This window comes from Nomascus leucogenys, chromosome 13 (genome assembly GCF_006542625.1).
Source record: "Nomascus leucogenys isolate Asia chromosome 13, Asia_NLE_v1, whole genome shotgun sequence".
Lineage (NCBI taxonomy): Eukaryota > Metazoa > Chordata > Mammalia > Primates > Hylobatidae > Nomascus > Nomascus leucogenys.
The window spans coordinates 18,472,309-18,614,901 of record NC_044393.1 but is presented as its reverse complement, the minus strand read 5'-3'; the positions used below and the strand labels follow the sequence as shown (position 1 = coordinate 18,614,901).

Below are 142,593 nucleotides of genomic sequence, written 5' to 3'. Positions count from 1 at the left end.
TGGAACAACTGGTGAGAATTTTCAGGACTTTTGTATTATTTCCTCTTTCTCCTGCACCTCTTCTGGGACAGAGCAGTTGGGGATAGGACCCATGACGAAACACATCAAGATATTCTATATTTTTCTGTTGCTACTGCTTTTTGAAGTTTATGGAATGAGGTTCTACTGTTTCCCATGGTGGTTTACTGCTGCTAATTTTTTTTTTTTACCTGGTTTTTTTTTTCTGCCATCCAATTCAATAGAAACCAGAGAATGAACATTCTATTGTGAAGCTATCCTGCCATCTGCACTTTACTCAGTGATATGGTTTGGATTTGTGTCGCCACCCAAATCTCATGTCAAATTGTAATCCCCAATATTGGAGGTGGGGCCTGGTGGGAGCTGATTGGATCATGGGGGCGGATTTCCCCCTTGCTGTTCTCCTGATAGTGAGATCTCAAGATATTTGGTTGTTTAAAAGTGTGTGGCACCTCCCCCCTCTCTCTCTCTCCCACTCCTGCCATGTAAGACATGTCTGCTTCCCCTTTGCCTTCCACCATGATTGAAAGTTTCTTGAGGCCTCCCCAGGTATGGTACCTGTACAGCTGGCAGAACCGTGAGCCAATTAAACCTCTTCTTTATAAATTACCCAGTCTCGGGTAGTTGTTTTTTTTTTGAGACAGAGTTTTGCTCTTGTTGCCCAGGCTGGAGTGCAATGGCGCGATTTCGGCTCACCACAACCTCCACCTCCCGGGTGCAAGCGATTCTCCTGCCTCAGCCTCCCGAGTAGCTGGGATTACAGGCATGCACCACCACCCCGGCTAGTTTTATATTTTTTTTTAGTAAAGACTGGGTTTCTCCATGTTGGTCAGGCTGGTCTTGAACTCCTGACCTCAGGTGATCTGCCTGCCCCGGCCTCCCAAAGTGCTGAGATTACAGGCATGAGCCACTGCGCCCGGCCTTTTTTTTTTTTTTTTTTTTGAGACAGAGTTTCGCTCTTGTTGCTCAGGCTGAAGTGTAATGGCGCGATCTCAGCTCACTGCAACCTCTGCCTCCCGGGTTCAAGTGATTCTCTTGCCTCAGCCTCCAGAGTAGCTGGGATTACAGGCATGTGCCACCATTCCCAGCTAATTTTGTATTTTTAGTAGATATGGGGTTTTTCCATGTTGGTCAGGCTGGTCTTGAACCCCTGACCTCAGGTGATCTGCCCTCCTCAGCCTCCCAAAGTGCTGAGATTACAGGCATGAGCCACCACGCCTGGTGTCGGGTAGTTCTTTATAGCAGTGGGAGAACGGACTAATACACCCAGAAGTCTATGTTTTAAATGAAAACTTAATTTTAAATAGTACAAAAATATTTTTAAAGTTTTATTTTCTTCATCATAAAAAGAACATAAGAGATTAAATAGGTCATATTAAAGAAAGAAAAAGAGTGCTCATGTTCTTACAACACTAATACAATACCTGTGAACATTTTGTTTCTCTTTCCCCTACATATCATTATTTTTTGTCTGTTGATTGAATTCCCTCCCCTCCCAAAGTTTTTTTTTTTTTTTTTAGTTAAGTCAAACCACAAATAAGTATCATTTATGTTAGATGCTGTGCTAGGTGCTGCTGATACAACTGAGAATATGTCAGATACAGCCCCAACCCTTTTTGATTTAGAGTCTAGCTGGTGAGGTCATTTACCAAGTACTGATGCATAATCATCCCATAAATACAAATTATAGCATTATAAAGATAAAAAGAGGGTACTCAGAACTAAAGGGGTACAATTTATTTTCTTATTTTTAAAATTCTCTTAGATTCAGAAAGTACGTGTGCAGTTTTGTTGCACGGGTGTATTGCATGATGCTGAGGTTTGGGCTTCTAATGATCTCGTCGCCCAAGCAGTGAACATAGTACCCAACAGGTAGTTTTTCAACCTTTGCTCTCCTCTCTTCCCCATTCTGGAATCCTTAGTGTTTATTGTTCACATCTTTGTGTCCTTGTGGGGATGCAATTTAGACTGAGGCTCAGGGACAGCTTCTGTGAGAAAGTGACCTTTAGGCTGAGCAGAAGGAGCTGGCAGGAGTGTAGAAGGAAGACATTCCAGGTGACGGGAACAGCTCCGAGGTGGGGAAGAGCTCCCAGTGATGGAAGAGGCAGCTTTGTGGCCGGAGCTGGTCAGCATGGGAGAGAGTGACATGAGGGACTGAAAGAGGACCTGTGTGGCCATGGTAAGCCCATTGGTGATGAAGCCAGGGGCACCAGGTGGACCTGGGTAAAGGAATACAAATTTCACATTCGAAAGAATCAGAATCTACTGAACGCTTTTAGGTGGGTGGAGACACGATTAGCTTCCCTTCCCTCCCCCATACAGTATTTACTTTCCACTGAGGTGTAATATAATGTATCCAGAAAAGAGTGCATAAATGTATAACCCAATGAATTTTATAGAACATTACCAGCATCCTAAAAGCACCCCCTCCACTCTTTCCCCTAGAGTAACCACTATCTTGACTTCCAACTATTTGCCTGTTTTTGTACTTTCTACGTAAACGCGGTCATCCAGCAGGTGCTGTTTTCTATCTGGGTTTTTAACTCAACGTTATGTTTATGATGTTCATCCGTTCATTACATGTAGTTGTAGATCATATTTCCTTTTTTAAAAGATCACACTGACTGTAGCATGAAGAATGAGCAATTTCAAAATTAAGCAAAATATTAAACAGCTAAGAATGGAAATAAAATTCAAGTCAATTTCAAAAAGAAACGCAGGGACAGATTTTGCCAGACACCTGGTACAGATTTTGCCAGACATCTGGTAAATTTTGTTCGTTACTATATCTCCAGAATTTTCCTACCTCTTTCTCCAAATAAAGAGAATATTTAAAAGTTTTCTTAAAAACCCTGATATGTAACATTTGCAATGTTCTCTACAGTTTGCAAAGCGTTTTCCTAATGATTTTCTGCTTTGATCCTGCAAAATCTTATGAATGCCAGTACCATTTCCCTTTTACAGAAGAAGAAACTGGCTCAAGAAGGTGAGACATGATGCTTTGCAGCCGAGGAATTGCCTCAGGTGTCACCATCCCCGTCCCTGAGAACTGGAATTTCAGGCGGGGGCGAGCTGCTGGCTCTGCAGGCAAACTCGCCTTATACCACGCCGCCAAAGGGTCCAAGCTTGCCAGGTGCGTAACACGACCAGGCCCCGAGCGCTCTGGGCCGGGGGCAGATGCTTTCCGTTTGCAGCTCCCAGGGCAGCGCTGCCCTGGGACGCCCAGTGGATTTTCACGGCTCCCCTGGGGCTGGGATCAGGGCAGCTCCGCCTAAGGGCGCGGCCCAATCTGAAGGTTCGCCGCCCCCGCGTGGTGAGACTTGGGAATGGCAGCTTCTGAAGCTCTCCGCGTGTAGTGCGTTTCTGGGGCTCAGCAGGTGCATCAGTTTCGTGGGACAAAGAAACTGTGGTAGTCTTGCCTCTGCCACAAGATAATGTGGGCTTGGGCCTCAAGATAATGTCGGCATGGTATCCCATCTTTGGCGTGAGTCCTACCCTTTCCAAGTGCAGTGGTGGCTGATTCAGTGGTGGCTCCCAGGGATATGATAGGCAAGGGGGGTTTGGTCTCTGCTCTCTGAAATTAGTCCTGGGCTCAAGAGAGAGGCGCACGTGAGGCCTGGGGCTCTTCATGCCTGATTTCCCCCTACCCCTCTGGCTTCCTCCAATTCCTACATCCAAGTTAACTCTGAGACCTGTGGTTACCAAGAAGACAGTCGATGTGGGGGAAGGGCAAAACCAAGTACCTATTATAGCTACAAGGAATAAGATAAAGGAATTATTCCATTTCGTATATTGGTATCATGAGCTTCTTGAGAAGCCTTTTGTGTAATTTATTGTAAAAATCACTAAAGACAAAAATCCTTAATTTTAAATGCTACAAAATTTAAGAGCTCGTTTGGGTTGATGCAGGACCCACAATTCCCTATAGAGCGATCACTGATGAGTGTATGTGAGCCAAACGCACAGGAGCTCATTCTTGAGAGTTCTTAGGAATTCTCCGGAATTATGAGAAGCATATCAACCGCTTCATCGGGGGGGCTCCACTTGGCATTTTACAGGGAGAGTTGGGCAGTTCCCTTCTCAAGGCAAACAGATCTTACGGTAGCGTTTATCCAGATAAATATGAGAGCCGTGTGGGACTGGCTGTATGATAATGGGGATATCCTCCCACTGAATATGCCTATTACTCAGGTCATGGTAAATTTGGTGGTTTAGGAGGCCCCTTTTACATGGGTGCCCCCCCCACAGAATCATACAGCTGTATGAGAAGGCTTCTCAACTTGCCATCCCTCATGGGTCTTACGGATGCCACTCCCTGCTGGGAACCAGAAAAGGTAAAATGGTCTGGGGGTAGGAAAAAAAAAGTTCCTAGGACCAGAACATAAAACGTACAGATTAATAGAATTATGAAATTTAAGATGTTTACACAGGCTTTATGTAAGGTACTTGTAACCCCTTTACCTAAATATCTTATGAAAATGGGTATTGTACAAAAATTAGCCATAGCATGTTTTTAGGTAAAGTTCCAGCAAAGCAACTAAAAAGGGGCCTATATAGCCAATCATTCCCTGCTGCATTTTATGCAAATAATCAGGTCAAGTATATAAGACTAAAATTCACTTTGCACACAAATTAGTCTTACTATAATTTCTCTTTAATAGATAAAAAGGGGCTAGAGAAAGAGAAATTGTTTCAAAGGAAAAGTGTAACACTTGATACTAGATTTCAGCCCTAAATTTTTTTTTGAGTGCAGATTGAATCATGCACTATTTCTTGGTTACAATAATCCTCTAGAGAGTGACAGATTATAATTTTTCTTCATATCTTTAGTTGGTGCCCCAATGGATGGAATAGATTCCTTTTTTTTTTTTTTAGATGGAGTTTCGCTCTTGTTGCCCAGGCTGGAGTGCAATGGTGCTATCTCGGCTCTCTGCAACCTCCGCCTCCTGGGTTCAAGTGATTCTCCTGCCTCAGCCTCTCGAGTAGCTGGGATTACAGGCGCCCGCCACCATGTCCAGCTAATTTTTGTATTTTTAGTAGAGACAGGGTTTCACCATGTTGGCCAGGCTGGTCTTGAACTCCTGACCTCAAGTGATCCACCTGCCTCGGCCTCCCGAAGTGCTGGAATTACAGGCGTGAGCCACCGGCCCACAAATACCCTTTGATTGTCAAAACATTAATGTTATTATCTCTCCTTGTTTTACTCTCAAGGAAGCCCAAATCATGGTATTCTGAACACCAGGGATGTCAATCTCCCTCATTTGTCATCTTACTGGGCTGGATCTGTTTTTCACTGCAGATGCCCTGCTGCTAAAACTATACAAGCACCCTCCCTCCAGGTCCAGTGACTGTCATGGAAGAGGCAGGTGCGTGAGATTGTAAGGGCCAGTTTTGAGGGATAGAGTTAGGTCAAGGTCAGACCCTCCAAATCAAGGAAGGGTACAAAGATGCCTAAACAGCTGGTAAAACAAGGGACTTTGTCTTCTAAGCTATTATGTATCACTTTTGCATCCACCCCAACAATAAACAATTTTCTGCTTCCTGTAGAATTAAAATATTTACTGACAGGATAAAGATACCTTGTGACAAAGCCTCCTGGGTATAATATTCCCAGTTATAAGTTGTAAAGATATATATATATATATATATATATATCTTCTTTTTCAGAGCAATGCTTATGTTTTCGTATAGCTAATTGCTATAAGTCTGTACTTAAAACCAAGTTTACAGTAGCTCAATGCATAGGAGTTAAAGACAAGTTAGTTTTTGCCTTTTTGTTTGTTAGCTTTTTACTTAAAATAGTAATAATAATTTTAAAGAGTAATGAATGCCTGTACATGTCCATTTCCATATGGCCTGGAACATTTGATTGGCTATAAGCCTTTTTTTTTTTTTTTTTTTAAGATGGAGTTTTGCTCTTGTCTCCTAGGCTGGAGTGCAATGGTGTGATCTTGGCTCACTGCAACCTCCACCTCCTGGGTTCAGGCAATTTTCCTGCCTCAGCCTCCCAAGTAGCTGGGATTACAGGCACCTGCCACCACGCCTGGCTAATTTTTTGTATTTTTAGTAGAGACGGGATTTCACCATGTTGGCCAGGCTGGTCTCGAACTCCTGACCTTGCGTGATCCACCCACCTCAGCCCCCCAAAGTGCTGGGATTACAGGCATGAGCCACCTCGCCCAGCCAGCTGTAAGTCTTTTGACTCTTGGTCCCTTATCCATAGGAAATCCCATCGAGGGACCAGGATAGACCAGGGGCAGGCAGCCATGGCATCCCCAAAACACTATGGGACATAATGAAGATTTGCTGGCCATTGATGTTGCCTCTGGCAATTCTTGGCCAGAAGTGGAAGAATGTAAACCAAAAATAAAATTCTAAGCTCCCCTCATCCCCCACCGCCCCCACCACAACTATCTAAATGAGCTTCCTTCTTGGCCAGGGCACTCTTAAAATTTAACCTGAAAGACTGATTCAGGCCGTGACAGGAAGTGGGGGTCGGGCATGCCTCGTTATACTCTCCAGTGTTAACATCAACAGAGACCTTAAGCCTAATAAGAAGCATGTACAATCTATTCTCTCTGAAGCCTGCTGCCTGGAAGCCCCATCCCCCCACTACAGTTGTCCCACCTTTCTGGACCAAACCAATGTATTTCTTAAATGTTCTTGATTAAAGTCTCCTGTCTTGCTGTACCCCAACCACGTTGGGCACACATTCTCAGGATCTCCTGAGGGCTGTGTCATGGGCCATGGTTACTCATATTTGGCTCAGAATAAATCTCTTCAAATTATTTACAGAATTTAACTCTTTCAATGGACATGGGGGAGCACCTGTTGGAGACACAGCATCTCATCCCCCAGACCTGCTGAATCAGAATCTGCATTTCAAGAAGATCCCCAGGCAATTCGCAGGCATATGCACTTATGTTGACAAAAAGAGTCCAACTCTCAAATATTTGAAGAGATCTATTCTGAGCCAAATATGAGTGACACAGCCCCAAGAGACCCTGAGAACATGTGCCCAAAGTGGTCAGGCTATAGCTTGGCTTTATACATTTTAGGGAGACATAAGACATCAATCAATACAAGTAAGATGTACATTGGTTTGGTCCAGAAAAGTGGGACAACTGGAAGCATGGGGTGGGGGCGCTTCCAGGTCATAGGTGGATTCAAGTATTTTCTGATTGGTAATTGGTTGGGAGTTTATTTAAAGGCCTGGAATCCACAGAAGGCATAGAAGGGAGTGTCTTGATTAAGATAAGGGGTCATAGAGACCAAGGTTCCTATTATGCAGATGAAGCCTCTAGGTAGCAGGCTTCAGAGACAATAGATGGTAAATGTTTCTTATCAGACTTAAAAAAGTGCCAGACTCTTAGTTAATTCTCACCTGAATCAGGCAAACAACCTGGAAAGGGAAAGGGATTCTCTACAGAATGTAGATTTTCCCCACAAGAGACAGTTTTGCAGGGCTATTTCAAAAATATGTCAAAGAAATATATTTTAGGGTAAAATACTTTGATTTCTTTGAGGGCCTGCTCTCTGACATGTGGTACTATGCCAGAGTGAGGCTGGAATTTGGTATCCTATTGCTAATCTGTTTTGTTAGTCTTAAGATCTCTGTTTTAATGTTACTGCTGGTCACTTGTGCCTGAATCTCAAAGGGAGGTGAGTGCAATGCGGTGTGTCCAATCCCCCCTTCCCATCATGGCCTGAACTAGTTTTCCAGGTTTCTTTGGAATCTCCTTGGCTGAGACGGGGGCTCCATTCCATCGATTGGGGGATTTAGAATTTTATTTTGGGTTTACAACAGTAAGCAAAATGCTTTCCTGAGTTCTGAGAGTCATTCTAGTGAGTTGTCCAACTTGAGGGGGGATTGTGGAACACTGAAATTTATATAACCAATCAGTCAGAAGTGTGAGTGACTCCTGGAATTTGCAGCTTGTATCTGAAGTGAGAGCAGAGTCTTGTGGGACTGAGCCCTTTACCTGTGAGGTCTGTTCCGTAAACCAAAAATAAAATTCTAGGCCCCCCACCCATCTGAATGGACCCCTCCCCTTGGCCAAAGGCATTCCAAGGTTAACCTGTAAAACTAGTTTAGGCCATGATGGAAAGAGGGAGTTGGACATTAACACTAAGATAGACCTTAAGCAGATAAGAATCATTTACAACCTATTCTCTCTGAAGCCTGCTACGTGGAGGCTTCATCTGCATGATGCAACCTTGGTCTCTACAACCCCTTACCTAACCCAGACATTCCTTTCTACTGATTCCAGATCTTTAGATAATAACCAATTGCCAATCAAAAAATCTTTGAATCCACCTGCGATCTGGAAGCCCCTCACATCTTTCTGAACCCAACCATTGTACATCTTACATGTATTGATTGATGCCTTATGTCCCCCTAAAATGTATAAAATCAAGTTGCAAGCCGACCACCTTGGGCACACGTCATCAGGACCTCCCCTGAGACTGTGTCATAGGCACGTCCTTAACTTTGGCAAAATAGACTCCAAAATTGAGACTTGTTTCAGATACTTTTGGTTTACAGTGCTAACTCAGGAGTGTCAGAAGTGAATTAATTTGTGAACACCTGGTTGGTGTTGGAGAATTTGTTGGTGTTGGAAAAGATACTGTTACTGGAAAGAGGTCCCAATCCAAACCCCAAAAGAGGGTTCTTAGACCTCATGCAAGAAAGAATTCAGGGTGAGTCCATAGAGTAAAGTGAAAGCAAGTTTATTAAGAAAGTAAAGGAATAAAAGAGTGGCTGCTCCATGGGCAGAACAGCCCCGAGGGCTGCTGGTTTGCTATTTTTATCATTATTTCTTGATTATTTGCCAAACAAGGGGTGGATTATTCATGAGTTTTCCGGGAAAGGGGTAAGCAGTTCCTGGAATTGAGGGTTCTTCCCCTTCTTAGATCATATAGGGTAACTTCTTTTTTTTTTTTTTTTTTTTGAGACGGAGTCTTGCCCTGTCACCCAGGCTGGAGTGCAGTGGTGCAATCTCAGCTCACTGCAAGCTCCGACCCCCGGGTTCACACCATTCTCCTGCCTCAGCCTCCTGAGTAGCTGGGACTACAGGCGCCCGCCACCACGCCCGGCTAATTTTTTGTATTTTTAATAGAGACGGGGTTTCACCGTGGTCTCGATCTCCTGACCTCGTGATCCACCCGCCTCGGCCTCCCAAAGTGCCGGGATTACAAGCGTGAGCCACTGCGCCCGGCCATAGGGTAACTTCTTGACATTACAATGGCATTTGTAAAGTGTCATGGTGCCGGTGGGAGTGTCTTTTAGCATGCTAATGCATTATAATTAGGATATCATGAGCAGTGAGGACAACTAGAGGTCACTTTTGTTGCCATCTTGGTTTTGGTGGGTTTTGGCTGGCTTTTTTACTGTAACCTATTTTATCAGCAAGGTCTTTGTGGCCTGTACCTTGTAACAACCTCCTATCTCACTCTGTGACTTAGAATGCCTAACCTCCTGGGAAGGCAGCCCAGCAGGTCTCAGCCTTATTTTACCCAGCTCCTAATCAAGATGGAGTCTCTCTGATTCAAATGCCTCTGACAATACCACGTATTTGGTGTTAGGAAAAAACTCTCCAGACTCACTCATCCCTGTTCTGTGGTGGCTAAGGGGAGGCCCAGGAACAGGGGAGAAATGAGTTTGGGTAGTTCTTCCCCAAGACCCTTACCAGTTATCTGCATTTTAAGAATTCTCTGGCTGGGTGCGGTGGCTTACAGCTGTAATCCCAGCACTTTGGGAGGCCAAAGCGGGTGGATCAACTGAGGTCAGGAGTTTGAGACCAGCCTGGCCAACATGGTGAAACTCCGTCTCTACTAATAATACAAAAATTAGCCAGGCGTAGTGGTGCATGCCTGTAATCCCAGCTACCTGGGAGACTGAGGCAGGAGAATCGCTTGAACCCAGGAGGCGGAGGTTGCAGTGAGCCAAGATCGTGCCATTGCACTCCAGCCTGGGTGACATAAGTGAAACTCCATCTCCAAAAAAAAAAAAAAAAAAAAAAAAAGGAATTCCCTATAGAAGCCAGATTCTTCAATGATTGAGTTGTGGCTTAATGGTAACTTGTCCTGGCTCCAGCACTTACTAGCTGTGTGATCTTGAGTAAGTTACTTATTCTTAAGTTTCCTCATCTGTGCAGTGGGGATGCCTGCCACACAGATTCTTTGCTCATTTTTTACTAAAATGTCTTATTCTCAAAGACTTTGTCTACATACCTCCTTCTTCCAAGTAAAAAAATCCAATATGAAATCATTATTTTATTTTCCCCTTCTAAGAATTAATCAGAAGGATCTGGAACAACTTAACTGCCTGAGGCACCTGTAGACAGAGAGCAAGAAACTTGTTCTGTATTCTGAGAGTTTGCTGGAGGTTTGCTCGAGGGCCAAGGTGTGCTTCTCCCAGGCTGTCAGGATGTTAGTAATAACTCCAGGCCCTTACTCTCCTATGTCTCAACTATTATCCTCTCGAGATCTTTGAGTGTCTTCAGGCTGGTGAATCTCATAGCATGAGAGTGCTGCATGTTAGAGCTAGATTCCTAATAAGGAGGTGTCCCATGGTCAAATACACATTTTTCTAAGGAACTTAATTATCCTCATTCTATTCAATGACTGCAGCACCCCCCACTACCAGTGAGCATCAGGAGATTAATTCATTTGACGAATATTTGCCAAGTACCTACAAGGCATTGCTCTCCAGGAGCCTCGCTTCCTGTGGCTTTGCTGAGTTTCTAAGGTCTCTCTGGCTTTGTGGTTCTGGGGTTGAACCACATGTGAGGTGAGGGTTGGGCATGGTGGCACCATCCTGGGCAACACAGCAAGACTCCATCTCTTAAAAGACATCTAGGGTGAGGGAGGAGTAGGTGAACTGAGGTCTTCTGCTGAGTCCTTGGGCTACTTTCTAAATTACACATTCTGATTGCCCTCTGCTCCTGCAGTGCCCACAGCCTTCCTCCCTCCTTCCATCTTCATAGGCTGAGGCCACTCCAGGGAAATCCTTCCAGAAGGAAGGTGAAGGAAGTGATGGGGGTTGGAGGGAGAGGCCCTGCGAGCCTGCAATACCTGCAACTGGAAGGAATTGTAATCGCCCAGTGGGTTCACCTTGCCCACTGCCTAGACAGAGCTGATTTATCAAGACAGGGGAATTGCAATGGAGAAAGAGTAATTCATGCAGAGCCAGCTGTGTGGGAGACTGGAGTTTTATTATTACTCAAATCAGTCTCCCCAAGCATCCCAGGACTGGAATTTTTAAAGATAATTTGGCAGGTAGGGGCTTGGGAAGTGGAGAGTGCTGATTGGTCAGGTTGGAAATGGAATCACAGGGGAATTGAAGTGAGGTTTTCTTCCTGTCTTCTGTTCCTGGGTGGGATGGCAGAACTGGTTGAGCCAGATTACTGGTCTGGGTGGTGTCAGCTGATCCATCAAGTGCAGGGTCTGCAAAATATATCAAGCACTGACCTTAGGTTTTACAATAGTGATGTTATCACCAGGAGCAATTTGGGGAGGTTCAAACTCTTGCAGCCAGAGGCTGCATGATTCCTAAACTGTAATTTCTAATTTTGTAGCTAATTAAGGCAGACTGGTCCCCAGGTAAGAAGGAGGTACCTTTTGGAAAGGGCTAGTGTCAATTTTGTTTCAGTCAAACCATAAACTAAATTCCTTTCTAAGGTTAGTTCTGCCTACACCCAGGAATGAACAAGGACAGCTTAAAGGGTAGAAGGCAGATAGAGTTGGTGAGGTCTGATCTCTTTCAGTGTCATAATTTCCTCAGTTATAATTTTCACAGAGGCAGTTTCAGAATCATGCCATAAGTCCTCCCCACTCCCCAAGTACCTGGCTTGTGCCAGTCCCTTAGTCCACTTTTCTACCCTCTTCTCTTCAGTCCCAATCCAACTGTGCTATAAAGCTCATATCCAGGGCCAACCCATGAGAAACTTCTCTCGATCCCCTAGTTGGAAAAATTCATTCCCTCTTCTGACCTCCCATGTAGAGACCATTTATAGCATGTTAGAACTCGATTCCTAATAAGGAGGTGCCCGATGATCAAATACACTTTTTTCCAGGGAACTTAATTATCCTCATTCTATTCAATGACTGCAGCATCATCCCCACCATCAATGAGCATGAGCAGATTAATTCATTTGACGAATATTTGCCAAGTACCTACAAGGCATCGTTCTCCATGAGCACATAGCTGTAAACAAAACACAGCAGCAAAGGACCCTACCCTCTAGGGGAGGCAGGCAATAGAAAAATAAGGAGATAATATGCGAATCATGACAAGCATTTTGAAGACAAAATAGTGGAAGGGGATAAGGAGTAATGGGGGTAAAAGAGGTGCTGCTCTTTTATGTAGACCGGTCAAAGAGCAGAACCTGTAGAAAGTAAGTGAGCATCATGACCAGCTGTGAGAAGAGCAATGCAGGAAGAAGACGTGGTTAGTGCAAAGGCCCCAGGAAGACTGTGCCTGATGTGTTTGAGCAGCAGCGATGAGGCCAGTGTGGCTGGCGCTGAGTGGGTGGGGTGGGGGAGTGGAAGATGATACAGTCAGAGAGGCTATGGAGGAAAGCCTTGTAGGACTGTGTAAAAACTTAGGCTTTGTAAAAGAGAAGGGAAACCACAGGAACATCATGATCTGATTCAAATTGTCACAGGATCCCTCTGGCTGCGGTGTGGAGAGTGGCCTGTAGGAGACAAAGGGTGGAGACAGAGGGCCAGTGAGTAGGCTACTGCACCAGTTCAGGCAAACACTGAAGGCCTGTGTATATGTGTTGTTCCCTTGGTCTGTCTCAGGTCTCTTGAATAGTAAGAATGCTTTGATCTGTTGAAGATGATTCTGTTCTTTACATAAGTAATTAAATGTCTTTCCTTTGTTGTTTCCTGATACCTAAATGCAGTAATATATGCTCATGATAGAAAACTTGGAAAATAAAGAAAAGCATTAAACAAGTAAAGATTTCCAACTCCTACAACTCAAAGAAAACAGATAAGTCATTCTACTTTAGAGGTCTAAATGTACAGGAACTCATTGATTTGCTCATCAAAAGGTGAAGAGGGAAGAGTAGCAGCCCCAGGTAGAGCTACCCAGCGGGCAAGGCTGCCCTCAGGAACCACAGCCTTCCCTTTCCTAATGATTTCTACTCTGTGGCACCCACTCTTCCCTCTTCAGGGCTCTGGTGTTACCCTCCTTCTGGGTCTCCATCAAATCTGCTGTCAGCAAAAGATCCAGCTCATTCATCCAGCCCCAAGAGACAGGGCTTCACCTCAGGACAAGGGTGAGATGAATGAAGTCTTGGACACATAATTTAAGAAGTCAAAAAACTCAGCCATTAAGATAAATCATATTCAAATGCAATGGTTTAAAAAGTTAAAATTAATTTTAAAAATCCATGAACAAAATATAAACATTTAAAATAAAGACAAGGTCCAACCTTGCACCTGCACAGTCCTGCCTTGCTCTCCGCACCCTAACCCAGCCCCGCTCAGCCCAAGAGCTTTGGATCTGAATACGAGTCGTTCCAGACTTCAAGGTCAAGTTAAAGTGTTAATCATCTACCAGAATGTGATTTCTAGCTTCAAAAAGAAAATCAAGAAAACAACTTCCACATCAATGCAAAGGTTTCCTCATTTCACCAGGTTTTTTTTTTTCCCCTCTGTTTACCTGATGGTTTACTAAAGAGGTGAAGAAGTCTGTGGCTGAATGAACACATTGAATAATTGCAGAGACTTAAATTCTTAAATATTCAGCAAGATATTTTACCTTTTTTTTTGTTTTTTTTTGAGATGAAGTCTCACTCTGTTGCCCAGGCTGTAGTGCAGTAGCGTGATCTTGGCTCACTGCAACCTCCGCCTCCCAGGTTCAAGCAATTCTCCTGCCTCAGCCTCCCAAGTAGCTGGGACTACAGACATATGCCACCACACCCGGTTAATTTTTGTATTTTTAGTAGAGGCAGGGTTTCTCCACGTTGGTCAGGCTGGTCTCGAACTCCTGACCTCAGGTGATCCACCCACCTCGGCCTCCCAAAGTGTTGGGATTACAGGTGTGAGTCACCATGCTTGGCCATGTCAGTTGTTTCTGCTGCTTGCTGTGTAGACTGATGTGATGACCATCCTCTTATTGACCCTCCTGTGTCTCTGGAGCCCCACCACCTGCCTTCTACCTGGAGCCTTCCTTCCCAGGTCCTTCTTCAACACCAGCTCCAGGATCTGCAAGACCTTTGGATATGGCCACTGCAGAAGGAAGGAGAACCACTTCCTGAAGAAGCAGGAGTGAGCCAGGATCTGCCACAGGAGACAGCCGAGACCCCAGGGCGTGGGGTAAGGCGAGGAGCAGGTCCGGAGGGAAGATCTGAGGCAAAGAGGTAGAGTTCACAGGTCCTACACCCCTCGCACCTACACAGTGTCCCTTTTCTGATGCTGGGGCTCTCACTGCCTTCCGAGGAGAAAGTGGCAATGTGTCCTGTGAAACCACAGACTTAACACATCTTCCAAAAGCCAGCTTGGCAGGAGGTCACTGCTAGAAGCACCTCTGAAATAATCTGAGCCGTCTTACCTGTTCCCCTTTTTCAGATGGGAACACTGAGGCAGCCACCCTGCAGAGTGAGTCTGCAGTGCTCCTGAGCCACCACCCCCCAGGCTTGGCAAACTCACTGCCTTCTTGTCTGTCACCTTGACTGCAGGGAGGACCATAGGTGCTCATTTCTGGGAGGGTCTAGGATCTGCCAGCTGCACAATGTCCCAAGTCAAGGGCTTCAGCAATGACAATGAACAAATTCCTTTCCCTTTGCAGAGAGCCTGTCACCTGTGCTGCCTTGAGATGCTGACGTCTGAGGATGCGCCAGACAGGGCCTGTGGCTGCTTTCTGAAATAGTGCAGCAGCTTCTCTGCTTCCTCCTCAACCCTCTCCTTCACAGCAGAACCCAGCCTCCTTCCTCTCCCCATGGGCTTGTTTCAGCACTGTATTTGATAAACTGAGCACCACAAGAATACAAACCACATTCCTTTGTTTTTTCATCATGTTATCCCCAGCACTTAGCACAGTGCCTGGCACAAAGGAGACAGTCTGTAAATATTTGCATAATGAATGAATAAATGAGGGCACGAGCACATCTCCTTTGCCCAGGACAGATGACAGGCTGAGGGTTTGAATCCAGGACTCTCTCACCCTAGCTCTCATTCTCACTGCATCCTCACCTTCATCCTCTACCCCCCACCCCCTCGCCGGGTTCTTTGGGGATGGCAGGGGTGGAGTTTCTGGCATCCAGTTCTGAGCATCAGCTCTGCCAAGTAGTGGTGGCGGGGGGGTTTTCATGAAAGAATCCCCCTTGCTGCCTGTGATGTTGGACATTTTTCCTTGTCTGTGTAGTTTCAGGCTTTGTCTCTCTGGCCTTATACAATATTTAAAAACATTCATTTTCCAGTTAAACAAACTGGATTGGATCCTGTTGTTTGCAACTAAGAACCTTAATATTGGGTGATCTTCCCAATATTTTGCAGAACAGCAGCATCACCACTTTTCCTGGCTTCAGACTGGGCCCTACCAGTTGTAAGAAGAAAACCCATTACAACACCTACCTCTTAATGGCCACTCTAAGCTACACAAAAACCTGGGTGATGTTTCAACATTAAAGCCTTTTTTTTTTTTTTCACTTTTGGGCCAGGTCAGATTTAGGGGTAGGTTGTTCTCCTGGACTCTCTGAAGGAGAAGGGAAGGAGCATGAGGGTCAATTGTCTGCTTATCCAAGAAATCCCCTTCCCTGAAGTTGTGTGTGTGTGTGTATCTGTGTGTGTGTGTGTATCTCTGTGTGTGTTGTGGGGTGGTGGTGGTGGTTTGTTATTTCAGTTACAGCAATAACAACTACCCATTTAGTGGACACTGGCCACGTACCAGGCTCCATGCCTAGCTTTTTACACACATTATTTCATTTAATTCCCAAGAATCCTGTGAAGGAGGGTGCATTATTGTCCCCAGTTTACAGAGGGGGATATGGAGGCATGGTGATGTCACGTAACTGCCATATTGTTTTCCTGGGGCAACTAGAACAAAGGACTACAGACTGACTGGTTTAAACAACTGCAATTTACCCTCTTAAATTCTGGAGGCCAGAAGTGTGAGATCAGGGTGTCCACAGGGCTGTGTTCCCTCTGAAGAAGCTGGGGAAAGATCTGTTCCAGGCCCCTCTCCTGGCTTCTGGAAACTCCTTGACTTGTGGTCACATAAATCCAATCTTCACAGTGTTCTCCCGTCTGTCCCCTTTTTAAGGACACCAGTCGTATTGGATTAGGGCCCACACTGATGACCTCATCTTAACTTGATTACCTCTGTAAAGAGCCCATCTCCAAATAAGGTCACATTTGGAGGGACCTGGGGGTTACGACTCCAAGTAGCTTTTTTGGGAGGACAGAGTTCAACCCATAACAGCTGATAAATGGCAGAACCCAGGCATATGTGACAGACCCAAAGGCTTTGTCCTTTGGGAGGAAGATTGTGTAAATTAAGAGCCCAGACTTTCCAGCCAGGCTATAAGAGTCCTAATTCTGGGTTTGTCTTAATTTGGGAATTTGGGGATCTAAGAAGCAGCTTATTAGGTAAGGTGGGCATGGGGGTGAGAAAGGGTGAGGCATCAAGCCCCCCATCATTGTTTGTGACTGAGCTTAATTCCATTGGGAATGCTGGGAGCAGGGCCAGACAATTCCTCTCAGCAGCTATCACCCCCTTTCCCTAGGAGAGCAAGTGTTTATGCACCAATGGAGCTATTCAGGCACCAGTCTCCATATGGACTGAGGGTTTCCGGCTGATCTGGGCCTGGGCCCTCCTTGTGTGGCTTCCAAGGAAGCCCTGAGGCAAAGAGATGCAGACACTAGCATTTGGAAATCAGCTGGCAGCACCGAAGGAGTCACGTCCGGGGTAAGGGTAGGGCACATATCTTCTGCCACACTCTGTATGTGGCTTTGAACAAGTGATTTAACTTGTATGTGTACTCTGTACCTGTCTTCTCCCTGTTTGGGGTTATTGTGAAGCTAAGTGAATTAACACATGCTGAGCCCTTGGACCATGTAATGACTGCAACTTAAACATTAACTATGATTATTACTGACTAAATGATACTGCCCCCTACTGGAAAATGAGTGACCCGGACATCACTTAGAAACACTAGTGCTGGACGGCATTTGGGAGGGAATCTGAACCAAATTCCTCATTTCACAGATGAGGAATTCAGACCTAAGAAAGGGAAGTATCTTGCCCAATGTCACCCAGCTAACATATATGATCATTATAACAGACAACCCAGGCAGCCTCATTCACTCTCGTGTGTGTATATATGTATATAATTATATACATATATAAAACAGACATGTATATAACATATATGTATATATGTATTTTATATATTTACACATATTATTTCTATTAATATATAACTACATATACACGTGTGTATATGCACATATGTATATATAATTACATACATATGCATATATATTATACATACACATACACATGCATATAATTATATACATATATGTGCATATATACACACACGTATGTATCACTAGTGTTTGTAAGTGATATCCGGGCCACTCATTTTTCAGTAGGGAATAATATAATTATATACATATATGTGCACATACATACATAATATATATGTTTTTAGAGACTGGGTCTTGCTCTGTCACTCAGGCTGGAATGCAGTGGTGCAATCATTGCTCATTGTAACCTTGAACTCCTGGCCTCAAGCAATCCTCCTGTCTCAGCTTCCCCAGTAGCTGGAACTACAGGTATGTGCCACCATGCTCAGCTAATTTTTTAACTTTTTGTAGAAACAGCTCTCTCCATGCTGCTCAGGCTGGTTTGGAACTCCTGGCCTCGAGCAATCCTCTGGCCTCGGCCTCCCAAAGTGCTGGGATTACAGGCATGAGCCACCAGGCCTCACTCCCAAATATTAAGCACCTGTTTTGTGATAGGCACCAGGAAAACAATAATGACCAAAGCGGTAGCCTCCAAATTTGTTTGATCCCTCACACCACCCATATCAGTAAAAGGTTTTTTTGTTTGTTTGTTTGTTTGTTTGTTTTGCTTTGGAGACAGGGGTCTGACTCTGTCACCCAGGCTGGAGTGCAGTGGCGTGATCTCAGCTCACTGCAACCTCCGTCTCCCAGGTTCAAGCAATTCTCCTGTCCAGCCTCCCGAGTAGCTGGGATTACAGGCGTTTGCCTGGCTAATTTTTGTATTTTTAGTAGAGATGGGGTTTCACCACGTTGGCCAGGCTGATCTCGAACTCCTGACCCCAAGTAATCTTCCCGCCTTGGCCTCCCAAAGTTTTGAGATTACAGGCATGAGCCACTGTGCCCAGCCCAGTAAAAGGTTTTTGAGCGTGCAGTTCCCGTATTTATAAGTATATGCATATTGTTGTACTAATATGTACATTATAAGTATTCAATAATATAAATTTTAATAAAGTATAGGCTAGAAATGAATATAATGAAGTTTCTAAATATTTTCTTTCTGTACCACAGTGCACCCCACTTAGGAGTTGGCTGGACCAGAACAGGGGAGGCAGAGGAATAGTTTCAGCAGCACAAACACTGCGGGAGCCCAGGTGGAGGCCCTTAATCTCACCTGAAGAGGTCAAGGCTGGCGTCACAGAGGAGGCAGCGCTCATCCTGGATTTTGAAAGATGAACTGAATTTTATCAGGTAGAAAGAGGAAAACATAAGCTTTTGGGCATGGCAAGGATGTGGACATTAGAAAAAGGATTCTAATTTCCTTTACCTCCCACCTCTCCGAAAGGAGTATTTGTATTGGTTTCCAAGTAGCTGTTCTGCATCATAGGAGACCCCAACTTATTCCTCAAAGTTCACCCAACCCTGAATATAGGTGAACCTGGAGTGCCCTCCATGGGTAGAAGGGGAAGAGGAGTTACCTAGGAGAAATGGGGGAACCACCTCATTTGCATGAGAGTCATGCCCTTCTCCCCTGTAGCCTGAGTTTCCTGCTTCCCTCTGCTCCACCCAGCTCATCAGGAGAGAGCCCACTACCTTTCTTACCTCTAAGAAACAGACCCATGGGGGAGTGGCATAGGTGTGTGCATGTTGGGATGGGAGAGGGATTTGGTGCTGGAAGGAGAAAAGTTGGGAAAGGCTTCTGAATAATGAAAACCCAGAATTTCATAGAAGTTAGCTCATTAATCAGCCTTAGCTTTCGTACTTTCTCCAATGGGAAGCTCACCTCCTCTTGGCAGCAGGTTCCAGCTGACAGCACTCATTATTAGAAGAGCACTCTTGTTTCCCATTAAACTAGTGTATGGGCCAGGCATGGTGGTTCATGCCTATAATCCCAGCAGTGAGGCAGGTGGATTGCTTGAACCCAGGAGTTCAAGAACAGCCTGGGCAACATGTTGAAACGCTATCTCTACAAAAAATACAAAAATCAGCAGGGCGTGGTGGCATGCACCTGTAGTCCCAGCTACTCAGAGGCTGAGGTAGGAGGATCACCTGATTCTGGGAGGTGAAGATTGCAGTGAGCCGTGATTGTGCCACTGTACTCCAGTGTGAGCGACAGAGTAAAATCCTGTCTCAAAAAAAGAAAAAAAAGAAACAAATATGTGTCCCCTTTGCCCCTGGCCCTGCATTTCCACATGGGTCCTGACTACTCTCAAGAAGCCCACTAACCAGGTCAGCTGTCTTTGTACTAAGACAGTTCCGCAGAGATTGAGAAATGGTAATCAAAGTACTTCCACCTCCCACAAAGTGTATTTTTGGTTCTTGTGCAACGTTTTGCTAAGTCCTCCATGAGCTTTCAGACTCTTAGGATTCATAGTTAAGAGAATCTCTCTTTTTAAATCTCCCTACGATTTCTGCAGAGGCTGCCAGATGGTAGCCCCCCTTGTGAGGTGCCCCTCACTGGGGATGGGGAGAGAGGCAACTGTAGGAAGAGGAGGGTGCTCAGTAGGGTAAGAGCTCCTGAGTCACCCCCCTGCCTTGCCTCCCCCAGTTAAGCAAGAGCTGTGGAAATGGTAATTCAGAAATAGAAAAGAGGATGGCTGAGAGGAGGGGGTAGGAGGTAGGTGGTGGGCAGGGGTCCAAGGCTCATGAAGGTATTTCTGAGGATGCACCACTCTTCAAGTTCATTATTAGACCTCCCAGCCGCAAGGCATCATGGGAACAATCTGTTTGGAATCCAGTGGGTTCCCAGCCAAAGATAGGTGCTCTCCAGCTCCTCCAGGTGGAGCCCCTTTGACAATACATTCACACACCTGCCTCCAAGAAGATGGGGGCTGGAGGGACTTTTGGAGAGCAAAATCTAACTGCCTCGCTGCAGATGAGAAAACTGAGGCATAGAGTGCTGGAATAGCAGGGATTGTTAAACAATTGAGGATGTAGACTCGGCGTTAGATAGAGCTAGTTCTCACTCACTGCCTTGTGGTCTCGCATATGTTTCTCAACTTCTCCGAACTTCAGTTTTCTTATTGATAAAATATGGATGATGACAATACCTGTCAATATCTCCAGCCAGAGACCACTAGGAATACCCCTCTTCCTAGCTGAACTAGAAGTCGAACAACGTGCGTTTATTACTCACTAAAGTTAAGGAGAATACAGACCTGGGTGATCACACAGTGACATCTCATCAAGGGGATGTTAGAAAGGACTTCTAGGACTCAGGCTTGTGTTAGTTGATTTGGGGGACGGTTTAAAGAAGCAGGCTTTGCATTGGATACTGTCAGGAAGTGCAGCAGTTCTATGACTCGGTATCTTAATAAATCTTAGCTGTAAGAAGGGATGACTGGATGGAGGTTAGAGCTGTAAGAAGAGCAGCAGTTGGTAAAGAAGCAGCTGATGTTCATATTAGCCAGGGGAGAGGGCTGCTTGATTATTTTTGTGGCTTGCTCATGTTTTGTCTGTGTTCAAACATGATTACAGCTTAGGCAGTTTTGGTTTTGATCTGTCATGGGCAGAGCATGGCCTTGTCTGACATTGATGTTTTGCAAAGTTGTTCATGTTCAGCAGGAGAACATCAAGGCCCAGCTGAGTGTCAGGACAGCTCCTGGAAGTCAGGTCTGCTCTTTTTTCTTTTTTCTTCTCTCTGTCTCTCTCCCTCTCTCTCTTTCTTTCAAGACAGGGTCTTGCTCTGTCATCCAGGCTGGAGTGCAATGGCGTGATCTTGACTCACTGTCACCTCCACCTCCTGGGTTCAAGCGATTCTCATGCCTCAGTCTCCCGAGTAGCTGGGATTACAGGTGCACGCCACCACACCTGGCTAACTTTTGTATTTTTAGTAGAGATGGGGTTTTACCATGTTGGCCAGACTGATCTCAACCTTCTGACCTCAGATTCAGGTGATCTGCCTGCTTTGGGCTCCCAAAGTGCTGGGATTACAGGCGTGAGTCAGCCTCTGCTTTTTTTCTCATGTTGACCTCATAGAATCATAGTGATAATTAAATGCTATGATATTTGTGAAATTCCTTGTACAAGTACCTGGCAGAATAACTTCTCGATAAATAGTGCTTGGATGATAAAAGTAATTGTAATAATATTCATTAGTAATAATAATGAATAAGTTTATAATGGAAAAGAGCTTGGTACTTATTTATTTATTTATATTTTATTTATTTATTTATTTTTTGAGACGGAGTCTCGCTCTGTCGCCCAGGCTGGAATACAGTGGCTGGATCTCGGCTCACTGCAAGCTCTGCCTCCCGGGTTCATGCCATTCTCCTGCCTCAGCCTCCCGAGTAGCTGGGACTACAGGTGCCCACCACCACACCTGGCTAATTTTTTGTGTTTTTAGTAGAGACAGGGTTTCACCATGTTAGCCAGGATGGTCTCGATCTCCTGACCTCGTGATCCGCCCGCTTCGGCCTCCCAAAGTGCTGGGATTACAGGCGGGAGCCAAGGAGCTTGGTACTAATTAGAGGGGTTAGGCTTTAGTGGCTATTACTATGTGACTATTTAGTAGATACTACTGTGTGACCATAAGCAAGTCACTTCACTTTTCTGAGCCAGTTTCCTTCCCTGTAAAATATGGGAAAAAGCTTGATGTGGTGGCTCACGCCTGTAATCCCAGCACTCTGGGAGGCCGAGGTGGGTGGATCCCTTGAGGCCAGGAGTTCCAGACCAGCATGACCAACATAGAAAAACCCCATCTCTGCGGGATATCTAGGCAAAGATGTTGAGTAGACACTGATTTATCCATGCACTCATTCAGCACACGTTTCTTAGAAAGGGTATTTGGTGATTGAAAGTGCAGACCAGACTCCATGGATTCAAATCTGACTCTGCCAATTTACTGGTTGTGTGGGCAAGTCGCTTCACTTCTCTGTCATTATTGATGCATCTGTAAAATGCGGTTGGTAATAACAGCTCCTGCCTCTTTGGTTGTTACTGAGGGAGGGGAGGTTAATACATGTATAGACTTTGGAATAGTGCGTGCACTCAGGAAGGACTCAATAGCCACGCTATGGTTGAGTGCCGACTGTATGTGCTGGGCACTGTTCTAGGTGCTGGGTCACAGGAGTGAAGGCAGCACACAAGCTCCCCACCCTCCTGGAGCTGACATTTCAGCTGGAGAGAATAATAATTGAGTGAGATAAGTTTCAGGTGGTGATAACTGCTATGAAGAAAAGAATTCAGGGAGGGAGGGATAGCATTGGGAAAAATACCTAATGTAAATGACGGGTTGATGGGTGCAGTGGGCCAGCAGGGCCCATGTATACCTAAGTAATGAGCCTGCACATTGTGCACATGTACCCTAGAACTTAAAGTATAATTTAAAAAAAGAAAGAAAATAACCCAGAGTACAGGGTAAAGAGGGGCCAGTTTAGGCAGGATGGCTCTGAGTGGAGTGAAGGAAGGAGCCGTGTAGGCCTCTGGTGGATGCAGAAGAAAGAATGAATGCATGGCCGGGCGCGGTGGCTCACGCCTGTAATCCCAGCACTTTGGGAGGCCGAGGCGGGAGGATCACGAGGTCAGGAGATCGAGACCATCCTGGCTAACACGGTGAAACCCCCTCTCTACTAAAAATACAAAAAATTAGCCAGGCGAGGTGGCAGGCGCTTGTAATCCCAGCTACTCGGGAGGCTGAGGCAGGAGAATGGCGTGAACCCCAGGGGGCGGAGCCTGCAGTGAGCCGAGATGGCGCCACTGCACTCCAGCCTGGGCGACAGTGAGACTCCTTCTCAAAAAAAAAAAAAAAAAAAAAAAGAATGAATGCAAAAGTCCTAAGGCAGGAACAAACTCCTCCTGCATGACAGAAAAAGATAGGCAGGGGCTTGATCACAGCCATGACAAGGTATTTAGATTGTAATTCCAGGTACAGTGAAAACCACAGAAGGGCTTGGAGCACGAAAATAACGTGATCCGATTTAATTTTTGAAAGGTCACCAGCCGCCATGAAGAGAACGTAACACACCAACAATGGAGAGAGGTCTGGAATGGGCAGAGATCTGAGATTTTTCACTCAGTTGGAAAATGGTACAGCAGGAGTGGCTGACATGGCCCAGGGGTTGTATGTAGAATCACAATGATAGGAAAAGGGCAGTTCTGCTCTTGCCTTACCGCGTGATCCTGGAGAGTGTCACCTGTCCCTCAGGTTCTCGTTTACGACAGAAGGTGGCGCCAGGTGTGATAATTCAAGCATCCCTTTTAACACTCATGTAATCATGTAATGCTGCCAATAAACAATGCCACAAGGATCTGTTTTACAGTTATGCTCCTTAGAAGCATTTATGAAGCATTTCACACGAATTCTTCTAGCACTTGCTATGAATGCAGCCTGCCCCTGCAGGGCCTGTGCTATGCTGCCTGAACTTGGGATGCCAATTCAGCCACTGTTTTCTCCTCTGTAAGGTGGGGATGACAAAATCTGCTCTGCCCACTTCTCAGGAATGCATGAAGTATGACATTAGAGAAACCCTGGCAAAGAGGTTTTTTTTTTTTTGAGAGGGTGGCATGGAGAAGGGGTTTCTTTCTTTTTTTTTTTTTATTTAATTTACAACAGGGACTTTTTTTTTTTTTTTTTTTTTTTTTTTTTTTTTTTTGAGTCAAGAGTCTCGCTCCATCACTCAGGCTGGAGTGCGGTAGCGTGATCATAGTTCACTGCAGCCTCGACCTCCTGGGCTCAAGCATCCTCCCACCTCAGCCTCCTGAGTAGCTGGAACTACTGGCACACGCCACCGTGGCTGGCTAATTTTAAAAAACTTTTTGGAGAGACAAGTTATGTTGCTCAGGCTGGTCTCGAACTCCTGGGCTCAAGCGATCCTCCACCTTGGCCCCTTGGCTGATTCTTTTGGAACTTTCTTCCTTGTGTGTAAATTTAGGTGTGTTACCTAAATTGTTACTATTTGATTTTTCAGGTTTAAGACTTACCATTATGGAAAACGAGGACTTGGCTTTCTTTTCCATGTGCCTCCATGACTTTTACAAACCCTTTCTATAACTCATCCTCCCAGTGGAGTTATACTATAATGTTAATCAGATCAATATTCGATATTCAGGTTTAAATCCAGGTTCCCATTCCTGGACTTTTCCCCATACCTGTTGAGACGACACTACATACGGCTTCCTTCAAAAACTAGAAGCATCTGGGAAATGGAGAATTCTAGCGTTGCTTCTCCTTCTTAGGGAGATGGTGTTATGGATAACAGAGAATTAATAGCACAAGCTTTGGTTTCAGAAGGACTAGAGTGTAATTCCTGGCTTTGCTGGTCCTGGCTGCAAGACTCAAGCCAATTGCTTTCTCTGCCAACTTTGATTTCTTCACCTATAAAGAGGTGTGAAGTTGTGGCTGGGCATGGTGGCTCACGTCTGTAATCCTAGAACTTTGGGAGGTCAAGCTGGGTGGATCACCTAAGGTCAGGAGTTCGAGACCAGCCTGATCAATACAGTGAAACCCCATCTCTACTAAAAAAATACAAAAATTAGCCAGGTGTGGTGGTGTGCGCCTGTAGTCCCAGCTATTCGGGAGGCTGAGACAGGAGAATTGCTTGAACCCCAGCCTGGGTGACAGAACAGAACAAGACTCTGTCTCAAAAAACAAAACAAAACAAACAAAAAAAAGAGGTGTGAGGTTGCATGTAAGCTTCTTAGGTACGTGCCTGAAACAGAGTAAATAATCAATTAAAATGAGCTCTTATATTCCACCCCCATCCTGCAAAGAAAATAACTTTTATTGAGAGATTACTCAGTCGGCACATAATACCGCCTTATTTCTTCTTCCACCACACTCCCTCCATTTTCCCATGCTACAGAGGAAAACAAGGCATTCAGAGTGACTCAGCGACCTGCTGAGGTCACACAGCAATAAGAGTAGGGGAGCAGTGCTGTGCACCTGTAATCCCAGCTACTCAGGAAGCTGAGGTGGGAAGATCCCTTGAGCCCGGGAGGCAGAGGTTGCAGTGAGCTGAGATTGCGCTACTGCACTCCAGCCTGGGTGACAGAGCAAGATCCTGTCTCACAAAGGAAAAAGAACAGTAGGGGCAGGATTCCCACTGAGGATCTGCTCATCTGACTTCTGGAACAAAGAAGTGGACAATAAAAGAAGTGGAGCTCAAGGCCCCTGCCTTATGGCCCAGAAACTCTTTCTTGGACTGGGCTGGGGACTGGCATGTCCTAGCTGGCTGGACCTCACAGGGCACACATGGGAGAGACTCAGCATCTGGAAACTAGGGTGTTACTCCCTACTCCTCTTACCTTGAGCTAGCTCTCCAGTGGGTTTCGAGCTTCAGTGCACAATACATACATGATCTGAAAAGCCTCAAGCTGCAAATCTGGTTTAAAGAGGTCCTGTGTGAGTTGTGTCTCCAGAAACTTGGCAGAAATGAAGTCTTTCTGGAGGAATCTACCTTTGAGTCTCAAAGAATTCCCACAAGATAAAGTTCTAAGGCACCTGAGCTCACAGTCAAAAATTACAAAATAAAAGGGGAGCAAGGCCTGGTGAGAGTCAACTGAAATGACAGAGAATGCAACAAAACCCACACAGCCTAAGATTTCCAAGGATAGAAAAACAAGCATATCAAACAAGTATGTTAAATATATTGTTCAGGGATGAACACATATGTGGTTAAACTGTAAAGCAAAGAACTGATAAGCATAAATTTTAAGTTGTTTTGCTCTAAGGGGGAAGGAAAGAGAAATGACATTATAGGAACACAGAAAGATTCACAGATCATATTAATATGCTGACAGCAAGTGCTCATACGTCCACCACCCACATTAATTTCACAAGTGTTTGCTCTGTTGTTATTCTTTGTATTTTCAACATGTCTTATAAATATTATTTTGCTGTCTACGGTTTCATAAACACAATAAAAATATAGCTTGGGGCTGGTTCATTCTGATTGCTTGCATGCATGAGTCCACCTTCCCCCTAACCATCAGACTTCTTATGTTGGGTAAATATATGGTTGCACAATTTTTTCCTCCTTTTTCTAAGCTGGGTGGAGAATGTCTTCCCCACATGTTTCCAGTAATTTCAGATGTTGCTTTCTCTGCCCATAGTTTCCTTAGGCAGAGGGAGTAAATCCCCCTGCTGGCTGCCTAGAACACTTTTTTAAAAACCAATCTCTTATCAGAACTGCCTGTTTCCTTGTCCGTCTCCCCTACTGGGCCACTGGGCCTCAAGCGATCCTCCCGCCTCAGCCTCCCAAACTGCTGGGATTACAGTCATAAGCCAGTGCACCCAGTCCCAGATTTTGTTTTTCTAATACAGTTCCACTAGTTCTATTAATAGCTAAAATGTAAACACTGAAAACTCATTTGAAACTAAAGAGGGGAAAAGCAAGTAAAAGAGGTTTTTAAAAATTAAACCATCATGGAAACTGGTTTACCCACAATTTTGGTCCATAGCCTGCATTGGATTACCTATTGGGGAAAACAAAGTTTAGCCATGTAAACAGGTTCCAATTTGTCAAAAATAGAATTTAGATTCAACCATCTTTTGTAAACTGGTAAGTTTGTGTTGCTGTCTCATGGCTAGAGTTCCAAGGTAAAAAAGATAGGGCCTTTGTGCATGTACCCATGTGTTTTTTTTTTTTTTTTTTTTTTTTTTTTTTTTGAGTTGGAGTCTCGCTCTGTCGCCCAGGCTGGAGTACAGTGGCACAGTCCTGGCTCACTGCAAGCTCCACCTCCTGGGTTCACGCCATTCTCCTGCCTCAGCCTCCTGAGTAGCTGGGACTACAGGCGCCTGCCACCACACCTGGCTAATTTTTTGTATTTTTAGTAGAGACGGGGTTTCACCGTGTTAGCCAGGATGGTCTCAATCTCCTGACCTAATGATCCGCCCTCCTCGGCCTCCCAAAGTGCCGGGATTACAGGCGTGAGCCACCATGCCCGGCCACATGTACCCATGTGTTTAACTGAAGGTTCTTACCTAGGTGAACAGGCTATTAAAATGGTTAACAAGGAAATAACTTGAAATGATGACTAGTTTTGTCTAATATCTCAGTTCTCATAGTCATCTAGATAAACTCCTAAAAATAAATACAGTAAATATAAATGGGATAAATGCTTGAAGGTAAACTTTTTGTTTAGTTTAGAAATCTGACAATTATTTAAAATTGGACATAGATGTCATTGGACATCTGGGTGATGTCCAATTAAGAAAGGGTTATGATATGGGGAAACATTTCTAAGAATTGTGGAGTTGTTCTCATCTATAAAATGCTGCTGTCTAAGTACAAAGCCCTAGTTGATAACTCTTTCTTTCAACTTTAATGTCAGCTCCTGTAATTATTTTTTCCCTTCAGTTCTAATCACTGTTGTGGCCTGATGCTAAAACATTTTATTTCAAAGGTCTAGAAAATCAATGATTTTCTCCAGGATAACTTGATTCTGTACTCAGACTCAGTTCAGCATTGCTTGCATCCCAGTTTTTTGCTAAAATTTAAGGTTACTAAGAATAAAAATTCTAGCTAATATATAATTGCTTTTTTTTTTCAGAGCAGGTGTGGAAGTTTATTCTTAAAGGTTTTTGAACAGTAAAGAAAGGAAAACACACTTGGAAGAGCCCCGAGTGTGCACCAAGGTCAAGTGCCTATAATTTTGTATATAAAAAATGTGCCAAAGATGATGTTCCTTTTTCTCCCCCAAGATGGAGTCTTGCTCTGTCATGCAGTCTGGAGTGGAGAGGCATGATCTCGGCTCACTGCAACCTCCACCTCCTAGGTTCAAGAGATTCTCCTGTCTCAGCCTCCTGAGTAACTGGGATTACAGGTGCCCACCACCACGCCCGGCTAATTTTTGTATTTTTGGTAAAGATGAGGTTTCACCATGTTGGCCACGCTGGCCTCGAATTCCTTACCTTGTGATCCACGTGCCTTGGCCTCCTAAAGTGCTGGGATTACAGGTGTGAGCCACCAAGCCCAACCAGATGTGTCTTTTTTTTTAAAAAAAGAGGAATTATAAGAAAGACATAAAATATGTTCTTTTTTGAAAAAAATAAATGTCTAATTCAGAGGTTATTTAAAGGTTATTTATAAAACAAGATAGGAACCAGTAAGTAGGAGAGAGAGATGTGAAGAAAGTTATGAATATGAAGGTGAATTTTTGGTAAAAAAAAAAAAGTTATAAAGAAAGGAGAATAATTTTGTATGAGAAAGGATCTTGTATGGCAAATTTTTGTTCTAAAGTGAAATGACTGGTTAAAAAAGAGAAAGTATTGAGCAAATCAGAAAGTCCAAGTTGCAAATGGTCTGTGTAAGTCATGATAATGTTCATGAAAGGGAGTTTATGAAAGGAATTTTGTACATGATTATGTTGGCTATAATTAAAGGGAAATTATTTATGATAGTCTCTCTAATAATTGAGCTTTAATATTAAAAGTACAATACTGCAAAACTAAAAAGTATTGGTTAAAAGAAGCTTTTCTTAAAATATTAATTTGCTCTTAATAAAATTAAAAGAGGTTTTGACTTTTAATTCCATAGTCTGTTTCTTTTTGAAAACTTCTCAGATTTATACCTCAGAGGTTCAACTTTTGCTGTGTCTTGCTGCTTTCAACTTTTTCTTCCCTTTCAGCCTGACTTGATAACTTTTTTCCTCAACTTTTTCATAAGCTCCTGTAACTTTTTTTACTCCAGGTCTAAATGCTATTATGGCCTGGTGCTAAAATATTTTATTTTGAAGGCCTAGAAAAGCAATGTTTTTATCCAGGATAATTTCATTCTGTAACTCTTGGCTTTTCTTGAGATGTCTGAATTGTTCCATGTAACCAGGAAACTTCTAGTTTCTAGTTTCCTCTATAATATAACTTATGTTCATAACCCTGGCCATGTTCTTCCTGTGTCTGATTAATTCAAATACCCTTTGCATTAGGTTTGACTTCCAGGTTATCTAAATGGGTTTCCCATAAGGAAAAGCAATCACACTACAGAAGGTTTTTCTTTGCCTTTTGGTGACTGGCCTAAGAAATAAAGATTTTACTTTTTTTTTTTTTTTTTTTTGAGACAGAGTCTTGCTCTGTCACCCAGGCTAGAGTGTAGTGGCATGATCTTGGCTCACTGTAGCCTCCAGCCCCTAAGTTCAAGTGATTCTCCTGCCTCAGCCTCACGAGTAGCTGGGATTACAAGCTTGCGCCACCATGCCTGGCTAATTTTTGTATTTTTAGTAGAGATGAGGTTTCACCGTGTTGGCCAGGCTGGTCTCAAACTCCTGAACTCAGGTGGTCCGCCTGCCTCGGCCTCCCAAAGTGCTGGGATTACAGGCATGAGCCACCGCGCCCGGCTGATTTTAAATTTTTATTAAGATAATTCTTATGACAGAAAAACGAAGCAGGCAAGAAAAGGAAAAAAGAAGAGAATTCCTGTGTTGTCTTTATTAGGTTTTTCATTACTTAGGAAAACTGAGCTTTACAAGGGATAAGGTTTTTATACCCATGTAACTTTTTTGTTGCTGCTTTTGCTTTTACAGTCTTTTGATTATCACTCTTTGGTTAAATGAATGACTATTATTTCACAACGACCTGTGATTCTGTTTTGATCAAATGTTTTGAGGTTTTAACATCTTTAATAAATGTCCTCAAAATCAAAATCCTAAATTAAGTCTCTGACTTAAGACTTATTACTGGGGACTTGTCAAAGCTATACACATTAATTTTTGCAAGGTTTTACAGCTTCTGATCAGGCTATGAACTCTAGTATCACCACCTCCATTCCCATTAACAGGGTCCTTATCAGGTGCTGTTAGCTACTTTGTGCTTTTAAGTTACAGGGCTTTGACTCCTGAGTACAAATATCTCATTTAAAGAAGGCACCAACTTCTGCCAATATCTGACACCAAACTCACGTTAACCAAAGCCTTGCTTTCAGACTCAGGAGAAGGTGACAATCAAAGTAAACTGCTTTCATGAGACACAGGGCCAGGCCTGTATTCAAAGATTCACTTGATAATTTTGCCTCTATCTGAATCCTTGATAGTAAATAATTTAAATATTTAGCTACCTGTGAGCTTCCTTTTTCTGTCATTCTCAGAACTAGGCAACACTTATGACCTTTGTATTTGAAACGTTGCTAATTCTTTATGTTTTGTTTTATCTCCAGAATTTGAAAACTATTCAATCCCACTAGGTAGATCTGTTTTTCACCGCCAACAGACTGCTGCTAAAGCTATCCAATATCAAGCACCATGCCTCTAGGCCCAGGGACCATTGCAGAAGAGGTGAGCGTCTGAGATTGTAAGAGGCAGTTTCAAGGGATAAAATTAATTCAGACGCTCCAAACCAAAGACAGGCACAAGGATGCCTAAATAGGGAATGGCTCAATACATAACACTTATAGATAAGTCGATTTTGTAATCTTGCATTTTGGCTTAGGTTTTTTTGCTCTTACCTTGTTTAAAAGGTTTTAAGGGTTAATGAATGCCTGCCCACCTCCATTCCCATCTGGCCTAGAATGTTTAGTTGACTATAAGTTGTTGGACTCAAGCATCTTAGCCATTGGGGACCCACTGAGGGACGTGATGGACTGGGCTGCTATTAACTAATCCAGAATCCAAAATAGAGATCATAAGACAGACAGAATGGACTCTGTGGCAATAAGGTACCAAATTATAAACAGGACCAAAGGCCATGCCAGGCAAAGGTTAAGTCACACCCCTTCACACTTCAAGAATAAGCTATATTCTAACTGCTGCAAGATTTTTCTTTTTTTTTTCTAGTAGTAGAACAAGCACTAGCCTTGAGATTGGCAATATTAAAACAATTAGAGCTCATCTAATTCATAGACACTAACTGACCCCCTCTTCCATAACTACAGCTTTGATTGGACAAGAGACTGACTTCAATAACTTTCTCCTGATAAGAAAACCACTGACCATGGGCTGGTTCTGGCTGGTTTACAGAGATTATGCACTTGCATGCCTCTGTGTCCTGAAAAGACCTTTCAATATATAGGGCCTGACTGTAATATATTTAAATGTTGTCTCCATCTCAGAGTGAACCTGGGTCTTATATTACATGCATGTTTGTTCAATACGCATGTGTCAAGAGCACCTTCATGAATGTTCATGGTCTTCCTATAACCTGTTGAATATGTGTGTTTAGCCAAGCTGTTCAGCATAAAGCTCCTACCCCAACCCCGCCTCTTTCAAAGTGTCTATTTCCCATCTTTGCCGGAGACACGCTTCCAGCCTGCGAGATGACCACCTGCCAGGCTGTAACCCTTTACAAAAAATAAAGTTTCCTCTCCTTTTCTAAATTTCTAAATTGCGTGTGTGTGTGTGTGTTTACGTGTGTGTGTTTAGGTAACACTGTGCAGTCTATCTCTTTCCCTATGTGAAGTGCAAGAACTTTATTGTCATTGTGTTTACTTGTCGCTTTATAAGATGACAAGCTCCTAGAGGGTGGCGCCTCTGTTTGGCAGTGTATGGGTATGCAGTAGGTACTCACAAACGCTGGTTAGACACCTGCAGGCTTGTACTAAGGACCAGGCTTGGCAAACGTCAGTGTTTGAGGGAGTCTGATTTGAGAGTCTAGAAGTTGAGAATCATGGCAGGAGATGGACTCTGCTATTCAGCTACTGTGAATCAACCTTGGTCCCTGTTCTTGGGGGAGACCACAGGCCAATGGAAAAAACAGAGATGTAACTGTAATTGCTGGTAGCGTTATGAGTAACTCTGTTGGGTAGGCCATTTGGTAGGAGGCAGAGAGCTGGAGGCAAGGCCTGTGTACTTGCAGAGAACATTGTTAGCAGGACTGGCCTAAGGGCACCTTTCTCCATTCATCAGAAAGGATCAAAGCTGCTGCTAGGAGAGGAAAAGGGAGCTGGGCCAGCCCTGGCTGTAACCCTTTACAAGAAATAAAGCTGTGAGAGAACCTGTGGAATCATTTTCAGCTCAGAACACAGAGCACTATTTTTACTCTCTCTTATGGGTGGAATTGTGTCCCCTCAAATTCATATGTTGAAATCCAGTACCTTGGAATGTGGCCTTATTTGGAGATAGAGTCTAAATAAGCAATCAAGTTGAAATGAGGTTATAGGGTGATCCCTAATCAAATATAACTGACACACTCAGAGAGACTATCTTATTTTATGTATTTTAAAAAATTTTTTTAATTTAAATCGTTTTGGGGGAGCAGGGGTTTTTTTGTTACATGGATAAGTTCTTTGGTGGTAATTTCTGAGATTTTTGGAGCACCCATCACCCGAGCAGTGTACACTGTACCCAATGTGTAGTCTTTTATCCTTCACCCCCTTTCCCCTTCCCCCCAAGTCCCTGAGTCCATTATATCATTCTTATACCTTTGTATTATCTTAGCTTAGCTCCCACTTATAAGTAAGAACATACGATATTTGGTTTTCCATTCCTAAATTACTTCACTTAGAATAATAGTCTCTAACTCCATCCAGGTTGCTGCAAATGCCATTATTTTGTTCCTTTTTATGGCTGAGTCGTATTACATTGTGTATATATACCACATATTTTCTTTATCCACTCATTGGTCAATGGGCATTTAGGCTGGTTCCATACTTTCGCAACTGCTAATTGTGCTGCCTTAAACGTGTGTGTCCAAGTGTCTCAGAAAAAGAGAAAATTTAAAGAGACACACATAGAGGCAGAAAATTGTGGGAAGATGAAGGCAGAAATCGGGGTGATGCTCCTACAAGCTAAGGAACAGCAAGGATTGCCAGAGAAACTTCCAGAAGCTAAGGGAGGGGCATGGAACAGATTCTTCATCACAGCCCTCAGGAGTCACCCATCCTGCTGACACTCTAATCTTGGACTTCTGACCCCTCAAACTGTGAGAGAATAAATTTCTGTTGTCTAAGCCACCCAGTTGGTGGTATTTTGTTACAGAAATCCCAGGATTGCTTTGCAAAATATTCTCTCTTAATCTATGTTGAGCTAATGAGGCAAGAAATATCTTCATGTTGTAAATAAAAAAAACTGAGGCTTAGAGAGGTTAAATAAGTTGCCCAGGGTCTCAGAACTAGGAAGTGACAGAATTGGGACTCAAACGATGTCTTCTTGACTCCAAATCTCAGGCTCTTACCAGTTCTTATGGGATGGGTAGTAGGGGCAATTTGACAAATAATGAAACTACTTTTTTGTTTCTTCTTCACGTCTGTTACAGATTGATTTCTGTGGGTTAACCTCAGTAATTTACAGCCTATTCTAATTCTGTATAGTCTCCCCACAGGTCCAACAGGGTTATAAAGAACCTCACCAACAATCTTCGCCTGCTGCAGTTACCTATTGCTGCATGGCAGCAAAGCATCCTAAAGCTGGTGTAAAATAGCAATCATTTCATTAGACTCATGGATTCTATGGGTCAGAATTTTAAACAGGACACAAACATGAGAATGGTTCATTTCTGTTCCATGATGCCTCAGGCCTCAGCTAGGGAGACTCAAACAGCTGGGGTGACTCGATGACTGGGAGCTGGATCAGCTGGTGCCTTCTTCATTCACATGGCTAGCACCTGGGATGGGATGACTGAAAGCCTGGGCTCAGCTGGGATTGCTAACCGTAGCACCTACATGTGGCCTCTCCATGTGCCTTGGGCTTCCTTATGACAAGGCAGTCTCAGGATAGTCAGGCTTCTTCCATGGCAGCTCAGGGCTCCAAGAGCTAGTGTTTCAGTTAAAAGGGTAGAAACTGCACCATCATTTATGATCTAGCCTTGGAAACCATATAGCATTACATCCACTAGACTTTCTTGGTTGAAGCAATCACAGACCTACTCAGAGTCAAGGAATGAGATATAAACCCCACTTCTCTATAGGAAGGTGATATGGTTTAGCTTTGTGTCTCTATCCAAATCTCATCTTGAATTGTAATCCCCAGGTGTTAAGGGAGGAACCTGGTGGGAAGTGATTTAATCATGTGGGTGGTTTCCCTCATGCTGTTCTCATGATAGTGAGTGAGTTCTCACAAGATCTGATGTTTTTATAAGTATTTGGAAGTTCCTCCTTCATCCACTCTTCTCTTTCCTGCTGCCTTGTGAAGAAGGTGTCTGATTCCCCTTCTGCCATGATTGTAAGTTTCCATGATTGTAAGTTTCTGCTATGATTGTAAGTTTCCTCCCCAGCCATGCAGAACCATGAGTCAATTAAACCTCTGTCTCCATAAATTACGCAGTCTCAGGTATTTATAGCAGTGTGAGAAGTGACGAATATAGAGGGGTATAAAACAATTGTTGTCATGTTTAAAAACTGCCACAACACTCTTGGCCTCAGGGTAGGAAAATCTCATGGGTCTCATGCTTCCCTTTGGGATGAATATGGCTTTCATGGCAGTTGTGGGTACCCATCCTTTCCATCCTAGGAAGGACCAGAAAAATTGGGTTGTCATCCTGCTAGTAGATGAATTAGTAACCATGGAAATGAGTCCAAGCTCATACTACTCACTGCATGACATCCAATAAGTTGAGAGAGAAGTTACTGGGGTACAGAAGACAACTTTATTTCAGAAAGCCAACAAACTGAGAAGATGGTGAACTAATGTCCTAAAGAAACATCCCAAGTTAATAGAATTGTAGGTTCTTTTTATGTTGGGAAGGGGAAGAGAAAGGAGGTTGAGATCAAGAGGTGATCAAGGATCACAGACGTCTGGGTGGCAGTGAGGGTCCAAGGGGGTGTGATGAAACTTCTTTGTCCTTTGTCAGGTCACAGTCCTCCTATAAATCATCTTTAACACAATATTGTTACTTGTGTATACACCCTCCTTATCTCCTCAGGGGTTAATTTGGGGAAGGGACTATTAGCAACCTTGCTTTAAACTATAAACTAAATTTCTCCCATAGTTAGCTCAGCCTATGTGTAGAAATGAGCAAAAGCAGTTAACCTAAAATATATCACCACAGGAGTGGGGTAGGAGTTTGGGGCAAAATAGAGCTAGTTTTTGCTAAGCCTCATTTTTCACTGCTACAACCTCACAGCTTCTCCCTGTGACTTTATCTTAGGGTGGCAAGTCTAATAAATTAGACCTGTCTCCCGATGTGATGGACTGACCAGTACCCAGTAATTCATGATCTTTTGTCTAATAAAAGGAACCACTACTGTCAATCCTTTGCTAAGACAACTGCAAAAATCCTCTTACTACTGGTCCAGTTTCCATAGCTGTCCTCTTACAATGCATTCTTCAGAGCTGCCAGAGGGATTTTCAAAAATTATAAATCAGATTATTTTGTCCCCCAGTCTCCCAGCTTTTACTGGCTTATGACTTCCCATTGCACATAAAAGATATGTTGCTTTTCATAGCCTTCAGGGCCCTTGATGATCTTGTTCTTGCCTAGCTCTTTGATTTCATCTCCCTTGATTTTAACTCTGCTCCAGCTATGCTGGTTCTCTTACTCTTCTTGGCATTCATCAGGCTTGTTCCTGTCTTAGGATCTTTGGACTTGCTTTAACCTTTTTCTGTAATGCTTAGCCCCAGATGATGTTGTAGATAGACGTTACACATCATTCAAGTCTCAGCTCAAATGTCACTTCCTCATAAAGCCCTTTCCTGTGCTCCCCAACTCCTGACTTATAATTTTATGACCTTGCTTTATTTTCTTTATTGCATTTATCCATATCTGCAATTATATTTTCTATTTACTAACTTATTTGCTTATTTTCTTTACTCAAGAGTATGGTCCATGAGAGTAGATAGTCTTCTTCATCTGATTGATCACTGTTCTGGTTATCTATTGCATGTGTAATGCAGTACCCCAAAACTTAGTGGCATAAAACAGAAAGTTATTATCTTTCATGGTCTTATGGGTTGACTTGGATCAGCTGGTGGTTCTTGCTTGGGTTGTCTTATGAGATTGCATCAGCTGGTGGCTGGGGCTGCTGTCATCTGAAGGCTTGATTGGGATGGATGTCCAAGATGTTTCCCTCCAAGACTAGCATCCTGAGGCTGGCTGTTGGCTGAAAGCTCAGCTGGGGCTATCAACAGGAGCACACATATGGCTTGAGCATCTCACAGACTAGTGGCTGGATTCTAAGAGGGAATGCTCTGAGAGGCAGGAAATGGAAGCTGCCAGGTCAGTTAAGGCTGCCCCCTGCAACTGGCACCATGTTACTTCTGCTATATTCTATTGATCAAAGCAGTCAGAAGACTTGCCCAGATTCAACTGAGTAGAGAAATAAGCCCTGCCTCTTGATGGGGGTTGCTAGGTCATATTACAGAAAAGCTGTGGGTTCGGAGATATTGTCATGACCATCTTTAGGAAATACAATCTGCCACATGGTCTCTCCAACATCCTCAACAGTGTCAAATATGTTATAGGACACAATAAATATTTGTTGAAGGAGTAAATCACTCCTTGAGGCAGGAGGGAAAAAACTTTCTGCAGAAGAAAATTTCCAGTACATAGGTTGAAGCCATTTAATCTTTTTTAACCCTAGCCCTCAAAGTTAGATAATAAAAAATAGAACTTAACTGTTGCATCTTGCAGATTCTGCTCCAAAACAGACTTTTCCTATACATTCTGGGGGGAACCTGACTGTCAGCATCTATGTACTGGCCACTAGTGGCTGTTGAGAAAGAAGACTCTTGGGGTGAGCTTGATCAAGGAATGTTTGATAAGACAATGAGCCCAGGGAAGGTTTGTGCAGCATGAAGTAAGGAATGTAGCTGGAAATAAAAGTTGGGATCAGTCAAAAAGGCAGGCTAAGGAGTTCAGCCTTTATCCTGAAGGCAGTGAAGATCCAGTAGAATTTACAGTCAAGGAATTAACTCGACAAAGTGCACTGTTCTAGGAAGATTATTTGGTTTGGGGCTGGACCTGAGCCACTTCAAATAGAGAAGCTCTGCTTTTCATGGGTTTTTGTGCAGAGACCATGTGTATTTTTTTTTTTAAATGAGGATTTGGCTTGAACATTATTGCATGTATGCCACAAGGACCTTAATTGTGAATTAGAAGAGAATGAGAGCTAAGAGAAGGCCACTGGATTTGGAAATGAGGAACCTGGTGGTTACATTGGTATAGGGAGTAAGATCTCTTTGGTTACTAGCAACAGAAACCAACTCTGGCTATTGTAAACAGAGAAGAAATTTACAAAAATTGTGTGAGGGATGTAGTGAGCATCCATTCTCCTTTCCTAATAATATCTTTAAGTTAACCAGAGTCGAATTCTACTGCTTGCACCCAATAGCACTAATTGACTTAGTTTAACTCTCAGAACTGAAGGGAAGGCTAAAAGAACATAGCTTGGAAAGAATGGTAAAGTCAGAACTGAGTTCTTCCCAGGACATCTCTGAGTTAGCTCCATAAATTTTCAAGTCTTTTATCATTCATTGCTCAAGATTACAGTTCTAGGAACAGTATCTGATTGGCCACTCTGCCTGGGGGTGGGGCAGACACATTAATTGACAGTCTCCCTGGCCCCACCTGTCTTGGTCTGGAGGAAGTTATTTCCTCCAAAGCAAACTCAGGGTGATTTATCAGAAAAAGGACAAATGGATGCTAGGTGACAAAACAAAATAGTCAATATATCAAAGAGAGAGGTTTCCATGGAATGAAAGGAAGTTTGACTGGGTCCAAAAGTCTAGCAGGAGAGGCCCATTGCATGGTTAAAGACACCTTTTTTGTTCCTGGAAATTTCTTAAATCTTCACTGTTAACTTGTTTACAGTCATTTTAGAGTGGGCATGTCTACAGCTAACTGACATCATCTACCACTATAAACCTTTCCTTCTTTCAGCTTCTTTTCTTCCTCCTCTTCCCTGATATATATTTTTTTACACTCATGAGGTCATGTCCAAAACTTTGGATGCATCATCTATGTTAATCTCAGATAGATCTGTGTGAATGTTTATAATATTGAAATAACTGGGACAACACAAGTAATTTGGCAAGAGTCTTCCCTCTGATTTACTGGCTGTCTTTCCACCAGCAAGTCACTTTGCTTAGCTGAATCTCAGTTTCTTAACCTGTAAAATGGGAGTAACGATACTTAATCCATAAGATTGTTAAATAAATATAAGCTACCTTTCACCAAACACTTACTATGTGCCCATCCCAGAGGTCACAAATTTAAATGCCCTCCTGGGGTCAGGTGAGCACTGTGAATGGAAGTAGTTGCGGAGAGGGAGGATGGTGGTGGGAGGGATTATGGGAAACTGGAGGGACCGCTTCCCTCATAGAAAAGGAGTAGCTCTACTCAGGTTCTGGTTTTCAAAGTATGGTCCCTAGCCCTGCAGCATTGGCATCACCTGGAAACCTGTTAGAAACGCAAATTCTCAGGTTCCAGACCTACTAATCAAAACTCTGCAGACAGGGATCCTGCAATCTGTATTTTAACAAGCCTTCCAAGTGATTCTGATGTGTGCTTAGGCCAGGTGCGGTGGCTCACGGCTGTAATCCCAGCACTTCGAGAGGCCGAGGCGGGCAGATCACCTGAGGTCAGGAGTTCGAGGCCAACCTGGCCAACATGGTGAAACCCTGTCCCTACTAAAAATACAAAAATTAGCTGGGTGTAGTGGTGCCTGTAATCGCAGCTACTCGGGAGACTGAGGCAGGAGAATCGCTTGAACCCAGGAGGCAGGGGAAGGGAAGGGGAGGAGAGGGGAGGGAAGCCTGGGGGACAGAGCAAAACTCAGTCTCACAAAAGCAAAAACAACAACAAAAAAATGATTCTGGTGCATGCTCAATTTTGAGACCCGCTGCTCTAGCTGATGGTTGTTAGATGTAAGATTGCAGGACTGTGTTGCCAGATCTTTTACTTTTTCCAAGAGAAGCTAGAGGTTTATTTTTATATGAAATTCCCTACTTTTAAATCTTGGCAACTAATTTAAAATTTTAAAACATACTGCATAGTTAATAATGTATGTGCTCTAGCCAGATTTGCAACCTCTGATTTATGCTTTTTCCTTTAGCCCTTACAATAATCTTATAAAACCCTTATAATAATCATCCAAGACTGTTAAGATGATACACAGTTTATGCAGGAAGAAGATGCAGGCCCAAAAAGTGAAGTGTTTCTCTAAGTCATGTAGCCAAAAAGTGGCCATGGATGCATTGTCCCTGATTGGGCATGGATGCATTTGGTTCTAAAGCCTCTGCCCTTTTAAATGATGTAAAGAGAATATATATAACTATACCTAGCACAGAACCTGACACCACAAAAGCTAAACTTCTGATGCCATTGACTGATGAAGATTCCTTCCCCATCCTTCTGCCTGGCCCTGCCACCCTCCCTCAGTCTGCGTTCCTGTAAGAGAGAGCCAATCAACAGGGTGCTCATAAGGGCCTGGGAGGGGCAAGGCTGGGCAGTTTCCTGGCCCAGGAAGCTGAATAGGGCCCGGAAGAAAGCTGTTGGCAGCAGTGCCTGGGGCTGAATGTACAGTAGCCAGCTGGGTCCACGGGCTAAAAACCGGCTGCTCACCCCAGTGTTTTCTTTGTGCACTAGACTGGATTTCACTAGCCTGTTATGGGCTGTGTCCCCACCTGGCTCCTGCCCTCATTGTTGACTGAGCTCAGAGTAAATAGCCCTGGCCCCTCGCGATAACGGCATGTCCCCAGTCCCCAAGTTGAGCATGAGAAGCTGGGGGAGGTGTTCTCAGCATCCATTTTGGGGACAGTGGCCAGATGTACTCACATCACCAAACCCTACTCACCTGTCACTGTCATCCCAGTGTTCACTGCCCCAGGCCCCCTCTAGCCTCCAGCAGCAAAGACCTCCTGGGGCTTCTAGAACCTCAAATCATTGGAGCAGGAAAGATGTTTGAAGGCACTTCTTGTCTAACTCCCTGGGTAACTCTGTTTTGGCACTTAACCCCCTGGATTCTAAAGCTTGATTTATACTTATTGGTCTCCTTCGTCACAGGAGACATTTACGGAGCACTCATGGCCATGTATCAAGTACCTATCATGGGTCAGGCCTGGAGTCCCTGTGTCAATCAGTGTGGATCTACTCTCAGTGCTCCCAGTGAGTACATGGTTGTTCCGTGGCAGTAACATTGCATTTGTGTTCTCACTGAAGTCCCATGTAGGTGTCATTGTCACTGATGACGTGGCAGCTCAGATCCAGGAAAGGATTCATTCCAGGGCCCTCAGGTGGGAAGTGGTGGAGGTGGGAGTCAGACCCCAGACCCTGTCACCCCTTCAAGACCAGTGCTGGAGGGCCCCTTTTGACGACTTTCTCTTCACCAAGCGTCTTGCTCTGCATATGTCACACAGCAGGCACCCAGTGAATATTTACGATGGAATGGAAAAACCAAGGGCCTGGAGGGAGAGACCAGGGTTAAAACCTTATTTGTACAGCTTTGCAGGGGAACTTGTGGTGGAGGTGCGGTCCTAAATCCCTAAACACCCAGTTCCTTTGTCATATACAGCTGATAACAGTAACTCCCTGGTCAGAGGACCGGCGACAATTCCTTGAGACAAGGAGCACAGAGCCTGGCACAGTCAGCCCGGTAGGACAAAGAGAGGGAAACAGAAACACACACCCAAACCGCTTGAGACTGCTAGGTGCTTCACCTTCCTGGGCCTGTTTCTGATGAGGAGGGTTTGTTTATCAATAATAAGTGCTATTTCTGTGGCCCCTACTATGTGCTCTGTATCACTACCCTAGCCCTCCATCAAGGGGGATCTGCCCTCTCATCTGGCTGACCCCAAATCGAACCCTTTAACCCGCATGCTCTACTGCCTCCCTGCCTTATCCTCCTCAACCGCCCACTGGGGACACTCTGGAGAAACTTCGGAGTCTTGGAATAGAAACCCAGGAGCCCTGAGCCTTGGCCCTCAGGCCCTGGGAGGGAGGCGTGGACAAGGGTCCGGCCGCAGCTGGTCCCATCCTGGAAGCTGCTTAAGTTCCTGGTTCCCACCGGGGCCAAGAGTGATACCTGATCCTGGGGAATTGTGAAATGACCTCATGTGGCAGCCCGCCCGCGGTGCCCGCAAAGCCCTCCACCCTCCCCTTCCCCGCTCGGCTCCACCCCTACCCCACGCCCCTTCCCGCGCGCGCGGTTAAATCCCCGCACCTGAGCAGCGGCTCGCACCTGCACCCCGCCCGGGCATAGCACCATGCCTGCCTGTCGCCTAGGCCCGCTAGCCGCCGCCCTCCTCCTCGGCCTGCTGCTATTTGGCTTTACCCTAGTCCCAGGTGAGTGGGGCGAGGAGAGGCCCGGCGCCCAGAGGGGCCGAGCCACGAGCGCCAGGATGGAGCCAGACGGAGGCGTAGCGTCTGGAGGCTGGGGAAGTGGGAATTCCCGGGGCGGAAGTGGCGGGGACCCTTGGAGCCTAGGGTGTGGGGTCCAATGTGCTGGAGGTGGAGAGACCACTGACGGCTGAAATTTGGGATGATTCTGTGCTGAACGCGGACACTCCGTGGCTGCAGTGGGCTGGGGGTGGGGGGTGCTCTGCCTCGACCTCGGAAGCTCCTAGACACTCAGCTGTGCGGGGTCCCCTAGGGCTGAGATCTGAGGGCCCCGACGCCAAGGGTTAGGGAGCTCTCGTACTCCCAGGGGTCAGGGACTCCTAGTCTGGAAGTAGGAGTCTCTGGGGGCTGTAAGGGGACTCCTAGGGCCAGAGACTGAGAATTCCTTGGGGTTAAGGTTTGGAGCAGGAGGTGGGCATCCTCTGGGGCTGGCGCTACGCCCCACCCTCGACTGTCCCGGGCCTCCCCTCCCAGGCACAGGAGCAGAGAAGACTGGCATGTGCCCCGAGCTCCAGGCTGACCAGAACTGCACGCAGGAGTGCGTCTCGGACAGCGAATGCGCCGACAACCTCAAGTGCTGCAGCGCGGGCTGTGCCACATTCTGCTCTCTGCCCAATGGTAACCCCACGGCGGCCGAGCGGGAACGGGGCGGGGCCGCGCTGGGCTGGGAGGAGGCGGGAGGGCCCGGGTTCCGGGAACAGGGGCGCCCCCGGACCCGGGGACCCCCGGGAAAGTCAAGGCGGATGAAACCAGATCCGCCAGTGCTATCCCTCGCACGGCCCCGAGGGAGACAAAGGCGTCGTTGAAGCGCAGCCAAGGGGGGTCCCCACCCCTAGCTGGATTCGAGTCTCTGGTGCATGACGGGCTTCCGGGCACGCACAGCCGGGACATTGTTCCCCGCGGCCTGGGGACCCGGGGCCGCAGTTTCCTTCTCGGACCCGCCGGAGCCTGCCCTGCGGGAAAGCCGGGAGCCTGGGGCGCTCACCTCTCCTCTTGGAGTCCCTCCCTGGGGGCCTCCCCCAGCCCTGGGGAAAGACTGGGAGAGCCTGGCCTGGCAAGATTTTCCCCAATTCCTCTGTCCAGGCGGAAAGGAACTTTACAGATTTAGGAAAATGCCCCGCTCATCTTAAAGATGTGGAAGGGAGCATCGGTGAGAAAAAAATGTTCTTGCCCAAGGTCACAGCGCCATCCCATGGCTGCCGGAGTCATAGTGAGGGTTCAGCTTTTGCCTTTCAGGCCAACTGGCTAAGTGATTGGAAGAAAGTGAGGAATCCTCCCTGGACACTGTATCGCCCTTCGTTGTCTTTCAGTCAATCTCTTCCACTCTAAGGATTGAGTGAGCGCGAGCTGGGGACTCTCTCAAAGGTGCTTACTGGAGCTGCAGTCTCCACCAGGCTGATCAGAGCAGGGGGTGGCTTAGACAGCATGGAATCTCAGCTTTTCGTTCTCCAGAGGAAAATGCTGAGGATTAGAGGCAGGGATAGGACCTGGAGAGAACCGAGGTACTGTAATGATGTTCTTTATCCAGAATACAGCCCCTGTGACTGTTATTTCCTTGAATATCTTTGTTATTTCCTTGAAGATGCCAGCACAGGCTGGGAAGGTTTGTAATACGGTGACCCAAGACACCGATCAGCAGGGAAGTGGTAAGTGGAGGGGGACTGGCAGCCCACCAAGGGCAGCTTCAAGGTCACGAGTCCACTCCTCTGGGCCAGGGAGAGGAGAACCAGAAGGAGAGAGGAAGATTTGGAGAGAAAGCAGGCAGCAGGCAGATGAGAGAGGTGGAGGAGCAAAGGAGGGAGTCTTTGCTGTTTGATGGATGAAGAATTTGTTCCCTTATCTCATATGGACAGACTGAGGCAGGAAGAGGGACAAGGTCAGATGGCCTCCTGAGCCAGGGAGGGAGCCTGGAGGTTTGAATCCTAGTTCTGCCATTTTCTAGTTGTGTGATCCTGAGCATGTTGCTTTACCTCTCTGAGCCTCTGCTGTAAAATGGGAACAATTCCAAACCCTATAGGATTGGCATGAGGACTAAATGAAATAGTGCATGTAAAGTGTCTGTTAGTGAGAAGATACTCCATACGCAGTGGCTTGTTTTGATCATAAATGGTTCCCTATTTATTTCCAGGGCAGCCCAATATTAGAGGTTCCTACTCCTTTCAAGAGAATGAATTTCTTTGTATTAGGAAGTCAAGACTGTTGGCAACTGTAAAAAAAAAAAATTTTTTTTTTGTATTATACTTTAAGTTCTGGGGTACAAGTGCAGAACGTGCAGGTTTGTTACATAGGTATACATGTGCCGTGGTGGTTTGCTGCACCCATCAACCTGTCATCTACATTAGGTATTTCTCCTAATGCTATCCCTCCCCTAACCCCCAACCCCCCGACAGGCCCCGGTGTGTGATGTTCCCCTCCCTATGTCCATGTGTTCTCATTGTTCAACTCCCACTTATGAGTGAGAACATGCAGTATTTGGTTTTCTGTTCTTGTGTTAGTTTGCTGAGAATGATGGTTTCCAGCTCCATCCATGTCTCTGCAAAGGACATCAACTCATCATTTGTTATGGTTGCATAGTATTCCATGGTGCATACGTGCCACATTTCCTTTATCCAGTCCATCACTGATGGGCATTTGGGTTGGTTCCAAGTCTTTGCTATTGTGAACAGTGCTGCAATAAACCTATGTGTGCATATGTCTTTATTGTAGAATGATTTATAATCCTTTGGGTATATACCCAGTAATGGGATTGCTGGGTCAAATGGTATTTCATGTTCTAGATCCTTGAGCAATGGCCACACTTTCTTCCACAATGGTTGAACTAATTTACACTCCCACGAACAGTGTAAAAGCATTCCTATTTCTCCACATCCTCTCCAGCATCTGTTGTTTCCTGACTTTTTAAAGATCTCCATTCTAACTGGTGTGAGATGTTATCTCATTGTGGTTTTGATTTGCATTTCTCTAATACCAGTGATGATGAGCATTTTTCATGTTTGTTGGCTGCATAAATGTCTTCTTTTGAGAAGCATCTGTTCATATCCTTCACCCACGTTTTGATAGGGTTTTTTTCTCATAAATTTGTTTGAGTTCCTTGTAGATTCTGTATATTAGCCCTTTGTCAGATGGATAGAGTGCAAAAATTTTCTCCCATTCTGTAGGCTGCCTGTTCACTCTGATGATAGTTTCTTTTGCTGTGCAGAAGCTCTTTAGTTTAATTGGATCCCATTTGTCAATTTTGGCTTTTGTTGCCATTGCTTTTGGTGTTTTAGTCATGAAGTCTTTGCCCATGCCTATGTCCTGAATGGTATTGCCTAGGTTTTCTTCTAGGGTTTTTATGGTTTTAGGTCTTACGTTTAAGTCTTTAATCCATCTTGAGTTAATTTTTGTATAAGGTGTAAGGAAAGGGGTCCAGTTTCAGTTTTCTGCGTATGGCTAGCCAGTTTTCCCAACACCATTTATTAAATAGGGAATCCTTTCCCCATTGCTTGTTTTTGTCACGTTTGTCAAAGATCAGATAGTTGTAGATGTGTAGTGTTATTTCTGAGGCCTCTGTTCTGTTCTATTGGTCTATATATCTGTTTTGGTACCAGTACCATGCTGTTTTGGTTACTATAGCCTCGTAGTATAGCTTGAAGTCAGTTAGGGTGATGACTCCAGCTTTGTTCTTTTTGCTTAGGATTGTCTTGGCTATGTGGGCTTTTATTTGGTTCCATATGAAATTTAAAGTCGTTTTTTCTAATTCTGTGAAGAAAGTCAGTGGTAGCTTGATGGGGATAGCATTGAATCTATAAATTACTTTGGGCAGTATAGCCATTTTCACGATATTGATTCTTTTTATCCATGAGCATGGATTGTTTTTCCATTTGTTTGTATCCTATCTTATTTCGTTGAGCAGTGGTTTGTAGTCCTCCTTGAAGAGGTCCTTCACCTCCCTTGTAAGTTGTATTTGTAGGTATTTTATTCTCTTTGTAGCAATTGTGAATGGGAATTCACTCATGATTTGGCTCTCTATTATTGGTGTATAGGAATGCTTGTGATTTTTGTACATTGGTTTTGTATCCTGAGACTTTACTGAAGTTGCTTATCAGCTTAAGGAGATTTTGGGCTGAGATAATGGAGTTTTCTAAATATACAATCATTTCATCTGCAAACAGGGACAATTTGACTTCCTCTTTTCCTAATTGAATACCCTTTATTTCTTTCTCTTGACTGATTGCCCTGGCCGGAATTTCTAATGCTATGTTGAATAGGGGTGGTGAGAGAGAGCATGCTTGTTTTGTGCCGGTTTTCAAAGGGAATTCTTCCAGCTTTTGCCCATTCATTATGATATTGGCTGTGGGTTTGTCATAAATAGCTCTTATTACTTTGAGATACCTTCCATCAATACCTAGTTTATTGAGTGTTTTAGCATGAAGGGTGTTGAATTTTATCAAAGGCCTTTTCTGCCTCTATTGAGATAATCATGTGGTTTTTGTCATTGGTTTTGCTTATGTGATGGATTACGTTTATTGATTTGTGTATGTTGAACCAGCCTTGCATCCCAGGGATGAAGCCAACTTGATCATGGTGGATAAGCTTTTTGATGTGCTGCTGGATTTGGTTTGCCAGTATTTTATTGAGGATTTTCACATTGATATTCATCAGGGATATTAATCTGAAATGTTTCTTTTTTTTTTTTGAGACGGAGTCTCGCTTTGCTGCCCAGGCTGGAGTGCAGTGGCGCGATCTCAGCTCACTGCAAGCTCCGCCTCCCGGGTTCCCGCCATTCTCCTGCCTCAGCCTCCCGAGTAGCTGGGACTACAGGTGCCTGCCACCACGCCTGGCTAATTTTTTCTATTTTTAGTAGAGACGGGGTTTCACCGTGTTAGTCAGGATGGTCTCGATCTCCTGACCTCGTGATCCGCCTGCCTCGGCTTTCCAAAGTGCTGGGATTACAGGCATGAGCCACTGCGCCCGGCCCTAACCTGAAATTTTTTTGTTGTTGTGTCTCTGCTAGGTTTTGGTATCAGGATGATGCTGGCCTCATAAAATGAATTAGGGAGGAGTCTCTCTTTTTCTATTGTTTGGAATAGTTTCAGAAGGAATCGTACCAGCAACACCTCTTTGTACCTCTGGTAGAATTCGGCTGTGAATCCGTCTGGTCCCGGACTTTTTTTGGTTGGTAGGCTATTAATTACTGCCTCAATTTTTTATTGGTCGATTCAGGGATTTGACTTCTTCCTGGTTTAGACTTGGGAGGGTGTATGTGTCCAGGAATTTATCCATTTCTTCTAGGTTTTCTAGTTTATTTGCGTAGAGGTGTTTATAGTATTCTCTGATGGTAGATTGTATTTCTGTGGGATCAGTGGTGATATCCCCTTTGTCATTTTTTATTGTGTCTATTTGATTCTTCTCTCTTTTCTTTATTAGTCTGGCTAGCAGTCAGACTATTTTGTTGATGTTTTTCAAAAACTCAGCTCGTGAATTCATTGATTTTTTTTTTTGAAGGGTTTTTCATGCCTCTATCTCCTTTAGTTCTGCTCTGATCTTAGTTATTTCTTGTCTTCTGCTAGCTTTTGAATTTGTTTGTTCTTGTTTCTCTAGTTCTTTTAATTGTGATGTTAGGGTGTCAATTTTGGATCTTTCCTGCTTTCCCTTGTGGGCATTTAGTGCTATAAATTTCCTTCTAGGCACTGCTTTAGCTGTGTCTCAGAGATTCTGGTATGTTGTATCTTTGTTCTCATTGATTTCAAGAACTTATTTATTTCTGCCTTGATTTTGTTATGTACCCAGTAGTTTTTCAGGAGCAGGTTGTTCAGTTTCCATGTAAGGTTATGCAGTTTTGAGTGAGTTTCTTAATCCTGAGTTCTAATTTGATGGCACTGTGGTCTGAGAGACTGTTAGGATTTCTGTTCTTTTGCATTTGCTAAGTAGTGTTTTACTTCCAATTATGTGGTCAGTTTTAGAATAAGTGTGATGTGGTGCTGAGGAGAATGTATATTCTGTTGATTTGGTGGAGAGTTCTGTAGATGTCTATTAGGTCTGCTTGGTCCAGAGCTGAGTTCAAGTCTTGGATATCTTTGTTAATTTTCTGTCTCATTGATCTGTCTAATATTGACAGTGGGGGTTAAAGTTTCCCACTATTATTATGTGGGAATCTAAGTCTCTTTGTAGGTCTCTAAGAACTTGCTTTATGAATCAGGGTGCTCCTGTATTAGGTGCACATATATTTAGGATAATTAGCTCTTCTTGTTGCATTGATCCCTTTACCATTGTGTAATGCCCTTCTTTGTCTCTTTTGATCTTTGTTGGTTTAAAGTCTGTTTTATCAGAGAATAGGATTATAGCCCCTGCTTTTTTTTGCTTTCCATTTCCTTGGTAAATATTCCTCCATCCCTTTATCTTGAGCCTATGTGTCTTTGCATGTGAGATGGGTCTCCTGAATACAGCACACCGATGGGTCTTGACTCTTTATCCAATTTGCCAGTCTTTGTCTTTTAATTGAGGCATTTAGCCTGTTTACATTTAAGGTTAATATTGTTATGTGTGAGTTTGATCCTGTCATTATGATGCTAGCTGGTTATTTTGTCTATTAGTTGATGCAGTTTCTTCATAGTGTCGATGGTCTTTACAATTTGGTATGTTTTTGCAGTTGCTGATACCAGTTGTTCCTTTCTATGTTTAGTGCTCCTTTCAGGAGACCTTGTAAGGCGGCCTGTTGGTAACAAAAATCCCTCAGCATTTGTTTGTCTATAAAGGATTTTATTTCTCCTTCATGTATGAAGCTTACTTTGGCTGGATATGAAATTCTGGGTTGAAAATTCTTTAAGAATATTGAATATTGGCCCTCACTCTCTTCTGGTTTGTAGGGTTTCTGCAGAGAGATCTGCTGTTAGTCTGATGGGCCTCCCACAGTGGGTAACCTGACCTTTCTCTCTGAGTGCCCTTAACATTTTTTTCTTCATTTTAACCTTGGCGAATCTGATGATTATGTGCCTTGGGGTTATTCTTCTCAAGGAGTATCTTTGAGGTGTTCTCTGTATTTCCTGAATTTGAATGTTGGCCTGTCTTGCTAGGTTGGGGAAGTTCTCCTGTATAATATCCTGAAGAGTGTTTTCCAACTTGGTTCCATTCTCCCGATCACTTTCAGGTACATTAATCAAACATAGGTTTGGTCTTTTCACATAGTCCCATATTTCTTGGAGGCTTTGTTCATTCCTTTTCATTATTTTTTCTCTAATCTTGTCTTCATGCTTTATTTCATTAAGTTGACCTTCAATCTCTGATATCCTTCTTCTGCTTGATCAATTCAGCTATTGATACTTGTATAGGCTTCATGAAGTTCTCGTGCTGTGTTTTTCAGCTCCATCAGGTCATTTATGTTCTTCTCTAAACTGGTTAATCTAGTTAGCAATTCCTCTAACCTTTTTTCAAGGTTCTTAGCTTTCTCGCATTGGGGTTAGAACATGCTCCTTTAGCTTGGAAGAGTTTATTACCCACCTTCTGAAGCCTACTTCTGTCAATTTGTCAAACTCATTCTCCATCCAGTTTTCTTCCCTTGCTGGTGAGGAATTGTGATCCTTTGGAGGAGAAGAGGTGTTCTGGTTTTTGGAATTTTCAGCCTTTTTGTGCTGGTTTCTCCCCATCTTCGTGGATTTATCTACCTTTGGTCTTTGATGTTGATGATCTTTGGATGGGGTTTCTGAGTGGACATCCTTTTTGTTGATGTTGATGCTATTCCTTTCTGTTAGTTTTCCTTCTAACAGTCAGGGCTCTTGGCTGCAGGTCTGTTGGAGTTTGCTGGAGGTCCACTCCAGACCCTGTTTGCCTGGCTATCACCAGCAGAGGCTGCAGAACAGCAAAGATTGCTGCCTGTTCCTTCCTCTGGAAGCTTTGTCCCAGAGGGGCACCTGCCAGATGCCAGCCAGAGCTCTCCTGTATGAGATGTCTGTCAGCCCCTGCTGGAAGGTGTCTCCCAGTCAGGAGACACGGAAGTCAGGGACTTACTTGAGACAGTCTGACCCTTAGCAGAACTCGAATGCTGTGCTGGGAGATCTGCTGCTCTCTTCAGAACCGGCAGGCAGGCTGAAGCCACACCCACAGCTGCCCCTTCCCTCAGATGCTCTGTCCCAGGGAGATGGGAGTTTTACCTATAAGCCCCGACTAGGGCTGCTGCCTTTTTTTTCAGAGATGCCCTGCCCGGAGAGGAGGAATCTAGAGAGGCAGTCTGGCTACAGCAGCTTTGACGAGCTGTGTTGGGCTCTGCCCAGTTTGAACTTCCTGGTGGCTTTGTTTAGTCTGTGAGGGGAAAACTGCCTACTCAAGCCTCAGTAATGGCAGATGCCCTTCCCCCCACCAAGCTTGAGAGTTCCAGGTCAACTTCAGACTGCTGTGCTGGAAGCGAGAATTTCAAGCCAGTGGATGTTAGCTTGCTGGGCTCCATGGGGGGTGGGATCCTCTGAGCTAGATCACTTGGCTCCCTGGCTTCAGCCCCCTTTCCAGGGGCATGAATGGTTCTGTCTCACTGGCATTCCAGGAGCCACTGGGGTATGAAAAAAAAAAATCCTGCAGCTAGCTCAGTGTCTGCCCAAATGGCCACCCAGTTTTGTGCTTGAAACCCAGGGCCCTGGTGGTGTAGGCACCCGAGGGAATCTCTTGGTCTGTGGGTTGCAAAGACTGTGGGAAAAGTGTAGTATCTGCTCCAGAGTGCACTGTTCCTCATGGCACAGTCCCTCATGGCTTCTCTTGGCTAGGGGAGGGAGTTCCCTGACCTCTTGTGCTTCCCAGGTGAGGTGACGCCCTACCCTACTTCTGCTCGCCCTCCGTGGGCTGCACCCACTGTCTAACCAGTCCCAATGAGATGAGCCATGTACCTCAGTTGAAAATGCAGAAATCACCTGCCTTCTGCATTGATTCACTAGAGCTGCAGACTGGAGCTGTTACTATTCGGCCATCTTGAAAGCTGAAGCTAAATCTTTTTTTTTTTTTTTTTTTTGAGATGGAGTCTCACTCTGTCACACAGGCTGGAGTGCAGTGGCATGATCTCAGCTTACTACAATCTCCGTCTCCCAGGTGCAAGTGATTCTCCCGCCTCAGCCTTCCAAGTAGCTGGGATTACCGGCGCATGCCACCATGCCCAGCTAACTTTTTTGTATTTTTAGTAGAGAGGGGGGTCTTGAGTCCTGACCTCCAATGATCCCACCTGCCTCAGCCTCCCAAAGTGTGGGATTACAGGCATGAGCCACTGCACCCGGTGATCTGTCAGCCACTTTCCTTGTCCTCTACAGCTAATTACCCAGTTCTGTGGCTGTGTTTTACACACAAAAACCTGCACATATTTATAGCAGCTTTATTTATAATTGCTGAAAGTTGGAAGCAACCATGATGTACCTCAGTTGATGAATGGATTTGGCTGGGCCTGGCTCCCCTCTATCTAACCCGGGAAGTGGAGTGTGATTGTGTGTGTGTGTGTGTGTGTGTGTGTGTTAGTGGAAAGATGTGTGGTTTCTCTCTGCATGGATGAATGAGTGTATTTGGAGGGTCACGGTGCTGAGAGACTGCAACTGGGATTCGGTCTTGTGGGTATGAGTGAAGATTATAAGTGTGTAACCCCTCACATGAGTACTGTACTTTACACTTTAAGTGGCAGCATAGTGCTTAAACACGGCAGCAGCAGTTAACAGATAGACTCTGGAGCTAGATTTCTTGGGGTTCAAATTCTGCTTCAATTCTGTGTGACCTTAGGCAAATTACTTAACTTCTCAGTGCCTCAGTTTCTTCATTTATAACACAAGGAAATATTAACAGATTCCTCCCCCTCTTTTAGGATTATTATGAGAATTAGAAGAGTTAATATATGTTAGGGGCTTAATACCTGGCATGTAGTAAGAGCTAATTAAGTATTCACTGTTATAATTTCTCATTATAACTACAGAGTAGTTTGATATTTCAGGGAGAAATAATATATGTTTGTTTCCACTGCTTTCACAACAACCCTATGTTGTAATTATCACTGTTCCACTGACACCTAAAGACACGGAGGCTCTGGGAGATTTCTGGCCCTAGGCCACGAAGGCCCACTTGGGACTCAAGCTGAGGTCCTGTGATTCCATTTGGGAGCAGGAGGAGGGATTTAGTTTCCTGGGCCTCCTGAGAGCAGCTCAGGAGCCCAAGATGGACTCGGGCAGGCAGCTCTGCTGTATGTGAAGCCCAGTGAGGGGCAGCGGGGGGGCCACGCTGCAGGTACAAGTTAATCTCCCTGTATCCCCTCTGCCCACTTACCCTTACTCCTTTTTCTACCCAGATAAGGAGGGTTCCTGCCCCCAGGTGAACATTAACTTTCCCCAGCTCGGCCTCTGTCGGGACCAGTGCCAGGTGGACAGCCAGTGTCCTGGCCAGATGAAATGCTGCCGCAATGGCTGTGGGAAGGTGTCCTGTGTCACTCCCAATTTCTGAGGTAGGTGAACGGGAAAGAGAAAGTGTATTGATGGCCAGGTGTTGTGGGAAACAGGAGAAAACATCACCCAGGCGGAGGTGAAGGGAGGTTAGTTTGCAGGGACAGTTGGGATAGGTGTACCAGAGGGGTGACCCTCGGCCTGTTCTAAAAGAAGAGTGAAAGGTGGGTAGTCTGATGAGCTGCAGTGGGGAGGCTGTCTCAGGCAGAGGGAACAGAATAAGCAAGAGCTTGGCTGGGTGTGGTGGCTCACTCCTATAATCCCAGCACTTTGGGAGGCTGAGTGTGCGGATCACCTGAGGTCGAGAGTTCAAGACCAGCCTGACCAACATGGAGAAACTCCGTCTCTACTAAAAATACAAAAAAAAAAAAAAAAAAAAAATAATGGGCGTGGTGGTGGGTGCCACCCACTCGCTACTCAGGAGGCTGAGGCAGGAGAATCGCTTGAACCTGGGAGACAGAGGTTGTGGTGAGCTGAGATCACACCATTGCACTCCAGCCTGGGCAACAAGAGTGACACTCCATGTCAAATTAAAAACAAACAAACAAAAAACAGCTTGGTGGTACCCTTGGGTTGAAATCTCATGGTTGTCATGTGCTACTTTTAACAATTTCTCAGCAAAGGAACCTGAAGATAACTGATAGAATCCAATAGTGCAGAGATGAGCAACTGAAGTCTAGAGAGAGGGGGTGTGCTCTTGGTGCCCCAGAGGAAACTATGGTTTCTGTAAACTAAGCTATGGTCTCCCTGGAGCCAGGGCTCTCAGATGCCAACTGCATGGATAGGCTTTGCAGTCAAGAAGACCCGGGTTCAAATGTTAGCTCTGACACTTACCTAGCCTTCTCACCTCCCTGAGTCACAGTTATCTTGCTTATAAAATGTAGCTAAATAAGATCTAATTGATCAGATAATCCCATTTTAACCTAAGGAAGAAGGCATGGCAGAACTTCCTAATAGTAGAGGGATTCTTAAGGAGAGAAATGGCCATGGCCCCTCAGGAAGGCCACAGTGGACATTTGGGACCACAGTATACCCAGGTGCCTGCTAGGGATGGTCTGAAGGAGAAGAGTATGTCTACAACCTGTAGAAAATGCAAGCAGAGCCCCCAGAAGGTGAGGCTCTGCTGCGTGGGTGTGTGGGGATGGGGTGGGGTCAAGGAGCTGGTCTAGGATTTAAGCTGCAGGTACTCTTGCCTAGTCTAATGGATATTGTTGTTGATGGTACTGTTATGATTTTCTTCGTCCAGCTCCAGCCACCACCAGGCTGAGCAGTGGGGAGAGAAAGTTTCTGCCTGGCCCTGCATCTGGTTCCAGCCCACCTGCCCTCCATTTTTTTGGGCCTCTGTATTCCCTCTTGGGCTGACCACAGCTTCTCCCTTTCCCAACCAATAAAGTAACCACTTTCAGCACGTTCTGTCTCTGTCTCCCCTGACTTGGGTTGAGGTGGGTGGGTAAGTGTTAAGGATGTGACCAGATCATCCAGGCATGAAGTCCAGAGAAGGATCATCTGGTAGGTGTTACACTCTCCTGGTGGGTGGATCCTTACATCAACCCTATGAATCTGGTCATTATTCCTCCAGGGGGATGGATGAGAAAACTGAGGCTGAGACGGGTGGTGGGATGCTTCCAAAGTCACTCAGATTCATTGCTGGGGGTGCTGATAATAGCAGCAGCATGCACCAGGTGCCAGACATGGTGCTGGGAGGTTTGCCTATGAGATCCTCTGGCTCCTTAAAACAGTCCCCAGAGTAGTTAACAACATACCCCGTCACAGACCTGACCTCCATGAGGTTACTTGCCAGTGGCCACACAGAACGATGGCAAAGCCAGGATCCTCTCTTGTTGATACTTTAAGTCAAAGTTTTATTTTATATAAGTAATATAGTCATATGCATCCAAACTCAAAAGATTAAAAAAAGATATACAATGAAAAGTGTCTTTCACCCTTTACCCCCTGTCTCCACCTTCCACCCCAGCCACCAAGTTGTTTTCTATGAAGACAACAAATGTTCTCGGTTTCTTGGGTTTCTTTTCAGATATATATCCCCAACTCTCAATCCTTTCTCTCTCCCTTCCCTATTTCTTCCTCTTTTCCTTTCTATTCCCCCTCTATGCCTCACTCTATTCTCTTTCTCTCTCCTCTATTCCTTCCTCTCTATCCTCCTCTCTCTCCATACTCCCTCTCTTAATGCCCCTCTCTCTATGTACATTCCTCTCTCTCCATAGTATCCCCTTCTACTTCTCTCCCCACTCCCTATCTCTATTATCTCTTTCCATCTGTTAGAATAGGTAGTTAGACATGAGAAGGACAGGAGAGGGCTCCCCCCTCACACACCCAGGAATGTCAGGTGACCATCAGGTTATGGTCAGGTAATGGTTAAACTGTCTCTCTAAAATGATCATTGGGCCGGGTGCAGTGGCTCACACCTGTAATCCCAGCACTTTGGGAGGCCGAGGTGGGTGGATCACCTATCAGGAGTTTGAGACCAGCCTGGCCAACATGGCCAAACCCCATCTCTACTAAAAATACAAAAATTAGCCAGGCATGGTGGCATACACCTGTAATCCCAGCTACTCGGGAGGCTGAGGCAGGAGAACTACTTGAACCCGGAAGGTGGAGGTGGAGTGAGCTCAGATACACCACTGCACTCCAGCCTGGGCAACAGAGAGAGACTCCATCTTTTTTTTTTTTTTTTTTTTTAAAGCTACAAATAAAAGTTTTCTTGGCTCTGAAAAACAAAGATCAGCAACGTTTTAAGTAAAAAGTCATAAAAGGTTTATTTTAGTCTTCTATTAGTTCAGTCTATGCAGTTGACACCTGTTCTGCTTGATATTCATAAACATTTCAGCTCTCCATGAGAGTCCTGAAAGTTTTTTCCTCGATTCTAATGTCACAATCTCCGAAGTTATCAGAAACCTGCATTCAAGAGCACCTGTCAAAGTCCTATAGCTGATTATAAACACCTTTTGAAGAGAATCAAAACAAGACAATAATTGTCTGTGGGTGACAAAAAGTCTTAGGACAGCCACTACTAAAGCCACAATTGACAATTTTGGTTACTTCTGTGGCATACAACAATTTTACACAACAATTATAATAATTACATACACTAAGCCATATCACAATTACAGGACTTTCCAGTAATTTTGGAACATATACTAATAACATATTTATACAAATACAGCCCAAAGAAAGCCAAACACCATTTCATATTTGACAATGCTTCCCGTATGATTTTTATACCAAATAAGCCAAATATGTCGTTTTTGGACTTCAGGGGACCTAATAGCTATAAGATAATTAGGTCAGAAAAAGATGTAATTTATAATTTTGTTTTGGAAAGTTTGTTACTATCAAAGGTTTAAAACACTTGATATTATAGAAGAGAATCGTAGGCCACCGTAAGTCATCTAGCCAAAATAACTCAAAAATTTTAAAAAGGCAAAAAACTTTATTCATGGAAAATCTTGTTCAAGAGAAAGCCAAATTTCACCTTTGCATTAGTGTACTATTAATATCAAACCCAATTCTTAGTAGAACTTTAGACAAATCTCTTCAATTTTAATGTTTGACCCTAAGGTAAGATTCTCATAAATCTTATGACCCTTTACAAATTTTTGTTAAAGAGCAGATCAGTGCTCCAAAGAAACCCTTTTGTGCTTTTATTCCAATGTTCACTTTACAGAAAAACCGAATAATATCACTTTAGCTTTAGCCAATATGTTCACATATAGAATTTCTTTTACAAGATTAATCTTTCACAAACCTATCACAACTTGCTCAAACCTTCAGCTTTATCCTATCTTACTTAAAACCTTTAACCCTCTAAACTAGTGTAGCCAAAAAACTTCCACATTTCCATGCCTTCTTATAATCTTTTACCGAAAACACATTTCACTTTCCTGACACATTTGGCATGTAAAACGTTTCTGTAGTAGTCTCAATTGCATGTTACACTGTTAACTCTTAGCAACTTTTGTTTTTGCTGAAAAACCTGATAAGTGAGTGATTTTTAATTATGTAACAGGTGTGGAGCCTAAGATACGAGACAAAAATGCAGATTAGGTATCTTTCCTTCATAGTGAGGGGGCATCCCTAACTCCACATGTCCACAGGCCTTACCTAGAATCTAATAGCTCAAAGAATAGCTCTTCTTTGACTTTTCAAAAGTCAAAGAAGCAGTTCATGATCTTAAAGCGTTTAGCAAACCTAATTATCTGACCAAATTTAGAACAAACGTCTTTATTTTACTAATAATTGTTTAAACGATCCTTATCTTCCAAAGCTTACTAAAGTCACATGAACTAAAAGGCATTAGTTTTTATTTTCCTGACAGAATATTTGATTTAAGAGCTTATTTTTAAGCCAATTAATCAGAGCTCGTTCATATATAAATGTCACACACACAACACATATAAATATACAGACAGCAGAAGATCCAGTAATTGTAAGATTTTTCATTTGGCAGTTTTTTTCTTAATTGGATTACTGGCTTCAGGGTGGGGTCCTTTGAGGATCAGGGTTAGGAAAATATGCCATTTCTAGGGCCTAATAAGCAGATACAGATGGAAAGCAAAACAGATCCCCTAAAATTCAGGGTCCTATTTTTATACCGGATCCTGAATTCCCAAAAAAGAAACACTACAGAACAAGACAATGAATGATCTTACTGTGAGTTTCCTTGCAAGACAACCCAGAGTCAATCAGCCCATGCTGTGATCAGCCTATCCCCCATGGAAGCCTTATCTCAGTGGTGGGGTGGGGGGTGAGGACGTCTCCATACCTTCCAGGTGGCCAAGAGCACGCCTCTCTGATCCAAACGTGCAGAGGGCCAAGTATCCGCCCGTAACTGCCACTGGCCATGCCCAAAAGTATATTTGCTACCTAGTTATTACACACCAAAGCTCGCTTATAATGTGAAGTAATTTCTGATACTCTAAAAAGTAAAAAACGTCAGATAGTGCAATGCAAAACAGAACAGAGCCTTAGCTTTTGAGAGAGATCTATCTGCTTCCAATTCCTGGGGTTTAATGAGGAAAACAGATGTTTTCCCTAAAACGGGGTCTGTGGCACCTCCTCTGTTTTTCTCAAGGAGTCCGAGGCTGTTAGAAATTATCTTAGGTCTTCGCATGTGTGCATTAAGAGTGGCAAGAAGACAAAACAGAGAAAAAAACAATTCAGTCGACTGAGAAAAAAAAAATCCCTGTTTTTCCCCTTGTCTTGTTTTTCCCTTGTAAAAAAAATACTTTTTTCTCAGAAAAACAAGATCCAAGAAGAGAAAAAAGCATAAAGTCCTTTTAAATATACGTATAGCTTGGATATCTGCTTTTAAGTAAGCTAACTTTTAACAAAATCTCTTATTACCAGACTGTAGCCGGGACAAACAGCCAATATTTATGGCCTTTAAACGTTACCAAAGGTAATCTCCCAGGTGAAACCAATAAGCCTTAACTAAGGTTATGACTTAACCACAGGTGTACGAAGTATTTTCAAACAGGTGGTAAGCAGTTTTTACAAGATTTAGAATCTACAAAGGTAGCTTAGAGAAGGGAAAATTCAAAAAGGGAAGCCAGATGTTGTTCAAGGAGGGACAGAGAATCAACAAATGGCAAAGCTCACATAGATATCAAACGAGAAAGGACTAATTCCCTGAGCGGGGAATTGAACCCTGAATCTGGGCTGCCATTGTGAAAAGACAAATCCTTAGCTACTAAGCTTCAGCATTGGGCAGTTTCCATTTCTTTTCTTAGAAGGACCCTAGAGGCAGCCAATTTTGAGCTTGCAAAGGCTTTTAACTGCTCAAGACAATTTTTAGGGCTATGACGTGAACCTCAAAATTCTGTCCTCTGGATGCTGGAGACTAAGAGGGTGTACCACCACATGGTTACAAGGTCAAGCTCCCAAGGACATAAGACAAGGGGAAAACTTCATTCAGTTTTTTGTTTGTTTCAGGGACCTGCAGCAAAGTTTGTAACTGACCAGTGTGCCGGACTGGCTTGAACAGCAAGCTTACCGGGTCCTAAGCCCATGTTCTATCCTAAGGTACCTCTCTTTATGACAGAAAAATACAGAAAGACAAATTCATAGCACAAAGTACACCAGATTTGCTACAGCTTAAGACTAGCCTCATGAAGGCTTTTGTTTCATTAATTGAAACTTTGCAGAGGAGACAGTGATTTTTACCATTCCTACAATCGGCGAGCACAGGGAGAGGCCAGAAGTCTGACTGGTAAGAAATTCTTACCCTTTTGCCGTCATGCCAGGTTTCTGGGTTCCCTTTCCCTGAGTGGCCCTAGCGAATCTACTCACTGCATCACAGCCCTGGGGGCCAAGCTGCAACACAAAATTAAAAAAAAAAAAAATCTCAATTTTGTAAGATGCTGCCCAGTGGGTTGCATGAGGTAACCAAATTAACATTTTCCGTTCCAGCCAGAGCAAAATACGTGTGACAAAACATACACAGTAGCCGCTCTGCTTAGCACCCAATATCTAACTGGCAAGGCTCAAACTTGCCCCCGGTTGGGCCTTGTCATCTTTAATCCATTCGAAGTGGGGTGGAGTGACCTCCGACCCGGAATTTCAACATGTGGTCTCTGGGCAAGATGGAAGAACAGATAGTCTCCTTAAGTAACAGAAACGATAGGAAAAGAAAAGGACAGAAAGAGAGACTGAGAGAGAGAAGCCTTGTCTGAGGCAGGGTGGAGAAGCGGGGAGCTCAGGGAGGCCAGAGAAATACCCACCCATTGCAGCAACACTGAATCAAAAGTTCAGGCAGGTACTTGTCAGTCACAAAGGGATCTTTTCCCGCAGTCCCATCAGCTCTCAAGTTTCCCCCTCTGGGAAGAAAAAAAGTTGCCCATGTTCCATGATCCTGTACATGCCTAATCCTGTCACCTGTAGCCATCAGCAAAGAGTGCAAGGCAGATTAATCCAAAGAGAATAGCAGTTAACATTTAATAGTGCCAAATCCATTTCTAACCAACAGGGATGTTACTGAGGGGAACCTCTAACCCACTGTCTTTCTCTTTTCTTTCTTTCTTTTCTAACCACTGTCTTTCTCTTTTCTTTCTTTCTCTTTCTTTCTTCTTTTTGAGACGGAGCGTTTTGCTCTGTTGCCCAGGCTGGAGTTGTTTCATCCTAAGGTACCCCTCTTTATGACAGAAAAATACAGAAAGAAAAATTTACAAAATACAGAAAGAGCCCCCGCTGCTGGAGGAGAAACCTCCACCGACTCCACCTCCTGCCCCGACTCCTCAGCCTCTGCCACCCGCTCCGCCGCCACAACCAGCCCTGCCCTCACCACCCCCGCTGGTGGCCCCCACGTCCAGCTCACCACCGCCACTGCCGCTGCCACCTCCACCAGCTATGCCCTCGCCTCCACTGCCACCCCCGCCAGCCGCTGCCCCTCCCGAGGAACCCGCCCGCCCCTCCCCCGAGGACCCCGAGCTGCCGGACACCTGGCCTCTGCACCTGGCCAAGAAGCAGGAGACGGCGGCCTTGGGTAGGGAGACGGACTAGGAGGCGGGCGAGAGTGGCGGAGAGGCCATCTTCCGTGAGCGGGACGAGTTCGTCATCCGCGCAGAGGACATCCTTTCCCTCAAGGTGAGTCCCAGCCTTCTCCAAAAACTGGGCCTCATGTGTTACTTGAGTGTTTGTTGAGCGCCGGCTGGATGAGAGGCTTGTGTTGGGACCTGCAGATCCAGTCATGGCTGAGGGAGAATGGCTGGGCCCACTGGAATTCACAGTCCAGTGGAGCCGATAGAGGTGGCAGTGACCTGCGGGCCTCAGAGGTGTTATTTGCGTATGTGTCTATACATGCATTACCTGTATATAAGGTAAATAATTTTTTTTTTTTTTTTTTTTTTTTGAGACAGAGTCTCGCTCTGTCTCCCAGGCTGGAGTGCAGTGGCGCAATCTCGGCTTACTGCAACCTCCGCCTCTCGGGTTCACGCCATTCTCCTGCCTCAGCCTCCAGAGTAGTTGGGAGTACAGGCGCCCACCACCACGTCTGGCTAATTTTTTGTATTTTTAGTAGAGATGGGGTTTCACCGTGTTAGCCAGGATGGTCTTGATCTCCTGACCCACCGCCTTGGCCTGCCAAAGTGCTGGGATTACAGGCGTGAGCCACCGCGCCGGCCAGGATTTTTGTTTGTTTGAGATGGAGTCTCACTCTGTCGCCCAGGCTGGAGTGCAGTGGCGCAATCTCGGCTCCCTACAACCTCTGCCTCCCAGGTTCAAGCAATTCTCCTGCCTCAGCCTCCTGAGTAGCTGGGATTACAGGCACATACCATCACGCCTGGCTAATTTTGTATTTTTCGTAGAGGTGGGGTTATCACGTTGGCCAGGCTGGTCTCAAACTCCTGACCTCAGGTGATCCACCCGCCTCGGCCTCCCAAAGTGCTGGGATTACAGGCATGAGTCACAGCGCCCAGCCACCCCCTATGGCTTAGAAGGGACTCTAATTTTTCTAAGTTAAGCCTTTAACCCAAGTTTGGTCAAGCATCCTTGCTTTTTATTAACAGGGACCTTTAAGCCTCTTTGTCTTAGGAGGGACTCTAACTCTCCTAAGTTGGGCTTCTAACCCAATCCCATCCTTTACCCAGGTAAAATGTACCCCACCACGTATCCAGAGTTGGCCAATTGGTGCTGCAGTCTTTTTCTGTGGGTCAGGAGTCTCTTCAGTATAGTCCCTTCATGGTGCCCAGGAAGATGTTACCGGAAAGGAGTCTGGATCCAGACCCCAAGAGAGGGTTCTCAGATCTCACGCAAGAAAGAAATCAAAGCAAGTCCATAGAGTAAAGTGAGAAAGCAAGTTTATTAAGAAAGTAAAGGAAAGGGAAAAAGAGTGGCTACTCCACGGGCAGAGCAGCCCCAAGGGTTGCTGGTTCAAGATTTTTATGGTTATTTCTTGATTATATGCTAAAACAGGGGTGGATTATTCATGAGTTTTCATGGAGAGGGGAAGAGAGTTCCCAGAACTGAGGATCCCTCCCCTTTTTAGTCTATATAGGATAACTTCTGAGTGTTGGCACGGTGTTTGTCAAGTGTCATGGCACTGATAGGAATATCTTTTAGCATGCTAATGCATTATGATTAGCATACAATGAGCATTGAGGATGACCAGAGGTCACTTTCATTGCCATCTTGGTTTCAGTGGGTTTTGGCTGGGTTCCTTACCACATCCTGATTTATTAGCAGGGTCTGTGACCTGTATCTTGTGCCAACCTCCTATCTCATCCTGTGACTAAGAATGCCTAACCTTCTGGGAATGTAGCCAAGCAGGTCTCACCCTTATTTTATCCAGCCCCTATTCAAGATGGAGTCACTGTGGTTGGAAGGCCTCTGACACAATGATTTCTTACTTTAATCCTGGGGTGCACGCTTACCCTTTGGGGGAGGGAGAAGGAGAATAAGGGAGTAATGTCAGTGACTCAGGCCCCCCAGGAACAGCCTTCATGTCCTTCCCTTCTTCTCTACCCACCGTGGAACATGAGAGATCTGGAAAGTTTCAGTGACATTGTCTGGAATGTCTGGCCAGCCTGGCTTGGTGTCTATCAGGCCTTATCTTCCTCATCTTCTTGTGGGACCAGGGACCAGGGACCAGACAAGGCCCCAGGGAATCTCCATTCACCCCCAGGGCACAGACTGATAGAGGCTCCTGGTGGGAGTGGGGATGCTTTGTGCATATGATAGCCCCTTGGCCAGAGATGGCAGTGTAGATTTCCTTCTAGCTCCTCACTTTCTGATTTCTGTCTTTGTCCATGCTTGAGGCTCCCCAACCTTTTAGGCAGAAACAGAGGCATCCAGTGATGGGTTGGGAAGAGTTGCTGGGAACTCAGTGTGTGACTACCACTAGCTCCACTTTCTCCTGTCCTTCTACAGGTTTGCATTCTGAAAGAGTGGCCCAGGGAGGGTGATGTCTAACCCAGGGATGGCAAAGGTGTTGTCCACATGCCATCATTTCTTCCACCAGCACCCACATCACATGATTGCTGCTCCTTTCCATTAGCCCATGTGTGGCCACAGAGCCCTCAGCACAGGGCTCCAGGCAGCTGCTACAGCTGCCCATTGATTGGGGTTGACAGGTAGATTTGCTACCCCTGATTTAACTCAAGAAATAAAACGCTAATGGTGAAAAGTCAGACTTGGTGGTTGAGGTTTTACTGAGTAAGAAGACTGCACAGGGGACCCTGAGCAGGGGTCCAAAGGAGATGGGACCTCAGGCCCTCCACCAGAAGCTTAAGAGGGGGTAAAGCTTTTTCAAGGGGTCCCTAGCCCAGAGGCCTCCTGCAGAAGATGAGGTGGAGGTTGCCAGGGATCTCAGTAATGGACAGGAAGAACCTACCAGGGAAGGAGGACTGAGAGGTGGGATGGGGCAGGTAAGAAAGCAGGTGTGGGTTAGACCAGGCAGAACCTCTGGCTGAGACCCTTCCTTTAATATTCTTTTTTAAGCTGCTTGGTCAATAAATTTATTGTTTTTATCTGAATAATATTATAGAAAATGTCAATTTGCCAGGCATGGTGGAACATGCCTATATTCCCAGGTGCTTGGAAGGCCAAGGGGGGAGGATTGCTTGAGCCCAGGAGTTGGAGGCTACATTGAGCTATGATTGTGCCACTGCACTCTGACCTGGGTGACAGAGCGAGACTCTGTCTCTGAAAAAAAAAAAAAAGAAAAGAAAAGAAAAAGGAAAAAGACAAGACAAGAAAATAGTTGTTTGGCTTAGCTCTCAGCAGCTTGCTCCTGAGCTCTTAGACAACTTGCCTTATGAGCTACTCAATCTTTCTTCTGGACAGGGGACGTCTTGGGATGGTTCCACCTTTTTTTAACGTCTTCCCCAGGCTTCCTCTCGTGAACTGGATTCTCTCGTTCAGCATCATGAGCTTTCTTATACATCTCCCCATCATGACTGGAGTTACGTTGTTCTTTATGTATTGAGAGAATTGTTTCTTGTAAACATCTTCATCTTCTTGCATTGGGTAATGCATATAATCTGCGATCTTCTGATCCAGGATGTGCTTCTGGATTAAATTCCCGGCTTTCTGAATCGGAACCAGGGAATTGTTTGGTAACTGTGAAGGACAGACAACCTCAATCCGCAACTCCCTTCAGGGCCTCCCTAACTTTATTTCCATTGGTAGTTCTGGCAAGTAGCAGGTGAAGGCACCAAGTAACCATCAATGCTTCCCATGTGATACCCATCTCTGCTCACCTCCACTTGACCTTTGTAGGTCTTGTCCATGCCAAGCCTATTGAGGAGCCTTCAGGTCAGCACAGGCCAGTACAATGTGCTGCAGTATAATCTGGCCGGCCAACCTTTACGCTGCACTTTGGATGTTCATGAATATATGCTGTGCAGATGATCATATCCCTTCTGTATGGGCAAAAACCATATGACAAATGATCTCTCTGTTAGTTACATGAAAGATCCTGAATTTGGGTGTGTTCTACTTATTTTCATCCAGGATTACCAAGTGTGTCTGAGCATAGCAATCAGTTTAACCCTCTTGTCTTCTAAATGTCATCTGTATCTCTTAAAGTAGGCCTTACTCTTAACAATTTTAACACACTCCACCCTGCAGAACAGAGAGCTGTGTCCACGGCTTGACACAGACCTGCAGCAGTGCAAGGGGGCAAGGCAAGGCAGAAGCCCTATGATCATTCTTTGATCAACTTTTGCAGCCAAGTGAATGCTGTAGGTTGGGGACTCTGAGGGTTTATGATTGGAAAGGGGGAAGGAAAAAGGAGAGAGTCCCAGACTGGTCTCTTCCCCCTCTTCCAGGCCTTGATGGGCCACACTTGATATAGGCAGACCACAGCAAAACTTAGTTTTGGCCAGGAGGACAGCTCCCAGGGCCCAGGAATCCTGGTAAACAGGTGGATCAAGATGGGAGAGCCAACCTCAAGGCCCCTCACAGAACTACTCAGCCCAGCTGCCCCTCCAGACGTCAGGGCAGGGCTTCTTCCCGCACTTATTTTCTCCCATTTCCAATGGCAAACTTCTTTGCAGATGCCCCTAAAGCCCATCCCCAGCCCAGGGAGCCATGTATGGTAATACCTACATGGAAACAGACATCTTCTCTGCAGGAAAATGAAAGTTTGGGGTTGGAGCGATAGTAAGAAGTTACATGAGTGAGCTGGAGCTTAGAAAATAATGTTCTAAAGACAGACCAGTCAGGGATGGGATGGTCTTGCCCCAGAAACAGCACCAGCAGAGGCATTCACTCATTCAATATTTATCAAGCACTTACTATGTGTTCTATTCTAGGTGATGGGGATTTGATATGAAGGAGAAGTGTGTGTGTATGTGTGTGTGTGTGTGTGTGTGTGGTGGAGAGGATAGCCAATAAATAAGTGAACTAACACATATATAACACGTTAGGTGGAGGAAAAGTTATGGAGAAATACACAGTTAGGTAAGAGGAATAGTGAGTCTGGGGGAGGGGTAGAGATGGGAGTGATTACTTTGCAGAGTAGTCAGGGAAGGTCTTAAAGTGTTATTCAAGTAGTGAACTCAATAAAGGAGGATATGAGCTACATGACAACCCATGAGAAGAGCAATTTAGAGAGAAGAGAGTTCCAGAACAAAGGACCTGAGGTCAGAGTGTGCTCAGGGTGTTGGGGATCATCCAGGAGGCTGGCATGGCTGGGGTGAATGAGTGGTCAGGAGCCTGAGGTGAGTTGAAGTCAGAGAGGTAGCATGGGCGCAGAGAATGAGAACCTTGTGGGTCATTGCAAGGACTTTGCCTTTTATTTGGAGCAAATTTGGGAGTCACTGGAGGATTTTGAGCAGAAGAATGACATGATGTCAGTTGGAAAAGGATCCTTCTGGCTGCTGTGTTGTGAATACTACAGGGGAGATGCAGAACCAGGGAGGGCAGGTAGGTCACTGCGACAGGGCAGGCAAAAGCTGGCTTAAAAAAAAATGCTTCAGGCTGAGCATGGGTGCTCACACCTGTAATCCTAGCACTTTGGGAGGCCAAGGCGGGCAGATCACGAGGTCAGGAGTTCAAGACCAGCCTGGCCAACATGGTGAAACCCTGTCTCTACTAAAAATACAAAAAAAAATTAGCCAGGTGTGGTGGTGCGTGCCTGTAATCCCAGCTATTTGGGAGGCTGAGGCAGGATAATTGCTTGAACCTGGGAGGCGGAGGTTGCAGTGAGCTAGAAATCTTGGCTTCCTTAAACAAACCTTTATTGTTTCCCTTATTGGAAGTATTCCTTCCTTGGTTTCTAAAACACTACAGAGCCCTGAGACACAACACTTAAGACGGTCATCATATCTATTAGCTATAGTCATAGTAATGCTGAATTACAAGCCAACTCAAAATTCAGTGACTTAAGGCAACAATCATTTGCTCTCACTCCCATATCTGTGGGTCAGCTGGGGTTCAGCTGATCTAGGCTGGGTTCAGCTGGTTCTTCTTGAGCCAGCAGGTTCCATAAAATGTATTCCCTGGATCACCTGAGGTCAGGAGTTCTAGACCAGCCTGGCCAATATGGTGAAACCCCGTCTCTACTAAAAATATGAAAAAGATTAGCCAAGAATGGTGGCAGGCACCTGTAATCCCAGCTACTCAGGAGGCTGAGGCAGGAGAATCACTTGAACCCAGGAGGCGGAAATTGCAGTGAGTGGAGATCAAGCCATTGCACTCCAGCCTGGGTGACAAGAGCGAAACTTGGTCTCAGGCCGGGCGCAGTGGCTCACGCCTGTAATCTCATCACTTGAGGAGGCCGAGGTGGGTGCTTCACAAGGTCAGGAGTTCGAGACCAGCCTGGCCAAGATGGTGAAACTGCGTCTCTACTAAAAACACAAAAATTAGCCGGACACGGTGGTGGGCACCTGTAATGCCAGCTACTCGGGAGGCTGAGGCAGGAGAATCACTTGAAACCAGGAGGTGGAGGTTGCAGTGAGCCGAGATCATGCCACTGCACTCTAGCCTGGGTGACAGAGCAAGACTCTGTCTCAAAAAAAAAAAAAGCGAAACTCGGTCTCAAAACAAAACAAAAACACATTCTCATAGGGTTGGTAGAAGGATAAGCACAGATTCCAAGTCTGTGCTTTCATCATGTCTGTTAGCATTATTAGCCAAAACAAGTCACATACCAACCCTGAAGTTAAGCGGCAGAAAAATATACTCTGCCTCTAGTGGGAGAAAATGCAGACTCCTTGATTGTGGATATAGGCAGAGTGATGAATTGGAGCCAGTAACTCAATATACCACAGTTGTTTTGTTTAATAACAAGATATGCTTTGGTTGCTCTGATCCATTTATTCTGGCTGTGGGAGAAAAAGCACCATATGTTGGTTGCTGATTGAGAGCATGTACAGTATCCTGCGAGATAGAACCTTACCCACTCGAAGTTTTATTTCCGAGGTGATGATGTCACACCAGCAGGACATCCCACCATTCCACAAGTCAGGCTGCTTCTGGATGATGGAGAACATGATAAAACTGGTGAATCCCATGAATAACAGGCCCTTTCTTTCTCTATTTTACTGTAGCACTCTCCCTAGATGTCTGTATGGTTAACCTTCACTCACCTCATTCAAGTCTTTGCTCAACTGTAACCTTCTCAAAAAGGCCCACTATGAGTATCCTCATTAAAATTGCAATCTCTGCATCCCCAGTTCCTCTCATTCTATTTACTTTTTCCCCATAGCACCTCGTACTGTTAGTCTATATAATTAAATTATGTATTATGCTTATTGTTTATTTTCTGGGCCCCACCCTGAATATAATATTTATTATCTTTGCCCCACTCTGAATGTAAGGCATCAGAGTGTTTGTGATCAAGAAGGGGGAAGGAAAAGATTATTGTTTTGTCCATTTTGTGTTTGGCATGTAGTAGGCACTCAATAAATTTATGTTAATTGAATGAATGAATGAGGAGTTCTTTGCTAGAAGCAATATCATATGGGATACAGTCACTGTGATTAAGAAATTCCACAAATCCATGGATACCAGTACTGGCACAGGCATGGAAGGCAAGGAAATAAAATTCAAATTCAGAATATCTATTCCAGTGAGGGCCAATCACCCCTGCCTCCATGCTTTTGAAGGGGTCTCATGTACCTGTCACCAGATAGCTGGTTCATTTTCTCTGGTTAGTGGCACCATATCAGGGCTTAGAATGGCCACCACACTAGCAGGCTCATTGCTGGAGTACACTGCTGGTATACCGTAAGTGTCAATAGGCTGATCACACTTGCTAAGTGGGAAGTCCATGTTATTGGCCCCAGGCTTAGTCCCTACCACTGTCACATGGTTCTTTGTTCATAAGCCCCCTGAGTGAGCTCTAGGGTGGCCAGGGAGACAGGCTGATTGACAGCTACAGGGGTGTCATCCTCTCTAAGTGATTACAAGAGCTTCTCTTGTAGCTTTTGTGAAGTGCCTGTGGGACATTGAGGGAGGTCTTGGCCCATCCCCTGGGCTCAGTTCCTCTTTGGCTTTGAGGACCAGGAAATAGCTAATTCTATGTGTTGTCATACTGGGTACTGGCCGTTATTACATTGTCACAACGGGACTGTGAAAGTGTGCTGTCTCAGTTTCATATAGCTTCTGTAGGAAGATGGTACTAATGGTGCAGTAAGAAACTGTGTTTATAACCTGGATATTAGATCAAGATGGTGAAGATTGCTTGACATTTTTATACCATATCAGGGTGCTATGTTGCGAATGTAAGAAACTTGGAACCCCCATGTGGGATTTCCTCTATCTAGTAGGATTGCACCAACCCAAAATATTCCTTGTGAGGAAACTGGAAGGTTGGAGAAGCAACACTCATTGAAAATGCCCCCAATCTTATGTCCCCTGTAATGCTTTTCTGAAAATGCATCATCTGATCATATTGCAGTAAATGCAACTGCTATGTGGTTTAAACGTTCATTTCTCTAAGCCTCAAACCCGGTCCAATTCCATTTATGTAGTGTCCAACCTAGGGCTTGGTTTAAGTGAGGAGAGATCAAGAGTGGAGACAAGATCTCTTCCAGATTTTGAAGTGTCCTAACACCCATTATTTGCAAATGAACTTAAGTCCTTACAGGGGCCATCCCAGCAGAACATGGTGTCCAGAAGAGTCAGAGGAGCTAATTACTGGATTCAATCCCAGCCCAGTGCAGGCATCTTGGAGCCCAAAATACACTCTTCTTGGGCAGGGAAGGGGAGAGGCTGCCCGCTACTGTAACTGGCAAAAGGGTTTGGCTGCTTGCCACTTGTAAAAAGAAGCCAGTATAATGAGAATGAGGTGTGATAAAAAGAGAGCAAGATTTTATTATCCATGCTAGATAGAGGAGAAGTAGATGTAATTTTTTCCAAAGATTTCCACTCTATGATTTGTAGAGGAAACACGGGGTCTTTTAAAGAGAGGGTTCAGAATGCAGAAGAGGCAGGGGGCTAGGAGGTGTCAGGTGGGGTGACCCACTCCAGTGGCTTGTCTTGAATTATTGTTCCATCTGGTGAAGGGGCCAGCACCATTGTGGCTGGAAGTGTCTGGTCCATATCAGGATCCGGCTCCTGAAGCTTCTAAGGCAACATATTGACCAAATAAGTGAGTATGATGTGTGTTTAACAAGCATCTAGGTAAATAAATGTGCGAAAGGTGTGGGAGCACAGAATGGGAAAAGAAAGGGAGTGGAGGTTTACAGCATATTACAAAGCTGTGTTTTAAGATGAAAGAAAACACATATGCAGTTTATCTCAAAGTTATGTCTTGAGATTGGGGAGAAAGGAGGCAAGAAAACAAAGTTTTAAAATGTGGTTTGAAGCCAAGCTGCTCGGTTACGCTATTAAATGCAATCCATGCTATTAAGACAGAAATTGTGGTAGAGCTAGGATCTAGTAATGCTACCCTTTCCTGCCTACTGCCAGTCTTGGAAATTCTTGCCCCTAGCCTGGCCCTCACCCTTCACCCTAATGCTACCATCATCCATCCGCCCCACTCTACCAGCCCCAGTGCTTCCACAGCACAGAGTCCCACAGCCCCATACCAGTTGTAATGGCTCCAGCTTTCCCTTCTTCACTTTTGCTCCTGCTGGAGCTGTGACTGCTGCATGGTTCCACTTGTCCTGTCCATTGATGTAGACTTTGGAAACCCCAACTTGAAAAATAAGCAAATGGCAAACAAGAAAATATCCTCCTCCTTTCCCACCTCATCACTGTGTTTACCCAGTTCATAATTCTACCTTGAGGTCACAGCAAAGAGAGAGAGGGTGTGGAAAAAGTACAAACGGGGTGATGGCAGACAAAACAAACAAACACAAACAAACAAACAAACAAACAAAACAAGCCCTCTAGTCATTGCTGCAGCCTGTTGGCCAGCAGATAGGGGTCTGCTTTGCTTAGCTAGTAAAGGTGGTGCTTGGAGGATCTATAGCCTGCACCACCCCATACCCTGCAGACTTTTTTTTTTTTTTTTTTTTTTTTTTTTGAGACGGAGTCTAGCTCTGTTACCCAGGCTGGAGTGCAATAGTGTGATCTCGGCTCACTGCAACCTCTGCCTTTGGGTTCAGGCGATTCTTCTGCCTCAGTCTCCTGAATAGCTGGGATTACAGGCACCTGCCACCAAGCCTGGCAAATTTTGTATTTTAGTAGAGATGGGGTTTCACCATGTTGGCCAGGCTGGTCTCGAACTCCTGACCTCAAGTGATCCACCTGCCTTGGCCTCTAAAAGTGCTGGGATTACAGGTGTGAGCCACCGCACCTGGCAGCACACTGACTTTTTCCACAGAACAGCATAGCATTAGTAAATCGTGCCTGCAGAGCATACAGGTCTTAGACACGGAAGTTTCTGTATATCCCCCTCCCCAGCTGAGACATTAACCCCCAAATGTCCAGGGCCCAGCCACACCAGACATGTTGGGATGAGCTCATTACGTAAAAACTTGGTGAATTTGCAAGAGATGGGACCCCTGGGGCTGCTCTGCTCTAGTGTTTATGGCCTTCACATCTTGAACACCCCTCAGAGTATTTCTCCCTGGATGAACAATCCGTAGCCTGTGGTTTATTATGGGTTAGGGTTAGGGCTTTTGCACCACCTGGGGGATAGACAATGAAGGAAACTGCCCTCTTCCATCAATCTCAAAGTGAATACAAATGGGAAGGTTGGTGGTTTCCTCAGCAAGCAGAGCTCTGTGAAGCTAGGTGGCACCACAGGACCTACTTCAAACAAGACCCCAGTGGTTGGTTGGGCATGGTAGTTCATGCCTATAATCCCAGCACTTTGGGAGACGGAGGCAGGAGGATTGCTTGATCCAAAGAGTTTAAGACCAGCCTGAGCTGACTTCTACAAAAAATACAAAAATCAGCCAGGCATGGTGGCGCATGCTTGTAGTCCCAGCTACTCGGGAGGCTAAGGTGGGAGGACCACTGGAGCCCAGGAGTTCAAGGCTGCAGTGAGCCATGATCGTGCTACTGCACTCCAGCCTCGGCGACAGAGCAAGACCTTGTCTCAAACAAAACAAAACAAAACAAAAAACCCGGTGAACTCTGCAGCCTCATGGTAGGTGCCTGGGTTGGTTGAGCAGTTGAAGCACAGAAAACCCTAGATTGGCTCATTCATGATCTATGTTGTAGGGCCAGAGACTGGTTTGAAATAATAGAAATCTCTTGATTTCTTAATATATGACTTACGTGAGCACATGCTTATCAGAAGGAGAGTTCTCCATCCATCCTGGGGGATTCCCATTCAGCTGTGGCAGATTAGCAGAGTCCCTGTCATTTCTTATACTTTTCTCTGTGGTTTCATAGGATACCACTGTTTACCACTGTGGTGACTTCCCCTTTACCGTTTTCTTTGTGTTTTATTCTTTTCTTTCAGTGTTTAATTTTGACATAATTTCAGACTTAAAGTTGCATGGCTGGGCACAGTGGCTCACACCTATAATCCCAGCACTTTGGAAGGCTGGGGCAAGAGGATCACTTGAGCTCAGGAGTTTGAGACCAGCTTGGGCAACGTGGAGAGACCCCCGTCACTACAAAAAAATAAAAAAAATTGCCCAGTAAGGTGGTGCACACTTGGGATCTTCAGGAGGATGAGGCAGGAGGATCTCTTGAGCCCAGAAGTTTCAGGCTGCAGTGAATTGTGATCACGCCACTGTACTCCAGCCTGACAAACAGAGTGAGACCCTGTCTCATAAAAACGAAAAGAAAGAAAAATTGCAAAAATAGTACCAAGATTTCCTGTATACCCTTCACCCACATTCCTGAAACGCTAACATTTTACCACATTTTTCTTAATCCTCTCTCTGTCTGTCTTTCTCTGACATACACACACATATACCCTACATATTATGTTTGTTCATAGCATATGGGAATAAGTTGCAGACATCTTAAATACTTCAATGAATTTTCTAAAATAAAGGTATTCTTTAAAATAGTCTCAGTACAATAGTCACATTCAGGAAATGAGCATCAATACAGTACTATTATCTAATCTACAGGCAAAACTGGCTACATAATTGTAGGGGTGCCCAGTGCAAAGTAAAAATGTGGAGCTCCTTGTTCAAAAAAACAGGGGAAAACGTATCACTAAAGGTACTCAAATAAAAGGCTTTTTTCTTTCTTGCAGAGTCTCTCTCTCTCTAGACCTCTCATGGAGCTTCTTATTTATTGTTTCTGTCACTCTTCCTCAGGCACGGGGATAGTTGTGGAGCAGTGCAGACTCAGAATTACCTAGGGTCCCTGACCGCTACTTGGTGGTGTGTCCTGGAGGATTCCGCTTGCTGCCGGATTCCTCCTCATGCCAGCTGCCAGACTGAAGCTCTGTGACCCAGCTGGGGGTGGGAAATCAATCCTCCCTGTCCACAGGTCCATTGTACCAACCCATGGATGGGCAGTCCCCAAGCGATTGCAACCTCTGTGCTGAGACATACTCAGTACAGGATCGGAATAGGTGAGAGGCTGGCTCCTGCCAAGTCACCGGTTGAATGTACTGTGCTGCTGCCAGCCCGGGACTGGGACAGTAATTGGCATTTCCTGAAATGCCACAGGATGTGCACACCTAACTGTGACCCTTCCTGCACCCTTTCCCAAGCCCCCACTGGGAGTGGTTGGCAATGGTAGAACATGGGCCTCCCCTTGCCAATGTGATTCGACTGCCATCTGCATAGCAGCAGTCAGGGGGCAAAGGTGGAAAGAGGCGGGCTGAGCAGAGCCATGGTGCCAGTTGGTGGAGGGCGAGCTGCTGAGAACCCATCCCAGGGAGGCAGCAAGAGGTGGGACTGCTCTTGAGTCCAGACGCCTAGCTCCCGGAGCATGCACCATCGTCTAATTGACCTTCACTTACAAACACAAATTTAAATATCTGAGAATTTTAAGACAATGACCACAGGGAATTACATCCTGGGTGCAGGGTCCTTCTGTGTCTAGGGCCCTGTGTGACTTGGGTGCATGCCTACAAAGCCCATCTCTAGACCTTATTCGGAGTCTACAAATTGTCTCAATAATGTCCTTTACAACAAAAGAAAATCTTGGATCCTGCATTGCATTTAGCTGTCACACCTCTTTAATCTTCTTTCCTTTTCTTTTTTAAAATGACTTAGTTCAGGAGCAGATTAATCTTCTTTCATCTGGAAAAGTTTCTCAATCTTTTTTTGTCTTTCATGACGTTAACATTTTGGACGATTAAAGGCCATCTATTTTACAGACTGTCTTTCAATTGAGCTTATCTGATATTTCTTCACAATTAAATTCATGTTATGCGTTTCTGGCAGGAATACTATAGAAAAGATACTGTGTTCTTTGTGGTGGATCATACCACAAGGCACATGCTGTTGATTTGTTTTGTTACTAATGGTGTTAACTTTGATTACTTGAGTAAGATGGTGGCTGCCTATTTTCCCATTTGCAATGAATAAGTATTTGTGGGAAGATACTTTGGGTCTATGCAAAAATCTTATTACTTCTCAAAATTTTACCCACTAGTTTTAGCATACGTTGATGATTCTTGCCTTAATCAATGATTACTTAATGGTTGCTAGATGATGTTTTCCTTTTTTTTTTTTCTTTTATTTATGGTTTTTGTAGAGACGGTCTCGTTATATTGCTCAGGCTTGTCTTGAACTCCCGGCCTCAAGAGTTCCTCCCACCTCAGCATCCCGAAGTGCTGGGATTACATGTGTGAACCATCATGCCCATCTGTTAAATGATGATTTTCTAATTCTATCCTTGACCCCTTGTCTACCTTTATTGAACCCTTTTTGGCTTCCTATCCTTGCCTACAATGTGACATTTTGATGTTGTGTTCCATCTACTCTTCTGAGCCTACGGACACAATGCGGGTAGGGGAGGTTTGGGGCTCTGATCTCTCTGAGGTTTGGGTTAAATGTCTTAAGCCAGGGTTTACTCCATTAGTTAGTGGAGTGTCTTACTCCCAAGAGGGCGTTAAGCTTCATTTTCCCACCATCCTTCTTTCTCTCCTTCCTTCCTTCCATAATTCAGAGATTATGAGAATCATGGCTCTGACTCATAGCTTAACACTTTAACTCTAAAAAAGAAATCCCAGGTGCCTCTTTTCCTTCATGGTATCATGTCTACAAAACTAATCTACAAGTACTTGTTGAGTACTTATTCTGCATGCCATTTTGCTTGGCTCACTGTAGAGAAGAAATGTGTAAGGCAAAGTCACTGCTTTCAAGAACACACAAGCTGTAAACATGAAGAGTAGAAGCAGGCAGGCCTGGAATATCTCTGTGTAGTCTACATGGAGAGGTCCAGGGGATTTTATGGGATGGGGAGGTAAACAGGTCATGGCAGAGCTGAACTTTAATGATAGAAAACTGATTAAAAGCATTGGCTCTAGAATTAGGCTTTGATTCAAACATCTTCATTCCTTCCTAATTTGTTATTCTGGGCAAGTAATTTATCTTTCTGACCTTCAACTTTCTCATTTGTAAGATACAGATATTAATAGAATCTTCTTCTCAGGGCTGTTGGGAATATTAAATGAGACAATGTATGCAAAGCACTTAGGTTGGTTCCTGACATATCCTAAGTGTTTCATAAACAGTAGTTATTAAAATCGTAAAAGAAGGTATTATGTATCAAAAGCTTTTCAAATGCATGCCCACAGTTGACCCAGAAATTCCACTTAGAATCTATCACGAGTAAACAAGAAATGCCCATAGTGATTACTTATTATGTCGAGAAAACTTCAACAACCTTTAACATTTAATATTAACATGTAACCATTGAAACTTGTTTAAATAAATGATGATCTCTTTATGCAAATAAAGCTCTACACATATTAGCAATTATGTTACAGAATATTTAATGATATAAGAAAATCTTTACCTAATATTGTCAACTGGTAAAAACAGGCTATAAATCTGCATTAATATATATTCTTAAACTGTTCTCTATCCCTTATATTCTTTCATTCTTCCCAGAAACATTTTTAAAGGACTTGAGGAGCTTGCCACTGCCCCAAGGGGCATTTGGAAGATTTTTCTCTAGCAAGTGTGAATTAAAAAATTTAATGGGACCTCAATATTATGTCAGGAGCGTTCTTCCCAGTGCCCGTGTAGCATATCTGGCACACAGTAGCCTCTGGTACACTTTGTGAGAGTTAAGTTTATCTGTTTGTCTTTGCATGCCAGCAACTTTTATAACACAATAGCTCTCAGAATCCAGACATGGTGATGTAGAACTACTGGATATTTGTACTGATAGGGACCAGGCACTATGAGCCTTGAGTTTTCACCTGTGAATAAATCTCAGGGAAGAAGGAGAGGAGAGGGAAGAGACCTAAGAATTGAGATTTTCTCCCCACAATATGGCCTTTTTATTGATTTAAAAGGAAGAGACGTGAAACTGTAAAACTTTTTGGAAGCAAAGCAGGGCGTTTTTATTAGTTCTTATTTTTTTGCTTTGAATTCTCAATGCCACTACCTCTGTCCAAGCTTACAATCCATCATAACCAGATGATGGTAAAGCTGCCCACCCTGTTTCTCTAAACAAATCTTCCCAATTCTGGATCTGAGACTTTTTTTTTTTTTTTTGAGACAGAGTCTCACTTTGTCTCTCAGGCTGCAGTGCAGTGGTGTGAATATGGCTCACTGCAACCTCTGCTTCTGGGTTCAAGTGACTCTCATGCCTCAGCCACCCAAGTAGCTGGCATTACAGGTGTGCACCACCACACCTGGCTAACTTTTTTGTATTTTTACTAGGTTTCACCATGTTGGCCAGGCTGGTCTTGAACTCTTGGCCTCAGGTGATCTGCCCACCTTTGCCTCCCAAAGTGCTGAGATTACAGGTGTGAGCCACCACTCCCAGCCAAGAACTGAGACTTTAAGCTCTCACTGCATTTGACTCTGGGCAAGTTGCTCCTGGTGGCAGTCAGACTTCTAAGATGACTCCAATGACCTCCACTTCCTGGTTTTTATGCCTTTGTGTGTTCTCCTCCTTGAGTGTGGACTGAACCTAGTGACTTGATTCTAATGACTAGTGATGTCATGGAAAGTGTTGGGATGTCACTTCTGAGATTAGGTTACAAAAGACTATGACTATAATAACTTATTGTATATTTCAAAATAGCTAGAAGAGAAACTTTGGAATGTTCCCAACACAAAGAAATGATAACTGCCTTGGGTGATGGATATACCAATTATTCTGATTTGATTATTATACATTGTGTGCATGTACCAAAATATCATATGCCCCCCATAAATATGTATAACAATTATGGGTCAATAAAAAAAGACTAGCTGGGCTTGGTGGCTTACACCTGTAATCCCAGCACTTTGGGACGCCGAGGCGGGCGGATCACCTGAGGCAGGAGTTCGAAACCAGCCTGGTTAACATGGTGAAACCCCGTCTTTACTAAAAATACAAAAATTAACCAGGTGTGGTGGCACATGCCTGTAATCCCAGTTACTTGGGAGGCTGAGGCAGGAGAATCACTTGAACCTGGAAGGTGGAGGTTGCAGTGAACAGAGATTGCACCACTGCACTCTAGCCTGGGCGACAGAGCGAGTGAGACTCTGTCTAAAAACAAAAGACTATGACTTCTACCTTCTATTCAGTCTCTCTGGAGCTTCTTGCTTGCTCACTCTGATAAAGCAATCTATAGGTTATTAGCTGCTCTCTGGAAGGACCCACTGACCAACAAACTGGAAGTGACCTGCAAGCAACTGAACCCTGCCAGCAACCATCTAAGTGGGCTTGGAAGTGCATCCTTCCCTAGTTGAGCCCCAGCCAGCCAACAATTAGACTTCATCCTTGTAGAAGTCCCTGATCCACAGGACTAGCTCTGTAGTCCTTGTGTCCTGCCTCTTCCCTCACCTCCTGTGAGAGTTCCCCTGAATTCCTGCCCTGGTGGTACAGAATGGTGTATCCAGTCTGCCCCCACTGCAGCAGAACTGCCTTCTCTTTGGGAATTTGTTTCTTCACAGAATCACAGGATGTTATTTTCAAAGGGTGTCTGTGCTTGTGTTTAACCTTGTGCTATTTTATAATAATGAACCATTGGAAACCAAGTAAACTAAATTACAATGCTTGGTAGGTCAGAATATTATGTAGCCATTAAAAATGACACCAGAGAATATTCGCCCACCTGGGAAAAAGTTTATAATATAATGCTAAGTAAAAGTCTTGGTAGAAAAAGAAAACCCTGGTAGAAAATAGTGAAAATGGTATACACTCTCTCTCCCTCCTTCTCTCTCTCTCTCTCTCTCTCTCTATATATATATATACACATACACTATATATAGAGAGTATATACTCTATTGTATATGAGTACTATTTTCACTATTTTCATATATATAAAAATTTATAAATAGCATATACAAATTTATACAAAAATATATAGCATTATATACTATACATAAAGTATATATACTTTACATACATATATAAAGTAATTAAAGGCACATGGAGAGGAATATAACTTTGAGATGCTAATTGGAGCTTTATTCCTGTAGATCTACTTCTCTTTGGTGTTTCCCTCACTCCTGGCACCTGGGCATTCTACTTCATGCCTGGGGAGGAGACAGGACAGCATTACATAGCTCACAGAATATTTAAATTCTTGGCTTGTAGAGTTCAAAAGAGAAGGTTCAGATCTAAGACAAAGGGCTTATTTGGAGATAACTGAGCAATTAAGGGTATCAGGGATCTTAGAGATCATTAGGCCATCGGAGCTAGAACCTTAATTTTGGGAAGAAAGTGTGTTAATTACATCAGAGTGAATGCAGATCACAAGATGAAAGAATATATGAAAAACCAGAATCAGGTTTTAACAACCCCTGCTTCCTTTCTGCTCCCCGCCCATGTATAAAATTCTCCCCATTGGAGGTTTAAGGAACAGAGTTAGGAGGGAACCAGAGGAAATGAATGGTGGTTTGGGATCCTGAGAAGGGGGTTCCTAGGCCAATAGGGTACCAGGTGTATTTGGGAATCAAGAGAAATGACCACAGCCAGGGTATACTTCCACAACTAGGAAGTATGAATTGAGGACACTAGTTAGAACTGAGAACACTTGCAGGGTAGATCAGAAATTGGAACATGGGACGTCTATGTATAGGGTTTTTAGAGGGTCCCTTTGAGTTTCCTATAGTCCCAGGTGGTACAGAGCAGCGAGGTATTTCTTGAGCTCTAAGGAGCAGCAGTGAGGTATTTCTTGAGCTCTGTGGGGCATGTAAGTCACTGAGTGAGCTCTCATCAAATGAGGAGGATGCAACAGTTACCTGCCAGAAAAATATCCAGCAGGAATAAAACAGTGTGTGTATATGATAGTGACCAAGAATCAAGCACACTTCCCATTGGATGCCTTGGAATTAAGCCAATGCACTGGAATGTAGAAGCAACCCTTAGGGGTATGTGGCAGTCAAACTAATGAAATGACAGAAATTAATTTCTGCTACCTGGTTAAATGGAAGATCAAAATGAAAATTCAGGCCAATTACAATTTTTTTTTTTTTTTGAGACAGAGTTTCGCTCTTGTTGCCCAGGCTGGAGTGCAATGGCGCAATCTCCACTCACCTCAACCTCCGCCTCCCAGGTTCAAGCGCTTCTCCTGCCTCAGCCTCCCGAGTAGCTGGGATTACAGGTACGTGCCACCATGCCTGGCTAATTTTGTATTTTTAGTAGAGACGGGGTTTCTCCGTGTTGGTCAGGCTGGTCTCGAACTCCCGACCTCAGGTGATCCGCCCACCTCGGCCTCCCAAAGTGCTGGGATTACAGGCATGAGCCACGGTGCCTGGCTGCCAATTACAATTTTTTAAAAGACATTTGAGCATATCTGAGTTTGTAGTAGAGTTTCATTCTTGCTACAAATTGCACTTCACTGCCAGGTACTCAATGCTTTTTGACCTCCAGACTTTCACCACCTCCATCACAATTAGAAAAATTTTCTCAACAGTTGTTGGGTCTTTGCATCAGTCCCTCCAGATCCAAAGTCCAGGGCAGGAGCAACTGACTGGCTAAGTTCATGTCACACACTCTCACTTAAGCAGCCAATCAGAAGAGAGAGGTAGTATCTGGACTCTTTGGTTTCCATAGACGAGAGGAACTCAGCTGAGAACCATTAGCTACCAAACTCCCAGCTGGGGAAATAGGCACTTCATTCCTGAAAGGAAGTATGGATGCTGTCCACAGCACCTGCCAGAAACCTTTGGGTAGGAACCTGAGGCAAGTTCAGTAGTCCGCCCTTATCCGTGGGGCACGTGTTCTGGGACCCTCAATGGATGCCTGAAACCACGAATAGTATTGAACCCTATATATACTATGTTGTTGTCCTATACATATATAGTTATAATAAAGTTTAATTTATAAATTAGGCATAGTAAGAGATTAACAACAATAATAACAAAACAGAACAATTATAACAATACTCTAGCATCGCTTATCTTGCATTTTGTGGGCATTAAGTAAAATAAGGGTTACTTGAACACAAACACTACAATACTGTGACAGCCAATCTGATAACTGAGTTGGTTTCTAAATGACTAATGGGCTGGTAGCGTGTGCAGGGTGGATACACTGGACAAAGGGATGATTCACATTGTGAGCAGGATGGCACAAGATTTCACCCCAACAACAATGTGCAATTTAAAACTTATGAATTGTTTATTTCTGGAATTTTCCATTTAATATTTTTGGGCCAAGGGTAACTGAAACCACCGACAGTGAAACTGCAAATATGGGGGAACTACTGTACTCATATGAATTTTGGCTTTTGCTCTGAGTTAGATGAAAAGTCAGTGAAGGATTGTTAATAGCAGAGTATCAGGACATAAAGAATATTTCTGGCTGTTCTTTCAAGAATAAACTGTAGAGAGCAAGGACTGAAGCCCTGAGACAAGTTGGGAGGCCATTTCCGTTTCAAAAAATGGATGATAGATGGACCAATAAAGGGTGGGTGAACAGTGGTAAGTGTTGTGTGAGTGTGTGGACTAACTTGTCTATCTGCGCCTATGCTGAAGGTGTGTCTTGTCTGGAGTTGTTGAGTATTGATAGAATGATGCAATTTTAGTCATGAGACTGTAACCAGGCCCCTTGAGATTTCAGCGCCCCAGCATTTTTAGTGACTAAAATAATGAAAATGTTTTGCACTTGCTTTTTGCCCAATATTCCTTGTTTCCATGACAAAATTATTTGTTGCAAACAAACAGTTGCTGATGTGCTGTTTCTTTGTTAAACAAGGGGAGATAACTTCAGGGTCACGAAAAGGTTTGCAAGAAGAAATGAAGGCCTTTAAGGACATTGCGACTAGCTGCTGACTCCCAGAGATCTAGTTGTTCCAGGTGTTACCTGAGATGGAAGAAACACAGGCTTTTCCCCTTGGTTCCCTGAAACTTCCCCTCCCCTACTCCCCAGCCACATTAAAAGTCCACTTTGTTGTTGTTGTTGTTAAGGTAGAGTTGAGAGCTCTTACCCTTCTGCCTTCTTGCTTTGGTTACATTGAATAAACATTTCTCCGTCTCCAAACACCCATGCATCAATGTTGGCATCAGCTGCCCATTGGGTACACAAGCATGAATCTGGGGTTCTATGACAATTCTGGTGACCATGGAAGAACCTTGTGCCCATGGCTGGGCAGTCCCAGCCAGGATCTGCATGCACAGGGAGTCCCCAAAGCTGCCCAGGCACCTTGCCTGGGGGACACCCCTCACTGGTTCCTTTCCTGCCAGTGGTGACCACTTTTGGTGCAATGATCGCTTGGAGTGAAGACATGTACCTGACTTTGGTGTACTTTTGGATTTGCATTTCCTGGGTGAGTCACCACGACCTTTGTGACCATTCTCACTGGATAGTGATCTGGATAGCACCCCATTTGACCCCAGTTTCATAGCACAGGAAGGACAATGGATAGGCCCAGCCTTACCTGAGTGTGGCAACTGTCTAAAAGATCCAGGGCTCGGGAATGTGGCTTTAATGACTGCCTCAACTACTGACACTGTGCCCTGTGCTCCTGAGGGATATGTTTCTTTTCCCCTTCCCTTCCCTTCCCTTCCCTTCCCTTCCCTTCCCTTCCCTTCCCTTCCCTTCCCTCCTTCCCTCCTTCCCTCCTTTCCTCCTTCCTTTCTTCCTTTCTTTCTTTCTTGACAGAGTTTCCCTCTGTCATCCAGGCTGGAGTGCAGAGGCACTGTCTCAGTTCACTGCAACCTCCACCTCCTGGGTTCAAGCGATTCTCATGACTCAGCTTCCTGAGTAGCTGGGATTACAGGCATTCACCACCATAGCCAGCTAATTTTTGTATTTTTAGTAGAGACATGGTTTTTCTGTGTTGGCCAGGCTGGTCTTGAACTCCTGACCTCAACTGACCCACTCACCTTGGCCTCCCAAAGTGCTGGGATTACAGATGTGAGCCACCATACCTGGCCTGCTCCTGAGGGATGTGTTTCTATCTGCAGTCAGGAAAACCAACTCTGGGCCTGTAGGTGCATTAGGAGGGGAGATCATGGACAACGTTGATTAGGATACTCAGTGACATCTTTCTCGGTACACAATGAAAGTGTTACCAAACACTGGGCAAGTTCCCTAAAACTGTTGCCCAGGGTCTCCCAAGGAATTTTGGAAGGAGATTCTGTCTGTCGGGGACGGGGTGGTCTCTGAATCGGATTTGCCTGGATTCCTGATGAAACAGGGTACTTCTTCAGATATACTTTGCTCCCATGGTGGGGAGTGGCTGCTTATCACCACGTGCTTAGAAATGTGTCCATGACTTTAAGGATTAGAGCTAATGAAACGTGCTGCTATCACAGCACAGCAAGTCTTTGGATTCTCTAGCTAAAGTTGTTTAGATAATGGGATAGCATTAGATTACCTGCTGGCTGAACAAGGCCAACTCCTCCTGTTTCTCTTATATTAACACCTCGGCTGAAGTTGAAATGCATGTAGATAAAATAAGAGAGCAAACTTTATGGTGGCAACGGATAAAAGAAGATTAACTAGGATTAGGTGATTGGTATTCTGGATTGTTTCCTTGGATCTCACAAGGGATCCAATCTGTATTTTCTGGTATCGTTACATTTGGCTTACTTCTCTTAGCGTTATTGTAACTTATGTTTTCATTAATGTCATCGTCAAATATAGATTAAGATGCTGTTCCAAGACTATAATAGGTAACAGTACCCAGATAATGGAATTACAGTATGCAGGATATGGGCCTGGCCCCTGGAAATACTTTCAACTTCAGGTGGATAGGTTCCGCTCTTCAGTTTCCACACCTTTGCCCCTTTTTCAGCAGGAAGTAGCTAACAAAGAATGACACCCCTTTTCCTACATGAATGAGGAATGGAAAAATGCAGTGGGGATTTGTAACAGGGCCCCTTGAGATCTCAGCATCCAAGCGTTTTTAGTGACTGAAATAATGAAAATTCCGATCAGGCCCTTGTTTGCTTGCACTTGCTTTTTGCCCAATATTCCTTGTTCCCACAACATAATGATAAACTGCTGATGTACTGTTTCTCTGTCAAGCAGTGGGAGTTAACTTCAGGGTCACAAAAAAAGTATCCAAGAAGAAATAAATGTATTTAAGGATGTTGCGACAAGCTGCTGACTCCTAGAAGTCTGGTTGTTTCAGTTGTTATCTGAGAGTGAAGAAACAGACCTTTCCCCTTGGTTTCCTGAAACTCCCCCTCTCTTACTCTGTAGCCACATAACTCTCTGCTTCTTTTTCTTAAGGTAAATCGGAGAGATCTTGCCCTCCTGCCTTCTTGCTTTGACCAAATTAAATAAACCTTTCTCTATTTCCAAGCACCTGTGTATCAGCTGTACGTTGGGTACACGAGCCTGAATTTCGGGTTCTATGACAAGATTGGGTGGTTAATGCAAATACAATTGAATTATAGAGACAATGATCACATTTTCTGAATCTCAAGGCCAGATAGTTCTGGTGTTTCATGAGTAAGAGAAAGAGCTTAAAGCCAGTGATATAGGTGTTGAGCAATTCAGGAATTTCTAGGACATTTTGGTAAGACAGAATATCTGGTTGGTGTTAGCCATGATTTAGGTGTTGAGCAATTCAGGAATTTCTAGGACATTTTGGTAAGACAATATCTGATTGGTGTTAGCCATGGAGAATGCTCCCTCTTGTGAAATGTTGAGAAGGGAAGAGAGAGTGAGGGTGGGTGGAATGGAGCCCAGGGGCTAGGAATGAGGCAATCTCTCTTTTGTGGAAGTCCTCAGTAGGTTGGTGTGACTGCTGCTCTCCAACCTGGAAAAAGAAGACAGCGGCCATGGGAGACACTTAAGATTTTGTCTCAGACTCTTCCCAGAGATGATCCAGGAATCCTGCTTCCCAGTGTTCTCCACAAAAGGGAGATGTGTTTGTTGCCTTGCCAGCATAACTTGGTGTTTTAAAATTTTTCTGATAAAACCTTTAACTGGAAATCAGCCCCATGGGGGAAATTCTGAGATCCATGACAGAGTGAAGCATAGCCGTTATAACCAGGGACTCTGCAAATGTACTGACATGAGCTCAATGACCAGCTCTGCCACTTTCCAGCTGTGTGGCCCTGGAAACATTACTGCTCTGTTTTATCCTTGGTTCCTCATCTACCACTGCTTCCTAAACTTGAGGGTGCCCACAAATCACCCAGGAATCTTGTTACAAGGCTGGTCATGAGATTCCACATTTCTAACGAGTTCTCAGGTGACCTGGAAGCTGCCTGTTCCTGGAGCACGCTTTGAGTAGTAATGTGATTTTTAGGGTTACCTTGAGGTTTATGTGTATTATTTATGAAGAGCTTAGCATGGAGCCTGGCATAATGGCTTGGAGTTATTGTTCCTCGGGCAATGGGAAGCAGCTGACTTGGACCCTAAATCAGAGTGGTAAATAAGGGACAGTGCCCACATGAACACTCCCTCTTCAATTCTGCCCTCCATCCCAGAGAAAGTCTGGAAAAATTATGGACTGGGGGGATTACAATGCAATGGAAGAGGCCTTTTGGTGGGATCAAGGATGCCTCTGTTTTGTTCCCACCCTGTGATCTTAAAGAAGTCCCTCCGCATCTATGGGCCCTCTTGAAATAAATGAAAGAAATGATTCCTGTGTTTTTCTCCTCTCCTTCCAAGTTGTTGTAATTGGTGTTGCTTAAGGCAAACCAAAAGACTCTAGGACCAGGGCTCTTCACTCCTCTCCCCATGTAGCCCTTGGCAGGAAGATGTGGTTTAGCCTTAGTAGATAACAGCTTTCATAAAAATTCACTTTTTTTTTTTTTTTGGGACCAAGTCTCACTCTGTCACCAGGCTGGAGTGCAATGGCGCGATCTCGGCTTACTGCAACCTCTGCCTCCTGGGTTCAAGCGATTCTCCTGCCTCAGCCTCCCGAGTAGCTGGGACTATGTAGTATAGTAGCGTGCGCCACCACACCCAGCTAATTCTTGTGTTTTTAGTAGAGATGGGGTTTCACCATGTTGGCCAGGATGGTCTCGATCTCTTGACCTCGTGATCCACCCGCCTTACTCAGCCTCTCAAAGTTCTGGGATTACAGGTGTGAGCCACCATGCCTGGGCCACTGCTTTTTTTTTTTTTAATTAAAAGTGTCCTTAACATCTTCAGTTTCTCCCCAGTTCCCCTTTCTTCCCTGGTTTCTGATGTTTCCTTGTTTCTTATTTTACAAGACCAGAAATCTCCTTGTCCAACTTAGGCCCTTCCAATATCGTACCCAAATTTCCAAATCTACCCCCTCTGTCCTTCAAAACCTTTGTCTCCCAGTGGGTTAAGCAGTAATTCATACTAAGGTGTGAATGGTTGCTCTAAATTTCCCCAGTGTATTTGTAAGTACGTGTATGTTTTAAAAAGGAGGTCTTGAGATTTTAAACATGATTGCAACATTTATAGAATTTCAGGCACAGAGATGAAGCATTTTTAGGAGCACATCAGGGAGAATAAATGTGGGGGTAGAGGAATGAATCTCTTGTACACACACACACACACACACACACACACACACAAATGCCTTCTATCGCCCTCAGAGCAATCCCAAATCCATGGAGGGCTGTGTTCTTGTTAGAAAATCAGGTGAACTTGCAGAATTTCTCACATTTTTCTTTCCTCGAAAAGTTGTTGCTGTTGCCTCCGCAGCCTCCGTAAGCAAATAACTCACATTCACCAGTTTCCAAGTTGAAAAACCATCGCATCATGTAGGTTCGACAAGGGCCCTTTTCCATAGGAAAAGCGCATACATTTGGGAGGAGATCCTTGATAGTGTCTGAAGAGAGAAAGTGGTTGAAGGAGACTAAGCCCATCACCTTCTCCTTGTTTGCCTCATATGCCAGGGGCTGTGACAGCCCTGGGCACAATTGTGAGGCCATCCACAATGGCTGTGCTCTGTACCTCTTTCTACCCAGCCATGGTCTGATCTGTCTACACAGAAGTTGACATTTTCACTTCTGAGAGTAGCCTGATGTGGTGAGAATCACAGGCTTGAGAATCCAACTCAAGTGGATTGAGATCCTATCGCAGCCACTTGCTACTGTGTGATGTTGTATAAACCTAACTTCTTCATGTCTCCATGTCTTCATTTGTAAAATCAAGGAGTTGAACCACATCATCTCTGAGTTCCCTTCCAGACCTGCTTTTATAAGATTTGATAATAAAGATCCTCAGGTTCCTACCTCCTGTCTCATAATCAATTCTAGAATTGATATCCTATGAGAGAAGGAGGACAGACTTTGAATGTGAGAGCAAGATTGAATCTGAGAGGGTTCAAACTTGTCTCAATTATCTTCTAGCTATGTGATCTTGGACAAATGACTTATCTCCTTGACATTCAATTTCCTTCATTGCAAAAATGCAGGTGTAATATCCACATTTTTGGTTTATTGCAGGGTTAGAGCTTACCAGTGAAAAGCATTGATAAATAGAAAATAAATCAATAAATAGTAGCTGCTCTTAATCATTCTATTTCTTAACCAATAAGACTCTTGAGAAGAGGGACCTCATTGTACTCATTTCTGCAGCCTTAGTGCCTAACACAGGCCTAGTTCTCAGTTCTTAGCAAATATTTGTTAATAGAAAACCACCACCACCACCCCACTGAGCCCCTCTGGGGCAGGATTAAAAGTTTCTTTGTACCCTGCTTTTATGTTTCTGTCACCATGTGGGCAGTTTTACTCTTTGTGGTAGCTAGCAGAACTTCCAACATTATGTGAAGAAACTAAGGCCAGATAGTGAAGTACCTGTCCTAATGTCAGGCTAGGAAGCAGTAGGACCAAGAATCAAACCCAGCATGGTTCGACTGCAAAGGCTTGCAGGTTCTTCATCCATCTTGGTTGTTGTAAAATGAGTGAATGGACGGATGAATGATCACACCTATGGTGGAACTTCAGGCAGCAGCCTAGGGTTTGGAAAGGTTCAGACTCTGTCTTATCCTCCTGCCTGCAAGGCTGACGCTAAGGGTGCAGGAGAATGGGGAAGAGGCAGAATAGCTTATCCAATCAAGGTGGGAGGTAGAGGGGCATGTTCTTAAGACATCCTTGTCACAGCAGCATCGGCCCTTAGACCCTTACAGGTGACTCTGTAGGGGCTGGAGTCCCATCTGCTCTTAATTTTCTCAGTCTTGCTTCTCTGCTCTTCCATTCCATTAAACCAAAGGAAAATCACTTGACTTGTTTCTTTTTTCTGTAAAGTAGATAATGACACCGTGTGTGTGTTTTGAGTGTGACAGAAGCTGTTCTAAGTGCTTTACAAGAATCTATTAAGAGGTAAGTTATACTGAGAGCTTGACATACATCAGACTATTTGATTAATAAAGCAGAAAAGATGGTTAATCTTTTTATATAGAAGAAGAAACTGATGATCAGAGAGGCTATAAATGATGTTCCTGAGGCACAGAGTTTGTAAGTAGAAGAGCCCGGCCCAGAACCCAGGTGTGTCTGACTCCGGGAATGCTCATCCTGTAAACCACTACATTTTGCTTACTTATGGCAGACGTTTTCAAACTCGAGTATGCATCAGAATCATCTGGAAGGCTTGTTAGAGAGACCCACCTCCACAGTTTCTGATCAGGTGGGACTGGGAACTAGTATGTTTCCAGTTGATACTGCTGCTGCTATTGCTGTTGGACTAGGGGACAAACTCGAGAACCACTCATCTATAGGGTTATTGGGAGGTTTAGGGTTCCATTTATATCTAAGAATCTATCATTAATAGCTCCATGTACATACGTGCAGAGAACTATGCTTGCATGTGCAAGGATTTTCACTGGCACATTGACAGTGATAATCTCCAGAAGGTAAGATTTTGATAATTTTTTACTTTCTTACCCTTTTGTGTATTCTAATACGCATTTTTATACAGGGAATCCTACTGGCTGCTTAAAAATCTTGGAAACTGCTGCCTACTATCCCCATTTCCAGCAGATTATCTTAGCTATAACTGCACTTCATCTCCCCACTTCCATTTGCAGATTCCAAGCTTCCACAGAGAAAGTGGCCCAGGAAGGAGCCTTTTCTGACAAGTGCATCTAACTTGGCTAAGTCCCTCACTCTCAAATTCTGGCTCTGATCTCCTTTTCTCAACCTCTCCTTGCCTGCCACCAGCCCCACCCCAGAATCGAAGGCCCCTTTTCCTGCTTTACTTATTTCATTTTCTATAGCACTTTGATCATCTATCATGTATATTAGATATTGTATGTCTCTCTCCCATTAGCATCTTAATTTCACAAAGGCAGGGTCTTAGGCTCTTTGCTTTAACCCCAGCACCTAGGACAGTGCCTGGCAATATATATGTGCCCAATATATATCTGATGCAGTGAATTGAACTGAATTGACTCTCAATCCGGTAAGGTAAGAAATGGGCTCTGTTTGTGCTGCATCACCTCCCCACCACCCCACCCCCAGCCTGATTCCCAGTCTACTCTTTGAGATCCCACATTTCATACCAACCTCGTGCTAGTTCTGATCGAAGCTCTAGGCAGAGAGTGAGAATCAGGAGAAATGAGAGAGAGGCCTGAAGCTGCATGGTGCCACTCAGCCAGTGGCTCAGCCTGGGGTTGCCATTTTAGGGAGCAAAGGGACCAAGGGGAGGAGCCTGGCCCCACATCCAGCTCATTCACCCTTAACTCAGGCTTTTCATGGGGCTGGGCTGCCTCAGGAACAGAGTGTTCAGCCAAAGCACAGCTTCGCCTCTCTCCTCCTGGCCTTATCTGATCTGGCCACCCAGGCTACTTTAGTACCACTTCAGGGTGGAAGCCCTTTTCACAGTAATAAAAAGACAGCAGCCATTTTTGAGTACCTTTTCTTTTCCAGGCACCATGCAAAATAGTTTTCACACGTTGCTTCTCTTAAGTCTACACAGGAATCCCACAACACTTAAAACTCCCATTTTGTAGATGAGAGGAGGTTATGCTACTTTGACCATTGTTACATGGACAGCAAGTTTCAGAGACAAGACTGAGACCCCGGTCTGTCTGCTTCAATGCCCTCGTATCGCTCATTCATTCAAACATTCATCAAGTACCCACACTGCGCCAGGCAAAGTATTAGATGCTGCCTCCATCCCATCTGGGTGCTCCCAGGAAATTATGGGAACAATACACACAAACACATTGGAAGTCAGAAACAGTCACCTACTCGGAGGAGGAGCAGATTCAGTATATTTTAATAGAAATATCAAAAGCACCATGTAGAAGGAGGGCCCAGCTTTGTTTGGTTCAGAGGGTCATGCTCTCTAGAGACACACCCCAGAATCTAGCACATTCTACCCGTCTCCTTTCCTTGATTCTCTAGAGATCCATTTTTCTGAAAGACAAAGCCAGCATGCTTTAGTGAGATTTAGTGAGCCTCAGATTTAAAATTTGAAGTTGTGATGGGTCCAGCTATTCTTTTTCAAGAAGCATTCTATCATATATTTATTATTATTTATTTTTAATAGAGAAATAAAAATTGTATAAAAGCAGTCCCCAATTTACAATGGTTTGATTTACAATGTTTGACTTTATGATTGTACAAACACAATGCACAGTCAGTAAAAACAGTACTTTGAATACCCATACAACCATTCTGTGTTCACTTTTAGAACAATATTCAATAAATTACATAAGATATTCAACACTTCATTATAAAAAGGGCTTTGTGTTAGATGATTTTGCCCAACTGTAGACTAGTGTAAGTGTTCTGAGCAAGTTTAAGGTAGGTAAGGCTAAGCTATGATGTTTGGTAGGTTAGGTGTATTAATCGCATTTCAACTTCTGATATCTTCAACTTAGGATAGGTTTATTAGGTTATAATCTCATCATAAATTGAGGAACATTATATATTTATGATGTACAATATGATGCTTTGAAATATATGTGTGTGTATATATACAGAGAGAGAGAGAGCAATTTTCTCTCTTAGCAATTTTCAAGTGTACAATATGTTATTAACTACAGTCACCATGCTGTGCAATAGGTCTTCACAACTTATTCCTTCTGTCTAACTGAAATTTTGTACCCTTTGACCAGCATCTTCCCAATACTTCCCACCCCCAGCCCCTGGTATCCACCATTCTACTCTCTGCTTCTGTGACTTCAGCTTTTTTAGATTCCACATGTAAGTGAGATCACCTGGTATTTGTCTTTCTGTGCCTGGTTTATTTCATGTAACCTGCAGGTTCATCCACGTTGTCACAAATGGCAGGATTTCCTTTTTAAAGGCTGAGTAGTATTCCATTGCGTATATGTACCACATTTTCTTTATCCATCCAGTGATGGACACTTGTGTTGATTTAAGTCCAGCTACTCTTGACCTGGGCAAGTCATTTAACCTGTTCCAGCCTCAGTTTTCTCATCTATAAACTGGGGTTAATTATGTTGCTTTAGCATTCTTCCCAGAATTGGTGCAAGTGTTCAATAAATACTCAAATGCCTCACACATGGTGAATACACACACAGGTACATGTCTTTTGCAAGGGACATGTGTGTGTGTGTGTCGCAATGACACCTTTTTGAAAATGGGGGTGCTAACTGGATCAGCAGCATACTTAGTTCCTACAGAAATGTTTTCCCCATCTTTGCACGTTAGTTATAGCTCTTCCTTTTCTTTAAATTCCCTGGAACCATGATACTCATTTCTTGGCCATTGCTTTCTCTAACTATAGCTTATACAATTGCTGGTCGACCCTCTCATTATCTGTTGATCTTTGCTGTTTACCCCACATTTACTTCCTTGAAGGCACTTCTGAAGCCTATATTGCAACATCTCTGTGGTACAACTTCTTTTGCACGTTGAGGGGTCCACCAGCATTATCCTTGATATCTCCTTTCTTAGCCCTCTTGGCTGATCAAATCTGTTCATCAGAAAACAAAATAATGATAGAAGGAAGAAAAAAATAGACTGTCACTTATTGTGCAGGCAGAGGAAAGGCGGGGGGACCTATTGGTGATCCTTGGCTGAGAGCTTCCTACAGTGTTGCCTCCTCTGGGGCAATGGATCAGGAAGTGAGAAGCTGCCTTTAAACGTACTATTCAGGAAAGCAGGGGAGGGAGTGATACTGCCCCCAAGGACACTCGGCAATGTCTAGAGACATTTTTGATTGGGGGCACCTACTGGCTTCTTGTGTGTTGAGGCAGAGATATTGCTAAACATCCTATACTCCTCAGGACAGCCCTCACATTTGGCATCAAATGTTAATCATGCCAAGGTTAGGAAACCCTGCAGAAGAGCAATAGATATAAACACTTTTTTAAAAAATTATAATAATATTTCCAACATTAACAGCATGATAAGGATCCAGTGCAGTGAGGGACAGTGCCTGATGAGGTGTGTCTGTACTCGTTTGGCCAAACAGGCCTTGTGGGAAGGTGCAACAGGACCTGGCCCTTGAAAAGCTCATTCTGTACTCAGGTTGCCCTGGGGATCTTTGGTCATGACTCAGTGAATTGGCTCTTTCTCAGGAGATCTGGGTGGCAGTGTTATCGTAATTCCAGAAAGGGGAGGGCAAGTGTAAGATTTATTAAAAATGCGTTAGAGCAGCTAGAAGGCAGCCCTAGCTAGTTATCTAGCACTTATATTCATTACAGGAATCTTACTAACCCTATGTCAACCATATGTGTGTGCATGTATGTGAAAAATCATTACATTATTTTTTTAGAAACTTTAATAAATTCAGGAGCTACACGTGCAGGTTTGTTACATGGACATATTGCATAGTGGTGAAGCCTGGGCCCGAAGAGTGAGCACTGTACACCATAGTATTTCAACCCCGCTCCGTAATATTTCAACCCCGCTCTGCTTCCAATTCATTCACTTCTTTTTTTTTTTTTTTTTTTGAGATGGAGTCTTGCTCTGTCACCCAGTCTGGAAGTCTGGAGTTCGGTGGCATGATCTTGGCTCACTGCAGCCTCCACCTCCTGGGTTCAAGAGATTCTCCCACCTCAGCCTCCCGAGTAGCTGGGATTACAGACGTGCGCCACCACGCCTGGCTAATTGTTGTATTTTTCGTAGAGACGGGCTTTCACCATGTTGGCCAGGCTGATCCCCAACTCCTGACCTCAAGTGATCCACCCAGCTAGGCCTCCCAAAGTGCTGGGATTACAGGCAAGTGCCACCGCGCCCGGCCCCAATTCACTTACTTTTGATTGAGACCCATTACTTTGGCTGGTTTAAGGAAGGAGGAAGTAAATAAGGGTGGGATTTTGAAAGAACAAAGTTTCACCCTTCAGGTTCTAACCTCCAAATGACCTTTCTCTTTTCTAGAAGGAAGAAGGGGACTAACATCTTATGAGCACCATATGTCAGGCAATTCATTTAATTCTGGTAAAATATAGTAACTTTGCACCAGTATAGCTCTATTTCCTGCCCCTTCTTTGTGCTTTTGTTGTCATATATATTACATTTATGTCTATTATAGCAGTGTTATAATCAAGAGAAGACCACATACACACACACACACACACACACACCCTTATACACACATATACACACTTTTATATTTACCCACATACTTACCATTTCTGGTGTTTTTCATTCCTTCCTGTGGATCCAAATTACCATCTGATCTCATATCCTTTCAGCCTTAAGGAAAAAGTCTAGTCCGAGAGAAGCATCACCTCCTCTCAGTTTTTGTTTATATGGGAAAGTCTTCATTTTGCCTATATTTTCTTTAATTCAAATTTTTATTGAGATAATTATAAATTCAAGTACAGGTGTAAGAAATGATATGGTTTCCCCTAATGTTAACATTTTGAAATGTTTCCCTAGTTTCCCCTAATGGTAACATTTTGAAAATGGGATATATATATATGCACACACACACACACACACACACACACACACACATATATATATATTCTTTTTACTATAAGGAATTGGCTTACATGATTATGGAGGATGGTAAGTCTAAGATCTGCAGTCAGAAAGGTAGAGACCGAGGAAAACCAATGACACAGCACCAGTACAAGTCCATGGGATTAAGAACTGGGACAGCCAATGATGCAAGCTCTAGTCTGAGTCTGAGGACCTGAGAACCAGGAGAGCCAATGGCATAAGTTCCAGTTCAAGTCTGAGTGTGGAGAAAACCAGTGTTTCAGCTTGAAGGCAGGTAGGCAGAAAAAACATATATTTCTTACTCAGACTTTTATTTCATTCAGGCCTGCAACAGACTGGTCAAGGCCCATCCACATTGGGGAGAGCAATCTGCTTTACTCAGTCTACCAATTCAAATGTCAATGTCATCCAGAAACATCCTTACAGACAAACCCAGAGATAATGTTTAACCAAATATCTGGGCACCCCATGGCCTAGTCCAGATGATACATAAAATTAGGCATCTCAAGTCCATTACTTGTCAACCTGGCACCCATACATATCTCCTTAGACTATACTTAATCTTAAAATAAAGACTATTACAAGATTATAATCCCACCTAACATGATACAATTATCCTGCAGACAATGGAAATACACCAACCCCTTCCCCAAAGAGAACATAGTTTTTGAGTGACGTTTACTCCTCTTGGTATCTCATGGCTTAAAATTCTATGATGTAAAATGAACAATACTTAAGTACTATGAAATAAAGTCAATACATCTTATGTTGCATAATAAGGAAATAGGAGAAGGAAGAAAACAAAGATATTTGCTTAATACACACCCATATTCATAACAAAATAAGGAGGAATACTCATGACAATTACAGTTTTTGTTTCTGTAAGGGTCACGTGGTCATAGCTGGTATTTATAATTACTTTTCCCTGCTACCCATTCTGTACTGCCTTTGCCTTCAGCAAGCACCTCATCTGGTCATTGTTCCTTACCTGGGGAAGTGACCCAAACCTTCATTCCTGAAGGGTTTGGGCCATTTGCTAATGGTCTTGCCTGGGTTGTGTCGTAGTTTTCCATTGGCCTTAATCAAAGGGCATGGTAATATTAAGAGTTGCCCCAAGGAATCTTCCGTATTCCGGACACGCTCTTCCTTTACCTCTATTATGCAGTACTTCAATTTCCCCTTTGGTAGTCTGGATCAATAACCCCAGCCAACATAGTAATGTCTTTCTTTGCTTATTGATTCGGAGGCAGGAGGAGCCCAAAGTGGCCAGATGACAGTCTTAACTTTCAGTTCAATGAAATCATTGTTGGTTCTCTTTGTGAAAGCAGGCCTCCTTCTGGAACTAAGACTTCTAGGGAAGTATAGGATAAGATCATGGGAATAGGAAGCAAAAATTTTGCTAGTGGGTCACCAGGGATAATAGTGAGTAATGCCCACTCCCATTTCCACTCTTTTATTCCTGGGCACATGAATCCTGACTATGGGAGAAAGGCTACCATATATTGGAGGCTGATTCAGAGCATATACAGCCTGCAGGAAAACCTTGCTCCCCGTCCTGCAAGGTACTATCAAACCAGCTGCTTCAGGATGCTGGGAAATACAATAAGATCAGTGAATTCCATGAGCACGGGCGTATTGCTGTAATTTTTTTTTTACTGTGACGTCAGTTCCTTGATAAGAAACAACACTGTGTGAAATACATGACAGTGGATAAGGCATTCCATAAGTCTACAGTTGGTAGTTCTGGCAGAAGCATTCCATGCAGGGAGGGCAGATTAGTGTTCAGAGTAAGTATCTATTCTAGTAAGAACAAAACACTGACCCATCCCTGATGGAAGTGGTCCTTATCTGTTGTCTTACCTTCCTCTTTCTCTCCCTCCCCACCCCCTTTCCCATGCCTACACCCTGTCCATCAATATTTTTTAAAAGCTCCCCAAATGATTCTAATTTTAGCCCAGGATTAAGAGGGATTCTCCTCTGACTTTCACATCTAATAATAACCCACTGGAGGAATTTTTGCCTCTCATCCTCCCAATCCTGGGCTTAGTGGGATTGGTGGTCTTAGTGCTCAAGGGAGGAATGCTTCCACAGGAAAACACTGTCAGGATTTTGCAGAATTAACAGCAAACACTGCCCCTTGTATATTTTTGGCTCTTCATACCACTTAATCAAAGGAGAGAAAGGGGAGTGTGTCACTGCACCACATGGGTGGTTAATCATGATAACCAAGGGGAAATTGGGTTGCTGCTGTACAGTGGAGGTAAGGAAGCTTGTCTGTATACTAGTTCTCCTGAGAAACAGAGCCAATATAAGATTGCGTGTGTGTGTGTGTTTGTGTGTGTGTGTAATTGGCTCATGCAATTATGGAGGCTAGAGGTCAAAAAGTCCTATGATCTGTCATCTGCAAACTGGAGACCCAGGAAAGTTAGAAGTTGGTGGTGTAATTTAGTCTGAGTCCAAAGACCGGAGACCAGGGGAGTCGATGGTGTGAATCTTTGTTCAAGGGCAGGAGAAGATGACATGAGATGTCCCAGTTCAAGAAATGAGGCAGAAAGATGGGACAAATTTTTCTTTCTTCCATCTTTTGCTTTATTCAGGCCTCAATGGATTGGATGATGCCCACCCACATTCAGGAGGGCCGTCTACTTTACTGAGTCCACCAATTCAAATGCTTATCTCATCCAGAAACACACTCGCAGACAAACCCAGACATGATGTTTAATCTGGATATTTTGTGGCCCAGTCAAGTTGATGCATAAGATTAACCATCACAACCTAGAAACCAAGGGATTCATTGGCACCTCTAGAACTCCTTTGTACAATAGTCTTGATCAATGAAAAACTGTGGGAACCCCATAAAGGAAAGATCATGAAGGGCTCAGACTGCACAGGAATGAAAGTTTGGATCACCCCATCAGGTGAAGCACTCCATCTAACTGGCAGAAGGTAACGGAAACATAGAAAGGATACCGGGAGAAGGCAGCTATGGTTATCACCTTGAACTTCATGACCAGCCACACAGGTGGGGTCTGTAGTCACTGTTTTATGTTAGTTGTTTCTTTCCTCCCTTCTTCCACAATTGAATATGAGGAATATTGGTGATGGTTAGCATTTTAGCTTTTGGGTATGTGACCAACTGACACCTCTCACAATGATTTGGTGACCAGGGGGACTCATGCAACCCCGTGATGGGACATGGACTTTTCATGCAGACAGAACCCAAGAGTGAATGTTGAGGGATGGACGTGAATTTCTTTCTTTCCCCTTTTGAACCTACTTACCCCTTCTTCTGTGCCCTGCTTTATACCTCAGAAAACCAAATGTATGGGTTGCATCAACGGTTATCTTGCTCTCTGGCTTCACCTTGGAACAAGGCCATGGGGCACAGAAAGAGATTAGAGGAAAGACTGGGATTAAGGTTTGGATATTTATTCCCCAGCTTCCTCTGGTTGTGTCTCCACAGTCTGCATGGATGCCTCAACTTGCTCCTTTCAGGATACCCCTTCCATATAGATCTCTGTTCCAGTAACCAGCCCTTCCCCTTGGTCCTTCACATTAAGGGGTGTTTTATTATACGATGCATTTCCATTCATTCAACAAATATCCATTGAAGACCTCTCCTGTGTTAGGCACTAGTAAGAAAAAGGCACAACGCTTTTTCCTTATAGAGTCTAATGTCTAGAGGGGAGAGAAACATGGAATAATGTCACAATTAAATATATACCTACAGGTTATGATAAAAGCTATGACAGAGAAGTACAAGATCTGCGATGAAGATTTGAGGTGAAGGGAATCCACACATGTGGAACAGCACATGTGTGTGCTTTGGGGGCAGTAAGGAGCTTAGTGATTTAAGAAACTGAAATAAGACCAGCAAAGCTGACACAGTAGATGAGGGGAGAGAAGCTTGACTTGACAAGGTTTCTCAGTGAATTAGCTTTGGGGAGGGAGTTGTGGGAAAAAGAGGAGACTCCTTAGACATAAAAAATAAAGTACATTGGAGTTAAACATACTTTTGGCATCTCCATGTCCTCCTTTTACTTTACTGCTGAATTGAAAGAACACCGAAGATGTGCTCATTTTGCTTGATGAAGTAATATGCTAAAGTAGGCAGTAAAGAGGAAATCAGTAGCAGGGAGAGAAAATTGTGCAAAAGGACAGAAATGATGAATCAGGAATGATGCACTCTCTACTGGACAATACTTAGCAGAAATAGCAAATTAAGAAGGATGGGTCTTTAGAACAAAAGTTAATAGCAGAAGGAAGCAAGAATGTGCAAAAGTAAGTATGATGAATCAGAAGTGATGTGACCTATATTTAATAATACTTTTCAGGAATGTGATATTAAATCAGGAGTATTAAACCAGTAGTTCCCAAACTTACACAGCATCAGAATTACCTTGGATCTTATAAAATCATGTTGTATACTTTAAATATACACAGTAAATTTTTTTTTTTAAAAAGGAACATTATATAGAATTTACAAAAAAGACTTACCTTGGGAGCTTTATTTATTTATAAAGTTTAGTTTTTTGGGAAGGCTCTAGAATCTGAATTCTTGGTGTACTGGTACTAGTGAGCTACTGCCTCTGGTGATTTGGCTAAAAAAAGAAATCTGTGGCTTATCAATGATAGAAAATGTATTAAACAAGTACTGAAATGCATGCCCATTGTCTTCAGCATCTGCTGTTGTTATATGACATCTGAGATATCTTAGGACAGCCCAGGTAGCAGTACTTGTTGATTTTGAAATGTAAAGCTCACTGAATAGTGGTAGAAATTTCCCTCCAAACACAAAACCCAGGTCTCAATGACAATTAGGTGGGCTCAATTCTCCCTTCCCCACGTTTCAGCTGTGGAGTGCAGCTGGTCTGACAAGAGGCAGGTGCTAGCAAGGAATTGGATCCTGAAAGGGGTGTGGTCTACAATGTTTTGCTGGATCTTCTGTTCTTCTGGGTAAGACAACTTCCCCCAACCCTCATTGCTACCACCACTGATACCTTTATGAAAGTCCCTGGGGTTGGGGGAATGAGAGCCAAGGAAGTGCCACAGGCAAGTCTGTGGTGGGGGAAGCAGTTACACCTCCAGGCTCTGGATGCTTCTTGTTCTTCAAACCAGCTGCATGGTACCTCCTCAGAGATGCAGCTGGCCATGCCTCCCCACCTAGTGGACCAAGCAGCATTTGATCCCTCAGAGGTCTCAACCCTGGCTGCAGAAATTTTAGAAGACAGAGTGCCAGTCACACAGCTCCCACCTCTCTGTTCCCCCAGAGGTGTGAGCACTATGTGTGCCTGGGCCCCTTGTCTTAACTCCTGGGTTCTGGTAACACCAAATCTTTTATATTCCCAAATCTAGGAGTGAGGGATTCTAATACTCATGTAACCAATTCTCAGTATTAAATCCTCTCTGAGTGAAAGCTTGGCTCTTTCAGTTCTTATACTGGGAATACTGGTTTTAACTCCCACCAAGACTTCCCTAGTAGGAAGTCCTAGTAGGAATTAGATTTAGATACTGAATATTAAAAATCAAAATCACAAATAGTCACTATATCCATCCTGATTTCCAACTAGTCTGTGGGATCTGGCAACACTTTGCCACCCTTCAGACCTGGTTAGCTCCAGTTTTGTTACTCATTTGCTGTGCGATTTTAGACAAGTCCATTTCCCCTACTAGAAGCTTCCATTTGTACATGTGTTTTTAAAAAGAGAGGGATTGGGGATGCTGGAGTTTTCTAGGACCCTCGGCTTAGGCACTCCCTGCATTTCCGAATGATTTAAGCTTCCTCTGGGCATTTCTGGCTCTGGAGACAGCTCCAAAGAGAGAATAAGAAGGAGAGGAAGACGAGAGGTCCTGGATATGCATGGTACCATGGGAAACACCTGAAGATTCCACTTGAGATGTCTCCTGGGATCTAATGGGCAGAGTCATGAGCAAACAGTCAGTGATAAAGAGACCCAACATACTCCAGCCCCACTGAGGTCTTGCAAGGCAGGGGTTCTCAGTGCTCGGCCCTGAGGGCTCTGAGTTCATTCTTGAGCAGAGCAGTGAGCAGATACTGTTCACCACACGGCACATTCTGAACATTTCCAAGGGCCTCTTTGGTTCATGGGTGTCAGGGACAGAATGATTCTGTTCCATTCATTCATGTATGTCAACCCCAATCAAGGACTGAAGAGTGCCAGTGAGAAGGAAAAGCACTAGGTGCTTATCAGATTTGGCAGAGTCCTTGAGCTGCCATATTTTCTTAAATTTAGAAATACACTCTGACATCATTAGTCCATCGTCTTCATCTTAGAAATGCAAAACTGAGGCCCCGAGAGGAGCATCCCTCCACCCTATCCTGTTCCAACCACAGCATCCATTCAACCAAGGGTAAAGTTGGGATTCAGATTTGGATCTCTTTATTCCCAGACACGTGCTCTTCCCATAGGATGCAGAACAAAGACGACTGGTTAGTAATTTGGTCTGAATCTTAAGGATGCACAGGACTGGGATAGGCTTCCTGGGAGAAGAGACCAATTCTCACAGAGGTATGGAGGCAAGAGCAAATGTCAACATGGGGAAATACCACACGTGGGGACAATGTGGCTGGACAGACATTTTGCAAAACTGCCAAGTGAGCAGCGTTTTCAGGGTCTTCATCACGACCCTGACCTGATCCTCCCACTTCCAAGGATTCTAACAACTTCACCTACTCTCCTTCTACACCAGAAGCAGGCACCATAGACTTCTTTTGTTAATGGCAAGACATTTGGCACAATTTTATTGTAATCACTCAGAACATTAATTCCAGAATACTATTGATCTTCCATACTGTGGCCAACACTTTAAAAACATTACGTCTTGTCTATTTGGGGAGTTACTTTCTAACAGTTGCATTAAACCTCATTTTCGGCTGAGCACGGTGGCTCACACCTGTAATCCCAACACTTTGGGAGGCTGAGGTGGGTGGATCACGAGGTCAGGAGTTCGAGACCAGCCTGACCAACATGGTAAAACTGCATCTCTACTAAAAACACAAAAATTAGCCGGGTGTGGTGGCACATGCCTGTTATCCTAGCTACTCAGGAGGCTGAAGCAGGAGAATTGCCTGAACCCAGGAGGCAGAGGTTGCAGTGAGCCAAGATCGCACCATTGCACTCCAGCCTCGGCGACAGAGTGAGGCTCTGTCTCAAAAAAGAAAAAAAAAGAAAAAAAAAACACCTCATTTTCTCAGTAATTATTTGGACTTAGCTGTAAAATTTTTAACAGATTTATTAAAATATCATTGACATATAAAAATGTATACATTTAAGGTGTACCACTTGGTGTTTTGATATACATATACATTATGAAATGATCACCACATTCCAGCTAATTAGCATATCTATAATCTCTACATAGTTAACCATGTATGTATATGTGTGTGTTGAGAAGATTTAAAATCTACTCTCTTAGTAAATTTAAGTATACAATACAGTATTGTAAGCAATCCTTACCATGCCGCACATTGTATCTCTAGAATTTATTCATGTCATATGATTGAAACTTTATCGCCTTTGATCAAGATTACCCCATTTCCCCCTCCCACCAGCCCCTGGCAACCGTCGCCGTACTCTCTGCATCTAGGAGCTGTATTATTAAAAAATGCTGAGAGTAGATTTTAAATGTTCTTGCCACAGAAATAACTTAGTGAAGTAATGCATATGTTAATTAGCTAGATTTAGCCATTCCACAATGTGTGCGAGTGTGTGTGTGTGTGTGTGTGAGTGTGTATCAAAACATGTTATTTGAAAAAGCAGTATGTAGGAGAAAAAATCATGTTGTACACAATAAATACATACAATTTTATCTGTCAATTTAATGTTAATTTTTAAAAATTCTATATATAAGTGAGATCATGTAGTATTTCTCTTCCTTTGTCTTGCTTATTTCACATATCATAACGTCCTGCAATTCCATTCATGCTGTCCCAAATGGCAACATTTTCTTTTTATTTTTTAAGGCTGATAATAGCCTATTGAATATGTATGTGTTTTTTATTTTATTTTATTTTATATTTTATTTTATTTATTTTATTTTATTTTGAGACAGAATTTTGTTCTGTCACCCAGGCTGGAGTGCAGTGGCGCAATCATAGCTCACTGTAGCCTAGGGGCTCCTGGGCCCAAACAATCGTCCTGCCTCAGCCTCTCAAGTAACTGGGACTACAGACACGTGCCACTGTGCCCGGCTAATTTTTAAAAATTTTTTGTAGGGATGGGGGTCTTTCTGTGTTGCCCAGGCTGGTCTCAAGCTCCTGGGCTCAAGCAATCCTCCCACCTCGGCCTCCCAAATTGCTGGGATTACAGGTGTGAGCCACCATGCCCAGCCTTTTTCTTTATCTATTCATCTGTCAACAGACATTCAGGTTGTTTCTGGACTTGCCATGAATAACGCACAGTGAACATGGGAGCACAGCTTTCTATTCTCAGTCCTGACTTCAATTCCTTTGGATATATACCCAGAAGGGGATTTCTGGATCATATGGTAGTTTTAGTTTTAATTTTTTTGGGATCTTCCATATTGTTTTCCATAAATAGATGTACCAATGTACATTCTCACTACCAACAGTGTCCAAGGGTGCCCTTTTTCTAAATTCTTGCCAACATTTATCCTTTGTCTTTTTTACAATAGCCATCTTAACAGGGGTGTGGTGACATCTCACGGTAGTTTTAATTTGCATTTTCCTGATAATTAGAGATCTTGAGCACATTTTTATATACCTGTTGGCCATTTAAATTTTTTCTTTTGAGAAATGGCTATTTAGGTTCCTTGCCCATTTTTATTCAGCTTCCCAAAAATTGTTGGATGCCCATTTGTTAATCAGGTTACTTGTATTTTTATTTATTTATTTATTTATTTATTTTATTTATTTATTTTTTTTTTGAGACGGAGTCTCGCTCTGTCGCCCAGGCTGGAGTGCAGTGGCGCAATCTCGGCTCACTGCAAGCTCCGCCTCCCAGGTTCATGCCATTCTCCTGCCTCAGCCTCCCGAGTAGCTGGGACCACAGGCGCCTGCCACCATGTCCGGCTAATTTTTTGTATTTTTAGAAGAGACGGGGTTTCACTGTGTTAGCCAGGATGGTCTCGATCTCCTGATCTTGTGATCCACCCGCCTCGGCCTCCCAAAGTGCTGTGATTACAGGCGTGAGCCGATATGCATTCTTGAATAGTAGTTGTGTGAGTTATTTATATATTTTGGATATTAATCCTTTACAGCATATATGGCTTGCAAACATTTTTTCCTACTCGGTAGCTTGCCTTTTCATTTTGTTGATTGTTTCCTTTGCTGTGCAGAAGATTTTAGTTTGATATAATCCCACTTGTCTATTTTTGCTTTTGTTGCTTGTAATTTTGATGTCATGTCCAAAAAATAATTGCCAAAATCAATGTAAAGATGATTTTTTCTTATATCTTTTTCTAAGAGGTTTTATTTTTCTCCTCCTAGCTTTATTGAGGTATAATTGACAAATAGGAATTGTATATATTTAAGGTGTGCAACTTCCTATATTGATAACGTATAAAATGATCACCACCCTCAAACGAATTAACATATACACCACCTTACATAGTTAACCTTTTCTTGTATGATGAGAACACTTAAGATCCACCCTCTTAGCAAATTTCAGGTATGCAATACAGTATTGTTAATTGCAATCACCATAGTGTACATTAGGTTCCAGAACTAATTTATCTTGCATAACTGAAATGGAAACTTTGTACCCTTTGACCAATATTTTCTCATTTTTCTCCTTCCCCCGCCCCATCACCCCATCCTCCTTGTAATTACCATTCTACTCATTGCTTCTATGAGTTTGACTATTTATTTATTTATTTATTTATTTGACAGGATCTCACTCTGTCACCCAGGCTATAGCCTCAAACTCCTGGCGTCAAGCAATCCTCCTGCCTCAGTCTCCCAATGTGCTGGGATTACAGGCATGAGTCATCACTCCTAGCCCAAGTTTGGCTATCTTAGATTCCACATATAAGTAAGATCAGGCAGTATTTGTCTTTTTGTGTCCAGCTTAATTCACTTAGCATGATGTCCTTTGGATTCATCTGTGTTGTGGCAAATGACAGGATTTCCTACTTTTTAAATGATACTATTCTATTGTGTATGTGTGTGTGTGTGTGTATACATATAATGTATACATACGTTGTATAATGTATACATACGTTGTATAATGTATACATACGTTGTATATATGTGTATAACATGTATGTGTATACACGTGTGTGTATGCATACACACACCACAGTTTTAATTCATTTATCTGCTGATGACATTTAGGTTTTTTTCATATCTTTGCTATTGTGAATAATGCTTCAATGAACTTGGAAGTGCAGATGTCTCTTCAAGACTTTTTAAAGAATTTTGGTTTCAGGTCTTACGTTTAAGACTTTCATCTATTTTAAGTTGACTTTTGTATATGGTATTGGATAGGGGTGCAATTTCATTCTTTTGCATGTGGATATCTAGTTTTCCCAGCACCATTTGTTAAAGAGATCTTCTGTTGCCTATTGTGTGTTTTTGACACCCTTGTCAAAGATCAATTGACCATAAATGGGTGGGCTTAGTTCTGGGTTCTCTATTCTGTTCCATTGGCCTGTACGTCTGCTTTTCTGTTTTTATGCCAGTACCACACTGTTTTGATTACTCTAGCTTTGCAATGTAATTTGACATCAGGAAATGTGGTGCTTACAACTCTGTTCTTTTTCAAAATTCCTTTGGCAATTTGGGGTCTTTTGTGGTTCCATATGAATTTAGCATTGCTTTTTATGTTTCTGTAAAAAATGCCATTGGCATTTTGGCAGAAGTTGCATGTGCTCTGTAGATTGCTTTGGGTAGTGTGGACATTTTGACAATATTGATTCTTCTAATCTATGAGCATGAGATGTCTTTTCATTTATTGGTGTCTTTTAAATTTCCTTCATCGATGTTTTATAATTGTCAGTGCACAAGTTTTTCATTTCTTTGGTTGAGTTAATTACTAAGTGTTTTGTTGTTGTTGCTGCTAATGGAAATGAGATTGTTCTTGGCGTATAAAATTGCTATTGATTTTTGTATGTTGATTTTGTATCCTATAACTTTAATAAATTTGTTTATTAATTCTAACCTTTTTTTTGCAATGCCTTTAGAGTTTTCTACGATCAGTTTAACCAGCCTTTTCTAAAGAGAGGGAAGCAGAGATGGCAACAGCATCAACGACAAGTGAATTCCAGCCTCTTTAGAGCCCCTTGATCCAAGTTATATTAAACAATAAACTTATTTGACAAGAGATAGCAAGTCTTGGTGTGCTATGATGACAAGCTGCCTGCTATGAGGTTCCCTTCTCAAGCCTGGCATCCTCTTTTCTTGCCCAGTCCTCTGGGCATCTCTTTCTTCTTTCTTTCTCCTTATCCTTCCTTCTACTCCCTTTTCATCTTTTTTTTTGAGACCAAGTCTTGCTCTAGAGTGCAGTGGCGCAATCTCAGCTCACTGCAACCTCTGCCTCCCAGGCTAAAGAGATTCTCCTGCCCCAGCCTTCCAAGTAGGTGGTATTACAGGTGCCCGCCACTATGCCTGGCTAATTTTTGTATTTTTAGTAGAGACGGGGTTTTGCCATTTTGGCCAGGCTGGTCTTGAACTTCTGACTTCAAGTTCTCTGCCTGCCTTGGACTCCCAAAGTGCTTGGGATTACAGCTGTGAGCCACTGCTCCTAGCCCCTTTCCATCTTTGATCACCTATTCTGTGAATAAATTTTCTTAAAACTTGGCACTTTAAAGCAACCATTTTATATTGTGGGTCAGCCATCTGGGAAGCAATCTGCTTGGTGGTTCTTTTATAGGGTCTTTCCCATGGTTGCAGTCAGATGTCTGCTGGGGCTGCAGCCATCTGAAGGCTCTATTGGGTTGGGCAGCTCATTCACATGGCTGGAATTGATGCTGGCTATCAGTCAGAGCTTATCTGGGCCTGTCGATCACAGCACCCACATGGGTCTCTCTAGCATGGGCCTCTCTCAGAGTAGTTGGACATCTTACATGGCAGTTTCCCACTGCCTCCAAACAAGCTACCTAAGAGGATCAAGTGGGACTTGCACTTATTCTAGCTTAGCCTTGGAGGTCACATAGCATCATTTTTGCTTTATTCTCTTGGTCAAAGCAGTCACAGAGTTTTCTCAGATTCAAAAGGAGGGGACACAGATCCCACTTCTAGGTGGAAGGCGAGTGAAAGAATTTTAGGAACTTGCTTTAAAACAGTCACACCATCCAGTGTCTTTTCCTCCTTCATCCCTTTCTTCTCCCTTCCTCTTTAACTCTTCTCTGCTTTCCTCCATCTCCCCCTTTCATGCCTCTCTCTAGCTATTTTCAATTTTGGAGTTTCTGCACCATACTATGGAACTGTCTCCTTTACTACAACTCCAGAAAACAAATCCATGAGCCCTTTCAGAGATGGACTTACCATGAGGTTGATGGAGCCAAGCCTCAGGGTCCTTGCTTGAGCGAGCCTCTTTTTTTTTTTTTTTTTTTGAGACGGAGTCTCGCTTTGTCGCCCAGGCTGGAGTGCAGTGGCACAATCTCGGCTCACTGCAAGCTCCGCCTCCCGGGTTCACGCCATTCTCCTGCCTCAGCCTCTCCGAGTAGCTGGGACTACAGGCGCCCGCCACCACGCCCGGCTAATTTTTTTTTGTATTTTTAGTAGAGATGGGGTTTCACTGTGGTCTCGATCTCCTGACCTCGTGATCCGCCCGCCTCGGCCTCCCAAAGTGCTGGGATTACAAGCGTGAGCCACCGCGCCCGGCCGAGCGAGCCCCTTTTAAGATTCTGGGAGTGCTTCTAGCTATATGTTTACATGGTCAGATGACTTGTAATATCTGCAAAAGTAAGATATTCTAACCATAATCAGCCAATCTACCTTCCCTTTCCACTCTGACCTTTCCCTCTGTCACACTTCTTCTGGGTCAGGTGGTATTGGGGCAACTGCCAGCATTTTAGGCATGCAAATTAAAAGGAAGTTGAGTTGGGGATATATTTATTTTGGAGTTAGTAGAATATATTTAGGTCATTTGCTGTCATTTCTATGTGTAGGAAGTTGCTGCTAGCTGTCCTGGTGGAGGAGCAGCTGCAAATAATACTCCTGTTGTCTACTGGGCCGATTCCCTTGACTTTATGACACTAAGTCATGGGACTAGAGGTTGTACTGTAAAATGAATGCTCTTAGCCCAAGAAGGTTGCAGGTGGTAGAGGAGAAACAAGTTTTGAAATGTATGGAGCCAGGAAAACAAGCCTGTGTAGCATTCTTTCAAATATCAGATACATCAATTTTTTTTTTTCTTTTTGAGATGGAGTCTCACTCCACCGCCCAGGCTGGAGTGCAATGGCGCAAACTTGGCTCACTGCAACCTCCACCTCCTGGATTCAAGCAATTCACCTGCCTCAGCCTCCTGAGTAGCTGGGGCTACAAGTGCACACCACCATACCTGGCTAATTTCTTGTATTTTTAGTAGAGATGGGGTTTCACCATGTTAGCCAGTCTGGTCTTGAACTCTTGACAACAGGTGATCCGCCCACCTCGGCCTCCCAAAGTGCTGGCATTACAGGCATGAACCACTGAGTCTGGCCAGATACATCACATTTTAATTAGAAAAAAAAATCAGCTCTTATGGAAGCCTGTTCAGAAGTTCTTTTCTAGTAAGCATATACTTAATAATTCAATATGTACAATTTTAAATGTACCATGTATTTTTTCTTTTTTTAATAGAATCGTACAAAAGATAATTTATTAAAATTCCTGTGTTTCTAGGACACGAACCTGTAATAGAACTGCAGACATCAAGCATGGCTTCAAGCATTCAGGTACATGTTTTATCCAATTCACCTATAATAAAAATTAAAATATCATATTTCGATCCCCATGTTAAATAAAAGACTTAGTTATCTTTCCATTCTCTCCACAGAAATACTGCTTTACAGAATTGAGGTCATAAATGTAAACAATGAATTATTAATTTATATGGGTTTTGTGCAATTTTTAGTGTTTGTCAGCCTTTAAAAATTTGCAGTTGGCTGCAATTTCCCTCCTCATTTGAAATAATATTCTCTTTTGTACTCATTTGTGCTTGGTTTCTTTCTTCTTCTTTTTTTTTTTTTTGAGATGGAGTGTTGTTCTTATTGCCCAGGCTGGAGCGCAATGGTGCAATCTCGGCTCACTGCAACTTTTGCCTCCTGGGTTCAAACAATTCTCCTGCCTCAGCCTCCAGAGTAGCTGGGAATACAGGCATGCGCCACCACGCCCGGCTAATTTTGTATTTTTAGTAAAGATGGGATTTCTCCATGTTGGTCAGGCTGGTCTTGAACTCCCGACCTCAGGTGATCCGCCTGCCTCGGCCTCCCAAAGTGCTGGGATTACAGGCGTGAGCCACCGTGCCCAGCCTCTGCTTGGTTTCTAAAGGAGCTCCTCATTTATCAGGTTTAGACCATACAAAATCTGGATCTGCACTGGCTCCATTCTTCAGCATCTTAACGACAATTTTACTAAAGTAACAATGTCACTAGCATTCTCAATTTGCAGGATTTTCATACTCTCTCCCTTTTTTGGTGTCACCAGAAAATGCAATGGCTTCTTGTTCTCTGAAAATTGCACATAGAGAGATGTGAGTATATGTCAATATCAGCATATTGCAGGTGTGAATTATTCAGCCTCAGAGAGATCGGACCCCACAGAGCACCTTATTAAGGCAACTGAAGCCTTTATACAAATAAATGGGGGTCTGAAAGTTGAAGACATAGAGTTTCATACTGAGTAAGTGGTCAAGGGGAAGAGCATTGTGTTTGAAGAGATGCTACGCTGGAAGAAAGGGTGTAAGCAATTCCTGGGGTTCAGTTTCTGGAACAGCCAAGGTTTGGCCCATGGAAGCTAATTTGGAGCATCAATCAGGCACACGTGGAGAGAGGCCTGGATTATGTGCCAAATCCTGGAGGTTATTCAAGCTCCTCCTTATGGTATAAAGTAAGGCTAACCTGTGAAGTAGAAGAATAAAGTGTGAGATGCTTGGACCCTGACCACATTAGGAACCAAATCTTTCACCTAATGGGAAAAAGAAGATGGGATCATTTTTACATCTTTGGACAGGAACGGAATGAAGGTGAGTTTGGGGGCTCCTAGAATGATCATGGGTTCCGACTTGTCCAGTAGAGTCCCAGTTTATGCCTGTTGTCCTAGTGTAATAATTAATGGCACCTCACCTTGAGACACTTTCAAAAGTGATTTGGTTCGGCCAATAAAGTATGTGGCTGCCCTGGTTAGAAATAACCTTTAAAAGGAAGAGAAGTAGCAACAAGGTTTAGTGAGAAGTAAAGGACTATAATGATTGGCTGATGAATGGTGCCCAGGGCTGGGCTGGGTTTACTGGGCTTCTGTCTGACCTGGTCTGGGATACTCCACCACTTCCGTTTTCTCTCTACACCCACTACTCACCTCATACTTGCAAATATCCCTTTGACTAATCCCTCCCTTCCCACCCTCTTTCCCAAAATATTCTTCTACTTATACTTCTGCATTGGAGCTGGTTTTGTCATCCCCAGGCCCACCCAGGTCTTGGAATAGACCAGCCAACACCCAGACCTCCCAGTGTGGCCTTGGTGAGCACAGGAGACTGGGACCTCTGGGACTTACGGTATTTTTTGCAGGTGACCACACAGATAGCTTCAGTTTGGAAGTTGTTATTGTTCCCCTGGCAACCGCCATAGATGAATTTGGAGCAGATCTTAGTTTTTTTTATTGTACCACCAGCGTGGTATGGAAGCCAGGCAGGGGCCAGCCTCCTGTGGCATACTGCATATATCTGCAGGGAGATCGCAGAACAGAGCTGTTTGGGTGCCTGTCTCCCTGGAGAATGTCCATCTCTCCCTTTCTCTGGCCACCGTTCTCTTTGTCTCCACTGAGAAGCAAATTTGGCTCAGGGCTCTGCTCCCAATTCAGTGTAAACCTTGACAACTCATTTTACCTCTCTGGTCCTTGACTTCCTCATCTGTAAGATGAGAACACAAAATCCCAACCTGCTCGCCTAACAGGGCTGTTGGAAGGAGCAGCTGTGACATCACATGGCTTCTTTTTCCTTGGCTCCCCAACATCTGAACACTAAATCTGGCTGATTTTGCCTCCTAAATAGCTCTCCTTTATTTCCTTTCTGCTGCTTTCTTAATTCAAGCATCATTATCTTTTGCAAGGACTTCAGTGAAAGGCCACCAGCTGATCTCCAAGACTTCTCCAATCTGCTCAACATTGGTTTCCAGAATAGCCGATCTGCTGGGCACAGGATAAAGTTCTACCAAACCCAGAGGGACTTCAGAATCCATTTTCTCCTCCTCCTCTCCAGCTTTATTTCTTATGCTGCCCCAACACCCAACTTCCCAAACTTATGCTCTAAAAGTAGCACTTTCTTACACACCCCATGCCTTTGCACATGCCTGACACATCCAGCCCCCTCTTGCTAAGTGAACTCTTGTTCATTCTTTAAAACCCTTTCCGGACATCGACTCTTTTATGCAGTCTTTCCTGGATTCATTCTTTACTTCTTGCTTTTCTTCATTGCTTCTCAATCTTGCACACACATTTATCATTTCCGTTTACTTTCTTGTTCATATTTTCTGATTCCTCCATGAGAATGTGAGGTTTTTGAGAGGGGATTCCATCTTATGCCATCTTGATACAGCAGTTTCTAGCAGATAATTTGGCATAGAGCAGATGCTTCAGGAGTATTCACAGAAAAAAACCCCAAAACTCAAATCTACCCTGATCTTAAGCATTTATTGAGCAATTATTTTGCCCATAGTGCTATAAGGTACAAATAGAGTTCTTTAGAACCTCATAGTCTGAAGCACACAAACCAACAATTATAGCATTGATTAGTGTCAGGCACTATTCTTAGTAGTTGACATCTATTAACATTTAATCTTGTAAAGTAGGTCCTCTCATTGTTCTCATTGTGCAGATGAGGAAACTAAGGTTTAGAGAGGCTAAATAACTTTCCTGAGGCCACACAGATGGTAAGGGATTTGAACATAAGTTAGTCCATTGCTGTTAGGATCAAGACCAGATCCCTTATCAGCTTTCCTTCCCCCATCTAGCCCAGCTTCATCTTTCTCTCTTTTTAAAATTTGTTACTTGTTTATTTATCAAGAGAAACTATTTCTCAGCCCACATATTCATGCTTCATGGTTCAGGAACACAAGTCAGTGACAAACTTTAACCCAAAGAAATTCTTTCAATTCCAAAATCACTTTGCACTCCGAAAGATACCAGCCTTCCTCATCTCCTGAAAATCTGTTATAGAATTACAATTTCTGTAGAAATCTGTGTATGCCTTATTTCTTGGTTCAGCAACAGCGAACCTATAGAGAGATGCAATCCATAGGGATGCAGCAAATGCTTGAACAATATGAAACCACAGATGCCTGGCTGGAAGGCCACACATTGGAGGTTTTGTCAAAGCACTGAAAACCTAGTTATTGTCTTGAAAGGTATGTCAACCTAAAGTAACAAGATTCAGAAAATACGATTAAGTAGGGCGTTTATTTGAGCCCAAAACTTGAGGATGGCCACTTGGGAGTACAGATTCAAGTTGCCCTGAATATACACTACCAGTTTCCTCTTTCTTGTCTCTTGCTCACTCTCTGCTTTCCAGCCTTTCTAGGTCTGAACATCCTGCCTCTTGCCACAGAGCCTTTGCACATGCTATTACCTGTGCCTGAAAGGTTATTTCTTCCCATTTTTGGTCTAAGTACTCATCTTTCAGATCTTAAATCATGGATCTCTTTCCCAGAAAAACCTTTTCTGACCTTCCTGGCCACAATGAGCAAGTGGAACCCATCATGGGTGTCAAGGGCACCAATCAGTATTTGTTGAATGAATAGAATGAATGAATAGTCCTTTAGAATGAATGAATAGTCTTTGATGATCTTCTTTAGAGCTCAATAATATGGGCAGAGAAGAAAGAGTGTAGGCAGTCTAAGGTGGTGACTATTTGGCATCTCAAGAATCACTGAAGAGTAGCCAAGGGACCATGTGGTCCAATATCAACACCTGTCTTATGGAAAGGGAAACTGAGGCCCGGAAAGGAAAATTACATTGTTCACATCACTTAGCAAAATAGAGGAAGAAATGAAATAAAATCCATGTCTCCCAAGTCCAGGACTGGCAGATTTGTGTCAAGTAGAAGATGTACCTATACTCTTGGTCAGAGACCAGCCATCCGTGAACCAGGAGACAGAGTTAGTGCAGTGCAGGTGGAGATAGGAGGTGAGGGCACTGGATAATTTAGGAAGCATCTGAGTTACCTTTCTGAGGTCTAAACATTTCTTTCCACGGCTGAACAGGCAGCACTTCATGTTTTCTGGGCAATCTCTGGGTTTGGTACACTGGTCTATTTCTTCCACTTTGCATTCCACTTTGATTTTGGGACGCGGCTCTAAGGGAGGGAAAGATATATTCCCTCGAGGCCTTCAATGAGCCAGTGCTTCCCCTCCCTGAGCCCAGGGCACCCCTGCAGAGTTAGAGAACCTTGTTTCCACTTCACCTGTCCCCAGAAGGTAGTGGCCCTCAGGGGGCTCAGGAATTTCACAACACTGCCCACATCCCCAACCCCATAACAACTCACCATCAGATCCCTAAACCAACCTCTACCCCCTACCCACACCATCTATGAGATTCCTGAGGGAAAGATGCATTCCTCTAAGACTATTCTGGTCACTCAGCCTTGTGGTGCTTGGTGCGAGGCGTTGTGGCTCTTGATGATTGAGATCAACATTTCTGGCATCAGATAGCTGGGCTTTTGAATTCTGTGTGACCCTTGGTGTGCCGGCACTCTCTCTGAGCTTTGATTTCCTCATTTGCCCATAGGGTTGCATGAAGACTAACACAACAGAGTTTGACAAGCCATCCTTAAACTGCCTGGGGCAACATAACGTAACAATGAGTAATATGGATGAAGCACTTACTGTGAGCTGCCTTTTCTCCTTAATCTTCTTTACAAATCTATGGGTAAGTACTCTTAATATTCACATTTTGTAAACAGAAGAATTGGAAGCATAAGGAGGTTCTATGAATTTGCCCAAGGTCACACAGCTACTCAGGGGTGGAGCCAGGATTTGAACCTACAATGTGTGGCTCCTGAGTGCTCACTTTCAACCACTAATTTTCAGTGCTCAGTACAATTAGCTGCTAATTGTGAGTCTTCACATTTCAGCATTCCAAGGGACTTCTGGAGACCATTCTTTACCCCAAAGGCTAGGGTCCTCTGTGGATATGGCTGTGGGGGCTGCAATGAGAACATTTGGAAGCTGACACAGGTGGTGTTGTGGGGAGCGGCCTGCATTTCTTATGGGAAACTTCCTTGGGCTTACTACTCCTTCTTAGTTCATTTCATGAGCTCTAGATCCAGGCACCTACAGGAAGAACTCTTTGGAATGGCAGCAAGGAGTCAGTTGCCACAGATTCAGATGCCTGTATTCTCCAAGGGAGTCTCTTACCAAGAGACTCCAAATAGCTCCCCACTTTCCCACCTGGAATTCCAGGCAGAGGTGGAGAAAAGAATTTCTCAACTGCAAAATTATTCTTTGTTCCTTCCTCCCCACTGAGTTTCCTTTCTCCATTGCAAAGACAGAGTTCCCAATACTTACTGCCAAAGATGCCTTCAGCGTGCCCAGGTTCCTGCACGTCCCCCAGAAGGATGAATGGTACCAGGATTGGCAGAAGTCCTGAGAGTCCCATTTTAGGAAGTACTGGCCTGGTTGATGGCACCAAAACTAAGAACTGCTGCTTAGCAGCTCCTACCTCTGCACTTTGCCTGCCCCGGTGTAGCCCAGCATGGCAAGAGACAGCCCTGGAGACAAGCCAGCCAGACTCCCCCCGTCAGGAACACCAGATCCCTGAGGCCATCAGTGGGACTACCTGGTACCTACCCTGGAGGATAGGCAGCTCCTAATCCTCAGCAATCTGAGGCTTTCTGGTCTACCAGGGAAAGAGGGCACATCTTGTCTTGGGCTTTCCAGGCTCCCTTAGCAGAAGGGGAGGTTTAACTCCAGAGGCTTCCATTTCCCCGGGGGGAGTTTGGAGGTTAAGAGTATGCTAGCTCTCTTCCTTCTTTTTAATTTCACTCTTCTCCTGACATGTCTATTCTTACATTTTATTTTTCTCACTCTGTTTCTTCTCTTTTCTGTGCCTCTGTATGTCTTTTACTCTGTGCCTGTCTTTTTCTCCTTTTCAGGGAGTCTCTGTCTGTCTGAGTCTCTTTCTCCCCGCTCTTCACTTCCCTCTGTCTTCTTTTGTATTTAAAGATCAGTTACATGTATCCTTTAAGTTGATTGATTTTGCATGAATCAATAACTTCTTTCATTACTTTGGGACTTCTCCAACTCTGTTATCTGTTTGTCCCTGTTGTCACAGCTACAGCATTGGATTAAAAGTCACACCCTGAAGCATTAAGGCTTGAGCATCTGTACCAAGTTTTATATCCTTGGTATAAGCCTGAAGGAGGTGAGGAGCTAGTTCCCTGGGCATCAATCCCCTATGGCAAAGAACTGCGGGTAATGGAAGCACTTCTGCAGGGTGGCAGCAGGATGTGTGTGCAGCAAGGCATGTCATCAGTGGTGAGTGAGAAGTTCATTCCTTTTAATGGCTGAATAATAGCCAAGGCACATTCACAGCCTCCTACCTCTAGCATCGGTCCCTACTTTTCTGTTGTGGGTTTTCTCTGGCCCCCAGGGAGCTTGTGTAGCTTGCATGCGTAATGGTCTGAAAGAGCGAGGGATTTAGTATCCCTGACATCCAGTGGGCATTGGGAATCAGTGGACAAATAGCTTAGCTTCCCCATCACTGGAGACAGATTAAGAAAATTTGTGGTCTGATATCCAGAATCTACAAGGAACTTAAACAAATTTACAAGAAAAAAACAAACAACCCCATTGAAAAGTGGGCAAAGGACATGAACAGACACTTCTCAAAAGAAGACATTTATGCGGCCAACAAACATATGAAAAAAAGCTCAACATCACTGATCATCAGAGAAACGCAAATCAAAACCACAATGAGATACTGTCTCATGCCAGTCAGAATGGTGATTATTAAAAAGTCAAGAAACAACAGATGCTGGTAAAGCTGAGGAGAAACACGAATGCTTTTACACTGTTGGTGGGAATGTAAATTAGTTCAACCATTGTGGAAGACAGTGTGCCAAAATCTGAAAGATCTAGAACCAGAAATACCATTTGACCAAGCAATCCCATGGGTATACACTCAAAGGACTATAAATCATTCTTTTATGAAGATACATGCATGCGTATGTTCACTGCAGCACTATTTACAATAGCGAAAACATGGGATCAACGTAAATGTCCATCAATGATGAGCTGGATAAAGAAAATATGGTACATATATACCATGGAATACTATGCAGCCATAAAAAGAAATGAGATCACATCCTTTGCAGGGACACGGATGAAGCTGGAAGCCATTATCCTCAGCGAAGTAACACAGGAACAAAAGTAAATACTGCATGTTCTCACTTGTAAGTGGGAGATGAACAATGAGAACACATGGACATCAGGAGGGGAACAACACACACTGTGGTCTGTTGAGGGGGCAGGGGGAGGGAAAGCATCAGGATAAATAGCTAATGCATGTGGGGCTTAATACCCCGGTGATGGGTTGATGGGTGCAGCAAACCACCATGGCACAGGCTTACCTATGTAACAAAGCTGCAGGTCCTGCACATGTATCCTGGAACTTAAAATAAAATAAAATATTTTTAAAAAGAAAATTTGTAAGCCTGTTTTACGTGATTGTTTAAAAGGTCCCCAATAGGATTGAACCACAGTAGTAACCAGCTCATAATAGACTCCTCTCTTCCCTTCTCTTCCGTGAATTACTCATTCCACTCCCCATCTTGTATGTCTTCGGAGATCTCGCAAACAAACTACCTGCACCCATGCCCTTTTCCCAGGGTTAGTTTCTAGAGGATCCAAACTAAGGCACTGTTCTTGGGCCCTTGCCTAAAAAGGGTTTTACAGTGTTTTGTAGAAACAGAGGAAGATAACAATAACAATATCCCTGGAGCTCTCAACTCTCAAAGTTCTGATTGTCTTCACTCCCTTGAATGATGTCACCAGAAGCCTCAATGATCCCTTACTCTGCAAAGTGTAATGTGCCAAAAAGATGTCAATTGCTCAGCCTCAGAGGCATGGGACTACATCAAGTACTTTATTGGAAAAAATTGTGACACAGGTATAAACTGGGAGCTCTAGAAGTTGGAGATAAAGGCGACATAACGATGAAATCAAAACGGAAGGATATTGTGCATCAAAAGAGCCAAAGATGGAGGAAGAGGAGGTAGATGCAAGGGTTCTGTTTTGGGAAGGGCTAAGATCTTGGAATGCTGAGAGTGAAACTGGAAGCCAATCTGGAGCATCAATCAGGGACACGAACAGTCCTCAGAGCATGAGCCACATTCTGGTGGCTCTTCCAGCACATCCTTATCCAATCAGGGAAAGCCTGTAGAGAACGTAGGACAGAAAGAGCTGAGCATCTTGGGTTCAGCTTATCTTTGGAGCTTGAAGTTATGTTTATACATCTTTGCACAGAAAGACACTAAAAAGAAGTGGGTTTGCTGTGGGGAGCTCTCCATCTCCTTCAAGGAAAAACGAATAGGAGTGAATCACTGCCAAAGAGTTGTGTTGAGACATTGATGGCTTGGAAGGGTTGGTTGGTCAACGTGTCTAGGTTTAGCGTCCTGTGCCTCTTCTACAATTTATCTCTGAGATTTCACCACTTCTACACCCTTCCTCCACCCCTCCTAACTCCCCTCATACTTGCCAGCATTGATTACTTCTACATCCCTTCTCATCCTCAGTTCCTCATACTCAGAAAGTAACTTTGTCTAGCCTTTTGCCAGGTGCATTCTTACCTCCTGATCGGAGCTGGTTCTGTCAGCACCAGGTCTGCCAAAGATGTAGCTGTCCTGGAATGGACTAGCCAACACCCAGACCTCCCAGCATGGGACTGGAGAAGATGAAAGACCGGGGCCCCTAGGACTCACGTTTATTCTTGCAGGTGTTCAGGCAGTTGGCTTTGGATTGGAAGTTGTTATTGTTTCCCGGGCAGCCACCATAGACAAACATGGAGCAAGTATTATTTTTCTTGTCATACCACCAACGAAGAAAATAAGCCAGGCAGGGGCCAGTTTCTTTTGGCATTTCGCATACATCTGCAGAGAGACTCCGGAGTTGAAAACTCAGTGTGCCCACTCCAGAAATAAACAGTTGTTATTATTCTCCCTGGCAACTACTATAGATGAAACCGGAATAGGCTCCTTTTCCCTTATCACATGGCAGGAGCACAGCTCCATTGACATATTGCATACATTTGCAAGGAGACCCCAGAGTGGGCATCTGCATCCCTGGAGATAGGGTTGTTGCAGGTGTAATTAGCTAAAATGAGGTCAGACCAAAATAGGGTGGACCCCTATACCAATATGACTGGTGTCCTTATACAAACAGGTTAATTTGGACAGAGCATACACACTGAGAGAACACCATATGAATGTGAAGGCAGAGATTGGGGTGATGTGTCTACAAGCCAAAGAACACCAAAGATTGCCAGCAAAGCACTAGAAGCCAGGGGAGAGGAATGGAACATGCTTCTTCCCCATAACCCTGACAAGGAACCAACCGTGCTGACACCTTGATCTCAGACTTCTAGCCTGAGGAACTGTGAGACAATACATTTCTGTTGTTTAAGACTCCCAGTCAGTGGTACTTTGTTATAGCAACTCTACCAATCAAATGCAGGTCCCAACTAAATTATGCTTACACAGTTCCATTTGGGTAAATCTCCACTGCTAAACAATTAGGTCCTGTTGATTTTTACCTCCTAATAGCTCACCTCTCTGCCAGTCTCTTTAATATAAGCCTCAGTGTCTCATGCTTGGACTGTTGACATAACCTCAGATTGATCCCTCTGCCTCCAGTCCTGGCCCCTCCAATCAATCCTTCATGCTTCCCACCAGAGAGAAGGATCTGATGGATCTGAGAGCCAGGCTTATCACGTCATTCCACAGATAAGACCTACCTTCACTCTATGACAATGTCCTCCCATGATCTACAAGGCCCTTCATTGTCTGGCTCCTACTGCGATGCTGGCCTCCTCTCCTGCCACAGAACCCCTTTGAGCCACATGCTCCAGCAATATTCAACACACCGTGCTACCCCCATACCTCCATCCCTTTGCAATGCTCACAGTGACACTCTTCTTCCTTCAAAACCTTTCTCAGACATCAACTGCTGTGATGTCTCTCTTGACTCCATTCTACATTCCTCACTGCCACACCTTGCTTCAGAATCTTGTGCATTCATTTTTCATTTGTTTATAACTTCAGTTTCATCCCTGAGGCTGTGAGTTTCTAGTGAGCTGGGAGTGAATTTCTAGTGTATCTGCTTTCATCTTGGCATCCCAATTCCTAACAGGTAGCCTGGCACAGTACAGAACCTTATGGAATGTTGAGGATAAAGGAAATGTATCTTGATCTGAACTGAATAAATTATTCATTGAGCACCTATTATGTGCTCAGTGCTTCAAGGAACAGAGAAAAAGCATGATCTCTGCTATTTAGGAGCCCTTGGCCAAGAATTACAAATAAGCAAATAGGTATCAGGTGGCTACTGTGTGCCAGGCATTGCTCCAAGCACATCATGCAGATCAACTGGATCCTCAAAATAACCTTTTACACTGATCCTTTTATTATCTGAGGAAACTGACGCACAGTGAGGGAAGGTTGTTAATTTATCCAAGACAAAAATGCCGGTAAAAACTGGAGGTAAGAGTTGAACTCAGGATGTGTGAATTCAGAATCCTTACCTGCTGGCATATGAGTGACTTAGCCCCCTAACCTGCTCACTCTACTTCTCTGTCAAGTCCTGTTTACTTTGCCTCCTACATCCTACTCTTTCTTTCAAGCACGTCCTACTCTTCTTCATCCCCTCAGCCACCTCTAGTTCCGGCCACCATTTCTGTCATCTTGAAGTCCTTTAAGACACTCTTTTCCTCCTATTTTAAACTCTAGATGTAGTATGAACCTGGTCATCTGATGCCCCGCCTCGGTGGATTGCCATGGCCCTTGGGATCCAGGCAAGATTCTTTAATCTGGCCCACCATACCTGAATTGTTTGATCTCTGCCCACCCAGAATCCTTTTTCCTTGTACCATGCTCATGCTCACTCTGCGTTCTGGCCTCCCCAGGCCCCACCACTGCGCCTTTGTGCATGCTACTCCCTATGCCTGGAAAACCCATCCACCCACTTTTTGCCTAAAACATTACCCATCTTTCTCAACCCAACTCCAGATTTGCTTTCTCAGAGAAGGCAATCCCAACCTCCCTGACCACACTGAGCAGATCAAATCCTATTGTGGGTCTCAGAGGCACTCAATCAATATTTGTTGAATGAATTAAAAAAGAATCTTTGATAGTCTTTTTGCATCCCAGGGAGATAGGCATGAAACTAAGATGCAGCAGAAAGGAAAAACCCTCTGTTCTGGAGCAGTCAGGAGAGGTGTTTTGGTGCAAAATTGGATTTGTGGAGGCAGAGCGGTGGTAACTCCATAGCAAAAAAGTTAGGAAATATAAATTGCTTAATTTATCATTTGCAGCAACAATGTTGGTATATGTTAGGGCAACAATGGCCACCTGGGTGCTCAAAAAATTATGAGTGACAGGTATCCAAATAGCCAAAAGAATCTGATTCAGTGCCACTCCTTCACCAATCATTTGTTCTGGGAAACTGAGTCTAAGACATTACCTGATAGGATAAGGTCATTCCTAATGGCACACACCATATTTGGCACAGTAATCAATCTAAATCGCAGGTCTCCCAAGTCCAGCAGTTTTGCCGGAGACCAGCCCTCAGCGATCAGGGCACAAAGCCAGTCCAGGAAGGGAGAAGGTGAGGACAGGGAGAGGAGGGGTTGGTTATTCTGCGGCTCTGAGTATTACCTTGTTTGAGATCTAAACATTTTTTTCCGCAGCTGAAGACACAACACTTCTTGTTGTCTTGGCATTGTCTATCCTTTGTACACACATCCCTTTCTTTGAATCCACATTCTTCTCTGATTTTGGGACATCTCCCTAGGGAAGGAGCAGTTTTACACCCATGTGCCTTAGACAGCATAGTGTCTCCCCGCTTTGCCAGACACAAGGCGATTCTAGAGAGTCAGGGAAGTTTGCTTCCACTTTGCTCGCCCCCAGGAGTTCTTTCCCTCAGGGTGGTCTCACTCACTTCCCTACTGCCTACCCCGCCTCCTCCCCACTGACCACTCCTCCCTGTCTTCCCACCCCCCAGCTCCATCCCATCTAAGGCAGAATTTCTCAACCACCAGTGATATTTGGGCTGGATAATTCTTTGGGGGGCTGAACTGGGGATTTTAGGATGTTTAGCAGCATCCCAGGACTCTTCCCATCAGACTCCAGTAGCACCCCTGATTGTAACAATCGAAAATGTCTCCAGGCACTGCAAAGGTCCCCTGGAAGGCGAAATCGCCCCATTGTGGGCCACTGATTTAAGCTGATGCGGTCTTTTTGCCCTTGTTGAGGAATCGGTGTTTGGAAGTTCCTCTAGGTGGTAGTATTATACAGCAATTAGTATCACTTACCCCGGAGCCAGTTTAGATTTTGAATTCTGACTCTTGGTCTGAATTCTGACCCTCTCTGAACCTTGGTTTCATCATCTGTAAAATCATTTTGCCCTTACAGAGTTGTGAGAAAACAATGAGACAAAGTATATAAAGCCCTAATCAGAATAACTGATGCGCAGTCATATTATCTAACATTTGCTAAGTATTTACCATAAGCCAAGCACTCTTCTAAGCATTTTAAATGTATGATCTCATTTAATCTTTATAATCGCTCTAGGAAGGAAGTTCTATTAATATCCCCATTTTACAGATGCGGAAACTGAGGCCCACGAAATTTAAGTAACTTGCCCAAGATTACAAGGCTACCAATATTTGGACCCACTAAGTCTGATTCCAGATCCCTCTGTTGTTTTAGAAATCCCTTTTCAGAAATCCTTACTTCCTGAGTGTTCAGCAAATGGTAACAATGATCATTGTTACATTATAGTCATGGAATATTAGTGACTTAAGTTTCAAGGGACTTCTGGATGCTGTCCTTTATCTCAAAGTTAGGGATCCCCTAGGGATACGGGGACACTTTATGGGACTACATTTGAAAGAACCAGGAGTGGATAGAGATGATGCCTCAAGGAAGGGGCCTGTTTTGCTTGTGGGGTAAGGAGAAGGTCCCTTGGTTTCCCGGATTCCTGTAGCGACTCCCCTGAAAGCTAGATCCTGTGACTCTCCTCCATCTCCTTGATAAAGACCCTCCACTTCAAAGGGGCTGGAAGGGGGGATTGCCTAAGTCGGGGTTACTGCATTCCCAGAAGGGATCTTTCACAGGAGGGATCTTACAAATATCTCTCTCCTCTCCCAACCCGGGACCTGGGCTAAGATGGTGGAAAGCAACCCACATCTGAAGAGTTGTTCCCTGTTCCTTCCTCCCAGCAAACTCCCCTCTCTCTAGGGTAAGGGCTGAGGCCAATACTTACTGGGAAATAACCAATCAGTCAGACCAGGTCCCTGGACATTCGCTAAGAGGATGAATAGCACCAGGAGGCTCAAAAGTCCAGAAGATCCCATGCTGAAGACAGGCCAGCCTTTCTGGTGGTTCCAGAATTTGGAATGCTCAGCTGCTGCACCTTGGATATAAGAACTGGAGACAAGCCAGCCACCCCCTTTCTTGCTGGGAACACTAAGTTCCCAAGGTCACAAATGGGACTAACTGGCACCCACAGCTCACAGCTTGGGAGGAAGGGTCTCTTACTGAATGGATCTTGATCCTTACACCCCTAGGCTGCACTGGGCTGGGTGCTCTAGTCAATCCCAGGGAGTGGGCAAAGCGTGTCTCCCACTTTCCAGGCTACCTTCAGAGTGAATGCCACCATCTTGGGTCTTCATCTTGATAACTTGGAAAGCAGTGGAGTGTCCTCATTCTTCATTCATTTTCCATCGTACATGCACACTTACTAGCGCACCCATTCTGCTTGTCTCTGACAATGTGTCTCTGTCGGTCTCTTGGTATCTCATTGTTTATCTGTGCCTCTCTCTGCCTAAGTCCAACTGTTTCTCTTTCCCCATGGTCTCTGTGTTCCTTTCTCCCTCTCCCACAGTTTCCTCCCATCCTTCTGTCTTTTATTTCATCTTTGGTTCACTCATATTCATTGACTAAGGCCAAAGAATACAGATTTGCCACAGAGCAGGGTGTAGGGGAGGAATCAGGCTGATAGCAGAGTCTTCAGAGAATGTTTCTCAAAGTTTTGTTGCTCTGAGAGCAAGAGAGGATATCAGAGCTTAGAGGGAGCCTTTATCATCAATGCAAGCTCCTTGATGTCTAAGGAACTGCAAAGTGAAGGGACTTGCCTGGGAGACTACAGTGGAATAAAGTTCAGCAACACAGCAGACTTTGGGGATTCTAACTGGGCTAGTAGAGGAGCTGTGGGAAAGAGGTGCTGGGGAATTTGGACAGCTTTCCTTTCCTACAGCCAAGGAATCTACACCAGCCACTCAACCAGTCCTGGGAAGAAGAGAGACACTCTTTACAGAGTAAATGTTATCCCGAGGGCTCCCCTTTTCTTCTCTAACTAGGTGTTACCCTTTTGGGCCAAGTTTGTTCTCCAGATTTTCCTACATGACAGACAGAGGCCAGAAAAAGACAGCCTTATCATCAGAGAGTGACTATATAGTCACAAAATTTAGGATCACAGACAGAGCCCCTATAAGAATCCCATCCCACCAACTTGACAATCTCAAAGAGACTACCGAATTGAATTTTCTTTTCTTTTCCTTTCTTTTCCTTTGTCTTTTCTTGTCTTGTCTTGTCTTTTCTTTTCTCTTCTCTTCTCCTTTCCTTTCCTTTCTTTTCTTCTTTTCTTTTTTTTAAAGACATTCTTGCTCTGTCATCCAGGCTGGAGTGCAGTGGCACAATCTCGGCTCACTGCAACCTCCACCTTCCTGGTTCAAGCAATTCGTGCCTCAGCTTCCCAAGTAGCTGGGATTATAGGCATGCACCACCATGCACGGCTAATTTTTGTATTTTTAGTAGAGATGAGGTATCGCCCTTGGCCAGGCTGGTCTCCACCTCCTGGCCTCAAGCAATTTGCCCGCCTAAGCCTCCCAAAGTGTTGGGATTACAGGCATGAACCACCGTGCCTGGCTAGAATTTCTAATGAATAAGATGTCCTAAGCAGTGCTGTTTCACTCATTTTATTTCCCATATTCTCACAAACTCAGCCCAGGAGAGAGTGAAAACTGGAATATCTAAGTGGAAGGGCTCTGAGGGACTGTCAAGCCTTTTTCTCATTTTATAGATGGGAATCACAAGGCCCAGAGAAGTGAGGATGCTGACTAAATGTCACCCAGCAAGTGAGTGTCAGAAATAAGATTATGAGGGAGCTGAGCATACAAGTTCTTGCCAGAGGATACCAGGGCATGTTTTGATGTTGGTGTGGATATAATAGTTTCTTGTAGAGTTGAAGGTAGAGAGGAAGGGTGAGTCTAAAGGAATGAAGTAATATCTTTAGTGGAGACAGAGGCTGAACACCCACAAAGTCAAAGTCAGTAAATTTCTTTCTTTTCTTTTTTTTCGTTTTTTTTTTTTTTTGTGTGTGTGTGTTTTTGAGATGGGGTCTCACTGTGTCGCCCAGGCTGGAGTGCAGTGGCTCAATCTTGGCTCACCAAAGTCAGTAAATTTCTAAATGGTACCCAGGATCCCCAATTAAGGCTGGATTTTTTTCATAAATTTTAGTGAAAATAAATTAACTATCTTTATGGTTATTTCATTCCATTCTGTCTTGCCTAATTTTCAGGCCCATCCAAGCATCTCAGTTTCCAAGCAGGTGAAATAAAATTTATGTCTTTGGGACTTGGGATGAATCATGGTTTTGGCCCCTTCTCTCCAGTAATTTCTTGGAGAAGGCTGGGTAAGGACCCATCTGGGGTTTTGCCTCTCCTTTCTTCATCCTTTCTCACTGAGGGGCATGGTGCCCTACCTCTGCCTCCAGGCCAATTCTCTCCCAGGAACAATCCTGTGCTCAGAACAGGGGACTCCAATGAGAACCAACAAGACCAACCTCTACCTGGCACCTCCTGCTTTTTCATTAGCCCAAGATCTGTCACATGGACTGATTCTCTGTCGCTGGCTTCCTGTGTTGTTCCCTCTGCCTCTGACTCTATTGCTAAGTTACATGTTTGCTCCCCTAAGTAAGCTCTGAACTCCATTAAACAGGTCTGTGTCTAGAACGCAGTGCTTAAAACTGAATAGGCCCCAAATAAACACTGGGTACGTCTTGTTGGATGAGCAAGGTAGGTGAGGGGGATTGGTAGGTGTGTGAATAGGTAGGTAGCTATGTGGATGGATGGGTGGCTGGTAGAGTGATAAGTGGGAAGATGGTTGAGCAGGGAGAGGGATTAGTGAGGAAAGCATGGATATTTGGGTACATGAATGCATGGATTATGGACGGGTGGATGATTGGGTGAATAAGTGGATTGGATTGAACATAAAGATGGATAGGGTAGTGACGGGATATGTGGGCCTATTGATTGAGGCTATTTGAATGAAAGATGGATGAGTGCATTGGTAGGGGGATGGAGGGAGTTAGGTATAGAAATGATGAATATGTATTTTGATGGATATGAAAGAGTGTGTGCGTGTGTGTGTGTGTGCAGAGAAAGGGGGAGGAGAGAGGTCAATAATAGGAAGATGAATTAAAGGCTAGATGGGCAAGTGGGTCTATAGAAGAAAGACGAGTAAGAAAGGTAAGTGGATAGATACATGGAGTGGTCAAATAGCTAAGTTGAAAAGTGTGTCAGTGGAAGGATAGGAGGGATAGGTGAGGGGGGATTGGGTATTTGCATATGTGTTGAGTGAATGGATAGGTGAGTAAAGGGATTAAATGGTTAGTGAGTAAATAGGTGGAAACATGAATGTACAAGTGAAAGCATTAACCAAAGTTAAAGATATAAAAGAATAATATAGAGAACAATTTATACTACTCTAAAGTAATACTTGTGAAAATATAGGAAAAATGGATCAATTTTACCAAAATATAAAAGACCAAAATTTGCAAAAGAGGAGGTAGAAAACCTGCAGACTATAAGATGAAATATTTAAAAATTACTAAAATATACCACTAGAAAGAACATGACCTAGATGCTTTTGGAGCTGAATTTTGGTAGCCTTCAAAAAACACTGAATTGCTATATTATGTAAAATATTTCAGAGCATAGAAAAAGTAGACAGGTTTCCCAATTAGTTCCCATACTCATTTTTTGAAAGTAATATGACCCAAATAGAAAAAACAAATTTAAAAAGACCTATTTTTCTTTTGACTATAGATGTGAAAATTCAAACTATACTATTAGCTCAAAAGAACCAATAATATATTGATGCAACACACTGCAATTAAGTTTATTAAGAATGCAAGGATGGCTCAAGAAAATTTAATTTATTATGCCAACAAATTAGAAGAGAAAAATCATTATGTGACTGTATGCTTAAAAGGTATTTGATAAAATTCAGCAGTCATTTTCAGTAGTAAGTACAAATGGATAGGAAATAAGCTTAAAAAGGAAATAACTGGCCAGGCACAGTGGCTCCCACCTGTGATCCCAGCAGTTTGGGAGGCTGAGGTGGGTGGATCACCTGAGGTCAGGAGTTTGTGACCAGCCTGGCCAATATGGTGAAACCCCGTCTCTACTAAAAATACAAAAAATTAGCCGGGCATGATGGTGGGCACCTGTAATCCCAGCTACTTGGGAGGCTGAGGCAGGAAAATCACCTGAACCTGGGAAGCAGAGGTTGCAGTGAGCCGAGATTGCGCCTGGGCAACAAGAGCAAAACTCCGTCTCAAAAAAAAAAAAAAAAAAGAAAGAAAAGAAAATAATTTAAGTGCAATAAAACTTATGTATTCCAAATTCAACAACAAATATCTTTTTATATTGCAGGAGCCATTGACTTTAAAATAAGGAACTAGACAAGGATGGATGCCATTGGCTTTATTTTCATTATTATTTTGGAGGTTCTACACAATACAAGAAGACAAGAAAATAAAGTCATGAAGTTGAAAAAAAGCCAAATATATCATCACTTTCAGATGATGGGATTATATATAAAATCAAAGTAACATCATTCAATATTGTGATACTTAAGATAATTTGGCAAGTTGGATACAAGACAAAACTGACAGCTCTTTATTATGCTACTCATAATTGATGATTTTGATGATAATATTTTCTACTTACTATTCAATGTCTGGGGTTCATACATTTCAGTCCACAACGTGAGCAGCACTTTTCCACCAATGGGCACTCCTCATCCTGCAGGCACTTGGGTTTATCAATCTTGGCACATAGCAAGGGCTTGCGTGGGCAGAAACCTTGTTTGACTTTATGGGGTAAAAGAAAACACTTGACCTTGAAATACTTGGTCATAATTTGAGACAAATTTGGGGAATCTTGGGAATCTCAAACAAGGTTTTATTCTGATTAAGCTTCTTACCTTTCCCCCTATAGTAACAATAGACTGGAGGAGGCAGAGTATCAACTTTCTACGACTAATAACTTGAGGAGCATCAAGAAAAGTCTTGCCATCTCTGACTTGTGCCATCTGATAGGATTCCTGTCTGCTCCTACAGAATTAATGGATCTGGGTTATATAACCCAGAGGACCACAGGTGGCAGGAGTATTAGCACACAGAACCTACTTGTTTTACAAATTGTAGGCGTTGAGGAGTATTTAGAGGGAAATGAGTTGCCCAATGCCACATAGAAAGCCAGTAGAAAAGTTGAAGTAGGTTGAAAAGCCTTTGACTCCTGCCACCACACTATACTGAACCTTAGAAACTTAAAGCCACACCTGGACAATCCCTGGGACTACATGGGGTCGTAAACACCTGCCTTAGAGGAGGCAGGAAAGTTGGCTTCTATCCAACATCATTTGCTACTAATGTTTTTCCCAGCCCGTCTTACAGGATATGAATATCATGTGCATGCTCTGAAGTTCTGTGCAGACATGAGGGCTTATTAGGAATATACCTCATGGTTATGAGATTTTATAAATCGGTAAATATTGTCACCTTGCAAGTCATTGAGGAATGAGTCTCAGAAAAAAATAAGTTTTCTTGGGGAAGAATAGAGAACAATACTATGAATTACTGGCTTTGAAGAACAACACAATAGTCTTCAGAGGTCAAGAGGTCAATATAACTTGTTGCGCATTAAAAGGGGTTCCCAAGGATCCTCAAAGATGAGCCCAAGGGGCATCCGAGGTTCAAGACATCCCCCCACTCCATGGGACAGCATGGCATCCTTGGCACATGCCCAATAGATATGGGAGGTATATCTCCAATCCTTACCTGTCCAGGCCCTGGTACAAACAAAGCCACACCTGGATTCACAACATTTGTCTGTCTGGGGACAATCGATGTCACTGTGACATGAAGGTGGACACTCCTTACGTTCAGTGAAAGGGAAGAGTGGGCATTGTCCATCCTTAACTAAAATAAGAGCAGATGTGTGCTTCTTAAAACCCCACCCCCATCCCACCACCCTTCAAAGAGCCTTTCCTTCTCTTCAAAGCTAGTATCCCTTTCTGCAACTTGGTTCACGCTACCCTATCCATCTCCATCCAGGAGGCTGTGGAAGAATGAAATGTCTCATCATATCATGGGATATGGTAGAGAGCGTGCTGGGCTTGGTGCCTTAAGCCCCATGGTAAAGTCCCAGTCCTGCTACTTCGTGAGTTTCCTTCTCTATAAAATGAGGATAATTATGTGAAATCTACACAAATCAGTGTAACCCATTTTAGGGTATTTGGTTTTACTTAGAATGAAATGGGGATCCATCGCAGTGTTCTCAGTAGAGAAGTGATATGGCCTGACTCATGTTTTGAAAGGGTCATTGTGACTACTGTGTTAATAATAGATTGTAAGGAGGATAGAAGCAGGGAGACCTTTTAGGAGGCTGTTGGGGTAATCCAAGTAAGAAGACAGCTCCTCAGATCAGGGTGGCAGCTGCGGAGGTGGTAAGGTTTTACCAGATTTGGGATCTACCTTCAAGGTAGAACTAAAATTATTTCCTAACTTAATGGATGTTAATTGATAAAGAGAGGCATCAACTGTGATTGTGAAGTTTTTCAACCAAGATGAGAAGCATGGATAGAACAGGTTTGCGTTAGGGGAGTGATGGTAAGAGGTACTGGTTTATGTTTATGTTTAGCTTATTTTTCTTTTTTTGAGACAGGGTTTCCCACTGTCACCCAACTAAGCCTCAATTTCCCCAGCTCAAGTGATCTTTGAGGAGGTGGGAACACCTCCTCAAGTGATCTTCCCAGCCTCCTGAGTAGCTGGGACCACAGGTGCGTGACACCATGCCTGTTTTTTTGTTGTTGTGTGTTTTTGTTTTTTTGTTTTGTTGTTGTTGTTGTTGTTTGTAGAAATTGGGTCTCACTATTCTGCCTAGGCTGGTCTCAAACTCCTGGGCTCAAGTGATCCTCTTGCCTCAGCCTCCCAAACTGCTGGGATTACAGGTATAAGCTACTGTGCCTGGCCTGAGGTTCTGTTTAAGCAAGTTCAACATGAGATGTTTATGAGGTTCAGGTGGAGATGTAGAGCAGATAGTGGAGTTTAGGAGTCAGATTAAGACTGGAGACACAACTTTGTGGGTCATTAGAACATAGGTGGTATTTAAATCAATTCTTTGGGGTTTTGTGCTTGTATGCTCTTGTCCTCATCTGACTGCAAATTCTACAAAGGCTTCCCCAGGTCAGGCTCAGGCTATGATGTGTTGAACTCTCAGAGGTATTATCAGGTTGCCTCTGAGTCTTAACCTAAATTTCCCACAAACCAACCCAAGCCCATTTCCCTGGCCTCCTCTTCCTGATGGCTCCTGGGAGAGGAGACAAGGGTCTTGTCCACAGCATCATGATTCCTTAGAGCTTCCCATGAATGGAAGCTTGTGGTCCTAGTTTCAAGTCAGGTCCCAGGATTGCCTTGGCCGTTCAGGCCCATGGGTCCATGGAATTAAAATTCCACCTCTACTCCTGACCAACTGTGGGTCCTCAGGCAACTAACTTTACCTACCTCTCTGACTCTGTTCTCTCATCTGTAAAGTGGTAGTGATGGTACATTTTTCAGCTTGCCTCACAGAATCTAAGGTAGAAATTGCAACCCTGCCTCATAAATCACACAGTGTTGCATTGTGAAGATCACTGGTCACCATCTCAACTGTTACCATTTAGTGAACCCACACCATGGGACCACCACTATATCAAGTCTTTGTGTTTTAAATCACATATAATCCTGCCAACAACTCAATAAGCTGTTGGCTGTGACTCCAGAATTACAGAAGAGGGAACTGAAATTCAAAGAAGTGAAGAAAGCAGCAAGTGGGAAAAGTCAGATTTTCATTCAGGTCATTTGACTCCTAAGTTTGGTAGGACACTGTCTCCCAACATTGCTGGTGATGATCATTATACTAAGGAATAAAGCCACAGCCTTCACCTTCACCCCACCCTACTCTCCACCTCCAGTGTGGACACTTACTCCATGGGATTCCAGAGCTGGCCTGTCTACACTTCATTCTTACACAAATCCTCAGTATGATGCTCAACACGTTACTATGATGAGGAAACACCTTCTTCCAAGGGGGCACACCTGGCTTTCGGGTCACATTGGCCAAGATCTATTAACATTTTCTATACACTATCTCATTTTTTGGCAGAGCCACTCCATTAGGTAAATACTATTATTAACCTCATTCTATAGGCAAGGAAGCTGAAGCTTAAAAAAGGCAGGCAACTGGCCCAAGACCTCGCAGCCAGTGAATGACAGGGCTAAGTCTTGAACCAAGGAACTTTAACCTCAAATCCTGAGCCTATAACCTCACTGGTATACTATTTCTAGTTAAACTAGACCCTCAGATTTCCAGGATACAGGTCTCACCAATTAACATGCAGGCCGTCCTGCAGGCATCCTCACTTAAGAAGTTGTTGGCATTCCCTTCGCAGCCCTTGTATGTGAAGGGTGTGCAGCGGTAATTTTTAAAGTCAAAATACCAGCGCTGTGCATCATGATTACAATTTCCATGTCTCACAGGCAGCATGCAGGGTTCTGAGGTCAGGAAGCAAGGAAGGAAGGATACGAAGAGTAGAGATAAAAGAACAGGGTCAGTTCTCTAGCATTTGTCATAACTCCTGGTGTTATCACCCAAGTCATCAAAGGAGCCATGGCAGGGAAAAAAAAAGGCATAGGTTCTGGTCCCAGTTCTACTACTAATAGTCTATGTTGTATGGCACCTCTGAGCATCACTCCTTCCTTGCAAAGAATATTACAAGGTGCATATAAGAATCTTGTAGTTTGGAGCTGATCTTTCTTCTCCACTGTTCTGAGCTTTGGTAGGGCAAGACCTGTTCAGCAACTATTAGGTTGATGCAAAAGTAATTGTGGCTTTTGCATTGTTGAAATTTGCCATTTGATATTAGAATACCTTCTTAAATAAATATGGTAATATCCTACATCATTTTAAGGCACATTTCTTGCTTCCTGTACTTTTGCTAATGACTTATTATTTGCTGTTTATTTTATATTTATTTTAGACTATATAAATTATATTAGACAAAAAAGCAAATTCGAGTGATTTTCTTACTTGAGTTGAAAATGGGTTGTAAAGTGGCAGAGACAACTTGCAACATCAACAACACATTTAGCCCAGGAACTGCTAAGAAATATACAGTGCAGTGGTGGTTCAAGAAGTTTTGCAAAGGAGACGAGGGCTTTGAAGATGAGGAGCATTGTGGCTGGCCATTGGAAGTTGACAATGACCAATTGAGAGCAGTCATCAAAGTTGATCCTCTTACAACTATATAAGAAGTTGCCGAAGAACTCAACATCAACCATTCTATGGTCATTCAGCATGTGAAGCAAATTGGAAAGGTGACAAAGCTCAATAGGTGGGTGCCTCATGAGCTGAGCAAAAATAAAAATATTGTTTTGAAGGGTCATCTCTTATTCTACGCAACAACAACAAACTATTTCTCAATCACATTGTGATGTGCAATGAAAAGTGGATTTTACATGACAACCAATGATGACCAGCTCAGTGGCTGGACCGAGAAGAAGCTCAAAAACACTTCCCAAAGCCAAACTTGCACCAAAAAAAGGTCATGGTCACTGTTTGGTGGTCTGCTGGTGGTCTGATCCACTATAACTTTCTGAATCCTGGCAAAACCATTACATCTGAGAAGTATGCTCAGCAAATCGATGAGATGCACTGAAAACTGCAGTGCCTGCAGCCAGCATTGGTCAACAGAAAGGGCCAGTTGATCAACAGAAAGGGCCAATTCTTCTCCACCACAACGCCCAACCACACGTCACACAACCAACTCAAAAGTTGAATGAATTGGGCTACAAAGTTTTGCTTCATCCACCATATTCACCTGACCTCTCGCCAACCGACTACCACTTCTTCAAGCATCTCAACAAGTTTTTGCAGGGAAAACACGTCCACAAACAGCAGGATGCAGAAAATGCTTTCCAAGAGTTCATCAAATCCTGAAGCTTGGATTTGTATGCTACAGCAATAAACAAGCTTATTTCTCTTTGGCAAAAATGTGTTGATTGTAAAGTTTCCTATTTCGATTAATAAAGATGTGTTTTGTTTTGTTTTCTTTTGTTTTGTTTTTTGAGAAGGAGTCTCGCTGTGTCACCCAGGCCGCAGTGCAATGGTGCGATCTCAGCTCACTGCAACCTCTGCCTCCCGAGTTCAAGCAATTCTCCTGCTTCAGCCTCCTGAGTAGCTGGGATTACAGGCGCCCGCCAACATGCCCAGCTAATTTTTGTATTTTTAGTAGAGACAGGGTTTCATCGTGTTGGTCAGGCTGGTCTCGAACTCCTGACATCAGATGATCTGCCCGCCTTGGCCTCCCAAAGTGCTGGGATTACAGGTGTGAGCCACCGTGCCGAGCCAATCAAGATGTGTTTGAGCCTAGTTATAATGATTTAAAATTCACGGTCCAAAACCGCAATTACTTTTGCATCCAAAGTGCCTGACAAAGTGCCCAGTACCTAGAAGGAATGAAATACCAAGAAAGAGACAGCCCCTGATGTCCGAAAACTGATCTGACACTCCCAGCTAAGCCACATGGATTCTCCGTTGGACATTTAAAAAATCTCCTAGAACATCTATATCAAACAACGTCACTCTGAGATCATGATGAAGTGAGACAAAAACAAGATGCCTGTGAAACCTGTAAAATACCAAACACCCGCCCCTCTCTAAGCTAACATGAGTGACTTATGCTTCTCTACCAATCAATCACAGCTTTATCCTCAGTCTATTCTGCATTCTGTATTGTTAAGATTCCCTGGGATAGCCAGTCATAGAATTGCCCCTGCTTTCTGACAGCACCCAATCTAGAGCAAACTCTCACTTCTTTAGACCCTTCCCCGAATTACCCAATCAAAGCCCAAATCCTATAATAGATTCTTTCTACCAGCTTCTTACTGAAATGCCTCATAGTTGTCTGGGGTGAATATTTTCCCTCACTTCAATGAGTAATAAACCCAATTTGTTCAACTACAGGTGTTTTCTGGTGGTCTTTGTTCAAAGGGCATTAACAACAGATATTTGTTGAATGCATAAATGTATGAATGAGTGAATAAATGAATCTTTTTTAAAAACACACAGTTCCCCGCACATATTAGACAGATGCCCAATACATTGAGTTACCAGAAAACCTCCCTGAAGATCAAAGAGTCTGAAAAACAATGCCAGCATTTAAGCTGAGGTTTCATTTTGTCACAGTGCCATAATAATCTCTTGAACAGAGTGCGCATGCAACAAGTATTAGTTATTTGTGAATGATTGAATGTTGGATCCAAGAAGACCAGCATCAATATTATGGTGGTTGATGGTCACCATGCCTAGACTTATGACTTGTACTTGAGGGTTAGGCATTGAATAAGAGAATGAGAAGAGCACAGGCCCTGGGTCCTTGTCCTGCCATCCAAGGGAATCCCCCAGACAGTTTTGGACAGAACAAGAAGTGGGGAACCTCTGTCCTCAGCCTGGACATCGCTACCTTGAAAGGCATCCATGCACTTCTTCTGGCAGGCAAAAAAGCAGCACTTCAGGTATTCCTTGCAGTCAAAATCTGTGTTGCATGAGTCCGGAAGTTCAGTGGTACAGGTGAGCCTCTCTTTGGGACATAACCCTGGTTTGTCTGCAAGAAAGAAATGTCCAAACTCACAATCATTTGGAATTTCAGCTCTTTTTCTCCTATGGCAAAGGTGTGTAGTGAAATTCTCTCGGCCCTATCCTCTACTTTCAATTCTTAGTTCTTGCTCTGCTTATATTCAGGGGCTAGTTCTCTTTCTCAGCACTCAGATTCGTTCAAATGGATCTGAATCAGGACTTTGTGTCCAAGAAGAACTGAAGGAGAAGCATGTTGGATTCCAGGGCAAGGGGTTAGGAAGGGACCAAGGCCCTTTCTCTAAATTCAAAAGATTTTCTCTCTTCCTGAAGCCTAATATTTTAATGCTGAATTCCTTTGTCTCCAGTTGATAAAAGAAATTAGTAAAGACTGGTGGGAACATCATGGAAGTAGAAGTCAGGAGGCCTGATTTGACCCTTGACTCCTGGTAAACTCAAGACCAATCTGAACTCAGTAGTGTGATTTTTAATTTACCTCTAAAGAGTAAGAAATGGTGGAGTGGAAGAAGCATTGTAGTCAGGCAGATCTGGCTCAGGAGGCTGGCTCCAACACTAACCAACTAAATAATCTTGGGAAAGTATTTCCCTTCATCTGAGTTATATTTTCCATCTTTAAAATGAGAATGACAATTCCTGCCTTACAGGTTGATTATAAGAGTTAAATGGGGTGATGTCTATAATGCCTGGGGTAAGACCTTGGCAGATGTGGAGTTGCTTTCTACCTTTTATTTTTATTTTTTTACTAAAAACTAGAAGAGGCAAGGGGAAAAAAACTACAGCACCCAGTGTTTCCAGTCAGTCTCCCATCCAAGTACTAACCAGGTCTGATCCTGCTTACCTTTTGAGATCCGACAAGATCAGGCATTTTCAGGGTGGTATGGCCATGCTTCCTTCCTTTTTGAGGCTAGGTATGGCTTCCTGATTTCAGTGCTTGTGGTAGGTAGAATCTAAAGTTGCACCCTCAAGATTCCCATCCTCTGATTACTGAATCAAACACTAATCTAAGCAATGCTGTGAAGGGATTTTGCAGAAAAATTAAAGACCCAAGTTAGTTGACTTTAAGATTAGAGATTATCTCTAATTTTAAGGTCTAATCTCTGGCCCAGACCTAGTCAATTAGGTCCTTGAAAAGCAGAGTTTTCTCCTGGTTTGTAGAGAAGAATTGATCAGAGAGATTCAAATGATGAGAAGGATCCAACATGCTATTCGTAGCTTTGAAGATGGTTGAGGCCCAGTGCCAAGGCATGAGGGTGGCCATTTAGAAGTGACAGCCAGTAAAGGAGCCTCAGTCCTACAACTCCAAGGAAACGATTCTGCTACAACCAGGGAGCTTGGGAGAGGACCCTGCATCCCAAATGAGAACTACAGCCCTGGCTGACATTTCAGTCTCAGCCTGGTAAGACCCGGAGCAAAGAACCCAGATGCACAACGCCAGACTTCTGACCCACAGATAATTTGTTACGTAGCAAAGGATAGCTCATACAGCGCTTAATGTGTCTCCATGATTCTAAACTGAGCATCCCTCCAGTGGAATCTGGCCAGAGAGGCATGATCGTTTCAGATACTACTGAGTCTTGGAACTGTAGAACTTTAGAATGGAAAGAACTCTATTTATTATTGGTACCAAACTTCTGATTTCATAGATTAAAAGAAATGAGGTCAGATAGGATAATACAGTGCATTAGGGGCAAGTCTGGGACTTACAATACAGGACTCACAATCCAGGACTCACTTCAGAAGCCCCACATCTTCCCTGAGGACTGGCCACTGAGACTTTGAGTACTTTCCAACAATACTTCTTATCATTAATGACCCCTCCAGGAATGGACTGAAGCTAAGAAGAGTATGTGGTTCCTAATTTGGAGTGTACATCAAAATCATCTACGCATCTTTCAGAAAATATAGACTCTAGGCTGAATCAGAATCTCTAGAAAGTGCATCCTTGGGACTCCACTTTTTAAAAAGAACCCCAGGTGATCCTAAAGCAGGCAGTGGGTACCAGGAGGTAGACTGTTACTTGGGAACCATTGTTCTAGGTTTAGGCAGAGACAGAGTTTGGCAAATCAAACTGGGTTTGAGTCGTTGTAGCTCCTTTCCCCATTGTCAGCTTGAAATCTCACTTATTAATAAAAACCCTCCCCCGTTTCTTGTCGGCTCTTCTTAACCACTTACTGTGTGTATAAGCACACCTCACGGGTTTCTCTGCATCTACTAGGGATGCTTCCCAGAGATCTGGTCTCAGCTGTCTTCTGACATTACTTGACACATACTTCCTGGGTAATCCCACTCATTCCGACAATCCCAACTATGATTCTCATCTCTTCCTCCAGACTCATCCTCTATTCCAAACTAAAGACTTTTATTTCGACCTGCCTGGGAAAAACACCATCTGGGCATCTCAGAAGCACCTCTGTTCCAACATATTTAAAACAGAACTATTATCTCCTTATGCCCAAGCACTACCTTACTTTCTATTCCGCATCTTGACATCTGGCATCAACAGGTCCAGCCTGTTATTAGAATCCAGATATTCACTCCTTCCTCTCCGCCACTCCAGTATCCCATCAGTCATGGACTTGGGTCAATTCTGTCTCCTAAACCTCCCTCCAAACCCTGTCTCCTGCCTCTCTTTACTACACTCCCTCAGATCAGCACCTGATCTCACCCCTTGTCTCTTCTCAACTACTGCAGCAGCCTCCTCACTGGTCCTCTGCCCTCAGGCTCATGCCTAGTGACTCATTAATTAGAAAACAATTAAACTTGTGTGTGTGTGTGTGTGTGTGTGTGTGTGTGTGCGCGTGTGTGTGTGTGTATACAGTGGAAATGAATGTGATCACCCAAGAAGTATGTGTTGAGTGATATGATAAGACAGATGAGACCAGATCTCTGGGGAGCATCCCTAGTAGATGCAAACTATATATATAGTCTCCTTCCATATATAAAAATATGGAACAGTTAGGGAAATAATTTGGGGGGAGCAAGTAAGGAAAGTATGTGGAGGGCCAGGGTCATGAGCAGGGGTAGCTTTCTGTGGCCCCAAATCCACGGCAGAGGGGGCCTCATCTGACACTGGCACTGGCCTCATGTCTAACCCTCATCCCCAAGAATGCTTTCTAAGGAAGAATGGCTGCAGCTTTTTTGAACTCACGTTTGATCTTCTTGGTCAGCAGTGCAGAAGTCCACTCCAAAGCAAGGAAGAGAAGCAGAAGGAAAGCTACATTCCTCCAGGAGAAGGTGGGGCTGTGGAGAGGAAGGTGCCTGTATGGATGAGAAGAGAGGTGGGAGTTAAGCACAATCCAGAGAGAGACACAAAGTGTGTGCAGAGGAACCTTAGAGATGATCCACCAGGCCCCTTTAGTTCACAGGTAAGAAGACTGACACCAGCATGGGGAAGGGGTCTGTCTGAGGTCAGATGGTGAGTTAGGGTGCGTCTAAAACATTCCGTTTCAGGACCCTGACCAATCCCCATAACCTGCCATGGTGCTGTACTTTGTGCTACACAGACACTTGCCTATTGTCTTGTTCCTGGGTAAGAGGCCACACTTGAATGATCACAAGGATTTGTTTGGAAGAGTTGCAGAGTTGGTTTGCCCACAGTCACTCCAGGGGCAACCCCAGACACTAGTGAGCATCTTTTCTTTGCTCTACTGATGACAGAAATGGATGATATGAGATTTTCCAGAGGGCCTGGGCACACTCTACTGGATCTTGGTACACCAGAAGCAAGAACCATCTCAGATGACCTTGGGTTAACAAAGAAATTCCTTTTATTCCTTCTGTTACTATCCAAGCCTAGGATCTTATGATACTCCCAGACAACCAGATGAAGAGATGAGCTTCCCCCGCCTACTCAAGCCCCCATTTCCCATATGTGTCTTCATGATCCTTATGTATTTTTTATTTTAAGGTGTGAAAAACTAATAATCCCTTACTGTATTAACTCTCAGAGTGCATGCATTTCAAAAATGCAAGAGGTGGGTAGAGGGAGAAAGAGGAAGCAAAAGACAGAGAAAACATCTTTATGCCAAAATATACATCTGTATTTGTAGAACTTCCAATACTGAGAAAGCTATGAAGGTATCTTGGAATAAAGTATCTTCCAGAGTTCCTGAAGCCATACCATGTGGCTGCCTAAAAGTAAAGATTTGTGACAATTTATCTCCCCAAACTTTTTTGTTGGGGGAGTTCTAATCGTGTATCCTCTTCAAATTTTACAATAGTGCCTGTACTCTTTGGTCATGGAAATTATGACCCCAAACATAGCGATCCTGATTTTAGGCCTCGCTCAATCCCTTGTAACAGCGTATCTTGGATCCTCAGTTTCCTCATCTGGAAAATGGGAATAATACAATTAACCTGGAAGCTTTGTTGTCATTGTGAGGATTAAGATGAGATAGCATGAAGATTTAATGAAGTGGTATGGAGTGGTAGGAAACGTAGCATTCAGAGTTAGACCTGAGTTCACATCCTGAATCCACCACTTATCGGCCGTGTGGCCTGGATTCAGTCACTTCACCTCACTGAGCCTCAATTTGTCATAAACAAAACAATAATAACACCTACCTTGCAGACATGAGAATTACTTGAACTATTTTTGTAAAGCATGACAAGTGGCTTGTAAATCAGTGTTTATTTTATTTTAGCCAGTTAACAAATAATGAATGGCAATAGTGAATGCCAACAAATGTTCCTATTACTATTTTAGCTTTTGAGTTCCCTAGTCAGAGACTGTGTAAATCATTCCTCTAGTTCCCCTAAAAGGTTAGCCAAAAAGCCCTCTGGTGCTTTAAATTTTTATTATCAAGTCACTCTATGGGTTTGAAATTTTACCCTTTAACCTGAAAACACCTATTAACCCAGTCTTGAGAATCAGTTAATCAGATTAGCCTGCAGTCAGTTAGAAGAAAGCAGATCTCGTGGGATGGAGGTGAGGGAGAAACACAGATTAATAGAATTGCCAAACATAATAGAGGATGTCCATTTATAATTTTAGCATAAGTATATCCCATGCAATATAAGGAACATAGTTCTACTAAAAAATTATTTGATGTTTATCTGACATTCAAATTTAATTGGTCATCCTCTATTTTTATTTTCTAAATCTGGCAACTTTGACACAAAATGAATCCATTTTGGTTGAACTGAGGTTTGTTTGGGCAAGAGACTACAAAACACAGGTAACAAATGAGCATAATTGCAATAGTTGCTCAGCGGGGGCTCTGAAGAACTAGGACAGACCTGGAATACACGGACACAAATGTGCTATATAAATAACACACTAGGTTCTGGGCACGGTGGCTCATGTTTGTAATCTCAGCACTTTGAGAGGCCAAGACAGGAGGATCACTTGAGCCCAGGAGTTCAAGACCCACGTGGGCATAGGCCGGGCGCAGTGGCTCACGCCTGTAATCCCAGCACTTTGGGAGGCCCAGGTGGGCGGATCATGAGGTCAGGAGATCCAGACCATCCTGGCTAACACGGTGAAATCCCGTCTCTACTAAACAAAATACAAAAAATTAGCTGGGCGTGGTGGCGGGCGCCTGTAGTCCCAGCTATTCGGGAGGTTGAGGCAGGAGAACGGCGTGAACCCAGGAGGCAGAGCTTTCAGTGAGCCGAGATCGCGCCACTGCACTCCAGCCTGGGTGATAGAGAAAGACTCTGTCTCAAAAAAAAAAAAAAAAAAAAAAAAAAAAAAAAAAAAAAAAAAAAAACCTTAGCCCAGTATGGTGGCGCACATCTGTGGTTCTAGCTACTCAGGAGGCTGAGCTGGGAGAATCACTTGAGCCCAGGAGGTCAGTGTTGCAATGAGCCATGATCATGCCCCTGCACTTCAGCCTGGTGACAGAGTGAGACCCTGTGAAGGAAGGGAAAGGAGAGGAGAGGAGAGGAAAACAGAGGAGAGGAGAGGAGAGGAGAGGAGAGGAGAGGAGAGGAGAGGAGAGGAGAGGGAGAAAGAAGAAGAAAGAGAGAGAGGAAGGAAGGAAGGAAGGAGAAAGAAAGAGAGAGAGAAGGAAGGAAGGAAGGAAAAGGAAAGGAAGAAAGAAAGAGAAAGAAAGAAGAAAAAGAAAGAAAGAAAAGAAAGAAAAGGAAGGAAGGAAGGAAGGAAAAAGAGTGAGGGAGGGAAAGGAAGAAAGAGAAAGAGGGAGGGAGGGAAGGAAGGAAAGAAGGAAGGAAGGAAAGAAGGAGGGAAGAGAAAAAGGGAGGGAGGGAAGGAAGGAAGGACACACACCAGGAATGAAGAGATTTTGATTGAAATCCACGCTTCACCATCAACTCACTGTGTCAACTTGGGCTAGTTTTACCTCCGTCTACCAATTTGAAATTTTACTTCTGTCTACCCATTTGAAAAATGAGTGGATTTGGCTAGATTAGGCTTGTTCAGGCTGGGGTATCCATATGCCTCAGGATACAGGAAGACTTTCCAGGAGGTACACAGGTACAGAGGGATCTGAGGACATTACTGATTATTAAACTACATATTTACTTTTTCCTGAAGTTGATCTACTTGAGAATGAGCCACCCTGAGTTCTCCTTTTCTTCCTCTCTTTGATTAAGTCCTTCCTCTTTAAATTAAAAAAAAAAAAAAAGCATACTTCTTACCTAACTCTTACATGTCTTCAAAGTGTAAAAGCTTCTGAATTCCAAACAAAGGAACAATTCAAGAATGCATTTTCCTGAGGATGTTTCCATGGAAGCAAAGCAAAGAAAGTGTGAGTAAGAAATACCAAGGGGTCAGCACCGGTTTCATTCAGGTGGCAAACTCACACTATGCCACTGTGCCTTTTGCTGTCTGCCACCACTGCACTGTATATTTCTTAGCAGTTCCTGGGCTAAATGTGTTGTTGATGTTGCAAGTTGTCTCTGCCGCTTTACGACCCATTTTCAACTCAAATAAGAAAATCACTCGAATTTGCTTTTTTGTCTAACATAATTTATATAGTCTAAAATAAATATAAAATAAACAGCAAATAATAAGTCATTAGCAAAAGTACAGGAAGCAAGAAATGTGCATTAAAATGATGTATGATATTACCACATTTATTTAAGAATGTATTCTAATATCAAACAGCAAATTTCAACAATGCAAAAACCACAATTACTTTTGCATCAGCCTAATAGTTGCTGAACAGGTCTTGCCCTACCAAAGCTCAGAACAGTGGAGAAGAAAGATCAGCTCCAAAGTACAAGATTCTTATATGCACCTTGTAATATTTTTTGCAAGGAAGGAGTGATGCTCAGAGGTGCCATACAACATAGACTATTAGTAGTAGAACTGGGACCAGAACCTATGCCTTTTTTTTTCCCTGCCATGGCTCCTTTTATGACTTGGGTGATAACACCAGGAGTTATGACAAATGCTAGAGAACTGACCCTGTTCTTTTATCTCTACTCTTCATATCCTTCCTTCCTTGCTTCCTGACCTCAGAACCCTGCCTGCTGCCTGTGAGACATGAAAACTGTAATCATGATGCACAGCGCTGGCATTTTGACTTTAAAAATTACCGCTGCACACCCTTCACATACAAGGGCTGCGAAGGGAATGCCAACAACTTCTTAAGTGAGGATGCCTGCAGGACGGCCTGCATGTTAATTGGTGAGACCTGTATCCTGGAAATCTGAGGGTCTAGTTTAACTAGAAATAGTATACCAGTGAGGTTATAGGCTCAGGATTTGAGGTTAAAGTTCCTTGGTTCAAGACTTAGCTCTGTCATTCACTGGCTGCGGGGTCTTGGGCCAGTTGCCTGCCTTTTTTAAGCTTCAGCTTCCTTGACTACAGAATGAGGTTAATAATAGTATTTACCTAACGGAGTGGCTCTGCCAAAAAATGAGATAGTGTATAGAAAATGTTAATAGATCTTGGCCAATGTGACCCGAAAGCCAGGTGTGCCCCCTTGGAAGAAGGTGTTTCCTCATCATAGTAACGTGTTGAGCATCATACTGAGGATTTGTGTAAGAATGAAGTGTAGACAGGCCAGCTCTGGAATCCCATGGAGTAAGTGTCCACACTGGAGGTGGAGAGTAGGGTGGGGTGAAGGTGAAGGCTGTGGCTTTATTCCTTAGTATAATGATAATCACCAGCAATGTTGGGAGACAGTGTCCTACCAAACTTAGGAGTCAAATGACCTGAATTAAAATCTGACTTTTCCCACTTGCTGCTTTCTTCATTTCTTTGAATTTCAGTTCCCTCTTCTGTAATTCTGGAGTCACAGCAAACAGCTCATTGAGTTGTTGGCAGGATTATATGTGATTTAAAATACAAAGACTTGATATAGTGGTGGTCCCGTGGTGTGGTCTTGAACTCCTGGCCTCAAGCAATCTGCCTGCCTCAGCCTCCCAAAGTGTTGGGATTACAGGCGTGAGCCATTGTGCCCGGCCTTAGAGTTTTCTATTGTCTAATATTAATCCAACTATACTTTCTCTTCTTTGTTTGCATTTGCCTAGTCTTTCTTCCATTCTTTTGCGTTCAACTTGTGTTTTAAGTTTTAAAGTTCATCCTTTTATGTTTTAAGTTTATCCTTCAAATAGTGTAAATCTACATTGTAAAAATCCAGTCCAGCAATTATTACCTATTAATTGACATTTATGGGCACTAATGACATATTTGGATTCATTTCTACAATTTTGTTACGAGTTATCTACTCTGTCCTCCTTATTCAGATTCTGTACTTGCAAATTTGCCAACTTGCTGAAATTTATTTATTACCCAAAAACCAATACTCGTGATGCTTTTGTGGTCATTCAGGGATATGTGCAGAGTGGCAAAACATTTGAGTCACCCAACATACACATTCCCAGCTGAAGTCAAACAAGACAATGCTCTGCTTGTTTAAGCTCTTCTACTACTATAAACAAGCTTCCTTTTTGCAGTCTATTTAGTGTCACATTTTTCACATTTTTGTGCTTTTTGTTGGTGAGTTTGCTGTTTAAAATGGCCACCAAGAGTTACTAAAGTGCTGTCAAGTGTCCTAAGAGCAAGAGGCCTGCGATGTGCCTTACAAAGAAATTACCTGTGTTAGATAAGCTTGGTTCAGGCATGAGTTACAGGGCTTTCAGCCACAATTCAATGTTAATGAAACAATAATTATATATTATATAGGGTGCCTTTTTTTTTTTTTTTCGAGATGGAGTCTCACTCTGTAGCCAGGCTGGAGTGCAGTAGTGCGATCTCAGCTCACTGCAACTTCTGCCTTCCTGGTTCAAGTGATTCTCCTGCCTCAGACTCCCGAGTAGCTGGGATTACAGGCACCCACCACCACGCCCTGCTAATTTTTTGTATTTTTAGTAGAGATGAGGTTTCACCGTGTTGGCCAGGATGGTCTCGATCTCCTGACCTAGTGATCCGCCTGTCTCAGCCTCCCAAAGTGCTGGGATTACAGGCGTGAGCCACCGCGCCTGGCCTATATACATGTTTAAAAAATAAAGACAGGGCCAGCGCGGTGGCTCACGCCTGTAATCCCAGCACTTTGGGAGGCTGAGGCAGGCAGATCACCTGTGGTCAGGAGTTCGAGACCAGCCTGGCCAACACGGTGAAACCCTGCCTCTACTAAAAATACAAAAATTAGCCTGGCGTGGTGATGCACACCTGTAGTCCCAGCTACTCAGGAGGCTAAGGCAGGAGAATCCCTTGAACCTGGAAGGTGGAGGTTGCAGAGAGCCGAGATCACACCACTATGCTCCAGCCTGGGGGACAGAGAGAGATTCCCTCCCCAAAAAAAAATAAATAAATAAATAATTTAAAAAGTGTGTAGAGTTTTATTTAATAATTAACCACACAGATTAAAAAATAGAAAGTAGCCAGCCTCCCAGAAGTCTTCTGTGTGTACCTTCTAATTACCATTTCTGTCATGTGTCTTCAGACAGAAGCACACATAAAAACAAGGTTATGTATTGATCAAATGATGAAAATGTGTGGTCAGAGGCTTGCATTTTCCTTAGGAGCAATGGCTCAGTATTTGCTAATCCGGTGTTCACAGTGACTTTACAGAACATAACTACCCCCAAGTAATGGGAATCAACTGTATTTTTATTACTTTGGTGTACAAAGAACTTTGAGCTCTCCATGGCTTGCCACAACAAAAGACTTCCTAGGCAAATTGTCTACTGCTTTGTTCCAGGTGGGGGCTCTACTCGAGGCTGTGGAACCAAGACTAAAGAAGCAGCCTCTATGTGGATTAGGCCCCTTCTCCTGGCAGAGAGAAAGCACAAAGGAGCTGGCAGAAACTCACAGTGCAAAACTCACAATGCATATACTACATCTGCCCATATTCCAATAGGCAAAGCACAGCCGACAGCAAACCCAAAGTCAGTGAGACAGAAATGTGTCTTCCTTCCATGGGCCGTTCTGAAATTGCAAGGTAATGGGCAGGAGTGTCCTCTTAAAGGAAAGATGGAATGAATAGTTGTGAATAATAATATAACCTATCACTATTACTCCTGTTTTAATTTTTTGAAAATGTTTAGATACATATGGTTTGTTTGTTTGTTTGTCTGTTTGTTTTAAAATGTCAAACTTTACCTTGCTCAGGCTCTGCCCCTCCACACTGGGCCACTCAAAGATGCCCAAGTTACCCTACTTGGGCTCCAACAGCCATATCAGGTTGCATTCGAGACCAGCCTGGCCAACATGGTGAAACCCCGTCTCTACTAAAAATGCAAAACTTAGCCGGGCGTGGTGGCGCACACCTGTAGTCCCAGCTACTAGGGAGGCTAAGGCAGGAGAATTGCTTGATGCATTGATGCCCTCTTCACCCTGCTTAGGCTCTGATTCCTGACACAAGACAGCCCTGTTCTGTGGAATCCCTCCTCACTATGCTTGGCCCAACTCCCCACAGCCGACCACCCTAACTTCTACGTATCCTCCTCATCTCCTTGGGCTCTGACCCTCCATGTCTGGCTGCCCACCCCCAGAGACACCCTCCTCACCCTCCTTCAGTTCGGACAGTCCACATCAGGCCTCTTCCCTATGGAGACAGCTTCCTCACTTTGCTCCAGCTCTAAGGCCCTTCCCTCATCTGCTCCCCTGCCTGGACACTCTGCTCGCCCCACTCAGGCTCTCATTCTGTGCCAGTCTGCCCCTCTAGCCCCAGGGGGATGCCTTTCTCAACATGGGCAGGCTGGTCTCCATGCTATGCTGCTTCTTGCCTCTTCACTGGGCATTCTCATCTACCCCTGGCTCCAGCACACCGTGCCAGCAGCCCTCCTACAGAGATGCCCTCCTTGACCTGTTCCAGCTCTGATGCCCACACGGAGCCAGCCGTGGCTCACTTCCCCTTGGGGCAAACACCTACCTTGCTCTGCCCTATCTAATGGCTTTAGGACTGACTAGTTCAGTTAGTAAAGAAAAGCAGACAAAACAAGGAAGAGCTACTTTTCCTTTCTGTAAAAATATGTATTGTGAAAAAAACCACAAAAATAAAAATATGCATGAAACATTAATGTTCAGTCTAACGAACTATTATGAAGTGACCACTCATTAAACTA

At 43.8% G+C, this 142,593-nt stretch overlaps 5 protein-coding genes and 1 long non-coding RNA gene across 8 annotated transcripts; 2 read left to right on the top strand and 4 right to left on the bottom strand.

Annotated features, from left to right (window-relative positions):
* The first annotated feature begins 16,618 nt into the window (after positions 1 to 16,618).
* LOC115837964 lies at positions 16,619 to 31,701 on the top strand. The gene is made up of 4 exons (XR_004033007.1): positions 16,619 to 16,945; positions 18,550 to 18,729; positions 30,567 to 30,684; positions 31,281 to 31,701. It is a non-coding gene; the product is annotated as an uncharacterized LOC115837964 (long non-coding RNA).
* Positions 31,702 to 41,405: 9,704 nt separating this feature from the next.
* On the top strand, positions 41,406 to 53,455 carry WFDC2 (WAP four-disulfide core domain 2). Its single transcript, XM_003253640.3, has 4 exons — positions 41,406 to 41,560; positions 42,089 to 42,232; positions 51,897 to 52,049; positions 53,294 to 53,455. Exons 1-3 carry the CDS (start codon positions 41,482 to 41,484, stop codon positions 52,046 to 52,048), a joined length of 375 nt encoding a protein of 124 aa, XP_003253688.1. The 5' UTR covers positions 41,406 to 41,481; the 3' UTR covers position 52,049; positions 53,294 to 53,455.
* A 30,858-nt stretch (positions 53,456 to 84,313) lies between these two features.
* Positions 84,314 to 87,466, bottom strand: SPINT3 (serine peptidase inhibitor, Kunitz type 3). The gene is made up of 2 exons (XM_003253641.1): positions 87,381 to 87,466; positions 84,314 to 84,703 (listed from the first exon to the last, which is right to left on the bottom strand). The coding sequence occupies exons 1-2, from the start codon at positions 87,454 to 87,456 to the stop codon at positions 84,510 to 84,512; spliced, it is 270 nt and encodes an 89-aa protein (XP_003253689.1). The 5' UTR covers positions 87,457 to 87,466; the 3' UTR covers positions 84,314 to 84,509.
* Positions 87,467 to 106,456: 18,990 nt separating this feature from the next.
* On the bottom strand, positions 106,457 to 111,598 carry WFDC6 (WAP four-disulfide core domain 6). The gene is made up of 3 exons (XM_003253643.2): positions 111,426 to 111,598; positions 110,085 to 110,215; positions 106,457 to 106,766 (listed from the first exon to the last, which is right to left on the bottom strand). The coding sequence occupies exons 1-3, from the start codon at positions 111,514 to 111,516 to the stop codon at positions 106,728 to 106,730; spliced, it is 261 nt and encodes an 86-aa protein (XP_003253691.1). The 5' UTR covers positions 111,517 to 111,598; the 3' UTR covers positions 106,457 to 106,727.
* A 2,390-nt stretch (positions 111,599 to 113,988) lies between these two features.
* On the bottom strand, positions 113,989 to 119,548 carry LOC100606932 (eppin). 2 transcript variants are annotated; one of them, XM_003253642.3, is made up of 4 exons: positions 119,397 to 119,548; positions 117,788 to 117,919; positions 114,839 to 115,006; positions 113,989 to 114,294 (listed from the first exon to the last, which is right to left on the bottom strand). In XM_003253642.3, the coding sequence occupies exons 1-4, from the start codon at positions 119,485 to 119,487 to the stop codon at positions 114,284 to 114,286; spliced, it is 402 nt and encodes a 133-aa protein (XP_003253690.1). In that variant the 5' UTR covers positions 119,488 to 119,548; the 3' UTR covers positions 113,989 to 114,283. The 2 variants fall into 2 exon arrangements, with proteins under 2 accessions (XP_003253690.1, XP_030681543.1); XM_030825683.1 differs by lacking the exon at positions 113,989 to 114,294 and having other exon boundaries at positions 114,857 to 115,017; positions 119,397 to 119,525.
* A 3,746-nt stretch (positions 119,549 to 123,294) lies between these two features.
* On the bottom strand, positions 123,295 to 142,317 carry WFDC8 (WAP four-disulfide core domain 8). Of its 2 annotated transcripts, XM_003253645.2 has the most exons (7): positions 142,036 to 142,317; positions 134,261 to 134,370; positions 130,982 to 131,122; positions 127,845 to 128,012; positions 125,259 to 125,399; positions 124,147 to 124,289; positions 123,295 to 123,750 (listed from the first exon to the last, which is right to left on the bottom strand). In XM_003253645.2, the coding sequence occupies exons 1-6, from the start codon at positions 142,059 to 142,061 to the stop codon at positions 124,150 to 124,152; spliced, it is 726 nt and encodes a 241-aa protein (XP_003253693.1). In that variant the 5' UTR covers positions 142,062 to 142,317; the 3' UTR covers positions 123,295 to 123,750; positions 124,147 to 124,149. The 2 variants fall into 2 exon arrangements, with proteins under 2 accessions (XP_003253693.1, XP_003253692.1); XM_003253644.2 differs by lacking the exon at positions 123,295 to 123,750 and having other exon boundaries at positions 123,886 to 124,289.
* Positions 142,318 to 142,593: the final 276 nt, after the last annotated feature.

Bases quoted from the DNA above. Each gene is read 5' to 3' on its own strand.
- SPINT3 (XM_003253641.1), bottom strand. From the start codon at position 87,456: ATGCAGCTTCAGGCCTCTCTCTCATTTCTCCTGATTCTCACTCTCTGC. The intron at 84,704-87,380 runs GTTGGTATGAAA...TTCTCTCTTCAG, and splicing joins TCGATCAGAACTAGCACGAG to ACACTATCAAGGATCTCCTC.
- WFDC8 (XM_003253645.2), bottom strand. From the start codon at position 142,061: ATGTGGACTGTCCGAACTGAAGGAGG. The intron at 131,123-134,260 runs GTGAGTTCAAAA...TCTTTCTTGCAG, and splicing joins GCTGACCAAGAAGATCAAAC to ACAAACCAGGGTTATGTCCC. The intron at 124,290-125,258 runs GTAAGGATTGGA...TACCCCATAAAG, and splicing joins TTGTACCAGGGCCTGGACAG to TCAAACAAGGTTTCTGCCCA.
- WFDC2 (XM_003253640.3), top strand. From the start codon at position 41,482: ATGCCTGCCTGTCGCCTAGGCCCGCTAGCCGCCGCCCTCCTCCTCGGC. The intron at 41,561-42,088 runs GTGAGTGGGGCG...CTCCCCTCCCAG, and splicing joins TGGCTTTACCCTAGTCCCAG to GCACAGGAGCAGAGAAGACT. The intron at 42,233-51,896 runs GTAACCCCACGG...TTTTCTACCCAG, and splicing joins ATTCTGCTCTCTGCCCAATG to ATAAGGAGGGTTCCTGCCCC.
- LOC100606932 (XM_003253642.3), bottom strand. From the start codon at position 119,487: ATGGGATCTTCTGGACTTTTGAGCCTCCTGGTGCTATTCATCCTCTTA. The intron at 117,920-119,396 runs GTAAGTATTGGC...CTCCTTCCCTAG, and splicing joins GACTGATTGGTTATTTCCCA to GGAGATGTCCCAAAATCAGA. The intron at 115,007-117,787 runs GTAATACTCAGA...GTCTCTCTGCAG, and splicing joins ATGTTTAGATCTCAAACAAG to ATGTATGCGAAATGCCAAAA.
- WFDC6 (XM_003253643.2), bottom strand. From the start codon at position 111,516: ATGGGACTCTCAGGACTTCTGCCAATCCTGGTACCATTCATCCTTCTG. The intron at 110,216-111,425 runs GTAAGTATTGGG...TCCCTCCCTTAG, and splicing joins CGCTGAAGGCATCTTTGGCA to AGCCGCGTCCCAAAATCAAA. The intron at 106,767-110,084 runs GTAACTCAGATG...TCTACTTCACAG, and splicing joins AATGTTTAGACCTCAGAAAG to GTTAGCCTTACTTTATACCA.